This window comes from Prunus avium, chromosome 2, assembly GCF_965620075.1.
Source record: "Prunus avium chromosome 2, drPruAviu1.hap1.1, whole genome shotgun sequence".
NCBI classification, from domain to species: Eukaryota; Viridiplantae; Streptophyta; class Magnoliopsida; order Rosales; family Rosaceae; genus Prunus; species Prunus avium.
Genome location: NC_142285.1, coordinates 7,726,199 through 7,870,377, shown reverse-complemented (window position 1 = coordinate 7,870,377; position 144,179 = coordinate 7,726,199). Strand labels below are relative to the sequence as shown.

General features: G+C 37.1%; 7 protein-coding genes, 1 long non-coding RNA gene, 1 other non-coding gene and 2 pseudogenes across 13 annotated transcripts; 4 read left to right on the top strand and 7 right to left on the bottom strand.

The window, feature by feature from the left end:
- Positions 1 to 2,845: 2,845 nt before the first annotated feature.
- On the top strand, positions 2,846 to 2,952 carry LOC148296392 (small nucleolar RNA R71). The gene has a single exon (XR_015834264.1). It is a non-coding gene; the product is annotated as a small nucleolar RNA R71 (small nucleolar RNA).
- Positions 2,953 to 37,334: 34,382 nt separating this feature from the next.
- LOC148296391 (putative disease resistance protein At3g14460) lies at positions 37,335 to 38,159 on the bottom strand. Its single transcript, XM_088248509.1, has one exon. The coding sequence runs from the start codon at positions 38,157 to 38,159 to the stop codon at positions 37,335 to 37,337; it is 825 nt and encodes a 274-aa protein (XP_088104635.1).
- On the bottom strand, positions 38,141 to 41,304 carry LOC148296390 (putative disease resistance RPP13-like protein 1 pseudogene; annotated as a pseudogene).
- Positions 41,305 to 53,840: 12,536 nt separating this feature from the next.
- On the top strand, positions 53,841 to 72,560 carry LOC110748938 (uncharacterized). Its single transcript, XM_088248240.1, has 4 exons — positions 53,841 to 54,945; positions 69,374 to 69,427; positions 71,242 to 71,685; positions 72,202 to 72,560. The coding sequence occupies exons 1-4, from the start codon at positions 53,841 to 53,843 to the stop codon at positions 72,558 to 72,560; spliced, it is 1,962 nt and encodes a 653-aa protein (XP_088104366.1).
- A 3,759-nt stretch (positions 72,561 to 76,319) lies between these two features.
- On the top strand, positions 76,320 to 77,630 carry LOC110744646 (uncharacterized). The gene is made up of 4 exons (XR_015834078.1): positions 76,320 to 76,487; positions 76,729 to 76,792; positions 77,180 to 77,345; positions 77,490 to 77,630. It is a non-coding gene; the product is annotated as an uncharacterized LOC110744646 (long non-coding RNA).
- Positions 77,631 to 80,284: 2,654 nt separating this feature from the next.
- LOC110748941 (putative disease resistance RPP13-like protein 1) lies at positions 80,285 to 85,246 on the bottom strand. 3 transcript variants are annotated; one of them, XM_021948923.2, is made up of 3 exons: positions 84,697 to 84,836; positions 81,071 to 84,499; positions 80,285 to 80,787 (listed from the first exon to the last, which is right to left on the bottom strand). In XM_021948923.2, exons 1-2 carry the CDS (start codon positions 84,789 to 84,791, stop codon positions 81,118 to 81,120), a joined length of 3,477 nt encoding a protein of 1,158 aa, XP_021804615.2. In that variant the 5' UTR covers positions 84,792 to 84,836; the 3' UTR covers positions 80,285 to 80,787; positions 81,071 to 81,117. The 3 variants fall into 3 exon arrangements, with proteins under 3 accessions (XP_021804615.2, XP_021804613.2, XP_021804614.2); XM_021948921.2 differs by having other exon boundaries at positions 81,071 to 85,245; XM_021948922.2 differs by having other exon boundaries at positions 80,650 to 80,787; positions 81,076 to 85,246.
- Positions 85,247 to 87,209: 1,963 nt separating this feature from the next.
- On the bottom strand, positions 87,210 to 100,076 carry LOC110744976 (cysteine proteinase inhibitor-like; annotated as a pseudogene). The gene is made up of 3 exons (XR_015833695.1): positions 99,961 to 100,076; positions 87,686 to 87,850; positions 87,210 to 87,593 (listed from the first exon to the last, which is right to left on the bottom strand). The product of XR_015833695.1 is annotated as a cysteine proteinase inhibitor-like (transcript).
- Positions 89,988 to 95,271, bottom strand: LOC110748942 (putative disease resistance RPP13-like protein 1). Its single transcript, XM_088247885.1, has 2 exons — positions 91,486 to 95,271; positions 89,988 to 90,322 (listed from the first exon to the last, which is right to left on the bottom strand). Exon 1 carries the CDS (start codon positions 95,154 to 95,156, stop codon positions 91,533 to 91,535), a length of 3,624 nt encoding a protein of 1,207 aa, XP_088104011.1. The 5' UTR covers positions 95,157 to 95,271; the 3' UTR covers positions 89,988 to 90,322; positions 91,486 to 91,532.
- A 699-nt stretch (positions 100,077 to 100,775) lies between the features above and the next one.
- On the bottom strand, positions 100,776 to 103,425 carry LOC110768703 (uncharacterized). 2 transcript variants are annotated; one of them, XM_088249709.1, is made up of 4 exons: positions 103,221 to 103,425; positions 102,762 to 103,095; positions 101,336 to 101,497; positions 100,776 to 100,967 (listed from the first exon to the last, which is right to left on the bottom strand). In XM_088249709.1, exons 1-2 carry the CDS (start codon positions 103,306 to 103,308, stop codon positions 102,788 to 102,790), a joined length of 396 nt encoding a protein of 131 aa, XP_088105835.1. In that variant the 5' UTR covers positions 103,309 to 103,425; the 3' UTR covers positions 100,776 to 100,967; positions 101,336 to 101,497; positions 102,762 to 102,787. The 2 variants fall into 2 exon arrangements, with proteins under 2 accessions (XP_088105835.1, XP_088105836.1); XM_088249710.1 differs by having other exon boundaries at positions 102,762 to 103,053.
- A 6,141-nt stretch (positions 103,426 to 109,566) lies between these two features.
- LOC110745099 (putative disease resistance RPP13-like protein 1) lies at positions 109,567 to 112,688 on the bottom strand. The gene is given in 3 exon segments (XM_088248365.1): positions 109,567 to 109,750; positions 109,752 to 111,140; positions 111,143 to 112,688. Coding segments are annotated over 3 exon segments (2,883 nt in total). The 5' UTR covers positions 112,592 to 112,688; the 3' UTR covers positions 109,567 to 109,705.
- A 23,206-nt stretch (positions 112,689 to 135,894) lies between these two features.
- On the top strand, positions 135,895 to 137,748 carry LOC148296389 (uncharacterized). Its single transcript, XM_088249581.1, has 6 exons — positions 135,895 to 136,144; positions 136,236 to 136,474; positions 136,557 to 136,775; positions 136,856 to 136,954; positions 137,050 to 137,130; positions 137,227 to 137,748. The coding sequence occupies exons 1-6, from the start codon at positions 135,895 to 135,897 to the stop codon at positions 137,554 to 137,556; spliced, it is 1,218 nt and encodes a 405-aa protein (XP_088105707.1). The 3' UTR covers positions 137,557 to 137,748.
- Positions 137,749 to 144,179: the final 6,431 nt, after the last annotated feature.

Sequence of the window (144,179 nt, the reverse complement as noted above, 5' to 3'; positions counted from 1 at the left end):
AATTCCTTTAACAGAGGTAGGGGGTGGAAGATTTGAGATGAGGTCGATCTTGGCTTTATCCACTTCGATTCCCTTGCTTGAAATCACATGGCCTAGTACAATGCCTTGTCTCACCATGAAGTGACACTTCTCCCAATTCAAAATCAGATTTGTTTCCTGGCATCTTTTAAGCACTAGAGACAAGTGGTGAAGACAATTATCAAAAGAGGAACCAAAAACTGAAAAATCATCCATAAATACCTCAATGAATCGTTCCACCATATCTGAAAAGATTGACATCATGCATCTTTGGAAAGTTGCTGGGGCATTGCACAAACCGAATGGCATCCTTCTATAAGCAAACGTACCAAATGGGCATGTGAATGTGGTTTTCTCTTGGTCTTCCGGAGCAATGGGAATTTGATTATAACCTGAAAAACCATCAAGAAAACAATAGTAAGCATGGCCAGATAAACGTTCAAGCATTTGATCAATAAAAGGCAAGGGGAAATGATCTTTTCGAGTGGATGTGTTCAACTTCCTGTAATCAATGCAAACTCTCCAACCAGTGACAGTTCGTGTAGGAACTAGCTCATTCTTCTCATTCTTCACAACGGTGATTCCGGACTTCTTTGGAACAACTTGCACAGGGCTCACCCACTTAGAATCTGAAATTGGGTAGATGATTCCTACATCGAGTAGCTTTAAAACTTCAGCTCTAACCACCTTTTTCATGTTGGGATTTAGCCTCCTTTGGGCATCACGAGATGGTTTGCTGTCTTCTTCCATTAAAATCCGGTGCATGCACATGCTTGGACTAATTCCTTTGATGTCTGCTATGGTCCACCCAATGGCTGTTTTATGCTCTTTTAGAACTTTAATTAAGCTCTCTTCTTCATGTGAGGAGAGACCTGCAGCAATTATAACAGGGAGAGTGTCGTTAGCACCCAAATATGTATATTTAAGATTATTGGGAAGAGGTTTAAGTTCTAGCTTTGGTGGGATGACAATGGATGGCTCCAATTTCGTGGATGATGGTCCAAGAGGCTCGATTGGTGGCCTAAAGGATGGTGGGTATGGCGGAAACACTTCTAAGGCAGCCACCACTTCTTGGAACTCCGGTTCACAAAGATCTTCCTCTTCTTGTGTTAAGACAGCTTCTAGAGCATCATTAGACTTTCTCTTCAAAATTATGGAAGAAACCTCATGATCCACAACATCAATTGAAAAGCAAGAATCAAGAGAGATAGAAGGTTGAGATAGAGCATTAAGCATTTTAAATTCAACAGTTTCACCCAAAACAGTCATGGAGAGGGTGCTATCTTTCACTTTGATGATTGTGTCTGCAGTGGCCATGAATGGCCTGCCTAGGAGAATGGGATCAACACGATCTCCATTTGGATTGTCTTCCATGTCCATCACTACAAAATCAGCAGGGAGAATTAGTGTATTAACTTGAACTAGAATATCTTCTACGATACCTTTTGGATATTTTATAGAATGATCAGCTAGTTCAAGTCGCATTGAAGTCTTCTTCATCCCTTCTAAGCCAAGCTCTTGATAAACTGAATATGGCAAAACATTGATGCTTGCTCCCAAGTCCAACATGGCTCTTCCAACCTTCTTGCCTCCAATGTTAATGGGAATGTCAAAGCTGCCAGGATCATCTAGTTTTGGTGGAAGCTTCCTTTGCAACACAGCACTTACATTCTGGTCGAGCTTTACTCCTTCATTTGGAGCGAAATTGAGCTTGTGAGTTTTCAAGTCCTTGATGAATTTTCCATATGCAGGAATCTGTTCAATAAGATCAAGCAAAGGCAAATTGATATTAACTTTACTCAAAATATCATAAATCTCTTTAAAAGCCTTATCTTGCTTTGCTTTCTTAAGACGGCCTGGAATTGGAATCTGTGGAACATATGGAGCGGGTGGCACGTATCTATCTTCTTGAAGATGTGGTGGCACAAATTTGTCATCCCTTTTATGCAATTGGAATTGATCGGATTTCTGAGAATCTGATTTGGCCTTAGGAGCAGATTGAGAAGTTTTGAGTTGTTCTCCTTCCGTGGCCATGGTCTCCTCCTCTTCATTTTCTACAATCACAACATCATTTGAAAGATTAGAATCATCTTTATTATCAATGATCTTACCTGATCTGAGCACATGAATGGCCTTGGCTTCTGGGTTCTTTGGATTGATCTCAGTTTGGCTTGGCCATTTCCCAGGCTGTCTTTGAGTTATTTCAGCAGCTATTTGGCCTAATTGGACTTCCAATTTGGAGATGGCAGCTTGTGTAGTTTGCTGAAAATTGGATTGGTTGATTGCCATCTGCTTCACTATATCTTCCAATGATGATGATGATTGTTGTGGTCTTTGGAATGAAGGGGGATTTGCTTGATTCTGGGTATTTCTCCATGAAAAGTTTGGATGATTTCTCCAACCTGGATTATAACTTTGAGAGTATGGATCATTTCTTGGACCTTGGTTGTAGGAATTTACCAACTTAGCTTGTTCTTGCACAAATTCTGGATATCCAGCCCCAAGTGGACAAGCAGTGGTAGCATGGTCATGAGTTTCACAGATGCTACACACTTCCTTCGGAGGGCTTCTTGAGTTTAATGCAAGAAGAGCATCTAGCTTTTGTTCCAGTTTTGAAATCTGCACACTAGAAGCATCATTAGAACCACTAATAACACGTTTACCTCTTGTATCCGTATGTTGGGTCTCCATTGCTATCTCCTAAAAGAGTTCGTACGTTTCTTCTGGAGTTTTGGTTTTAAAAGAACCACCTGCAAAATTGGTGACTATATTATGACTAGAAGGGGTTAGTCCTTTATAAAACATACGCATTTGAAGCTTCAATGGAATCCCATGATGAGGACATTGGTTGAGCAACCCATTGAATCTCTCCCATGCTTCACAAAACGATTCATCATCTTGCTGTGCAAATAACAAGATCTTGTCCCTAAGCATGTCGGTCTTTTGCGTGGAGAAGTATTTTTCCAGGAACTTCTTTTGAATGGCAGACCATGTAGTGAGTGAACCAGGCTTCAAAGAATTCAACCAATACTTCGCCTTATCCTTTAAAGTGTATGGAAACACTCTCATTCGAAGTTGATCTTCTGTCACACCTGTCAAGGGAAAAGAACTCACAACATTAAAAATATCCTTTATATGAGTTAATGGATCTTCATTAGGTAAACCATAAAAGGAAGGCAACATATTAAGATGAGAAGATTTAAGCTCATAGTTTCGAGCTACAGTGGGCAGCGAAATGCTTGAAGGAGATGCTGGAATTGTTGGGATATCAAGTTCTCCCATTAACTCAATGGCAGCCATCATTTCTTCTTCTTCTTGGTCTGAACTTGCTTCCGAATTTGAAGGTGAAGAACCAGGAAGTTCAGTGTGGAGAGCAAGACTTGTAAATGTAGCAAGAGCTTGCTCTTTTTCAGTTGACAACTCCCTTTCTAGACGATTCTGAATTTCAGAGGTCACACGATTCGGTTGCAATGATGGTCCTGCGTTAAAAGATCTGGAACGTTGGAACGAAGACCTCACTTGTTCAAGGAATGGCCTGTTAGACATAAACTACCTGAAACAGAAAATTAGATTAATTAGAAACACTAAAAAGAATAGGGTAACCTTGGGCACATAACCAGGGAAGAACTTTCGTTCAGTCCCCGGCAACGGCGCCAAAATTTGTTGTTAATAATATGTTAACTCGCAATTGTACGGGGCAATTAGTAGTATAGCAAGACAAGTACGAGGTCGTACCCACGAAGACTGAGAAGTTCAAATTAGTTATGTACTTTAGATTACCAAATTCAAGAAGTTAGGAAGTTAAATCTAAAACAGAATTTAAAGCAAGAGTGAGTTTGAAAACAAATGCAGCAAGATTAAAATGAACTTTGAAGTGAGAATGCTTGTGATTATAGAAAGAAATGAACAAACTGAAATTGCAACGGAAAGCAAGTAAACAAAAGTAACAAAGGGTGGTTTTGAAGGTTAAAACACAGGTTTGGAGACTAGGGCATTCGATTCACCATAACAATTCAATTCTGGGTTATAAAGATTCAAGTAACAAGTCTAATTCAGATTCAAAGATTGATTCTAGCTAAAGTATGATTAAGCCATGGTGTGTGGTCATAACCTTGTGTTCCTAATTCCCTAATTTGATCATTTGTTGTCTAACCTAAAATTAAGCATTAGGAACCCATTAAGCATAGAAGAACATTTTAAACAACCAAGTATGTATCTAATCCCTGTTGTCGAATGTCCATACATACTCTTCCTATTCATAGTTCAATTCGAATTAAAGCATGGTGTATACTCTTAATTCAAACCAAGATAGTTAACAAACAAGTTCTAATGGTGATCAATCATTCAAACAAGCATGTTAACTTATAAGCATAATGAATAAGAACATGAATCATGAATCAAACTTGAAACTCCAAACTTATAAACCCAGAATATTCATGTTAGGTTACATCGAAGCCCTAGTTATGGATTTAGCTACTCATAATGGAAAAGAGACTTGAACAGAAATGAGAAAACATAATGAATGCAATAAGAGTAGAAAAACCCTTTTTCTGAAGTTCTTGTGGTGTCCAAGGCTTCTCCAAGTGCTTCTCCACTTCTAATGCTTCTCCAAGAGCTTCCCCACTTCTAGAAAGATGTATGAAGGATATGGAGGTGATTTGGGATGAGTTTGAGTGAGTGGTGATGGCTAACGAAGATGAAATTCGTAGGGAAATGGAAGAGAAGTTTGCTGGAGTTGTTTTGGTGATTGTTGGAGTGTTTGGGATTGTGAGAGTGTTTGAGGATGGTTGGAGTGAATTGTGGGGGTTGTGAATCTCAGGATTTGTTGTGTCTTGAATGTGGAATGGATGTGGTATTTATAGGGATAGGGGAGTGATAAATCTGAATTCAATATGGCTAATGCATACAACACTTTCATTATAAAAGATGAATTGGTTGATGCACTTCACTAATGCATACAACACTTGCATTATAAAATTTGAATTGGTTGATGCACTTCACCAATAAATCCCACCAGCAGCCCTAGCTCATATTCATGTCACCATGACCAAGCTTCCAACCAGCTACAATAGCTCATGCCTAGCTCACCATGACCAAGCTTCCAACCAGCTCATCCTCATGTCAGCATGACCAGCAACTTCTTGGGCTTACGAATTGGGCTAGGCTGAATCAAATGAAGACTTTAAGATGTCTATTGTGAAGTTCAGAATGTGTATGATCCAACCACACAAGTATTGGCCCAATCCAAGCTCGGAGGAGGAAGTTAAGGCCGAAACAAATTGCTAACTCGTTTTGCTCGCTGACAAAAATCCATCCTGAGCATGGTTCTGTGTTTGCTAGGTTACGGACTCCAGAGTTATCCAATGGGGCTGAATTTGGGATATGTTATAGTACACACCCATGGGAACAACTTTCATGAAGCATACGGCCTCATCCGAGCTGTGTAGGTTGCTGAAATAGATCTTGCAATGTGACCCACGAAACTGAACTGTAGGAAAAATGAGTTTGTCTTTAAGCTCTTCTTCCATTCATCCAAATTAGGCCTTAACATGCTTGCATTGCATGAATTATGCTCTCTTGCTCTATTGGCCTACAAAACACACAAATAGAGGCAAATAACTCAGAATTATAGGAAACTAAGGAAAAGAAGTAAGTAAATTGGGCATGTATATGTATGAAATTATGAGCTTAACAGTATGCACAGACACAAATTGTTCGGATAACCTTGAAGATACAAAGACATCCCAGTCTGCTTTCTCTATGAATTTATATAGTTCAGGGGGTTGTCTTAACTTCTCCTTCTCATTGATGAATGGAAGGATATGATGCCTCGTTAGTATAGACTTGAAATCCTTCCATTTCTTGCCAGCAGAAGATAACACCAGTTTCTTGCCCCCTTGACCTACCACAAAAGCCATGTCAACGGCTTCCCAAATCTGCTCTTTTATATCCACTACAAGAAAATAGGCCTTAGTTGACACTTAATAGTTGACGCTTTTTGCAAAACCATCAACTATTTTACGAAACTTTGACGCTTTTTAAAAAGCGTCAACTACTTAGCAGGTTTACTTGACGTTTTACAAAAAACGTCAACTATATATCACTTTCCCTGACACTTTATCAAGAACGTCAACTCTATATCACTTTTCCTTGACGTTTTTTAAAGAACGTCAACTGTATATTGCTTTACCCTGACATTTTACAAAGAATGTCAATTAAAACCCTTTTACACCTGACACTTTCTAAAATTTCCTCAGGAAAACTAGCGTACTATAATTCGCGGGTCTTCATTTCGCTCGAAATTTATCTAAGTGTTTTGCCCTATATTCAACTCCTCTTCCTCCTGGTCACCACATTTTCCCTTCATTCCAAAACCAAAATATCAGAGTCCTTAGGGTTTTCCACTCTTTTTGCATTTCTTAAATTGGATACAGAAATTCGAAAAGATTGTGAATATCAGATCTTAGTGGGCTCATGCTCTGCTAGTTGGGGTGGCAACAATTCAGGTGTATTTCTTATCTATCCAAAGTTATTAGTTCATATGAATGTATTTTTGCCCGACTCTGTTCATCTTTCATTCTCTACAGTATTTTCTCTCTATGTACATCTCTCAGAAAGTTTTGTGTTATCTTTCCATTCCTTAGGTACCTGACATGAATCTCACTCAATCTCAAGATGCTTCGGGGAGTTGAACCAGAGAGAATGTTGAAATAGAAGAAAAGTGAGGATTTTTAACAAACAGTCAAGAATATTGAAGAGTTTGCTGCCGACAAAGAACAAGGTTTGTGTTCTTTATTGTCCAATATTCCTAATTTTCTCAAGCTTTATAGGTGGGCATTCAATATCTCTACATATCTGAACTACAACTAATCGAATTCAAAAAAATTAGCATAATTTTTAAGTAATATAAATTATCACTCTCCAGTCAAGTTTCGTTGAGTAGTGGAGTTAGATTCCTTTCTTCTTATCTTTCCCCTGGATTTGAATTGTATTCTTTCTGTCTTATTAGGAAATTAGGATAGTTGAGTAGTCCTCAAGCAAAACAAATCTAAACAACAAAAATAAATAAATAAAAACTAATAAACAAAATTTTTTAAATAAAACATAACTAAACAAAATTTCCATTCAAGTTGCAATCCATAGAAAATGTTAAAAATCAGAACATCTTTTCAACAGTTCCAACCAATCCCACTACAGAGCCTAAGCTATTTAGAATCAATTAGAAAAGAATTCACAAATTTCCTTTGGTGTAAAGTGAACCATCATAATTAAGGAGACTCAACCAAAACCCTTACCTTTCATCTCGTTTATTCACACTTCACCTACTAACTTTACACATATTTTTATTCTCTTTTTGGAGAAGTGTTCAGAGCGTTTTTATCTTTAAAACGAGCTGTATTGGGCCGGATTTGGATCAGATTTGAGGCCAAAACGTGGCTGGGCAGATTGGGGGCAGATTCTCCTAGTCCAATTTGGATTTTATGTCATGTCATTATTTTATTTTATTTAGTTTCCTTGTGGGGGTAGAAAAGCAGGTTGTGGGCAGCTAGGTTTTAGGGAGTATTTAAGTTCTATTTCACATACACGCAAGGGTTAGACTTTGCTCACACCATCAATTCTGAAACGAAATTTCCAATATCTGAGGAGGGTTTTACCTTTGGCCTCTCAGATCTGATGTTTGAAGTGCATCGTTAAGGACGGAGCGGCTCCTTGGTTACTCCAAATACCATTTCGAGCAAATCCAGCACAGAAAACTCCAAGTTTGAGTTTTGAAACAGCTGCGAACGAGAGCGGAGTGTGGGTTTCTGAGAGAAATGCCTATGAGAGCAGGTTTGAGTGTGCGCACGATAAAGAAGCGCTATTAGTGCACAGAAGAAATATTTGCGAAAAGGAATATCTGCGCAGGTGACTGGGCTAACAGAGAAAGGGAAGGGTTTGCGTTTTGAGAAACACACAAGAGAGAGACTTCGATTTTTTTATTTATTTTTTATTTCTCTGCAAAGGGGAAGTTGAGCGATGAATGACGACGAGAGAGACTTTTGGGTTTTGAGATAGGTGACGGCGTGGATTCTAAGAAAAATTGAATGGAGTATGGGTTCTGATGAGCAAAGGGACAACGAGAGCCGTTGGCTCTGGGCTCTAGTCAAGAGTCTATTTGATTCTTATTTCATTTTTTTTATTCATCCACTGACATGGACCAACTCATTCACACCCTTTCTCTCTATTGTCATTAAAATGAGGTGCCAATTTCATCCAAGTGGGGTAATGGCAAGCGGATGCTCTTGCTGTTCAATTTTAGTGGTCCCTCAGCAATTGCCCGGTGTGTTCTTTTCCTTCTTTTCTTATTTTAAATTTTTCTTTGGTCTTTTCTTTTATTTGTGATATTTTTCTGTTTTCTTTTAGGCTATATTATTTTTATTATTTCCTTTATTTTCTTTTCCATACCTTGGGGACAATGTGTGATTTAAGTTTGGGGGTGGGAAAGTAAATTTTAGTTTTTTAATTTTTTTTTTTTTTTTTTGAGTCTTGTTTAAAATTTTCGTTTTTAAGTTAATATCCATAGATTATTTTAAACATTAGAACAAATAGACATGGTGAAGATCAATCCCTCATTAGAGTCTTTTTTATTTATTGTTGCTTGGATACTAATTCATGAATTACACTTTGAAATTTGCACATCACACCAACATGGTTTGTGGGGAGTGAGATCAAAATACTTAACTTTTTGTCCAAGTGTGTTTTAATTTTTGTTCTATATAAAATAAAATTAGTATGTGTTATAAAGTAATAATTGTCTCACCCGAGGCTTTGCCTAGTAACCGGGCCAGTCCTGCCTAATCAGCAGTGATTCTCGAGTCTAACGGTAGAGTTTTGGCATGGGGCAGGGTGGTTAGTTGGTTTCGCAGCCTTTCCAACTCGGATTAATAAGTCCTTAGGGGTGTTCTACACCTAGTGCCCTAAAGCCTTATTTGGTTTGGGAGTCATTGACCTAAAGCTCGTTACATGGGTTGGATCGAAAGCTTGAGTGATTTGACATTGCACGACCACCACTGTCGTTTTTGGAGCCCGAGATGACCTCTGATGGATTCGTGGCCTTCTGGAGAAGTGTTCATAACGTTTTTATCTTTAAAATGAGCTGTATTGGGCCGGATTTGGAGCAGATTTGAGGCCAAAACGTGGCCGGGCAGATTGGGGGCAGATTCTCCTAATCCAATTTGGACTTTATATCCTAGTATTATTTTATTTTAACCTAGTTTCCTTGTGGGGATTGGGTAGCTGGTTTTTAGGAGGTATTTAAGTTATTTTTCACAGCAATTTTTGGAACTTCTCTTTTGGCTTTTGAACGCGACTTTGCTAGGATTTTTGAAGAACTTCTACTTCAAGGTGTTTTCGATCTTTATTATTTGAATGAAGAACTTGATTATTTTTATTATGAACATGCGTAACTAACTCTCTTTTGCTAGGGTGAGGCCACGAGCCTTAGCAAGAATATGTAGTTTCTATCCAATTTTCTTATGATTATATGCATGCAGGTTTTCGAATTATTCATCACTGGGTTAAACTATCTAAGTGTCTTGATGCTTGATCACCATTAGGATGTTTAGAAAAGTAATTTGATGCAGTTTTGGTCGGAGGTCGGTCCCTGAAATTGACGAAGGCTTCTTGTGATTAATATGTGCAAGTTCACTTAGGATGAATACCACGTCTTAAGGGTTGCATGGTTTTTCAAAAGGTTTCACAGAACTTAATGAGTCATGTATGTTTAGATTTGATCTGAATACCACAGACGGATTGCATGTGTGATATACGCTCTATGTTGGGGGTCCAAGTAGGCATATATTAGGAATACCGAACCTTCGAAATATGCATGTATAGGTCATAAGTAATTGGGAGAACTATATAAGATTGTTAAGGTGACGGCGGATCCCTAGTGCTTTCTTAATTTGATTTCTAAAAACACAACTGTTTATCTTGCCATTAGCTTTAAGTTTGCATATTGCCTTATTTTTATTAGTTAAATTCGTTTTAAGTTAAGGTCTTAAAATCAAACATCTCAACTTTCTCTTCTACAATAATTAATTAGAATTTGGTTGCTATGAGTTATTTAATAATCCCTGCGGAGAACGACCTTGCGAGAATCATTTATACTACAATAACCTTGTCATTCTTGCAAGTTTTGTAGGAGTTTTAACCCTGTTTGCGCAGGTACTGAAAAGCCTATCAAGTGCCCACCACCTACTCGACATTTTCCCTCAATGAATTTACTACACCTCTTTATATTTAATCAACATATCAATATCATTTTCTTTATAAAAAAAAAAAAAGAAATTCAAGATATCACTATCTTGTGGCACTGTGAAAAAAAAAATAGAACATGCAAATTCATCTTTGTTGGATGATAAAATTGATTAGGAAAGGTTCTTATGCTAATATAATATAGGTTATAGGTTTTTTCGTAACTTTTTAATGCTTTTGTGTTTTAGTTTTTGTTAAGTTGGTGATATTATGTCTTTTGGTAATGTATGGGTGGTTGTTTTGATATAAGTTATAACTATAAATTGAGATTAGTAGCTTTTTTCTTCTAGAAAGGAATATATATGTGCTTATTGGCAATAGAAATATACTATTTTAATTTAATTAGGATGATTTTATTAAAAAAAACCTATAGATCTGGAAGAAATTGACTACCAATTTTAATCATACTTTTCTGGTATTAGGTCAGTAATTGCAGCCAAGTATTATTATTATTTTTGTATGAAAAGGAAGTATGATTTAAAAATTTCTATACATTTCTATTTATATATTGCATTGTAAGATTAATTCTTATCTTGGTAATGTGTGTGACCATTGGTGAAAAGAATGAAGTGGCCTATATTGCAGGGAATGTTTTTTTAGTTTGAAATGGATAAAACTTGGATGTCAAAAGATCGAATGTCAAAAGAATATGAAGATGGTGTTGAGCAATTTATTGTGTTTGCTGTAAGTCATGCAAGTAACCCCAAACTCATGAAATGTCCATGCCAAAGTATGTGGAAATTTGATGTTTGAGACTCCTAAAGGGATAAGAGATCATATGTTTATAAGAGGTGTTGATCGAAGTTATAAGACCAATCCAAACTCCTATTACGAATGTCAAAAGACCCTTGAAAAATCCTGATTCCATTGAAGTTTTCATGAAATTTGCAATGCGTTGTGTCACAAAAGATTCCACTTTTCAAGTGAATTTTGACGATGACACTTTTGGTTACCATTTCTATATATTTCTTACAAAAGAGGATCTTACATGTCTTACTTCAATGCTTGAACTTACAGTGAGTTGTATCATTTTATACATGAGGTAAGCCAATGCTACATGACATTTTTGAGGTATGTTGTATTGCACTGCTTTGACGTGTTTCACTTTGTTTAGGCAATTATATGATCAAATGAAGGACGAAGGTTTACTTGAGACGTTTGGCTTTATCAACCCTGCTATTGTATCCTTGGCTGGAAATTTAAATAATCAACGAAAGCGGGATGAGAGATCACGAAATATAGCAGATCGTCTGGCGAAGGCAAAAAAAAATCTACTCATAATCATGCCTTATAACCCTGAGTAAGACTACTCTTTAAAGCTTATTAATTTAGATTTGATTATGTAAAATTTACTGAACTCAACTAATATGTACATATTCATTTGCCATAGGTTCTACTGGATCTTAATTGTCATTGACTTCTCTTCCATGACTGTTTATTATTTGGACCCATTAAGGAATGATATTATGAGGATGTTAGAGTAGTTGTAGACAAGTAAGCCATTTCCTATTATATTAAAATTTTGACATACTTTTCATTATGATACAATCAACTAATGATATTATGCTGGTCTATGATTTCTCTAGTGGGGTTCGATTCTTCCATTCAGGGACCAAACAAAGTAAAAGAGTTAATCTCAAGTGGATCACCGTTAAGGTCAAATAATTCATTGCTATAGAAAGAAAAAAATTGCAACTGACATAAATTATTAATTCAGCTAACTCTTTATATAGGCCCCTGTTCAACCTGGCATGGTGGAATGTGGTTATTATGTCATGAAATACATGAAGATATAATAGCCGATCGGAGCATACTTTGCAACACGGTAGGGATTAGTTGGTGATTCCAATTATACAAGTATTCCTAATTAGCATTACTCAATTACCTTGTTCTTGCTATTTTCCATTATGACACATGTACTACAAGTAAGTTCGTTATTTTTGGTTTTCTCCTTAGTTTAATGGAAGGGAGACATATAATGAAGATGAGATAAATCAAGTACGTTCGGAGTGGACTGCTTATGTCTCTCAATTCATTTAAAAGGTAATTTATTTATCATAATAATATATATTTTGTCCTTGCTTCATTAAATCAATTTATTGTATTTATTACAATGACTATCCTGACTTGGTATATGCTATGTGAGATCTTATTGGCAATTTCACTCAATTAATATTAGCTGTCACTTGGTAGATGATGTGAGATGGGAATTCCAATTTTGGCTTTTTGAGAAGATGATATATAGGATCACATATGTGATTTCCAGTAAGCTGTTTTTTTTTGGAAAGAAAGTGAAAGCCATTGATTGGTTGTATCACTACTACGTTTTTCTATTTGCGCGACGGTAGTTTGCGCGACGAAGGACAAATCGTCGCATAAAAGATCATCGCGCGACGGACAATCCTATGCGTATCGCAAACTAGAGCGACGAATAAATTTCGTCGCGCAGAACAACTTCGCGCGACAGAAAAAACGACCGTCGCGTAAAACAAGGGGAAAAAACCGCGAACAAATATTCTGGCGCTTAGTTCTTGCGCGACGACTAAACTCGTCGCAAATGACATCTTTGCGCGACAACACACCTATCCGTCGCGCAAGGTACGATATACAAAACCATTAATCCTAAGCCTTAATTTTAATTTTGCCATCTAAATCATATGTTTTTCATTGATTTTAGTGAAGATCATCATTCATACCCTTTTAATTATGGGAATGGTAGAGGAGAATCTTTTTGTATGGTTATCAACCTCCATACGAATAAATTTCAGGGTTATCAATTTCCGTACGAATCTTTTTGTAGGGTTATCAACCTCCATATGTTTTGAAACTAAAAAGTGTTCATTCAACTCTACAAAACTAATTTCAATGATCGAACCGTTAAACGTGTTTGTATATACTGTGAGATTGTATACCCCAAAAATCGCAAATAACAAATATTCAGAGATCTAGAAATGGGACAAAATATTCAACGATTATAAATGAAAACGTTTGCGCGACAAAGATTTGCGCGACGAAGATATATTCGTCGCCCTATGATGTTTAGCGTGACCAAAAATCCAATACGTCGCGCACAATAAATAGCGGGAAAACAAACAGTGTTCCAGATGTTTCGCGCCACAACTTTGCGCGACGAAAAATCAAATTAGTCAAGCAGGGTGGCAATCGTGGCTGCGTGCGTGTCAAACTGGGCTTTTGCGCGACGGAAATTCTCTATTGCGCGACTAACATCATGTGCGACGAAATGATTTGTTCGTCGCGCAAAGGTGTGATGTCGGCACGTCTTTGCGCGCCAAGCATGTCGATTTTGCGCGACGGAATTTGACTTGTGCGACGAAAAACTGTGTTCGTCGCGCAAAGATGTGATGTCGGCACGACTTTGCGCGTCGCTGTAGTGGAATTTGTGAAATTATATTTGTATTCTGTTGTTAAATTATGCACGGCAATGTACGAAGTTAATTGAAATTAACTTCATACATTTTTTATTGTAAAGCTTAGTTCCCGTTCGAGGTTAGTTGGACCGCGCATGGGTGGGTAATTGTTTTTTATTGTGATGACGTTATGATTTTCTAAGATTACAACATAATTGTTGTATTGTGATTGTGGTTCCAGGAATTATGAGCAGAAGGTGGATACAGAACCCTAACAAGTGTGCAGACGAATGCTTGGATGGAATCGAGGAATTTATTCACTTTGCACAGTCACACAACCCGGGTGCAACTAGAATCAGATGTCCTTGTAGGAGGTGTAACAACATGTTGTGGGATACAATTGAAAATGTTCAATTTCATTTAGTAAGGAATGGAATGATTGAGACATACAGCAGGTGGAACCATCACGGGGAACAATTAGACATTGGTTCGTCTTCAAGGGCCACAAGAGTGGACAATGTTGAACCTATTGTGGATGCTAATGAACAAGTCATGGATATTATACATGATGCTTTTCCATTTGCATCAACCAGCAGCAATCAGGAAGGGGAAGATGATGTGCCTACACCAATGGATAGTGCAGAGTTTGAACAGTATGAAGAACTGTTAAGAAATGCCAACCAAGAGTTATATCCGGGGTGCGAGAGCTTTTCCATTCTTACGGTGATTGTGGAGCTAATGCACGGAAAAATAAAGTATCGTATGTCGAACCTGTGTTTCGATTACTTTTTGGGGGTTTTCAAGAGAATACTTCCGACGGACAATTGTTTTCCGAAAGACCACAGACATGCACAGAAGATGTTGAGTGGTCTTGGATTGGGTTATGAAAAAATCCACGCTTGCAAAAACAATTGCATGTTATTCTACAAAGAGTATGAAACATTGGATACATGCCCTATATGCAATGAGTCGAGGTTCAAACAGACGTCTCAGAATAGAATGACTAAGGTTCCACAAAAAGTTATGCGTTATTTGCCCATGAAGCCAAGATTGCAGCGTAAGGAAAAACGAGTAGACGACGATGTGATGCGGCATCCTGCAGATGGGGAGGCATGGAAAGAGTTCGATCGAACGTTCCCCGAGTTTATTGCTGATCCCCGAAATGTTAGGTTGGGACTTGCCACTGACGGATTCAATTCGTACGGGGTTCTAAACCAACACCACAGCACTTTGCCGATTTTCGTATTCCCATATAATTTTCCGCCTTGGAAATGCATGAAAAAAGAGTACATGATGATGACTGTTTGATAACTGAGGATCCTGGCAGGTCAATCGATGTGTACTTAAGGCTGTTGGTTGATGAGCTCAAGGATTTATGGACAAACGGTGTGCGTACGTACGATAAATCCACTGGGAAGATGTTCACTTTGCGGGCGGCAGTTATGTGGACTGTGAATGATTTTCCCTCATATGCAATGGTGTCGGGGTGGAGCACAAAGGGTTATATGGCATGCCTTGTATGCAAGAAAGATGTAACTTCTGGTTGGCACGCTGGAAAAGTGTGTTACCTTGGGCATCGAAGATGGTTGCCATGGGACCACGAATGGCGGGAAAAGGATAAAGAGTTCGACGGGAACAAAGAGCGTCGCGCAAGACCTAGAGAATCGTTCGGTGATCAGATCTTGGAACAGTTTAATCGTTTGGATTTTGCTCCGTTTGGGAAAACAGTTAGTCGGACCAGACCTGCTACACATATGAACTGGACGCACAAGTCTATGTTTTTTGAGCTTCCATATTGGTCGAAACTAAAATTGAGGCACAATCTCGACGTTATGCATGTTGAGAAAAATGTGTTTGACACATTGATAGGAACGGTTCTAGATATCAAGGAGAAGACAAAGGACATGATAAAAGCTTGTCTTGATTTGGAAAGAATGGGCATACGAAGGGGTTTATGGCTGAAAAGGGGCAGTGATAAAGCTATAAGAGATCTTGCATTTTTTTCCGTGAAACCGAATGATAGAAAAGAGTTTCTACAGTTTGTATCGTCTGTAATGTTTCCTAACGGATATGCTTCTAATATCGCACGTTGCGTGAATGTTGACGGGGGTAAATTTACTGGACTCAAGAGCCATGACTGCCATGTGTTTATGCGCCTACTTCCTGTGGGGATTCGACACCTATTGCCGAAAGATGTAGTGAAGCCAATCATATTGTTATCCAGATTTTTTTCCCAACTGACGGCAAAAACGTTACGAAAAACAGACATTGATCAGTTGCGCCATGACATTGTCCAAGTCCTATTCAAGTTTGAGATGATATTCCCTCCAGCTTTCTTCACAAGTATGATTCACGTGATGATTCACTTACCAGAAGAGGCATTGCTTGCTGGTCCCGTCAACTATCGCTGGATGTATCCAATAGAAAGGTATATAATCTTCATCATTTCTGTTGTTGCTTCTTTATCCCATACTTGCTACTTGCTAATTTGCATCTTTTCGTTTTATAAACCGCAGGCTTCTCGAAGAGCTTAAAAAAAGCGTACGCAACAGAGCGAAGCCCGAAGGATCAATTGTAGAGGCTTCGGTTCAATATGAGGCGCTTACTTTCTGTGGAATGTATTTAAAGGATGTGGACACGGCTTTCAATCGACCTCAGCGCAATAATGACGGTGGTGTGAGAAATGAGCAACTTTCTGTTTTTGCCCAAAGCGCACGACCCTTTGGAGATCCTGTACGAGGAGAGTCGTTTTCCATAAATGACATGGAGGTAGCTCATTGGTTCGTATTGATCAATTGTGATGAGATAATGACATACTTAGATGAGCATGAAGAGATGATGAAGCGAGAATATCCATCGCATTTGTATTCCAAGAAACACCGTGAATTGTTTCCAAAATGGTTTTTGGAATATGTAAGTTATAATTGTTTTGTAATTCACATATATATTGTAGTATTTAATTTGTATAACCTAACATGTGAATGTTTTTGTATAATATTAGGTGAATAAGTTGAAATCAGAGAATTCCCCCACGTACAGTGAAGAGTTATATAACTTGGCATTCGGCCCACTTCGGGCTGAATTGTTCTCGGGTTGCCATGTTAACAGCGTCAAGTTTTTGGGAACTGCACGATATGACAAGTTCTGTACGCAAAACAGCAGTGTCCATGTTCCAGGTGGAGGCGAAAGTACGGACATTGATTTCTATGGCAAACTCACAACTGTCGTGCAATTGCTATACAAAGACCGATACCAAGTGATCATGTTTAAGTGTCGATGGTTTGATACGAACCCAAATAGGCAGGGAAGTATTAAAATCGATCATGGGTTACTATCTGTGAACATGAGCAGAACTTGGTATGATGACGACCCTTACATTTTGGCAAACATGGCAAAACAGATTGTCTATCTAGATGACCCTAAAGCAGGGAGCGGGTAGAAAGTTGTTCAGCATATGGATCAGAGGAATGTGTATGCTATACCAGAACTAGACCCATCTGACAACGACATCGACGTCGCTGACCAACGTTTCGAATCTTCCATGGAACATGATGCAGAAACACTTCTAGATACAACTGTCATACAAGAACCCTTTCAGCTTGAAGGAGTGTCTTCAAGAGAAATACCGATTCAGTCAATTACAATTGACCTCGGTTTTCTTCCGCGATATAATCCAACCGTGGGCCCGAACATTGATGATGATGTACTTATGGAGGAGGAGGAGGAGGAGGAGGAGGATTGGGAGACCCAAAGTGATCATAGCGACGATAACGAAGATTATTATAGTTCAGATGATGAATAATGTAATTTATTTGCGACTTGCCATGTAAAACATAGTAATGTGAAATTATTTGTAATTTAATAATGTTAGTGTAAAGATTTTGGCAAGTATGCTTATTTGAATATATGTACTTGTTATATCCATGGATTAGGCATCAAAATAAGTTTGATGTTTGAAAATTTGGTAGTACGAACCCAATTTGGTGTTGATGTTGAAAATTAGGCATCACAATAAGCTTAATGTTGAAAATAAGTACTTGTTATATCCTTGGATTTGATGTTGACAATTTGGTAGTTTTTAAAATAAGCTTGATGATAATGGCATATTTTGTGGTGCTTCGTAACTCAAATCCACAAACGTACATATTTTTTTTTAATCAATTGTATCTATGTTCAAATTTCAACTTCCATTTATGTAATTTTTAGTTACCTATCCTAAAAATGCCTAAGTTTTTCTTTGTAAGAGTGAGAGTGATTCCTCCATTGAAACAAATTATAGTTTGACACATATTTATATATATTTTGTTATACTTTTGATGAGTTATGTCGATTGTGTTTCACGTCACGAAAAAAGACTACTTTGAAGGAAAGAGCCACTTTAGCTATCACATGCACTTGCTTGTTTATTTATATGGCCTCAGGTTCTGCATTACGAGATCATAGCAAAGAAAAAAAAATGGCATAATCTGAAGAATCTGTAATTGAAAAAAAAAAAAAAAACAACCGGGCCTTTTTGCGCGACGAATAATAGTATAGCGTCGCACAAGGATACTTTGCGGGACGGATAACTTCGTCGCGCAGTAACAAATATGCAAAAAAAATTGGAGAAATAGAAGTGACTCTTGAGCGTAGAATCTGTTCAAAAACAACCGGTTGTCGCTATTAACCCGACCGGTCGCAGACCAATCTGTGCAAAAATGCCTGCTCGTCACTTGTCAACGACCGGTCGCTACACGTTGCGCGACGAATAATATTTTTTCGTCGTACAAGGGAATTTTGCGGGACGGAGATATTCGTCGCGCAAAGAAGAAAATATACATAGAATTATGAAGATTCGGAGTGACCCTTGCGCGACTAACTATTTTATGCCGTCGCACAATCATAGTTTGTGGGACGGAGGTATTCGTCGCGCAAAGTTGGAAATATGCAAAGAAATTAGTCCTATGCCTTAATTTTAATTTTGCCATCTAAATCATATGTTTTTCATTGATTTTAGTGAAGCTCATCATTCATGCCCTTTTAATTATGGGAGTGGTAAAGGAGAATTTTTTTGTAGGGTTATCAACTTCCCTACGAAGAAAAGTTATGGTTGAAGACTTGAAGATCAAAAGCGTTGTGATGTGTTTCACAATTAAGGGAAATCTGTAGTCTACATCATTTCCAACTTTAAAACACAACATAAACTTGTGAAACACATCACGTCGCTTGCAAAAATATAGATTTCAGTCAATTACATTTGAAAATGCATTTTGTTACAATTATTTTCATTATTTTATAAACTGTTTGAAGATTATGTGGGAAAATATCAACCTTGCGCGACGAATACGATACAGTCGTCTCGCAAAGATTTTGGTTTGGAAAAAATATGTTGAATTAATATAAATCACTTTTGCGCGACGAACAAAGTCAAGGCGTCGCAAGAGGAATATTGGCGGGACGGAAATATTCGTCGCACAGTATAACAAATATGCAAAATTGAAGTCACATGAATGACCTTGGCGCGACGATATATGTATGGCGTCACGCTAATTTTGAGCGACGAATACAAAATTCGTCTCGCAAGAAACTTTCGATAAATTTACAAAATTATCTTCGGTATCTTACGCGACGAAGCGGCTAACCTCGTCGCGGATAAGATTTTGTATTAAAAATCCGCAATTATTGCGAAATAATAAGAATCATCATTGCGCGACGAACATTTTTCGTCGGGCAAGGATTTTTGCCCAAAAAATTTGCAATTTTTGCGAAATAATATAAACCCTCTATACGCGACGAAGATACATTATATCGTCGCGATTATAGTATTTGCGCGACGAATTTGACGTCCTCGTCGCACAACATCGTTTACAAATTAATCAATATAAATTCTTTATATTTTCTATTTCGCTTTGCTCGACGTAATCTTCATTATTCGTCGCGCAAAGACTTCAAAAAAAAATTTGTTGAAATTACATGCTAAATATTTTTAAATGAACATCAAATTCAGTTATTGTATTCATATGGCGTCAAGGTGTGCAGAGCTCAAAGAATCATCAAATTTGGAGTTAAATTAACCGTTAAATTGTGATTTTTCGTTTATAACCGTCGAAAATTTTGGTCTCGTTACAACATGTATGATTGTATATTTTTTCCAATTTTTGGCATGTACGATCTCTAAGTATAAACGAACAAGTCTGCCGGTTGGATCGTTGACACTATTTTTGTAGAATGCAACACCACATCAAAAGAATATATTCAAAAAAATGAAGAGTTTTTGTATATGTTTTTTAAATAGAACATATGAGTTTGTTGTATGCACTAGTGTAAATATTTTTAAATGACGATCCAATTCATTCATTATATTCATATACAGTAAAGGAGTGCACCCGTAAAAAATTATCAAAATCGGACTTAAAAAAACCGAAAATCGTGATTTTTAGTTTATAACCGTCGAAAATTTTGGTCCCGTAACATCATCTATGAATGTATATTTTCTTCAATTTTTGGCGTATACGATCTCTAAGTATAAACAAACAAGTTTGACGGTTGGATCGATGAAACTAGTATCGTACATTGTGTAGCCCCTTTAAAACAATATATTCACTAACATTTCCATGCTTTGATATTGTTAAGATTTTCAAACTTTAAACACAGCTTGCGCGACGAATATATGTCTATTTCGTCGCGCCATAGTTGAATGCGCGACGAACAAAAAATTTCCATCGCGCAATGAAACTCTCAGGGTTTAGGGTTTAGGGTTCACGGTTTATTTTGCGCGACGATTTATTTATTCGTGGCGCAAGTCCTCAAATTTTTGGTGGTTCCTATCCCGCGAATTTAAAATACCTTGCGCGACGCTGATTATTTCGTCCGTCGCCCAAAGTTAAAATATTGTACTATGTGCGACCGATTTTGTATTCGTCGCGTAAGATCACAAACATTTTGTGCAAAAAACGCGCAGTTTTGTTCTGTCTTCAACCTCTGTCTGTCTCCAACCCTAACTCGCAGCCCCTTCTCTCTCCGATTCGAACCCTAACTCGTAGCCGCTCTCTCTCCTCCGTCCCCACTCATCCCTCTCAGTCCGTCTCTCGTCGGACCCCTCTCATCCCTCACAGTCCCTCGCTCCTCTGTGCCACTGTCTCTCCTCCGTCCCCACTCATCCCTCTCTGTCTCCTCCATCCCGACTCATCCCTCTCAGTCCCTCTCAGTCCCTCTCAACAAAACTCGCCTTGCATCCCTCTGAGTCCCTCTCTCCACCGTCCCCTCTCAGTCTGTCGCCTCCTCTGTCTCCGCTCATCCCTGTCAGACGACGGCCCCCCACTCTCTCTTTCTCGCTCGCCACCGCCGGACTTGCGTGCTCTCCGGTCTCCCTCGAAACCCACTTGGTAAAATTCTCAACTCTATCCCCGATTAATATTTTCAATTGTGAATTTTTGTTTCTGAAATTTGTGGATTAAGTTTGGAATTGTATATTTGTTTTGCTGTTTCAATTTCTATATTTATTTTGTGTTTAAATTGCTGCTTAGTCTGATGGTTGGTTAGGAATCCTATGTTTCAATTTTGTTTTTGTATTGGATTTGTATTTTAGATTTTAGATTTGATTAGAGGTGTTGAAATTGCATTGTTGTGTTGGATTTGTGAATTTATAGGTGTATTGCTGTTAGATTTCAGATTTGATTGGAGCTTTAGCTGCTGATTTTTGTATTTTGATTACTTTTCGGGGGCTTTAAACTATGTGCTACTAACCAAATTTTGTATTTTACTTTGTATTTTGATCACATACCGACTCTTTCAAAATTGGGCTGCAATTTCATTTTTCTTTATTATGTGCTTCTGTTTTTTGTAATATCATACTTGTTTCTGTTTTGTTTGCTTTCAAAAATGTGCTTATGTTTTTTTGCCATATAAAGAATACATGTTTCTGTTTGTTTTGTAAATATTGAATTTGTTGTTGATTAGGTTTTGAGGTTTTTTAAAAAATAAATATTAATTTTACCTAGGGATGTTTTTAATTCTAAGACCTTATCAGTTGTGCAGATGTCAGAGCTTATCAGACGTCGTAAGACGGTGATAACTCCACATAGTTCAGCTCCTCCCCCGACTACGGTGTCAGCTCCCACTGCTCCAGCACAATCGCACGACATGCCAGTTTCTCCCCACGTCTCCCGTGCGTCGGTGTCATCAGAGTCATCAGTGGCGCAACCAGTTAGTGCCAGGCGGCGTCACCGCCCTCCCAGCACGACCGACACCACGTCGCCATCTGCTGCTAGTGTGTCGGGGTCACAACCAGGTAAAGATTTTTCTTCAACTCCAGTTGTTTTAGACCAAGAATTTTAGTAGGATTTGTTATTTAACATTAATTTTATATTTCTTTGCAGCCAAGAAGAACACCCGAGGACCCTGTCGCCAGTTGAGCACGGCCAAACTCACCCGGGTGAACAACAGTCGTATCAACATCGCATACGACGCGCGGCATTGGGCTGCACCAATCGCTGACCAGCACAGCTCGTTGGCCCATGACATTGGATCCGTCGTTCGGACTTATTGCTCGATCAAATGGAAGTCCTGGAAGGTCATGCCTGATCAGGTGCGGATGGAGGTGTTCGGATAGCTGTCGGTATGTATTCTATACCTTTTAATTTGTTTTTCCCTTGAAATTTTATTTCTAATACTTAATGTATGTAATGAAATTATTTTAGACAAACTACAATTTAGAGAACGTCAGCGATGAGTTGTTGGCGTACATCAACAGACTCTTTGCTGACAGGTACAAGCAGTGGAAGAGCGACCTGCATCACCATTTTCAGGCATATGATGATCCGCAGGTTGCTCTTGAAGAGGGTTGCTCGAAGGAGCTTGAGGGCCGGGAGGATAGTTGGCAGTGGCTCTGTGATCATTTTCAAGAGGCCGATTATGTGGTATTTTTTTATATTAAATTGAAACTTATTACATGTTTCTTATTAATGTGTATTTACTTTTTTATATTTCATTTCACTTTCAACTAATACGTTTTATTTTTTGTATCACAGAAGAAGGCCAAAGCAAATAAGGGCAATAGGCAGAAGAAGACTCTTCTCCACCATTCAGGTTCCAGGCCCTTCTCCTATAGGATGGAGGCGCGGCGCCAAGTAATAATAAAGTCGTTTTTATTTATTTTTTAATATGTCATTAATATTAATTTGTTTTTTCCGTACTAACATTTTTCTTCTCTTGCTCAATTTAAGGGGGGGGGGGGGGGGGGTCCAAATTCCCAGAGATTGATGTCTTTGGCGACGTTTATGTTCGACCTGGGAATGAGTTGGCGGAGTCCCTTCATGTAAGTAGCCTTTAATTTAAATTATTATGTAAGCGTTCAAGTTTTTATGGTTATTATATGAATGTTTTACTTCATATTTTATGTTATGTTCAATAGACGACGATGATTGAGAGGAGCCAGTTGGTTCTTCAGGAGTCCGCCTCCCAGCTTCCTCCCGATATGCCGCTCGAGTCCGTGGTTCCTCCATCAGATGCAGGGTTTCAAATCCTGACTGAAACCTTGGATCAGACTCTCGGGACGCGCCTAGGGACATATTGTCAAGGGATGGGGAATGCCAGGCAGCGGCAACCTAGAAGACCCCGTGAATCATCGGAGTCAAACGAAGAGGTGACTGCTTTGAAGACAGAGGTGGCTGAGCTCAAGGGTCATTTGTCACATATTCTACAGTCCCTCGCTCACTCCGGCATTTCAATCCCGCCTTTTCCTCCCCCGTCGACCTCCGAGCATGGCCACCACACCTCTCCCCCTGTCAACAATGTCCAGACCTCCGAGCTGCATTTGCCAGACGACAATGTAGATCTTGGAGGCTTGTTTGATTAGATTTTAACATTCTTAATTACATTTTAAATATTTCAATTGTCCTAAATATATTATGTTATAACATTTTACATATCTTCTCTTCATTACCTTTTTTTTATTGCAATTTCATTTAATTAAAAAAAAACCAAATTTATTTTTGTTACCAAAATAATTAATTTTAATTTTAAATTAATTATAATATATTTATTTTTGCGCAATGATATTTTTCGTCGCGCAAATTTCCTTTTTGAAAATACAAAACCGTGAAAATAAATTTTAAAGAATTTATTCTATTTTGCGCGACGAAACTTTTTGTCTCGCTAAGTAACTGGTACAAATACAATTCGTCACGCAAATATTTTAGACACGAATATGCTTTCGTCCCTCTATACCTGAGCGACGAAGATTATTCCTCGCCCTATGTTTGTGGAACGAATCAATTTTCGTCGCGCAAATATTTGAGACACGAACATTCTCTCGTCCCACTATACCTGAGCGACGAAGATTATTCCTCGCGCTATGTTTGTGCAACGAACATATTTTCGTCGCGCAAAATTTTGAGACACGAACATTCTCTCATCCCGCTATACCTGAGCGACGAAGATTATTCCTCGCGCTATGTTTGTGCAACGAACATATTTTCATCGCGCAAAATTTTGACCGACGAAAAATCTCACCGTCCCGCAACTTTTGGTGCAACGAAGGTTTACCGTCGCTCTATTTGCGCGACTAATTGAATATATTCGTTGCACAAAGGCTTTCTTGACGATCTTTGCGCGACAAATATTGCGCGACGAATCTTCTGTCGCATTACTATTTGTGCGACACAAATGTACTTTGCGCGACCAAAATGCCTTCGTCGCGCAAATACTAAAATCTAGTAGTGTATGCATGGCTGCCATGGTCTTAGAATCTTCATGAAATAAGGTAAATTTGTTCATAGTTTATACTTGTTCTCAAATTGTTCTCAAATTCTAACTGATTACATGTATGTCACTTTTCATCTTTGGCAGTTTTGAACATCATATGGAACTGCGAAATTGTTTGCCCACTGCAAAATTAAGTATCATATGCAGCTTCGTAGTTTTGTTGTAAGGCTGCTGGTCATCTGTTTTGAAAGTCTTGTGCATGCTTATATTCTATTTTTGTCACTTATAAAGTTATTTGTGCAGTTAGACTCTAGTAGTTGTACTACGTGATTATTTGATCATACTATCTTTCTTTTAATGTGCATTTCAGGTCCTATCGAAGTAAGAACTCTCTGGATGTAAAATGAGGAATATTGTACTAGAACACAAGAGGTTTCTACTGGAAAAACTCAGTTTATTTACGGATTTTAGTGTGTATATTTGGCAATGCATGGCTTGTATAGTTTAGTTGAAACTAATTGGACAAATGCACTAGTATGATGTATTTTCAGTTGATTAGTTTCAATACATGCAAATTGTCTTTAGAAGTATTCTTTGCTTTGAATTACCTTGTATTGTGATAAAGTTAGCTCTTAATAATTATATTAGTTTTCATAGTTGTAAAATAATATATTGCATAGTCCAAACCTAGTCCCAGCTGGATTTTAAAAATAAAAAAAAAAGGGGGAGGGGGGGGGCCTCTTTCCCCACCTAGTACCAGCGGGATTAAAAGAAATGGGCTCATTTCCCCCCTGTTTGGGAAAAAAAAGACACATACAACAATGTCACGTGATGTATTTTAGCCGTCAAGTAAACTTCCATGTGACGGTTCTTACATGTCAAGTAATTTTCAATTGACACTTATTAGATGTCAAATAACTACAATGTTGATACTTAGAGCCGTCAATGAATTGTTAGTTGACGGTTAAAAGGCGTCAAGCAAATGATTAGTTGACGGTTACAAAGCGTCAAGAAGAACGATTACTTGACGGTTAAAAGGCGTCAAACATAACAGTAACTTGACGGCTCAAAGCCGTCAGCGTAAGGATTACTTGACGCGTAAAAAGCGTCAATAAATGGGGTACCCCTTTCCTGACAGTGGTATCTTTGACGGTTTGTGAGCCGTCAAGTATTATGTTTCCTGACACTTTTTAGCCGTCACTAAAGGGTGTTTTTCTTGTAGTGATCCTTGGGGATTTCAGCCCATTTCTTGTCCGCAAGTGGGACTCTGGAGCGTGCCAACACACTAATGTAAGACTGCATCTCAGTATGTGCAAGGCCACACGGTTTCCCCTTTTTATTGTACTCAACAACTGGCTTGATTTTCTGATATTTTCTCTTCACAACACGGGGCATTGTGTTTATACCCTGACTTCACAACACGGGGCATTGTGTTCATCTTCTTTGAGGACTTGGCTTGAGGTTTTACAACTTTAAGCTCCTTACATTCTTTTTTTCAAGCCAGAGTCCTTACTTTGGTCTTGAGAAACCATGGTTACAAACAAATCAAACCTGCAAGTGAAAATATTTCATAAAAAACGATGTCTATTTATAAAAAACGACGTATTATAACATTTCACACGACGCAAGAACATAACAATTGACGTAATAATACATTTATAACGACGGTACTTAACTACCGACGTGGTTAAATGATACAAAAGACGTGAATAATAAATAACCGACGTCTTATGATATAAATACAAAAAACAGAGTAGTGGTTCCAGATTCAGACCTTCAGGTGAAAATATTTTAGATTTTCATTTACTAAAAACGACATTTTTTAAAACAATTTGACGTAGTATTATTATTTACACGACGCAAAAATAGAACAGCATACGTAATAGGACTTTAATTTGACGTATATTTATATACCGTCGTGATATGACAACTCACACGACGTTAATAATAAGATACCGTTGTCTCGATAAGATGAAATACAAAAACAGAGAAGTGGTTCCAGACCCTTTCTTTCTTTGTCTTTGTATTTTATCAAATTTGGAAAAATGTAAAATGATTTTCAACAGAAAAAAAAATTAAAAAGATTTTCAAAACAAAAACCATGGTTCAGAGAAATCAAACCTGCAATGAATATATCCTAATACATCAAATAAAAAAACAACGGTCATTTTAAAAAACAACGTAATACATACTTTCACACGACGCTAGGATAACTGACGAACCGTCGTGGTCTTTAATTTCTAACCACGTAAATAAAAAGTCACCGTCGTCTTATTTAGTTGAAGTACAAGTAACAGAGTAGTGGTGCCAGAAAATTTCGTTTTTTTCGCCAGAAAAAGCGTAAAAAGATTTTCAAAACAAAATGATTTTATCAAACTTGGAAAGAAGTAAAATGATTTTCGCCTGAAAAAACGTAAAAAGATTTTTAAAACAAAAACCTATAATAATATGCGCATGCAAAAAAGGAACAAGAATAGTGAGAAATGCTTACCTTTTGTGTGCAATGAAAGTTTTCTCTTGGAGTTGGGAGTTTCAGTTCAGAGACGAAGAGGAGAGGAAGACGATAAGATACAGACACAGCGCTTTGAGAAAGAAAAATGAAAGAAGCTTGAAATTTTTTCTCGGGTTTGGAAACAGTGAAAGTGTAGATTAGGTAGGAGAAAAGTTTAAAATATTAACAGACCGTTTCATAACATGACGCTATTAATAGAAACCGCCCTAGTATGTAACATTATACGACGCTATAGGTTGTAACCGCCCTAGTACAATGGTTTCAACAACCCCTAGTTTTCCGAAAACACCGTGTTTATGTCTAATTACACGACGATTTTTTCTTCCAAAAAGATGTCTCCCGTCTTTTTCAAATTTACACAACGACCTTATATTCAATAATAACGACGTTAAAGATCTTATAGAACGTCGTTTTAATTACACAAACCGACGCGTAACCTTTTTAATTACACAAGAAATTAGTCTTTCAAAAAAATTTCACTAAAATGACAACATCTGTTTTTTGATATATCGTCGTGGTTAATGAGGTTTATACGACCTCAGTTTAGTGTGAACCAACATCTATGTTTTTAGTTAGACGTCGCTACTTTTAATAGAACTAACGTGGTATAAAAGATTATTTTATAAATAGGGGTTTTTCATGCGTTCTTTCGCTTTCATTTTTCAATTAGGGTCTCAACTTCTTCTTGCCCTTGGCTCTGTCTCACCTCTCTGGAGGCAATAGTTTGGATGTTGATGTGTGTGCGCGTTTGTGTATTTGAAAGACACAAACACGCACACATCATCAACTTCTAAAAAATTGTCTTTCTGAAAGCAAATGTCTTGGCTGCTGTCATCAAATTTTAGAGGCAAGTTTTTGGGATTTTGATGTGTGTGCACTTTTGTGTATCTGAAAGACACAAAAACACACACATCATCAACTTCTAAAAAATTGTCTTTCTGAAAGCAAATGTCTTGGCTGCCGTTGTCAAATTTTAGAGGCAAGTGTTTTGGATGTTGATGTGTTTGTGCCTTTGTGTATATCAAAGACACAAAGACACACACATCATCAATGTCTAAAATATTGCCTTTGTGTGTTGGTTCGATTATGATGAGGAACAAAATTCATTCTGGTAAGACTTCACTTTAATTTGATTGTGACGACGGTTTTCTATATAAATCGTCGTTTTTCACAAATCTTGTCATACTATTGATCTACCACCGTAGGAAAAAAAAAATCCAACAAAAAAAATCTTAAAAAGTAATAAAAATTAAGACGACGGTTTATAGATAATGACAGACGTATAAAGTTAATTAATACGACGGTATTTTTAACTCCACAAAGTGGTAAAAAAAAATTATACGTCGTTAATTGAACAAACCGTCATGGTTAGTACAACTTATGCGGACAGTAGAGTTATAGATACCGTCGTAGTACACTGTAAATAAAAACTTGATAAATTATCTTTACCGTCGTGGTACATTGATTTAATACGGTGAATTTTTTGTAATATACCGACGTCAATTCCTTTGAAATTATGCATCGCTGACTAAGAAAATTTGGTCATTTTTAGTTATCAGTTAACACGGCTGCTGATTTTGTAAACCGTCGTCATTACTTTCTACGTCGGTGGCTTCATAGCTGCAGTCGTTGTTTTTAGGTTCAGATTTTAACTCAGAATAAAACCTTTTTAAAAAGACGATGCTTTTTTAATTTGGTGCGTCGTTTTTAAAAAATATCCATGCGGATCCCCTTTTTTAGGTGTTTAAGTTATGTATCTACTACGGGTTTCTATTACCGTCGTCTTTTAAAACACAACGACAGTTTTTTGATCTACCATCGTTGTTTTCTGGTCATCTTTTGCACTTTTTGTAGTAGTGTATAGAAGAATATAAGACATGTAATCAATGTGCTTTCTATCGTTGGCTACCTAAAAGATCAATTATGAGCCAAGCGTTTTTTGATATCATAAAAAAATGACAACTCATCATGCTAGCTATTTGAAAGATTTGTTTCCACATAATAAATTGGGAACATGTCTATTATCTAATTACTAGTGCTTACTTTTTCTTTTGGCAGGTTGTTTTTGTTCTCGCTATTGCTTTTTTGCTGGAAGCAAGTTTATTAGAAATAATTTGCAAAGAGGTGAATTCCCCTGCCATTTCTCATAGTCATTAACTTTTCTTATTTAAGTTTATGTCTATATTTTCATCTATATAGTGGTTATAAATACAAGTTTTAGATGGATAGGCAGTGGATTGCCAAATGTCGTGATTGAGGAAACAATCCAAATTATAAGAAAGAGATTGAATCCTTCATTGATGTTGCAAGACACCATGTGAATGCCAGTGGTGAGATATTATGTCCATGTAGGCATTGCCATAATTCATATTGGCACCCTATTGATATGGTTCAGTTCATCTAGCACCTTCTCATCCAACACCTACTCATCCAGCACCTACTCATCCAGCTCATGAGACAACTCTTCAAGAGGTTACACCTCAAGACACAAGCGTCATTTTTAAGGTTTTTATAGTTTTAGATTGGTGAATAAATGGTGATGCAATAAAATCTTCAGGGGGTCATACATGAAGACACAAGTATGATTTTTCTATTTTATAATTCTATAGTTTTAGATTGTTGAATAAATGATGTGCAGTAAACATTTGTTGGTTGGTATACTTAAAGTTGCTTTGTTTTTCTTTATATGTTAATGCTATGTTCATGTGGACAGGCCACCTTGGCTCTGGATAGTCTATGGAATAAGCGACCTGTGGAGCATTGGCATTGGCTTTGTGATAAAATGTACACTGAACCCACTTTTGTGGTATGTATTCCGTATTTGTTTTATGGTTTCATTTTTTAATTTTTAAGTAACAGTGTAACTGTTATTGTAATAGTTAATTCATATATTTTTTATTACAGGAGAAGTCGAAGAAAAATTCTGATAATCGTAAAAAGAACAAAGCAAACCACAGGGGAGGTGCATGCTCAACAAGCTGTTAAAGTAATATAAAGTTACATAGGTACTTTAAATATTTTCCAATTGATTCTAATCAATTTTTTTATTTTTGATTTATAGGAGGGGAAGCCTTTATCATTCATTGATAATTGGGAAAGGCTACATAAAGACAAAGAGCATAATTGGATTAGTGAGGATGCCCAAGAAAAGCATGTAAGTCAATAATGATTTATATTAGTATTGTACCCAAATTGATAGAAATCGTGGATCCTCTTACATATTTAGAAAACACTATGTAATACTTCTTTTTAGATGGGTGCTGGTTGATTAATTTGCATGTTTAATTTGTTGGTTTGTCTATAGGAAAAAATGAAACAAATGCGAGATGAACTGAGGGCCAAGATGATTTACAAGATACAGTACGGATAGTTGCCACAAATATGCAAAGTGTGCAGGAAGATTATTCAAATTTGAGGGCTAATTTGGTGGCAGCTCTGGAGGCATCCAACAATGGTGGGCTGGATAATGCACAGTTGATGTCAATGTTGTGCGCAACTTTGATGCTGTGCAACAACCTAGAAGGAGATTTACATGTTTACATTATGTTATTTTGGATATTAAGCGTGTTTAGAACCTTGGATATACTATTAACTTGGATATGCTATTTTGGATATTATTCATCTATGAGATGAAGCTTTTGTATTCTTGATGCAGAGTATTATAATTATTTGGATCATTGTCATGAAATCATTCACACATATTATCAATTGTGATGAGTTTTTTTGGCATAACAAATTATACAATATGATGATTTGTTATATGTCATATTTTAAACAAAGTGACAATTTATAAAGCATCACAAATTGAACGTTATGACAACTTGTCTATCGTCATATTAGATACCATGTGACCACTTGCTAGTCATCAAAAAATGAATTAGATGACCTATTGTTACACGTCACAAAAGCAACAATGTGACAAAACACGAGAAGCCACATATTGTAAACAGTGACAAATTCATACATCGTCACAGTGTACTATATGTGACACTGAGTTATAGTCGTCGCATTTGACATCGGGTGAGGGGCCTAATGTGATGACCCTTGTGACGCCAGAATATGGTCACTTTAACGTAACCGTGAGGAAATTTTGCCTAATGTAAGGAATTTTTTTCGTCACATTAGGCTTTTTTTTCTTGTAGTGATCTCTACCTAGTTTCCAGATTACATTTTCTAAAGACTTGAGGTTTGATCATCATTGTTGGTTACCAACTCAAAGCCAGATCAGTGACTCTAGAGCTAGAGGGGTTGAGTTTCTTTCCGCAATACCCACGTGATTCCAACGATAGAACGTCAACATGAAATGGATAGAGGACACTCAGGGGAGTTGGTAGAAATGTGAAAACAGAAACCACTCCCCATAACCATTAAATTTCAGGAAAACAGGCTGGGTTTCCTTCCATACCCATGAAGATTTGGTCAGTGAGACATTCAATTCCAGTTTGCAAGGAACGCACAAGAGGTATTCAAGGGAGTTAATTCACAAGAAGTCAAAATTGATCACCATGACTGACTCTTGATATGGGCTGTTTCTGTCAAAATAACTACTACTCCCTTATTTGCTGGAGCGAACACTTTTCAGCGAATATCCTCCAGATATTTAGGAATCATCATCAGGCAGATTTTCTATAAATACAAGAGGATGTGAACTGGAGAGAGGACGGCAAAAACTCTCAGTCACGCTGACAAAATCAAGAAAGGTCACACGATCTTGAAAGTCTTCAAAACTCAGAAGCAATTAGGCTATCTAGCTTGCAAAAGCCATCCAACTTTTGACAAAACAGACAAAACTTGAGATTCTAACTTCAATCCAGCTCAAAGAAGCAGCTCACAAGGGAAACAAGATTTCTCTCGTTACAAATTTGGTTCAGAATAAGTGAATCAAGCGGAATTCAGTTTGTTCATAATATGAAAACCTCAACAAATTTCTAGAGACATCTTGATATCCTAAAACCACCAGAATATCTCTCAAACAATCCCTAGTCAAGCAGAACAGGTATTGAATTGCAATTCCAGGTCAACAATTGCCAATCTAGCCACCTCCAATCCAGTCCAGATCAGACAGATCCCAGTTCTGCCCACTCAACAAGCCACTCCATGGCTCAAATTGATTATAGCTATGCCAATCTCAACGTTGGTATCAATTTCCAGTTGATCTCTATTAGTTGAAGGTGCTGACGTGCAATTCCAGTCCAGCTTGAGTCACAGACAACAATCCAAGTAGAAATCAAAGCCCAATGTTCTGATGTCTTTCCATACTTGGCAGTTCCTCTTTGTTTAAATGAATAATAAGCAATTCTTTTTGAACTTGTTTGTTTTATTTCCAAACACCCATTTTGGCTAAACTTACTAGTTTTTATTGTGAAAAATTATAAAGCCCTCATCCGTCTGAGGCGAGAAAAGAACTTTTTTGGGAGATATTCCTCACACAATTTCACAATCACTTGATGGGGTGCAAGTTATTACATTCCATAGTCTGTTAGGGTTTTTAATTGTTAACCGTGGCACGCTCGCACACAAAAGAAAGTTGACTTATCCACCACCAATAGTTTTTAGGTTAATAGGGAACTTTACACTACCACCACAAGAACTACATCAAAACGGGTAAACAATCACATTATTCAGGAAATTAGGACCATTATCAGAAAGATTAAGATGAGATTCATATTGTTATGAAAGGATGCCAACTCTCAGATATCAAAAAGCAAACTTACTTTTTCTTTTTCATTTCACGAAGGTCAATTGGCAAACCTTTCCACAATCACTTGTAATATCATATAATGGTCATTGTGAATAATCCTGTAAGCTTCATAATAGAAGGAACAGAACATTTTAGAGAGTAGGGCATATACCTTGGACAGATCTCACCTCTATATTTTCTGCTACCGCTTTCATTCTTTCTCTAAATCTTCAACTTCAACTCATTGTTGGGAGATGATAAAGAGCATACTTAGTTCTCTATTTATCTCAGCTCAAAAATGTACTTCTAAGTTTTAAGAATTGACTAATCTTAGAATATGAGCAAATTAATTTCTCTTGTAGCTTCTGAAAATTAATTGCCAACAACAAGTATATGTACAAGAAAATATACGTGGAATAATTAAAAGGGACCTAACTGATACGCTAACAGCAAAAAAGGGAAACAGTGAAGAGGACAACACTGAAAGATGCATATTCAATATCAAATGTTATATGAAGCATCATATCTTCTGCCATATCAAGTAGAAACAAGAACTTTGTCTCCAGTAATGATAACAGACTTGTTTGGCATCCATTTCTTATTTCCAATTCTTCAAGACCATAATCTAAAATATCCATAATATCGATGAAATATTGAGGATATTATCCTTTTTTTCGGGTCAAGGATACTTTGGAACCATACACATATCGTATAAATATTGATAATATCGATGATAATATCGACGTCTATAATTTCTCTCACATTTCAACAATATTTGGCCAAAATATTGCTATAATATCGATAATATCGAGACAATGAAAAATTTGAAGAGTTATTTACACTAACACCTCCTGATGTTGCTTGTGTTTTCACAAAACCCCCTTAAGTCTCAAAAATTACACGAACACCCCCTGAGGTTTTAGTTTATGTTCAAAAATTACAATAACACCTCCTGAGGTTGCTTGTGTCCAAAAATTGATGATTTCATTGGAAAAAAATTATGCAAATGACAAAATTAACCTCAATGAAGTATATGCAATCTAATCTCAAAGGCCAACTTTGTCATTTGGAGATTTTTTTTTTTTTTTTTTTTGTATAAAATCATCAATCTTTGGATGAAAAATCAATGAAAAGGAGTTTTGTGAAAACAATTTAAAACCTTAGGGGCTATTCATGTAATTTCCAAAACCTCAAGGAGTTTTGTGAAAAAACCGAAAACCTCAAGAGGTGTTAGTGTAAATAACTCAATTTTGAATCTTATAGGAAATCTATGTGGTACTAAGTTACTCATGTATTTTACCATGCAATGTATAAAGTGTAAAATATTGTAGCAAATCATTATAAATAAATGATTATGGTGTGTTTAATATTCTTTCATTAATTATTACACTACACTTGCAGTGTTTGTCAGCTCGCTATATAATCAACTTAAATCAGTTAAATGCATTTTCTTCCAATTTTTGTGTGATAAAGTAATAGATAATTGACTAAATAAACATCCTCCAAAGTTTCAAGAAAACTTTACAAGTTTTTCTTACAATTTTCATGGTTTTTATTCAATTTTTATAGATATCGATAATATCCCAATATTTCCATCGAAATTTCCATGTTTACCTATATTTCAGAAACTATCGATATTTTAGACCTTGTTACTAAAATACATGTGTATTGAAATGATTCCAATTCATGACTTCACCTACGATTACCAACACATAAGGATTAAAATAAATATATATATATATATATATATATATATATATATATAAGGGTTCTATGTTAAAATTCGTACCTCAAAATCCGGAATGGGGGAGTAGTTGATTTGATTCCCATTCCATAATTTACCTATCAAAGTTCCCCGATTCATGACTTCTCCCTTTCCTAGTAAGTAAACGTTCCGAGAGATTAAAAATAAAAAGAAAGACTTATTTTAACATGTCTCTTAAAATTGTTGAGCGTTAGCGTGCAAAACATACATGCACAGTGCAAATAAAATCAGTGTCAATTTAGTTCCATGCACAACAATTGTAAGTGCAAATAAAATGTGAGTGCATGTATATTTTGCTTATTAACGCTCAACAATTTTAAGAGAAATGTTATGATTAATCGTGCATGTAGCATTATACTATTGTGATTGTCATGGGAACAAGGAAGAGAAGGGTCATAACAATCTATAAAAACAGAACATGGAAATAAAGGTAACATGAGCAGCTCATCCCATAGCGTAGACAACCTCAGAGATTTCTTATTGAACTTGAATGACCGTTTGCTTGTCAAAAATTTTGAAATGTATGGAAACATTGAATATATGTATAACATTCGATGAATAAGCTATAATGTGTAGAGACAAAGCTTTTGTTGGAAACAACAATCAGTATCAAACTGGCTGTCCTTGAAGGATTCATAGACAAAGCTATAATCTTTCAATGCGGGACAAGAGGAAATTGAACTTTAACAATACGAGCTTTAACAGGTTTAAGTACGCAATCCATGGCTGTCTTTGAAGGCTGCATATGGCATTACAGAGAAAGTAACTTTCAACAACATCATCATCCGATAAAGTTTTCTTGCAAGAAAACCAAACGAAGACGTGCCCCCCAGGGTTTAACATGAGTTTATCTTGTTTGAGATGAAGAATTCTTCATCAACACAAAGAGAGCTTTTCCATGCGGTCAGATCAGACGAAGGCCGCCCCTCCAAACACAAATGAACTATCTGCAGGACAAGATAGCTCCGATCAAAGAGCTAATAGAAAGCATACTATTATGATAACTATGAGATTGTTTTTGTTCTATTTTTGGGTGTTGTTTGTGTGGGGTCGTTCTGAGCAATGGTCTAGTGCTAAGAATATAAACAAAGGTGCCAACTTTCAAATATAAAAAAGCAAACTTTTCTTTTTTGATTTCACTAAGGTCAATTGGCAAACCTCCCCACAATCACCTGCAAGATCATGTGATGATGGTCAGTAATGAGTAATCCTGTAAGCTTCATAATACAAGGAACAGAGATTGTGAGAGAGTGGAGCAATACCTTGGTCAGTAATGTTTTCTGCTACAGCTTTCATTCTTTCTCGAAATCTTCAACTTCAACACATCAGAGCATGCATTTCTTGAGTTTGTTAGAAGATGATAAGGTCATTCTACCATAAAAGAGCATGCAATGCGCTTTAGTTTTCTTCAATTGTAAATGTAAATGAAATGAAAAATGAGGGCAATCCATACAATAAATTGTTATTCCCTAAGAATTAACAAGCAAACCTTTCGGAAGTGAAAGGATCAGAAAAGGATCAACAGAATTTTACCTCATACTTCTATTCCTCATCAGATTTTGAAAAGCCAGTTCTAATAGCTATACAATGAGAATTTCAACTCGATTGCTTTCAATTTTCATGCATATCTCAGCTCAACAAGATACTCCTAAGTTCAAGACATTAAGAATTGGATCGTTAGATTCATCTTAGAATATGAACAAACTAATTTCTCTAGTTAATACGCTAATTGAAAACTAATTTCCAACCAATTGATACGCTAATTTCCAACAAGATACTTCAATTCGGTAGATTTATATGAATCCGATTTGTGCTTTGTTTTGAATTAGAATCATGAACATGTAGTTGTGTAATACCTGAAAAATTTCTGAATTGGAAATGGCATCGTATCAAATAGGAGCACGAACAGGAACTTTGTCTCTAGTAACGAGAATGGACCTGGGCATCCATCATATATTTCTAATTCGTCAAGACATTAGTCCATGTTACGAGTAGTACTGGCCATAGCTTCAGACATTAGTCCATATTTCTAATTCATCATGTAGAACCCCACACCCGGACGACAAGCTAAGTCTTTCAAGCAAGTAAGATGAGAAGGCAAGCTTCCTCATAGCTTCAGACACTTGTCTAAAGTCAGGTCCTTGATATGAGGAAAATCTGGACACCGGCCTTCCGGTCTTCATTCCTCCCACTCTGGAAAATGAGTAAAACAGATGAGAATGCATGGTGGATGTTATCTATTACAACAATGGGGAAGCAAAATAAATCAGGGAGAGTGCAGACCAATTGTTTGTTTATTGCCCAGTATCTCAAATTTGTGGTATGTATTATTCAGGAAGGCTTGAGTGAGTTGGCTAACATCAGAAGGGGAGGAATAGGAGGGTTTTCAACAATTATAAGGGGTTGGGGATGGAAGAGCTTCCAAATAAGGTGAAGTTCCTATCTTCACCTTGAGCATTGGCAGCTCAAGGATAATTTCTTTGTTAAAGCTCTTACAGTTGTATTTCTCTTAAGATCAGCTCTGTTCCTGTTCTGTGGTGGACGAGTACTTGTTCACTTCTGTGGTATTTTACTATCTTAACATCAGAAGGGGAGGAATAGCAGCAGTGGCAATGTAATTCACAAAAAGCCGGGAATGCATGCAATTAGTAACTGAAGATTCGATTATTGACAGAGTGTGCCTATGGTGTGGTTGGTTATAAGCCAAAAATGAATATGTATTAAATAAATAAATAAATGTGCTGAACAACAGAGAATGATCTGGGAAGTACCATTTGATGCAACCGTAAAGGTTAATTGGATGCAAAATTGATGGCAAATTTGGGGCAATTGACATAAAAATTGTTTAAAATGTGTATTTCGGTTTATTTGGATAGTGAATTTCAGTTTTTGTATTGAATTAGAAGAAAAGCAGTTAAAGCGGTTATTTGAAGTACATACCTGACTTGAGTTTGTTTGTCTCTATGAGAGAGAGAGAGAGAGAGAGAGAGAGAGAGAGAGAGGTGTTTAATATCATCGTATGATGACTTCATCATTTATCTCGATGCAAGGAATGTGAGATATGCTGGCCCAATGATCTTGTCCCGTCTTATTCTGATACCTTTTCTCCAGGGCAGAACATCTGACAATCTTCAGATAAGAAAGAGATGGCGGCAGACCCTCTTCTGGCAGGAATTCGACACTCGGACAGTCAGAAATATATAGCTCTTGAAGAGAAGTGAGGTGTTGAAGTGCCTCTCCTGGAAGGAATTCCAGACTGTCACACCTAGCAATAAATAGTTCTTGAAGAGAAGTGAGCTGTGCAAGTCCCTTTCCATCCAAAGATTTCAAAGTTGATAGCAAAGAGATGCTGAGGGTGTGAAGAGTGGTAGGGAGCAGCTGTTTCTTGAGCAACGTCTCCAAGATTTCATCACTTCCCCTGCCACCAATTTTAAATTGTTCAAGGGAGACAAGTGCTTGCAAACCCCAGTTACAGTAGTCTACCACTGATGAAGATGAAGCCCTCAGTCTCTCACAATTATAAATGGTAAAATATCGGAGGTTGGGAGGCAAACCCCCATCTTCTGCAATTGACTCCAGATTTGGAAGATTTCTTATATCCAAATATTGAAGGGCTGTGAGGGTGTGAATGCGTTCAGGTAATGACTTTAACTTATCGCATCTGCTGAAGTCCAATCGAGTCAGGTTTGGACAGCCAAAGATAGTCAATTGATTGAGATGACTTGGATTCTCAACGGCTCCTCCTTCTTCAATCAAGCAAAGCGATTCCAGATTCTCACAATTGCCAATAGTAAGTGTCGTCAATTTGGGAAAAATGGCCAAGGGGAAGGACCTCATTGAATCACAGCTATTATATATAATCAAAAAGTCGAGCGATGTTAATTTGGCCGACATCTCATGAGGTAGGAATTCTAATCTCCTACAATTGTATATATCTAGTGAAGTCAACGAAGTGGGTAGGCCATCTTCAGGGAACGACGACAGCGTTGGACAATTCCAGAGATTCAAACTTTGCAGACGATTGATGTTGGGCAAGCATTGTATGTCATAAAAATTTCTAATCATAAGTTGGGAGAGGAGTTTTGCCTCTAGTAATGATAACAGACCTGTTTGGCATCCATCTTCTATTTTCAATTCTTGAAGAGAATTGTAGTTGAGATTAGTACTAGTACTAGTAGTAGCAGTGGCTCTTTGATCATGTAAAACTCCACACCCTTCCACGCTAAGCTTCTTCAAGCAAGGCAGATCACAAGGCAAGCTTCCTCTCAGCTTCGGACACTTTTCTAGAATTAGCTCTTGGAGACGAGGAAAGTCTGGACCTCCACTCCCACTTGGTACCCATTCCTCCCACTTTGACATCTCCTTAAACTCCAGCCTCTCCAGCGATTGAAATGGCTGAAATGGCTGACCATACAACTCAGGACCTAATGTCCTAAGAAATTTCATATTACATACGAAGAGCTCCTTAAGAGTAGGTAGCTGTCCAAGCGGTGGCAACTTGAAGCAATAATGACAACCTTCAAGGCGCATAACTTTTATTTTATTGAGGGCAGAGTCTCCCAACCAGTTTGGGAAGCTGGTCCCGCCATAAAGTTTGATGGTCAATCTCTCCAAATTCATGCAAGGTTGGAGCTTGTCAAGTACATATCTCACCTTTTCGGAATGATCGGGATCTTCGGAGCCCCATGCCAACTCTAACTCCTTGAGATCTTTTTTGTTCTTCAAATTAGCTTGCAAGGCATCCCTACCATCAACCACATTATTAAGCTTCAAAATTGAAATTCTTCCTCCAAGATGGGACAACTCCCCCAATTCGTCAATAGTCGACCCAGTAGATTTCCCCACAACAAAAGTAGTCAATGTTCTCAAACTTTTTAGTCTACCCATTTGCACCGGCATCTCTTCAATTTGTGTTCCACTACAATCAAGATGCCTCAAGTTAATCAATTTTCTCATATCTGCAGGCAATTCAATTAGAGAGGAACAATATGATAATAGTAATGTCTGTAGACTGTAGAGAGTGCAAACTGTGGAAGGTAACCTCTTGATTGCGGTATCAGAGAGATCCAAGTAGCGCAAATGAATGAGGTTACCAATAGAATTGGGTAACTCAACAATATTACCATATTTTGACAACTTTAGCACCCGTAAACATAATAGAGATGGCACTAACTCATGTAAAACCCTTTTACTTACATAATGCCGATGCCATTCTCTTCTTAGGGGTAGGAAGGTTCGCAAATGCTTAACCTCATATAATGGCTCAAATTTCGCAGCACAATCAAATTGCCCTCTAGCATACGACAAATGCCGAACTCTTTTCAAAACTTCATGTGATTCGCCCCCTTCCCATCTCAAACAGGATTCCCTTGACATAGACATAGCTAAGTCATTGATGAGATCATGCATTGTGAACTTCTCATTTCTTGATCTTTGAAAAAATGATCGTGACAATAAGTCATCAAAGTATTTCTTAGTCAGCTCTTCCATTCTTTTCTCACTCTCAGCTTGTGGAATTAAACTTTCTGCCACCCACAGTAGAACTATATCTTCTTTTTGGAATTCATAGCCCTTTGGAAAAATTGAGCAATAAGCAAAACATCGTTTTAAATGAGTTGGGAGATAATGGTAACTCAATCTTAGAGCTGGAATTGCATTACATTTTTCAGGAGACAACTCCCAAATATTGCTATTTAGTATGTTGTTCCATTCCTCATAATTTGTGTTGAAACGCAAGAGGCCTCCAAGTGTCTCTGCAGCTAATGGTAAACCGTTGCACTTAGAAGCAATTTTCTTACCAACTTCTTCTAACTCTAGATGTGCACTTGAGTTTCCATTTTCGAAGGCATGTTTTGAAAGTAACAACCAGCAATCCTCATCAGACAACTGTTTCAAATAGTGAATTGGAACTGTGCACATGAGAGATGCAACACTTTTGTTCCGTGTTGTCACAATGACCCTACTTCCCCATGCTCCGGATGCAAAAGGACGTTGTAGGAGACTCAAATCACCATAGTTCTCATTCCAAAGGTCATCCAACACAAATAAAAATTTCTTGTCCTTTATTTGTTGTCCTAGCTCCACTTGAAGAAAACTCAGGTCTTTATTATCGTAAGCTTTTGAACTGACTGACTCAATTAGGGTCTTAGTTACCCTAATAACATCAAAATCATCTGAAACATAAGCCCAAGTTCTAAGATTAAAATGCTCTTTCACTTTGTCATCATTATAAAGGAGCTGAGCGAGGGTTGTCTTGCCAACCCCGCCCATTCCCACTATGGTGATGACGGAGACATCCTTGTCGCTTGCATCATCAGATAACAACAGTTTCATCAGCTTTGCGAGACCTTCCCCCCAACAACACCTTCTCTCAGGCCAAGCACATCCTTTTGTTTTGCGAGGTGTTCTAATCTATCAAACAACTCCTGAATCCTACCATTCATGCCTTGATAAAAAGGATTAAGAGAAGTGGAGAGGAAGTTCCACACCTGAGTTTTGACGGTTCGATATTCAGCTTCCACCTTGCATCGCAGAACTTCAGAATTGATCTCGTCCAGAAGGTCATCCGCATCAAAGACAGCATCTTGAAGCTCATCAAGCCACTCTTTGACATAAGTGTTCGAGAACTGCTTCTCCTCCGCGTCATTAAGCCCTGCATTGAGGCTCAACAGCGTTATCTTCAGTTTCTTCACAAGCGACTCGTCCAGTTTCTTTCCCCCGAACAAGTCCCTGAACTCACGAGAATCAATCTTGTTGCACAGCACCTGCACGGAAGCAGAGAGAAAAGCCTCTCCAACCAAAGCCATGTTTCGATTCTTAGCAAAGGATTGGGACTTGAGTTAAGATTTGAAGCAAGTTATGCAGCAAAGGATTTGGACTTGAGTTAAGATTTGAAGCAAGTTATGCAGCAAAGGATTTGGCTGTTGAGAACTTGAGTTAAGATTTATGTTGTTCTCAGATAGCTCAGCTAGCACAACTTAGAAATACAGGCAAGGCAGTATGAAAGCTTTTGTGATTGTAATTATATATTATGTATTTAACGAGCACCGTTGGTTGGCTGTCTTGTCAGTGTTCCAGTTTTTTTGCGCAATGATGATAATTTAAATTAAATTATGGTTAGCCCTCACATAGGGACGGTTTTAAATTAAATTAATTTTAAACATGTCTTTCTCTGGGAGGACAAGTTTTTCAAACTTTTCTTTGCCCTCACATGGGGACGGTTCGTCAATACCATTAATTAATTCAAATTGTGTAGGTGGGTTCTTGGAACCCACACGGCCTAAGGAATAATACTCAGGTTTGGACTGTTGGAGAGTGGAGGATGACAACTCTTAACAGATTTCAATACATAATGGCGTGGATTTATTCAATCCATAAAGCAGACATGTGCTTAATGACTTGTTTCATAAGACTTTTATCATAGAATTTTATTTACTTTTTTGTTTATTTTATAAATAGTATCATCTTTTAATATTTATCGAAGTAGTGCATAACCAAATGGAAATTACTTCTATTATTTATCTTTTGTTTATGGTAACTCATGCGCATACATGAAACCAAAAATGTAGCAAAAAATAATTTGGCACATTTTTAGATTGATTATGTCTTGATATTGCATGACTCAAACTTAACTGTTCTAGATTGCTTATGTATTGAAAGAAGTAGCAACACCATATCTCTAAAGCTTAACGAAAAAATAAACATGCAATCTTTAAAATGTTCAACTGCTCCAGTTGCCTGCTCCGCAACATCTGCCGCCATCTCATCAACTACGTCTTTCTCGATATCATCTTCCTCAATTACAGTCTCTTCAGCCACTTGCTCTTCGGCTGCCTCTATGTCCACAACATTCATGGGGCAGGCCAAGGTAGAAACTCTCGACGTCTTCATCTCTAATGGAATAACAATGAGCGACCACACTTTTGCAGTCCAAGTAACCCAACTTGTATGCATCGATAACGGCCTCGTACTTGAGATGGAAGAAGGCCTCCTTGCGACTATGCAAGGCAGCTACAGAAGAGTTGAGTTCACTATCTTTTTTAGCAAATGAACTCTTCAGCACATACATACTCTCCTTCATTTTAGACATCCTCGTTTCATGGTAGATCTGCTTTGTTGAGAGCTTGCTAGTCAAATCAACATTCTTCTTCTCCAACTAGCTGAGCTGAGAAGAAGAGGGGGCAGCAGTAGACGAGTTCCAGATGGCCTCAACAACAAAAACTACTTATTTTTGAAGCAAACTGACAGTCACTTCCTTTTGTTTCTTCAAGGAAAGACTTGAGAACATGCCAAGATCACTAGCCTGATGTATATGATCAACTAGCTTGACGCAAGCAGACGGGCTCAACAGAAAGTTCGTCTTAAGCTGGTTAGACATATATGCATCCCTGCAAAGTTGGACTTGTCAACCTTGGGATTAGCCTTTCACGTTTCCGAAGAACCCTTCGCTCGAGTATATGACTCTTTAGCCTTCTTAGCTGCAGCCATCCTAACCTCCAAAAGAGTCAACGACGCCGAATCAGCTTCATGTTTGACTGCTTGTGACTCGACAGCTGGATCACGATGGTTAGGTAAAGGAGCAGTCCTCCCAGTTCGATCCTTATCCTTTGATCGGTGTAGGTGACTTGAACTTCGGGGAGGAATGTCACCATCTTTTTGCTTTTCGACAGGCGAACTGGTTCGGCATCGGACTTCTTTACAAGGCAGATTGCAATTTTTGAGCTTGTCAGTTGGAGACTTGAGCGAAATGTCCCGAACATTTTGCATGCCACCAATATTTTTACTCTCTGGGCTGACAAGGTGCTTGACCCTGTCAGATGACGAAGGAGTAGTTCATACTTGAGTCTTCTCATCAGAGGGGACCTCTTTCAAAGAAGACAAGATGACTGAACAACTACGAAACAAAGGAAAAAATTTGCGAGCTAAATTACATGTCAAAAAAAAGAAAAAAAAAAGAGGACTCTCAGCACTAGCCAAGCTGCCGCATCTTTTCTCAAAGATCTAATCGAACTAACTTAGGAATCAGAGTGCCTTTGGGTGTGGTCTTTTACTCCTATTTGTTTCGCAAGAACCGAGAAAGGGAGAGAAGGAAGCTTGAAGGGTGAAAAATCTACATGCGAATATTCTCCCATGAGAAAACCAAAACTCCAACCATGTTTCGATTCTTTGCAAAGGATTTGGACCAAGTATTGTGGGTTTTGGAAATTCGTGTTCAGTTTTGGAACAAGTTTAGAAGGGTGTTGAGATTAGGTAACTCTCAATTTGATTTGACTTGGGAGTCTTCGGGTGAGATTATTACTACCAAATACTTATATTATATAGCAAAAGAACAAATGCTTGTGTAACAGACTCAACATGAGGATGGGGTCGACAAACTCGACATAAAGCTACCGTCCATCAATATATTATTGGGAAATAGCTCTAAATGCCACCATTTTTTTAGTTTTAAGTGGAAATACCACCTCTCCCCACTTATTGCACACATAACACTTTTTCTGAAATTTAGTTCTCTCTCAGCTCTCTCTTGGCTTCGTCTCTCACTTTCTCTTCACTCTCTCGTCGCTTAGTTCTCACTCTCTCTTCTCTCTTCCTCTCCCAGCAGAATCTGTTCATCGAAGCTCAACTTCATCGTTCACCTCCAACAGGTATTGTTCATCGTCATTTTCTTACAGTTTAGGGGTTTCTCTGAAGTTGGTTTATGGGTTTATGGGTTTCTATGAAATTGGTTTGGGGGTTTGTTCGAAACTGGTTTAGGGTTTAGGGGTTCCTCTGAAATTGGTTTCGGGGTTTCTCTGAAATTGTGATGGCTCCTTGTTTGAAACAGTGAATGGGTTTGTTCTTTGTGGATTGATGCTTGCACTGCTGTTGTTTTGTTGTTGCTATTGATGTCGTATTGCTGTTTTTTTGCTGGTGTATTGCTAATTTAGTGATGTTGTAATGACATTTTAGTGCTGTTGTATTGCTAGTTTATTATGGTTTTATTATGGTTTTTGTAGCAATTATTAATTGGTATTTGGTGGCTTACTATGGGTCTTTATGACCATTGCATTTAACCTTCTTACAAGTCTAATCAGTATCTATTTTCTTTTTTGAAGATGATATCTAAAGTCTAAGACAATTAACCAGTGTATATCATTTTTAACTTGTATGCTCCCAACCATATCATACTTTTTGTTTCAGAATAATGCTTGTTAATTTGACATATTTTTTTATAACTCTGTTTACTAACTTTAGGGCTTGCATATTGGATATGGATAAGTTTTCTTTCTTTTTCATATTTTCTTGTGATTCTTTGGAATTTCAGTTTGGGGATGAATATTCAATGTCTAAACGAAGAGCAAAGAACCATATGTGGTGTAATATGAGTTCTTTAAAAGTTTGCTCTTTTGTTCTTGATCATTGTCTGCTTAAAAGAAAGCGGGAAATGAGTAAGGATGGGAACTTGGTATTATATTTTGCTCTGACCCTTTCCGAACTAGAAAAAGCCTTCATCAACTGCGCTGATGAGGAGGATGTCGTGAAGTTTGGATTTCTATATTTTGTTATTTTTGTGCTGTTAGGTAGTGAAAAACATGTCAACATTGATATGCAGTAATTGAAGTTGTCGAAAGAGTATGCATGCGGGTCATGAATTTCATGGGTTGCGGTCGCCGCAATTGTAGAGTATGCAACTCCGAATGTGTCAACAGCAAGAAACTTTGGACACATTAATATGACTTTGGAGACTATAAAATGTAGTGGAACTAGTGGAACTATGAGGTGGCCTCTTTTAGTATTATGTAACTATGGGGTGGCCTCTTATTGTATTATGTAAGTTTCGAAATTGGATTTGATAGAATTGTGATGCCTCTTTTTGTATTTGTGCATATACACTTTCCTTTATCCTTGTCCAGTTCAAACGATTATAGCGGCAATAACTTCACAATACGCATGCGAATAATGGGCAATATGATATCAATAAAAGCACAATACAATCACAAGAGGGTCCCATTGCAGTAGGTACTGCATCAAACTCTACCATTTGATTGACTTATACATCCCTTAAAAGACATGTGGCCTACAATACACCCGTTCAAAATAGACTCTATATATACAAGTCATGCCTTGCACCACCATCACATCCCCCCCCCTAAATTACAAAAAATGACACCACAAAACCTGATGCTCCTTCCTCATTCATGCCTTGCCTCTTATCTCTCAGCAATCTGATGCATACAATCCAACAGTTCAGCAAATGTGATGGTTCGTGGTACTATTAAGCCTTTTGAGTCACCCCCTTCGTATTTGCACATCTTCTTTGAGGTTACCCATTTTCCATTGTAGCAAACCATAATAACAATCGTCTCCATTTCTGACCATGACAAAACAACATTTCATTAACACATTTGAAGCCACGACCAAATCACTGCAATACAACCCCAATAACCAGGCAATACAATGGCAATACAAAAACAATATAACAGCAACACAACAGCAATAAAACAACAATAACACAGCACTGAACAAGGATTCATCACAATCAGACTATAAAAATCTACTACATCAAATGGAAAATCTCAAGTTTCAAGATTCACATATCCAGAGCAATCTAAATGCATTTGGTAAAAACCTAGATGGATGAGCATAAAGATTCAAAAAATATTACCCAAAGCAATTTAATTTCACAGAAACCCAAACAATCAAAATAAAACCAATTTCACATAATCCCACATAGATTAAGAAAATGACCATCAAGACTACCTATTGGAGGTCGGCAATGGAGTAGAGCTTAAAGGTTGCAAGCAGCTGCAACCTTACATTATTCAGAAGACTTACCTAGAAGATGGGGTTGAGTGGGGGTTTCCCAATTCATAACAGAGATCGCTACTGAAAGAGAGCTGCGCGAGAGGGATACAACTGCACGAGAGAGAGAGAGAGAGAGAGAGAGAGAGAGAGAGAGAGAGAGCGAATAGAGAGCTAAGAGAGCTGAGAGAGAACTAAATTTCAAAGAAAGTGTTCTGTGTGCAATAAGTGGACAATAAATATATATTTATAGGTAGTATTTGCAAAATTTGTGGGGAGAGGTGGTATTTCCACTTAAAACTAAAAACTGGTGGCATTTAAAGCTATTTCCCTATATTATTTGATGCAGTTTGTTGTTGGGATTATGATGCTTTTATGCTAAGCGAGCATTGATATATATTTTCCTTCTCTCATTTTTTATATTAAAATCAAATTATTGTTTAACCACAGTTTAAGCAATTCCAAAACGTCACCAAGAATAACATAAATAAACAACAGAAGGTCATTTGTGATGACACAATTTCCATTTAATAATGCAACATACAAATATTCAATATATATACGTGTCGATGAATACATAAGTTTTGAAAGCTCTTACTATAAAATAAATGAATAAATAAAACTCATTTGACTTTTAGGCTTTTCCAATGAGACAATTAGCAAATGCTTTTGTAATGTGGGGGACCCCACATGGTTTTGACACTTTTGTCTCTCTCCACAAGAGGGAGAAAAACTTCCCTAGCACGCGATTCAGCTTTAGCCATCCACAGCATTAGCCCAATCCAATGAAATTGTGGTAGCTGCCAACCCCCTTACCCATTCCTGCCTCTACTAATGCAAAATGTGCACAATTTGATTGAAAATTTGTGAAATGTCATTGGTGCTGATTTCTTTTTCCTTTTATTATTTTTGGCTTATTTTTCTTTATTTCTTATTTTTGTTTGTTTTATCAAATCTCTTTGTAAAAGAGGCAAAACATTGGATTTACGGCATCACGCATAAAAGAAGAAGAAAATGAACCAGCAGAGAAGTGCCCTATTTTATTTTTTTTATTTTTTATTTTTTATTTTTTCCTTCTCATGTTCTAAATACATATAGTTTCATTATTTTTTGGAAGACAGAGACAAGTAGACTCAAAGGAGAACAAAAAATTAGTTAATTGGAAAGATTTGATGGATAATGGGGTGTTGCAATTTTGTGTATATGTGGTGCTGTGCATTATACCCTTTAGAATACTGTTTGCTTAGAGGGCCAACACCAAAGCTATGATCTATCCCCTGCTATAAATGACTCGACTTCTGGACGTTAGTTATTCGCTAAAAATTAACAGGTGAAAGAAGGGGTTCCATTAGAAGCTGCAGTTAGCTTGAAATTTTAAAATACACGAAGCCAAATTGGGTCAAGTCGGGGTAGTTCTCATTGGGAATGAAACGCAGAGAGTCTGGAGTTCAGGGAAAGGATACAACTAAAGGCAAAATTCTAGTGAAATGGAACTGTAGGTCAATTGCAAACATCGACCTTTTAGGGTGCTTTCATGTTCATGCATATCTTAATCAATTTGGGGGGAGTAGAAATCGGGATAGAGGGGGAGAGAGAGAGTTTAATTTTAATTTTTTTATTCATATTTTAATCAATTTAATACAAAAATACCATTTTGCCCTTGCATTTAACAGAAAAGTTAACAAAATTGACGGCAAGACCATTTTTCCTTATGAAGCTAAAGTTGAAGGACCACGGGAACAATTTTGGAAATTGAAGGACTCAAATGCAAATCGGGTCTAAGTTTAGGGACTAATAAAACGATTAACCCCCTATGTTCAAGTATGAAGGAATTAAGAATTGGTTAGATTGATCTTAGAATACGTTATTTACTCAAATGGTCCTCAAATTTATACCCAAATTGCATTTTGTTCCCTCAACTAAATTATTCGTTCAAATGGTCTACCAACACTTTATTAATCGGTGCATTTGTCCTACCATTACATTCTGTCAATATTGCCGTCAAATATAAGGGTAGAATAGTCCAGTAAAATAAAATAGTAAATAAATTAAAAACTAAAAACCAAAAGTAAAAAAAACCTGTCACCCTCTCCCACCTCCCAACCCCCAACCCGATAACCATTGCCCCAGCAGCCTAGCGCCTCATCTTCTCCTCCCCACAGTCCACCATCCCTTCCCATCCCTCCTTGTCCCCTCCACCTCTTCCCTTTACCTCCCTCTATTTCTCTCTTCAAATGTTTAATATTGGGACTACAAGGCTCTGGGTTTGTTCGGGAAGAGAGAGAGAGAGAGAGAGAGAGAGAGAGAGAGATATATATATATATATATACACTAAAATGACGTGGTAATACGATAATCCACGTCGGTTATCCAAAAGAAGACGTCGTTTTCAATTAGTTTCGACGTCTAATAATTTTATGACGTCGGTTTGTGATGTTTAACGTCGTTGTACAAGGATACAACGTCGGATAGGTCATTTTTCATTTAATTTTTAATGACTTTTATATTTTATTTAATTCCATATTAAATTCAAAACTAAATCCAAAAATTAAACTGAAAACTACCAAGCATTGAAATATTGTCTCTATCCTAAAGCTTTAAAAAATATAATTTTAGAAATATTTTTTTTATTGTATTTAATTACTAATATTAATAATATATTCAAAGCAAAATCCGAAAAATATACCGGCAAATTCTATGCACTGATTGAGACAATATCTTGCCCGTTATTGCCTGAAAAATGTAATTTTAGTTTTGAAAGTTCAAATGATAACAAAATTCAAACAAATTTAGAGACAAAGCATGGTACTCCTTATACTTTACATAACATAACCCTAAAGTTTATGTGATCCATTGGTGCACATAAATTCAAAATTATGAAATCCATATTTTAGCCTACTATTGTAGAAGGCATTGTTGTAAGGAGTCCATAACAATTTTCGGTTCATTTTTCTCATACTTGTGTATTTTTTTAAAATTATTGTAAAATTTAGGGTTTAGGGTTTAGGGTTTAGGGTTTAGGGTTTTGGGTTTTGGTCAACTACATAAACCAAGACTAATTGTATTCGGTTTACGACGTCGGTTATTAAATAGCGACGTCCGTTATGTGTACAACGTCGTTTTTGTATAGAAACCGCCGTTGTAAGTATGCATTAGACGTCAATATAAGTATTGACCGTCGTCGTTGAAAAACGCGGTACTTTAAAATTTTTGACCACGACCTAAAATTTTCAGAATTTCCCTTTAAGCCTCAAATAGTTCATTCTCTCTCTTCAACATAAATTTGTCTGAAAGTTTTCGCTCTCTCTCAAGCAGTTGTTATGTTCTCCCAGCTCTCTCTCAATATCCATGTAAGTACAACTCTAGTCCCTTTAACCCTAATTCTCTCAGCTCTCTCTCAAGCTTTTGTTATATTCTCTCAGCTCTCTCTCAAAGCATTGGGTACGTAGATTCTCCAAGCTCTCTCTCAAGCAGTTGTTATATTCTCGCAGCTCTCTCTCAATATCCATGTAAGTACAACCCTAGTCCCTTTAACCCTAATCTCTTCTTAAATCCATAAATGTTTTCGTTGGTAGCTATGGGTTCTTAATTGGTAGCTATATTAGGGTTCTTTTATGTTTTGGTGTTTGCATTCTTGTAATAATTGCTCTCTGTTTGGGTTCTTTTATGTTTGTTTGGCCATGGGTTCTTGGAAAAGGAATGGGGATGGGAGATTTAAGCTATTTTTTTTTTTAACTACGACGACGGTTGACGGATCAATTCCACTGCTTCAAAGGTTCCACCAAACTAATAGATTTTTCTAAAATAGAGCCAGTCCCATTTTCCCATTAAGGAGTAATAAAATCCTGGAATTGGGCATGTTTTAACCATATATATTCAAATCTAAACGGTCTCCTATTAGAACAGGAATTAAGTCGAGAGACTTGAGGCAAATTTTGATAGGGCAATGATCCGATTTAGTTCTTGGAAGATGTTGAACAAGGCATCAACAAAGTATTGTCTCCATTGAGTGTTATAGACATCTCTATCAAATCTTTCAAAAACTCTTTTGTTGCTCCAAGTATATTTAGGCCCAGAGTAGCCTAAGTCAATCATGTCATTCTCATCAAACCACTTTTTAAAACCCTTTCGTGTACTAAGAGGAGCTCCCCCCCAACTTTATCATCAAGCTGGAGCATGTCATTGTAATCACTAGCAATAAGCCAAGGCATTTGATGGCAACTTGCAACAAAATTTAAATAATCCCACAGTTTTCCCTTTTAGCATCACAAGGGCTAGCATAAGCAGCAGAAAAAAGCCAAGAAGATTTACCAGGTCGAGACACATAAGCAGTAATGGTTTGGTCCAAGGTGCCAAGAATCTCTACTTTAATTTTATTAGTATTCCACAAAAGCCACAAGCCACCAGAGAAGCCAGCAGGGTTTACCACCTCAAAGTCAGTAAAGCCTACGGATTTAATTATTTTAAGAGCCTTGTTCCCACCAATCCTAGGTTCACAAATAAACAAGAGATCGATACGATGTAGCTTAATTATCTCCTGCAGATTAACTTTGAATTTGGTGCTAGCAGCACCTCTAGCATTCCAACATAAAATATCCATAAAATGGGATGAAAAGAAGAAATCACACGGGGCAAACCCCACATATCAATGGCCTAAAGGCATACCTTCCATCTGGCTGGAAGTATGATTTGCTCTGGCCTCCCCAATTGAGAGCATCTGACCTTCAGAAATGTCCATTCCTTCCACTTGACACAGACCTTTAGTGGCAGTAGAGACCAAAGGCTCATCATCGTTATTAGCGTCACTCTCCTCTGCTCGCATGTTATCTCCAGGGTCTATGCTTGGGGGCTGATGGCCAAAAATAAAACCATCCATTGGCTTGTCCCTCACCCAAGATGCCATTCGATCACTCATCGAGTCTATTGAGTATGCCTTTTATCGCCATTCATCCCATAACTTTTACTTGAGGTCCCAATTTGGGCAACACCCCTGACTTTCATTGTGCGTTGATTAGTATTTGCCCCTTTAGAGCGAGAATCCTTCCCCTGATTCGTAGTATACTCTCAAACAGTTCGAGTCCCCCATTTAGGGGCCTTTGACTTAGTCCACACCTTCTTCCCAGAGTCAGGATTATTCAAACCATTAGTCTTAGGTTCAGTGGTGGCAATGTCAACCTCTTCAATAATATCTGTCCCAGTATCTTCTCCAATATGTCTGAGCGCATCAAAACGAGAACCTTGGTTCTTTAAACCATTACTTTGTTCACCCAAACCTTTGTGGCCATTCTTAGGTTTCCTTCTAGGTGGGACATTCATCCATGGTCCCCTTAAGTTATCAACATCATTCTCAACATTCACATATTCCATATTAGTATCTGGTCACATTTGATTTGGACCTTTCCCAGCCTATTGATACTCAGTAATGTTGGCAGGAAGTTTCTCTCTCTGTCTACAATTTTCACGCTTATGCCCATATAGTCCACAATGATAACAAATGTCCGGTAGCCCTTTATACTCAATATTATACCAAACTTGATTTATCTGGACAAAGGCACCAAAGGTTTGGTTAAATCAATTTCAATACATAGTCTTTACCTCTGTTTTGGCTAGTAGTGAAGGCATCAATTTTCAGCAATTTTTCCAATAAGTTTCCAATTCTCTTGAACGCGCAGACATCAAAGCACTCTAATTGAATGGCAGAAACTCTGATACACTCTAATTGAATAGCAGAAACTCTGATACATACTGCCATTCGGGAGATGTGTGCAGTGGTCGGGCGAAAGCCAGGACGCCATTTTTGAAGAGTTAGGTACTGTCCACTGATAACCCAAGGTCCTTCCGTAAGCACATGGTTCATATCCTCTTCCAAATCAAACTTGGCCACAAAATAATCACTCACAAGGTCGACAAGTTTCCAACCACCCTTTAGGCACCACTTTTGCTGCAATCGATCGTGAATATAGTTGTAGGTGTGAGAACGACCCAAGCAATTTAGGATCAAAGCATTCTTCCACAGTTGGTAGAGTCGGTTCATTGCTTGCTCGAAAAATTGTATGCTTGGTCCTCTATCACCATGCAAAGTCACCACATCCTCATCATCATTGAGATCTGCATAATCGGTATCCAGCGACTCCACCTCAATAGCACAATTTTTGACTAGGTTCAGCTTGTTCATGAGCTTATCTCGGAAGCTTCCTGATGCGATGACTGGAGTTATATTGGGTACTGGTTCAGTTTCAATCACCGGGTAAGCCATCGTTGCAGGCGCACATTGACACTACGTTTCCGGTTCCTCTGATGTACGCGTAAGCTTAGTGAAGCGATGAATTGTCGAGCCACCGCCGGGAGAGCCTTCCGCCGTGGCAAAGGAGAGTTAAGCACTTCCCTAAACCCTAGAGTTAGCACCGCCCCTAAACCCTAGTTTTTTACGCAAGGAAAGTTTTCCTTCTTCAGTGGATGAGTTTTATTTTGCCCATTTATTTGGTCAATTGATTGAGACCACTGACATATGGGATATTATCTTTATATGGGACTATAATCACCAATTAAAGAGAATATCATCAATTTAGGATGTTATCTTATTTTGGAGATATTATCATCAATTAGTGATTGATTCTAATCAAAATCCCTAATTGACTCAATCTCTCCATTTAAGGGAAATAATAGATGACTAGAGCCCTATAAATACACAGCCACATCCAACACACAAGGTAATTTCAAAACCCTACGAAAAACCCCTCTCTCTCCTTGCCATTGCCCCTCTCATCTCTCTCTCTCTCCCACACAGCTAAGTGCCACCACACACGGTTTTGGCCACCCGGCTCTCCCCGTGAGAGAAAACTTCGTCCATTTAGCTATTGTCGCATCTTTTCTCAAAGATCTTATCGAACTAACTTAGGAATCAGAGTGCCTTTGGGTGTGGTCTTTTATTGCTATTTGTTTCACAAGAACCGAGGAAGGAGAGAAGGAAGCTCGAAGGGTAAACCCTAAACCCTATGAATCTACATGTGAATATTCTCCCGTGAGAAAACCAAAGCTCCAGCCACATTACGATTCTTTGCAAAGGATTTGGACCCAGGGGCGGGGCTATGTAAAGGGCAGGCTGGGTGCCTGCCCAGCCCAAAATTTTTCAAAAAAAAAAAAACCTATATGTTATAAGCCCAGCCCAAAAATAAAAAGAATTAAAAACAAACCCTACCCATATGTTGCCCATCCATGTGGTCCCATTTTTTCTCTCCTTCTCTTCAGATTTCTTGTTTCTCTCTCTCTCTCTCTCTCTTTGCTACAGACAGCAGCAAGTTTCTCCCTCTTTTTTTATTTTTTGGGTCAAACTCTTCCTCTATTGGCTACATCTTCTATTATCTTGGGTGGGCAACTTGGCAACAACATCTTCTCCTCTCCTTTTGTCACCAACAAGGTATTATTCTCATTCTCTCCTTTGCTATATATCTTTAATTATAGTTTTAATTTAAAATTGAGTATTCTAGGGTTTAATTAGGGATGAATTATAATTTTGAGATTTTGTTGAAATCAATTAGGGCTTTGATTAGGGATGAATTATTTTAAAGCTTTGATTTGAGATTTTGTTAAAATTGAGTATTCTAGGGTTTAATTATGGATGAATTATAATTCTTGGTTTGGTTTTGTTGAGATGCTATTATGACAATTTGTTTGATTTTTTGTTGGTATGTTTGATTAAAATTCTTTCTAAATATTATTCATAGGCTATCTTTTATCATGTCGGATCACAATCGGAATCCCAAGAGAACAAAGAATTTGTTGTCTTTTTTTAAGAAAAAGAATGATGGGTCATCATCTAGTACATTGCCTTCTAGCACTTCTTTATCTACTCCAATATGTGATGAGCAAAATCTTCCTGAGTCACCCATTGTTGAGCCTCCAATTGAAAGAGTTGAATCTCAAAGAGTCGATGATGATCATGATTTTAATATCAATTATCTTGAGCGTGATCCAAGATTACGTCGTTTAATATGCAAATATCCGGTGAATGAACAAGATAATGTGCGAAGAGCATATATTCTTTTAGGACCATGCCAACCCGAGTTAGAAGATTATCCAAGTCACTTAGAAGGGCGGGACTTTCGTCGATTTAATAAAGAGTGGTTTGGCCAATTCACTTGGCTTGAGTATTCAGTTGCTAAGAATAAGGTATTTTGTTTTCCTTGCTTCCTTTTTGATATGAATCAGTCACACCCAACCTTTATTGTTGATGGGTATCAAAAATGGAAGATAATTGGTGGGAATCAATGTGCATTTCAACATCATGTGGGCAAGCTAAATTCACCACATCATCTTGCTATGCAAAAGTGGATTAGCTTAAAAAACCCATCTCTTCATATTGAAAAAGTGGTAGATAAGCAATCAAAGCAACAAGTGATGGACAATCGGTTGCGACTTACTACCACAATTGAGAGCATTAGGTATCTAGCAAATCAAGCATTGGCTTTTCGAGGCCACGATGAATCCGTTGACTCATCTAATCGGGGCAACTTCATTGAAATAGTAAAGTCTTTTGCAAGAATGAATATAGAAGTTGAGACAGTTGTCCTAGATAAGGCTCCTCAAAATGCTCAGTACATTTCCAATGACATACAAAAACAAATCTTGCATATTTTTGCTACCAAGGTGAGGAAGACAATTTGTAGAGAACTTGGGAGGAACAAATTTTGTATTCTTGTTGATGAATCACTTGATGAATCCGGTAAAGAACAAATGGCTATTATTCTAAGATTTGTTGATTGTGATGGATTTATTCGTGAGCGCTTTTTCGATATTGTGAGTGTTGCAGACACTAATGCCTTGACTCTTAAAAATGAGATATGCAAACACTACTAAAAAAAGGCAAAAGACGACGGGATTTCACCATTGTGTATTGGGTTTTCAAACCGTCGTAAAATCGACCGACATCTTTTGCAAAGTAAAACCACGACGGGAAATCACCGTCGTTGTTATACCAAACAACGTCATTAACAAAAAACAACCGACGTCTGTATACTTAAAAATGAGCCAAAAAATTGTCATGGAGAAGAATAGACGACCTATTTTATAAAAAGACGTCGTGTAAAGAAATACGATACGTCTTTAAATAAATAAAATACGACGTTATTTAAAAATACGACGTCCAATATATTTATATACCCGTTGTGAAATAGTTTTTCCACTTCGTTTTTTTCCATTAATATTGACGTGGAAATAGCGTTGAGGGTAAATCACCGTCGTTGTTATCACAAACAACGTCATTAACAAAAAACAAACGACGTCTGTATACTGAAAAATAAGCCAAAAAATTGTCAGGGATAAGAATAGACGACCTATTTTATACAAACTCCGTCGTCTAAATATATACACTACGTCATTAAATAAATAAAATACGACGTTATTAAATTATACTACGTCCCGTCTATTTATATAAACCGTCGGGAAATTGTTTTTCCACTTCATTGTATATGAAATAAACGACGTGGAAAATATGTAAGGCTCTTGACTTACGACATATTTATTTTTATAAACGATGTAGTATTTTATATCCAACGTCGTCATCATGTAAAAGACAGCCGTGTTTCTCTTTTTATACGTCGTCTTTACCAAAATAATGGTCGTGTAATCTATTTGACACGGCGAAGTTTTTCAGTCAATCGCCGTGGAAAATATATTTAACGACATAAGAATAAAAAAGAGACGTGGATATTCTCATATAACGTTATTTTTGTAAAAGAATGACGTCCAAATATCTTTTTACGTCGACAAATTTACCTCTGGATTTGAAATTACGTCGTGAATTATTTATTTTTCACTTCATTTTTTATATAAAAAGCGACGTGGTAAACTTTTAAGACGACGATTTTTGATTTGTTACGGACGAGTTCATGCTCTAAGACGTCGTCTTTTGTAACGTTCAGGTTCGATATCTGTCCTTTTAGACGTCGGTATTATGGTACTAGAGTCGTGTTATTTGTAATTACATGTCGGCTCTTTATGCTTCTCCGACGTGATATCGTTAATAACTGTTTCACAATACCGTCGTCTTTCTTCAATTTTACTGCGCTTTTAGACGTCGGTAAGTACAATGCCGTCGTTGAATACTCCAAAACGTCATTTTTTATTGATAATTTTATGAAAACAGACGTCTGTTTTTCACAGATTTATGAGGACCGTCGTTTTATAATACTGAACCAGTATTTTATGTACTGATTGTTTTGTAGCCAAAACCTGCATAATGAAAGTGAAGAAAACACATTACAATTTATTACAAAATTAATGTCATACAGTAATGCTGTTTAGGGCATAAGTAATTTCATAAACTACAATAGCATCATTCAATCCATATATCTTCACACCCATCTCGAATATTTTGACTCCCAAACTCACCCACCAATTCATCAAATGTGTCAACATTTGGCATCTCTCTAGTAAATGGCTCACACTCAATTCTCACATCACCTAAGACATCATCACCAATAACATCATTATATTCTCTATTAGGCATTGATAACACTATCGACCAACCACGATGCATCGGGTCGTCAACAAAAAATACTTGTTTAACTTGAGAAGCAAAAACAAATTGGTCATTCCTATGTCCAATTTTACTCAAATCTACAAGGGTAAATCCAAGTTTGTCGACTACAAGGCCGGAAGTACTATCTATCCAATCACACCTAAAGACTGGGATTGTAAACTTTTGGTAGTCAAGGTCCCAAATTTCTTGAATGCCACCATAAAAACCCATATTTGAGAGACTTGGGTTTTTATCCTTGGCACTAGCAACTTGCATAGTATGTGCAAGTAAATAAACTCCACTATTTTGAACTGTCCGCACATCATCTTGTGCCTTGATGTTAAATTTAACACCTTTAATAAGATAGCTCCTATATAATGGCACTGCCATGTTTGGACCAACTGCTAGCCACCTTAAATTTTCTGATACCCCATGATTGTCTCCCTCATCAAGTTCACTTTGAACCTGCAAATTAATCATATCTTAATTCAATCTAACATAGAAAGAAGAAAATTAAAAGTCCAATATGTTATTGAATAACATATACCTTGAAGTGTAGCCATTGAATGAAAGTGCTATTGTACTTATCTTGCAGCCACTTTGTTCTCTTTCTAAATTTTGGATAAGCGGCCTTGATGTGGATCATATGTTCCCTACATGACACGAAAAATTCAAGCATTACGGTCCCAAACATATAAGATAAACATAAGGAATAATTTAAAATGGAAACTTAAAGAACATACTCGATATAAGGTAGGACTTCCTCCGTATTCTCCAAGACATACAGATGTGCTTGGTTCAACAGGTCCCGATCAACTAAGATCACTGTGCAACCTGATAATGGCTTTGAAACTCCTATCTTCTGACTTGATGGCACTCCAATTGTACTAATATTAGATAAATCTTCAGTGCAAAATTCTACAGCTTCTTCAGCTATATAACGCTCAGCAATGCAACCTTCGGGATGAGTACGGTTCTGAACATACCCCTTTAGAACTTTCATATATCTTTCGAACGGATACATTCATCTAAAATATACTGGCCCACAGAGACGAACTTCTTTGACAAGATGTACTACTAGATGAACCATGATATCGAAGAATGAAGGTGGAAAGTATTTTTCAAGCAAACACAAAGTAACTACTACATCTTCTTCCAACTTATCTAGCTTGGAAACATCAACCGTCTTTGCACATATAGCATTGAAGAAGAAGCACAAACGAGTTATTGCATACCTTGCAGGCTTCTCCAAAACAGAACGAATTGTCACAGGCAGCAATTGTTGCATTAAGGTATGACAATCATGTGATTTAAAGCCAAGAAGTCTTGAATCTTGTAAAGATACAAGATTTTTTATATTTGAAGAATAACCTTCAGGGACCTTCATACCATAGAAAGAATTGCAAACCGCTCTCTTCTCTGCTCTTGACAAATTCCAAGGCTCTGGAGGCAAACGAGTACGTCTTTCTCCATACTCGGGTTGCAAATCAGTTTTGACCCCCATGTTCAATAAATCTAACCGAGCAGCAATCCCATCTCTATTTTTTCCAGGGATCTCCAGCAATGTACCAATGATACTATCACAAACATTCTTCTCAATGTGCATAACATCTAGGACATGCCTCACTGGAAGGTATTTCCAATACTCAAGATCAAAGAATTTTGACTTCTTCTTCCAACAAACTCTGTCACCATCATTTTCACCTCCACCTCCCCCTTTTTTCGAGCCCCATATGTAATTAATATCTTCAACCATATGCAGCACTTCTTCTCCCGTTAATGGTTCCAGAGGCGTGCCATATTCAAGTTTCCCATTAAAAGCTGCACGTTGCCTCCTGTATGGATGATTGATTGGTAACAATTTTCTATGCCCAATGTAACAAATTTTGTGGCCATTTTTCAACCTGTGAGTAGGTGTATCATCGCCGCATATTGGACAAGCTTTATATCCTTTAACAACACAACCAGATAAGTTTCCATAGGCGGGAAAATCATTAATGGTCCACAGTAATGCATCTCTGAGTGTAAAGTATTCTCCTATGTGTGCATCATACACTCCTCTAATCCCACCCCACAAAGATTTTAAATCATCAATCAAAGGCTCCAAGTAGACGTCTATATCATTTCCGGGTTGTTTAGGACCGAAAATCAATAAAGTCAACATCATGAACTTTCGTTTCATGCACAGCCATGGTGGGAGATTATATGTAACTAAGATAACTAGCCAGCAACTATATCTGCTACTTAGAGAACTGTGGGGATTGAATCCATCAGATGAAAGAGCCAATCTCAAGTTTCTCAACTCATTACCAAACTCGGGCCATTTATCATCAACAAGTTTCCAAGACGGGGAATCCGCTGGATGAGACATCTGATCGTCAATTGATTTTCTAGCAGCATGCCAAGTCAAACTCTTAGCTGTCTCATGTGATTGAAACATCCTTTTAAACCTTGGAATTGGAGGAAAATACCACACCACCTTCGCTGCCACACCCTCTTTCAAGATTGAATCTTTGCCTTCCTTCCACCTTGAGATACCACAAGTAGGACAATTAGTTGAATCTTCATACTCCTTCCTATACAAGATGCAATCATTGGGGCATGCATGGATTTTCTCATAACTCAGCCCCAATGCACACAAAGTCTTTTTTGCCTCGTACATAGAGGCCGGTATTGTATTTCCTTCTGGAAGCAACTCGCCCTGAAGTATCAATAATTCTGTAAAACATACATCACTCATCCCATGTTTTGCCTTCAAATTATACAACTTCACTAATGCCGATAACTTGGTGTACTTTCTACAACCAGGGTATAATGGTTGATCTCCATCCCAATCACAATAGCAAACTCATAAGGATCGGATCCAAAATCACCAAAATCATTATCATCCATCTCTATTTCTTCAGACACAAAACTGTACCTACTATGGTCATCATCTTCTTCAACATTTCTACTAGCATTAGTAGTTGGTTCCCAAGGTTCTCCATGAAATGTCCAATTCTTATAGCTTTGGTCAACTCTATTAAAGTATAAGTGATCCCTTATAATTCCAACCCCAAACAATTTCAAATTCACACATTTAACACATGGTCAACGGATATGCGTTGTAGTTAGAAGATTTTCTACAGAAAATTGCAAAAATGCTTCCACCCCTAACTCATATGCCTTTGATCTTCTATCCGAGTGCATCCATGACTTATCCATCTCTGACACTATATCCTATTATCTATAATAAGGTGAAAAGACAAGCAATGACTATCACTATAGCATATTATATAAGGTTTTAATAGCAAATAATATAGTATACAGACGACGGTTTTTAAAACAACAACAGACGTATTACAAATATATAGACGACAGGTTTTAAAAAAAACGTCGTCTAATGCTAGCAAGAAACAGAGGCCAACGAAATTGAACCACGACGGTAGTTAAAACGTGCGTCGTGGTATAAATATACAGACGATGGTTTGTTAAAAAACCGTCGTCGTATGCATGAAAAAGATATCGAAATCCCAGTTGATTTTCAAGAACCCAAAATATATTCAGAACACAACATATACATTAATTTTTATGTTGGGTATTAAGAACACGTATACTAAGCACGAAACCAACATATACTAAGCATGAAAACATTAAATCCATTCCCGATTCATAATAACAGAGAGTGATTAAAAGATCCGACAACATTAAATCCATTCCGATTCATGAAAACATTAAACATTAAATCCATTAATCCATACCGTCGACAACATTAAAAAAAATCACAAAACCCTTAATCACAGAACTGAATATCATTCAAAGAATTTACAAGCATGAGATTAGGGTTTGTACTTACAGGTAGGCAGAGCTCACAGATTATGGCCAACTTGGATTCGACGGAGTTGTAAACTTCGCCAACTTGGATTCGACGGAGAGCCCAACTTTGAATTAGAGTTGAAGTGAGAGAGCAGAGCGAAATGTTTTAGTTCACAGACTATGGCCAACTTGGTTCAGGGTTACAAGTATAAGAGTTAGAGTGAAATCTGAAAATTTTAGGTCGAGGTGAAATTTTTAGAAAGCGCGCTTTTTAAAAAACATCGACGGAAACAAAAAACACCCGTCGTTAAAAGTTCAACCTAAAAATGACGCTTATTTAAAAAATTACGTCGTTGTAAATATCCTTACGACGCAAAAAATGACTTAATTTTAAAACAAACGACGTTTAAAGTTAAAACCATGGCCATTTTTACACAAAAAACGACGTACAAACAATTTTCCACGACCTAAACTCTTAACCTTTCGCCGTCTAATGTCAAAACAACAACGTCGTCTATATAACCAATAGAGTCGTTTGAAAGTAATTTTACGTCGCTTTTTAAAAAACTATGACGTTGTTATGTGTGGACAACGTCATTTTAAAGAAACCACGGTTTAGAAATGCGCTCTTCGTAAATCATCGACGGAAAACAAAAAAACCGTCGTTAAAAATATAAATAAACATGACGCTTATTACATCTATACCCTAAACCCTAAACCCTAAACCCTAAACCCTAAACCCTAAATCATAAAATATAAACCCTAAATTATATATATATTTTTAAATAATTTTAGAAAAGGGTTTATGGTTTTACGCCCTAATATTTATTAACCGTAAACCCTAAACCCCAAAAATAAACCTTTATCCCCCTAAACCCTAAACCCTAAACCATTAAAGTATAAGTGATGTTGTGACTAATGAAAACATTTTTCTTTTTGGTGGTAATTTTAAATTTGTATAACTCAAACTTAATTTTTTAAAGCTTAAGGGGGAAGAAAATATCTCAATGACTTCATAGGAGTTGACGTTGCATTTTTTGGATTTATTTTAAATTAATTATGAATATTTCGAATTAAATAGAATAAAATATTATTAATAAAACCCACAAACCACGTCGGCGATAATAAATAACGACGTTTTAAATCATAATAAACGACTTAATTTTAAAACAAACGTCGTTTAAAGTTATAACCATGGCCATTTTTCCACAAAAAACGACGTACAAACAATTTTCCACGACCTAAACTCTTAACTTCTCGCCGTCTAATATCAACCAAACAACGTCGTCTATAGAACCAATAGAGTCGTTTGAAAGTAATTTTACGTCGCTTTTTAAAAAACTCTGACGTTGTTATGTGTGTACAACGTCATTTTAAAGAAACCATGGTTTAGAAATGCGCTCTTCGTAAAAACCGTCGTTAAAAATATAAATAAACATGACGCTTATTACATCTATACCCTAAACCCTAAACCCTAAACCCTAAACCATAAAATATAAACCCTAAATTATATATATATTTTTAAATAATTTTAGAAAAGGGTTTACGGTTTTACGCCCTAATATTTATTAACCGTAAACCCTAAACCCCAAAAATAAACCTTTATCCCCCTAAATCCTAAACCCTAAACCATTAAAGTATAAGTGATGTTGTGACTAATGAAAACATTTTTATTTTTGGTGGTAATTTTAAATTTGTATAACTCAAACTTAATTTTTTAAAGCTTAAGGGGGAAGAAAATATCTCAATTACTTCATAGGAGTTGACGTTGCATTTTTTGGATTTATTTTAAATTAATTATGAATATTTCGAATTATAGAATAAAATATTATTAATAAAACCCACAAACCACGTCGGCGTTAATAAATTAACGATGTTTTAAATCATAATAAACGACTAAATTTTAAAACAAACGTCGTTTAAAGTTATAACCATGGCCATTTTTCCACAGAAAACGACGTACAAAAATTTTTCCACGACCTAAACTCTTAACTTCTCGCCGTCTAATATCAAACAACGTCGTCTATAGAACCAAGAGCGTCGTTTGAAAATTCTTTTACGTCGCTTTTTAAAAAACTGTGACGTTGTTATGAGTGTACAACGTCTTTTTGAAGAAACGACGGCTTTTCACAACATGAAAACCTCAACAAATTTGGTTCAGCATGATCTCTGGTTTTTCACAACATGAAAACCTCAACAAATTTACAAGGAGGTTGACGGTGCAATTTTTGGTTATATTTTAAATTTATTATTAATATTTTGAATTTAATCGATATAAAGACGACGGTGTTCTATATAATTATGTCGTTGCAAGTTTTATTACACGTCGGTCACACAATTTCCTTTTTTTAAAAATAACGAAAACCTATTTGAAATTCATAGGGAAAAAAAGAATGTACATTATACATAAAATTTGCACAAAAACTTGTCTAATTCTAACCAATTTTGTACAAAAACTTGTCTAATTCTAACCAAATTTGTACATTTTATAAAAATGTTTAAGTATTCTAAAATTCCTCTACTCCATATGAACACAAACAAACTCTGCCCATTCTTTCCTAACTTCTTCAATGGCTTCTTGGGGGTATGGCGCTTCATCATTTCCCTTTGCAAACTGCAATCCATAAACAAAGATTATTCTCACAGACGACGCTATTTTTCATTTACCGACGTAGTATATATATTCAACGACGGTATTTTTAATTTATCGTCGTTGATAATATAAAAAACCACATAAAAATAAACCTGAAATTTTTTTTCTTACCTTCTTTTCAAATTCCAGGGAAGGATCCAAGATGATCTCTCGCAAAAAGCGCATGACATAATACCCGCATTCGACACTAGTTGGTTGCTTTGGAGTGCCGGGTAGAGTTTTCCAAAGAGGTGCTTTACGGCCTACTCTGCCTATGTGTGAATTATACATTTTTAAAAGCACTGTTCACTATGTTTTTACCGTCCTCATCCACAACTCGTTTTCCAGGCAGTGGATCCAAAAAATAGACGGTCTCCTTCTTTGCTCTCACAATGATCAAGACCCAATGACGGCTGCACAAAATAAATATAAAGGTTAAATAGTTTTATATGCAAAGCATCATACAAACAAAATCCTGTTTTTTGTTTGGACTAACCCTGGATTGTAAGGCATCAGGAAAATCTGCTCACCATCTGTTTTTTGAAGTCGATTGGCTAAGAGACGTGATCTTTCAGTTAATGAACAAGCGTCGGCACTAACTAGAGCAGGGTCGATAAAGCCAACCATGTTCACCATATTTGCAGCTTTCAAATGATCAAATAGGCACCTAAATATATGAATTGAAACCATGAGTGTTTTTTTTTTCAACATAAAGGAGAGTGTCAAATGAATATTTGATAAGGACAAACCTCATATATACTGCAACCACAGTAGCCCCAATTTCTTCCATGGAAGCAAATTGGTTAATATCTTCATGCAAGACGAAGGTAGGACGATCTATGCCAAACACCTCCTTCTCAATTGTAAAGGTCATAGCCTTCTCCTGAGGCTTAAGTGTCGTTTCCACATAACTACAAAGGGATTTTAAAGAAGATGGCAACTCCAGCTTTGAATAATCTGGTACTTCAGTATTCTGTTTGAAGAAATAAAGCAACATAAAGTGACGTGGTAAATAAATAAAAACGACGGTTTAAATAACAAAACGTCGTCTGAAAATAAGTTACACGACGAGGGAAAAAATACCGTCGTAATGAATACTTTATTACGTCGTTTAGAAAAAACCGACGTCTAATTCAAATGCAAAATTCATAATAAATGAATTTACCTTTTCAATTTGCTTTTCTCCAACACTGGATTGCTGTTTTAATAAATAAAGAGAGATATATATATATATATATATAAAAACTGCCGTGGAAATTTAAAAAAAACGACGGTTTAAAGAAAATATAGACGTCTGAAAATTGAAAAACAAATGAAAAAGGCAAAGTTATGAGAATTTACCTTTTCATCTTTCTTTTCTTCAATTTTTTCTACATCCCCAGATTTCTGTTATAAGAAATAAAGAAATATATATAAGACATTGTACAAAAAGTAAAAAAAAAGTAAAAAGTAAAAAAATTAAATTAAACCGTCGTGGTACTTAATAACACACGACGGTATGTAAGAATTACAGACGTCTAAAGTTTATTAAACGACGGTAAATAATAAACGTCGTGGTAATTAATGTATTACGACGGTTATGAGAATTTACCTTTCTTTTCTTCTATATTTTGTACAATATTTTCTACATCCCCAGATTTCTGTTATAAGAAATAAAGAAATATATATAAGACATTGTACAAAAAGTCAAAAAAATTAAAAAGTAAAAAATTAAATTAAACCGTCGTGGTACTAAATAACATACGACGGTATGTAATAATTACAGACGTGTAAAATTAATTAAACGACGGTAAATAATAAACGTCGTGGTAATTAATGTATTACGATAGTTATGAGAATTGAAAAACATATGAAAAAGGCAAAGTTATGAGAATTTACCTGTTCAACTATCTCAACTATCTTTCCTTCTACTCTCTTTTCTACTTTCCCGGATTTCTGTTTTAAGAAATAAAGAAATATATAAATGACATTGTACAAAAATTTAAAACAAGTAAATAAACCGTCGTGGTAAACCTTAACAGAAGACGATATGTAATAATTACAGGCGTCTAAAAAACCATAAAACGACGGTTTAATAAAAATGCGTCGTGGTATAACTTTAACACGACGGTAAATATAAACAGATAAATAGAGAATTCAAAGTTCAAAGACGTTACCATTTCTTCCTGCTTTTCCCCATTCTTGGCAGTATCCTCCTCAAATTGTAGGGCTCTAACATCAAGTGCCCCAGAGCAGCTTGCTTTGTCCGACGTTGGATTTTTGGGACTTTGCCCTTGGATTTGGGACATTGTATTCAGTTTCAGCACGCTTGGATCAAAATTGGGGATGAGTTTGGAATAGCCTCCATCTTTAAACTCTCTTCCCTTGATCTAGCCTCCATTTTCAAAGTCTCTTCTTGAAGGACAAGTCTTACACTTTCCTTCAATTGATCGGCAAACCTTACCTTCTGTTGTCTAGGTAAATTGAAGTATTGCTTAGGGGAAATCCCAGCCCCTACCCCTCTAACTCTTCCTGGATGCTCGGGACCCAAAGCCAATGTCAAAACATCATTGGTTCCTGACAGAGAAAGAGGGCCTTCAGAGACTTGCTTTTGCAAATCATCCTAACAAAAAGACATAATAAAAAGTCAGAATAAGGAAACAAACGACGGTTATTTATAAAAAATCGACGTAATATAATATTTCACACGACTCAATAACATAACAATCGACGTAGTATAATATTTCAGACAACGCTGCCTAAATACCGACGTTATTAATTGATTAACACGACGTCAATAATAAACCACCGACGTCTTATGATATAATTACAAAAAACAGAGTAGTGATTCCAGATTCAGACCTTTAACGACGCTTTTTAAAATATTTCGACGTAGTAATATTTTTCACACGACGCAAAAATATAACAGCAGACGTAATAAAATTTTTAAAATAGAGTGAGTAGGCTTACAATTAATTTTGCTTTCTCTGCAGCCTTTGGATCCGGGATGTTACCATGTTTGTCTTCTCTAGCTTTTTTCCATAAGGTAGATCGATCAATATCTACCCCAGGCATGATTTCCTTCAATTGCTCCTTAAAACCAACATATCCTTTTCGAGACAATCGATGATTGTACTCAAGTTTCTCCCTCCTTTGTGATTGTTCTTCATGCACAGCCTCAAATTTTTCGAGACAATCGATGATTGTACTCAAGTTTCTCCCTCCCATTGAGCTTTCTCTATGAATTTGTATGTTTCAGGGGGGTTGCCTTAATTTCTCCTTCTCCTTGATGAATGGAAGGATATGAACCCTCGTTAGTGTAGACTTGAAATCCTTCCATTTCTTGGCGGCAGAAGATAGCACCATTTTCTTGCCCCCTTGACCAACCACAAAAGCCATGTCAACGGCTTCCCAAATCTGATCTTTTATATCCTTGGATATTTGAACTCATTTCTTGTCCACAAGTGGGACTCTGGAGCGTGCCAACACACCAATGTAGGACTGCATCTCACTATGTGCAAGGCCACATGGTTTTCCTTCTTCATTGTACTCAACAACAGGCTTGATATTATGAAATTTTCTCTTCACAACACGGGGCATTATGCTCATACCCCGACCTGACTTTTGCTCCTCAGAAATAGTTGCCGTGCTGCCTGGTTCTGTCTCTGAAGATGAAACAAACTTCATCTTCTTCGAGGACTTGGCTTGAGGATTTACAACTCTAAGCTCCTTACATTCATTTTTTTAAAAGCCAGACTCCTTACTTTGGGATTGAGAAACCATGGTTACAGACAAATCAAACCTGCAAGTGAAAATATATCAGTGAAATTAAGAAAAAACACGACGATTATTTAAAAAATACGACGTATTATAATATTTCAAACGACGTAAGAAAAAAACAATCGACGTAATAATCAATTTTCAGGACGGTAATTAACCACCGACGTGATAAAATATTACAACGACGTAAATAATAAACAACCGACGTCTTATGATATAAACCAGAGTATTAAATATTACAACGACGTTAATAATAAACATTCGCCGTGGTATTGAAAATAAAACGACGTAAATATTAATATACCGTCGTCTATACCACAAAAACAAATTAGGAAAAACGTAAAATATTTTCAACAGAAAAATAATTAAAAAGATTTTCGAAACAAAAACCATTGTTCAGAGAAATCAAACTTGCGATCAATATATCCTTAAAAATCAAATACAAAAAAAGATTATCATTTTAAAAAACAACGAAGAACAATTTCACACGACGCTAGGGTGACTGACGAACCGTCGTGGTCTATAAATATAACCACGTAAATAACAAGCCACCGTCGTCTTATTTAGTTGAAGTAAAAGAACCAGAGTAGTGTTCAAACTTGGAAACTTTCCGTCTTTGTTTGCAAATTTTATCAAACTTGGAAAGAAAAAATGTAAAAAGATTTAAAAAAACGAAAATGATATGCGCATGCAAAACAGGAACAAAAATCCTTCCAGAAATGCTTACCCTTTGCTTGCAATGAAAGCTTTCTCCTGGAGTTTGGTGTTTCAGTTCAGAGATGAAGACGAAGAGGAGAGGAAGACGAAAAGTTTTCTCTCGGAGATAAGCTTGAAAGTTTGAAACAGATCTTTGAAAATGAAAAATGAGAGAAGCTTGAAAGTTTTTCTCGGGTTTGGAAACAGTGCAAGTATGGGTCAGGAAGGCGAAAAGTTTAAAATAATAAAAAACCGTTTCATAAAAACGACGCTATTAATAGTATGCGCCCTAGTATGAAACACTGCCCTATAATATTACTTTACACGACGCTATGTTTTAATGAAACGGCGTTGTTAAATAGAATTACACGACGCATTTTTCTTCAAAAAGATGAATCGTCATTTTCCAATTTACCCAACGACCTTATATTCAATAATAACGACGTGAAAAATTAATACCACGTCATTTTAATTACTCATACCGACGTGTAAGGTTTTTAATTACACAATAAATTAATTTTCCAAAAAATTACAACGTCGTTTTTATATAGCGTCGTTGTTAATTTATTTATACGACCTTATTTTAATTTTAAACGACGTTTATGTTATCATATAAACGTCGATAATTTAAAAAACCGACGTGGTATATAAAATTTGTTTATAAATAATGGGTTTTCTGTCTTTTTGTCGTCTTCATTTTTCAATTAGGGTTTCATCTTTTTCTCACCTCTCTGGAGGCACATCACCTCTCTGTCTCACCTCGCTTTCATTTTTCAGTTTGGATGTTGATGTGTGTGTATCTGAAAGACACAAACACGCACACATCATCTAAAAAATTGTCTTTCTGCACAGAAGGAGAACAAGGTCTGCATCAGCCCTCTTTCTCAGCTCCTCCATGATGGGGTTCTCTGGGTTGATCTCCATGGTCTTCTTGCTCGACATGTACCCAGCAGCTCTGTTATCCCTCAAGGCCTGAGCCTTCATGATTCTTTCCATGTTGGCAGTCCAGCACGGTCAGACGGTCAGACACCACAACCTTCTCCACTCTGTCACCCAAAACATCCTTCACAACCTTGCAGAGTCCCTCAAACTTCTCCTTCAACTCTTCCTTCTTCTTTGCCTCGTCTTCACTCTCATCAAGCTTGAGACCTTCCTTGGCGGCTAAGACAAGCTTCTTGCCCTCAAACTCCTTGTGAGAGTAATTGGCACATCATCCACTTCTAAAACATTGTCTTTGTTCATTCTGGTTCGTTATGATGAGGAACAATGGTAAAAAATGAATAATGGTTCGATTATGATGAGGAACAGAGTTCATTCTGGTAATGATAGACGAATAATGGTAAAAACATTTGTACGTCGTTAATTTAACAAACCGTCGTGGTTAGTACAATTATGCGACAGTAGAGTTATGGATACCGTCGTAGTATAGTATAATTAAAAAGTCGATAAATTTATATTTACAGTCGTGGTAACTTAATTTAAATCGGCGATTTTTTTTGTAATTAACCGTCGTAGATTCCTTTGAATTTATGCGTCGCTGACTAAGAAAATTGGGTCGTGTTTATTAATTAATTAATACGGCGTCTTATTTTTATATCGTCGTCTTTACTTTCTACGACGGTGATTTCATAGATGCAGTCGTTGTTTTTAGGTTCAGATTTAACTCTGAAAAATACCTTTGTAATAAGACGACGCTTTTTTAATTTGGTGCGTCGTGGTTTAAAAATATCTATACGTGTACCCGTTTTTTAGGTGTTTAAAGTATATTTCTACGACGGGTTTCTATTACCGTCGTCTTTTAAAAAACAACGACGGTTTTTTGATCTACCGTCGTTGTTTACTGGTCGTCTTTTGCCCTTTTTGTAGTAGTGAAAGTACTTGGTAATAACGATATTCTAGTGGAGAATATGCGTGGTCAAGGGTATGATTGTTAGAAATGTGCCCTAAGAGCCAATACATTTGATGTAATCTCCGTAGAATACATTTCGTATATGATATATAAAGGGCAAACTTATTTTGTTATCTTTTACATCGTGTAAAGAAACAAATGTCCAGGGTATGCTAAATAAGAGATAAAGTAATCTAAAGAAGATTAGATTCATGAGACCTTTAATCTCTAACTGTAGTATCCCAAAATGTTCCTAATCATAGGTTATCAAATGGACATTGATAAACCGTCAAGATTAGCACATATTATGTATGCTCAATTGGGAGGATGGTTAGGCTCAAACCATTTGTGTAGTTGACACTAATACAAGTATGTGGGTGCTCATTAGTGAATGAGTACACTGAACGCGATCAACCGTAGTTCTCGTATGGAGTATTTATCTATATGTCAAACGAGAACTCATAGTTGCAATAATGCAAATTAGTCCTTAGACCTGAGGCATCATGGTTGTCTTGTGATGCGTTATTGATCTTTGATAGCTCTTAAAGGCAAGCCGTAAAAGATTTGTCTTAAGTGTTGTTGGGATCTCTTAATTCATCATAGGGGCATGTGAATGTACAATAAGGAATCTCTACTTTTGATAAAGAAGGAGAATGTTTCAAGATGTGATTCAGTAAATCTTTGGCCAAAGTATTTTGAGCTTGATTTAGAAAGTTGTTCTTTTTCACGTTCTTTTGAATCACATGAGGTTATAAATCATATTAGGGGTTTGACATAATCAATCCGTACCCTAATAATATGATTTGAAACATTGTATAAGAGAAGGACCGTATTGCATTGCAATTTCAACTGAATAGGTTCTTCATCTATTCTGGTTAGCTTGGGTAGCCTTGATATATTGCTAGATGTCACTCTTGGCTTGTGGAAGTCCTAGGATTGATTGTGATCGATCTAAATAAAGGAAGAATTAAAAAGGGGTTTTAATTCCAGTTGGTTAGAAAGAGTTCTTATATTTTCCCACTGCCTTGCTAATTAGAACCTAATGGATCGCACACCTTAAATGGTTAACTTTGAGTAATACAAATGAGAATGAGGAAATCAATTTGATTGATTTGATGTTGATGATTTACTACGTGTAAAAACATATTTGGGCCTCGGTAATAGTTAACGGGAAGCCCAAATGGTTGGGTATCAAGCCCAAGGGCTTAAGACACCTAAATATTATGGTTTAAGTGTCATAAGGCCCAATTTTGGAAGCCCAATGGGTTTTGGCCGAAAATGTTTAAGTAAGTATGTATGGGAATTGTTTCCATAAGCTCATTAACACACAAACACAATCCAACATCAACCAAATGGGTTTGGGAGATCAAAGAGTGATAAAAGAGAGTTTTCAAGAGTGAAACACTTTCATCTTTCAAAGTGGTTTAGATTGAAACCAATCTTGAGAATCTTGCACTAGCATCCAAGTATTCTCAAGATACTTATTCTCATCTCAAGGTTCCATTGGTGTGGAGACTTAGAGGCCACATATTTTTGTGGCTCACATAGAGGAGAAAGATCATGGAGCAAAGATTAAAGATCAAAGAGGAGATCAACAAAGAGGAAATCATCAAGAGAAGACCAAACACAAATTGGTTCATATAATTGCTTCAAGGGTAATTAGATCTTATCCTTTCTCTTGAATTTTCATTTATGAAAAACATATCAATGTTCATGGCTTAAGATACTTGGAAGAAAGTTTTGTTTTTTGAATTTAAACAACCACCTTAGACTTCCGCTGCGATTAATTTGATTAAATGCATGTTTAATATTCAAATGAACTTTGGAAAAATGTTTTGAAATTCCTACAATGATGGTGCTAGTAATATGCGTGGTTCATGGAATGGACTACAAGCATTGTTTCTTCAAGATTGTCCATATGCATATTATGTGCATTGCTTTGCTCATCGCTTGCAATTAGCATTAAATGGCGCAGCTAAAGATGTGAAAGTTGTATGGAGATTTTTTTTAATGTTGACCAACATTGTGAATTTTATTAGTGCTTCTGCTAAGCGCTGTAATGAGTTAAACTTAATTCGAAAAGCTGAACTCAAAGAGTTGTTGGATTCTGGGGAACTTGAGACAGGTAAAGGACTTCATCAAGATCGTACTTTGAAACGAGCAAGAGCCACTCGTTGGGGCTCTCATTTTGCCTCTATTACAAGTTTGATGAGTTTATTTAAAGAGACTAAATTACTCCTTCTGGAAATCAGTGATCATGGACCTAACCAACAGTTTCGTGGCGATGCAGAGAGTAACTATATTGCTATGATGTCTTTTGAGTTTGTGTTTGCATTGGTTTTGATGGATAAAATTATGGGATTGACCAATTTTCTTTGTCAAGCATTTCAGACTAAAACTCAAGACATTGTAAGTGCTTTAAATTTTGTTGAAAACACAAAAATGCAACTTCAAGATATGAGGGAACATGGTTGGGATGATTTATTCATGAGTGTGGTATCATTTTGTGAACTACATGGTGTTGATGGTCCTGATATGGGTGCTCGTTATATGACAGGCACACGTCGTTCTTGTCAACAAAAAGATGTTATTACAATTGAGCATGCCTATCGCGTTGATGTATTTAATGATGTTATAGATTGCATGTTGAAGGAGTTAAATGATAGATTTCCGGAGCAAACAGTTGAACTTCTTACCCTTAGCTCCTCATTGGATCCTCGTAATTCCTTCAAGTCATTCAATATTGAGCATATATGTAAACTTGCCGAGAAATTCTATCCTGCTGATTTCCTTCCACATGAGTTGAAAGCTTTAGAAACAGAGCTCAGGTATTTTCAAAATGATATACATCACCTTCCTTGCTTTAAGGAAACCACTACCCTTTCTCAGTTATGTCAACAATTGGTGGAAACAACTTTGGCAGAAAACTACATTTTCCTTGACAGGTTGATTCGGTTGGTGTTGACTCTTCCTGTTTCTACAGCAACAACAGAACGAGCTTTGTCATGTATGAGAATTATTAAGAATCGACTTCGAAGCACCTTAGCTGATGAATTTCTTGCTGACTGTATGATCCTCCACATTGAAAGAGAGTTTGCTAATAATATCGATAATGCATCGATAATTGAGGAATTTAAGAGTTCCAAGCCTCGCAGGGTTAAATTTTAGATTTAAATAGTGTTGTTTTGTATTGCATTGCATTTACTTTTGATTTTAGTTTTAGATTTTGTATTTGTCGAACTTTTATTTATGGATAGAGATGCATTTGAGGGTAAGGCTCATTATGTCCCCCCTGACTAGGTGTATCTTTTTATGTTTATTAATTAAATTCACTCGTACCGTCGAGTTTAGTATGTAACTTTTGCCCAACTGGCTTTTTGATCCTGGAACCGCCACTGTTTGGACCAAGTATTGTAGGTTTTGGAAATTCTTGTTCAATTTTGGAACAAGTTTTGAAGGGTGTTGAGATTAGGTAACTCTCAATTTCATTTGACTTGGGAGTCTTCGACTGAGATTATTACTACCAAATACTTATATTATATAGCGAAAAAACAAATGCTTGTGTAACAAACTCGACATGAGGATGGGGTCAACAAACTCGACATAAAGCTACCGTCCATCAATATATTATTTGATGCGTTTATGCTAAGCAAGCATTGATATATATTTTCCTTCTCTCATTTTTTATATTAAAATCAAATTATTGTTTAACCAGAGTTTAAGCAATCCAAGAATAACATAAACAAACAACGGAAGGTCATTTGTGATGACACAATTTCCATTTAATAATGCAACATACATATTCAATATATATATGTGTCCATCAATACATAAGTTTTGAAAGCTCTTATTATAAAATAAATATATTAAAAAAAACTCATTTCATTGACGTAGGCTTTTCCAATGAGACAATTAGCAAATGCTTTTGTAATGTGGGGGACCCACATGGTTTTGACACTTTTGTCTCTCCACAAGAGGGAGAAAAACTTCCCTCACAGCGAGAAATTATAGAGTGATACTATATCACCACGTCAGCTGGTGATACTCCCACTCAAACTCTGCCACATATATTTTTTTAAACAAAGTTAAAATATATTTTACTGTTGGACTTTGGCTACCAACTTTACCCTTCAACTTTAATCACCCAAACCCCTACCCACCGTCTTCTTCCCTACACTATGCCTGCTATCTGCGACACCACACGTCTTCCCTTCTCCCTCTCCACCTACCTCAGCCTTCACTGTCTTCGTAGTTAATGAATCTAAAGAACTTCTATTGTCAAAGGACTCAAAACCCATAAACAAAATCCGGTCAAACTCTACCATTTTATCTCTGGAGACGCCCTTGAAGCTAAATAAGATGGGTAATCTCTGAAAATTTCACTTCTTAATCTTTTAAAAAGACCTTGAATGAAAGCTGATAATGAAGATGGTGAGGAAGAAGAAGAATCCGATGTAGAAGGGGGAGATTTTTGGCGGATTTCCTTCATCAAGCCCCGCCCCAATGACTTGTTCTATAACACAATTAATTCCTGGTTGCCCATAACGTCAATCTTCCCTTATTTCACTAGTGGTTTTTTAATTTAATTTAATTTTATAAGATTTATGGTTTCATGTTTAACGGGTTTGCACATATTTTTAAGATTTTTGGCTTTTTTATTAATGGGTTTAACTTTTCACCGAAAATGAGAGGGAGAGAAAGAGGGGGTGGGAATATTGGAGGGTGAGGGAAGGCCGGGGTGGGTGGCTGAGAGGGGTAAGGGAAGAGGGTTGTGTGGCATCGATAGCAGGGGCATAGCACAGGGAAGCCGGAGGGGGGAGGGTTAAGGTCGTTAAAGTTGAAGGGTAAAGTTGTAAACCAAAGTCCAGTTGTAAAATATATATTAATTTTGTTTAAAAAAATACATGTGGCAGATTTTGAGTGGGAGTATCACCAGCTGACGTGGTGATACAGTATCACTCTATAATTTCTCCTCACAGGCGATTCAGCATTAGCCATCCACATCATTATCCCAATCCAATGAAATCGTGGTAGCTGCCAACCCCCTTACCCATTCCCGCCTCTTTTTTATTGAAATCTACTAATGCAAAATGTGCACAATTTGATTGAACATTTGTGAAATGTCATTGGTGCTGATTTCTTTTTCCTTTTATTATTTATGGCTTACTTTTCTTTATTATTATTATTTTTTTATTATCAAATCTCTTTGTAAAAGAGGCAAGACATTGGATTTATGGCATCACGCATAAAAAGAAGAACAAAATGAACAAAGCAGAGAAGTACCCTATTTTATTTTTTCCTTCTCATGTTCTGAATACATATACTTTCCTTATTATTTTTTTTGGAAGACAGAGACAAGTAGACTCAAAGGAGAACCAAAAATTAGTTAATTGGAAAGATTTTATGGATAATGGGGTGTTGCAATTTTGTGTATCTGTGCATTATACCCTTCAGAATACTGTTTGCTTAGAGGGCCAACACCAAAGCTATGATCTATCCCCTGCTATAAATGACTCGACTTCTGGACGTTAGTTATTCACTAAGAATTAACGGGTAAAAGAAGGGCTTCCATTAGAAGCTGCAGTTAGCTTGAAATTTTAAAATACACAAAGCCAAATTGGGTCAAGTTGGGGTAGTTCTCATTGGGAATGATACGCAGAGAGTCTGGAGTTCAGGGAAAGGATACAACATAACTTAAAATTCTAGTGAAAAGGAGCTCTAGGTCCAATTGCAAACAACTTGGAGTCTTCGACTGAGATCATTACTCCCTGATACTTTTGTTACCGAAAAAAAAAAAACAACAACAAGAACCCAAATGCTTTTGTAAGGCGGATGACCCTACACGGTGTTAAAGTGAGTCTCCTAATTAATCAAGGAGATTTATTTCCTTGATTAATTAAGGGATTTACTTTCCTTATTTTAGATAGTTAACAAATCATTGTATAATTAGGAGATACTATCCTAATTGATTACTATATCTATTTCCTTGTAAAGCCCTCATGTAAATCCCTATATATACCTCCTTATGGAGAAGAATAAAAAAGAACCTAACATATTCAAACCCATATTCATATTTTAGCACACGGTTTCTTTGACACTGTTAAATTTCTGTCCTTAAACGAGCATTATTGAGGAGCATCATTTATATAAGAAGAGTCACATCACATCATCTATAAATAAGCATTGATCGTTTCCTTCTCTTTTTTCAGTTTGTCTTCTTTGGACATTGAAAAGCATTATCTCATTGCTGCTTTTATATGTTTACATACAACTAACACTATGTTGTAAAGATTAATAATTAAGTTGTTGATCATTTACTATATAACATGTTCTAATAGAGAAACGCTCAAGCGCCAAGGAGGAGACCTCCAATCCGCCAAGAATGGAGGATGATCTCCAATTCGCCAAGAATGTATGTATCCATTGGGATAGAGAAACGCTCACGTGTGAACCGATTAATAAATTAAAACAACTATAATAACTCATTTAGGCCCTTACATAAGAGACCGAATCAAAAATCGTTTTAACCATCGAATCTAGGACCATTAGGGGTGGGCATCAAAACCGAAATACCGAAGTCATCCCGAAACCGTGTCAAACCGTGTCAATTTCGTGCCATCCCATTTGGTGTTGATGTGTAAACGGGATGATACCGTGTCATCCCGTTACTGTTTGACACGACATCGGTTTCACATTTGTGATCCCGGTTGATGTCATACCGTACCGAATAGTAAATTATTTTATTAATTCCTATTTTCATTTCAGTTCTAACCCTAAGTCCATAGAGATGTTTTTGTCGACTGCCTCTTTGTTTCTCTGCGTTTTTTCCTCCTTTCTCCTTTCCTCTGTCTGATTTTTCTCTTCTCTTCTCCTTTCTCAATCAAATTGAATCTGTTCCCAACTCCACAACATCAATCGATCTCATCTTCTCCTCCTCATCCTCCTTTGTCTCTGTCTCTCTGTCTCTCTGTCTCTGTTCTTCTCCAAAACGGCAAAACCAAACCCGTGGAAAAGGAAAGCCCCAACCCAACCCGAAGTCTCTCCGAATTTGTAGGATCTTCTTCTTCAAGCCTTACCCTCTGCTACCAATCTCAGGTATTTGTTTTCAAATTTGAGAGATTATTTGATTTTGGGAACACATGAATTGGTTCTGTAAGCATGTGTGGGAATCTATTAATACCATATGGTATCAATTCTCTTATTATTTAGGATGGATTGGTTTTGATTTTGGGAAGACATGAATTATTAACATGCATATGGGCTACTGTCAGTTTACTGTTTATGTATATGTATATATATCTGATAGTTATGTTCTTAAAGAAGTTTCTGTGCTCAGATTTCAGGCACAATAACTGTGGTTCAGCATCAATTCTATTCCATGACAAACTAGACCTCCAATGGTACACGACATCACTAATCAAGTATCAAGATTTGAAATAGTTGGATTTCAAACCTAAATTCATACATCTCAGACCCTAAATACAAAATAAATGAATTTTGAATGCCATAGCATTTAGACCACAAGTTGGCATTTCGATACCAAAAGCAAATATCTTTTATGCATTCCATGGTCTGTTTTCTTATATATAAGCATATAAATTGTGCATTAATTTACTATCATTAAATTTTATATTGTCTCATCTTCTTACAACATGAAATGCAATGGTAGCACACGTGGGTTCAATTAATCATTTAAATTATGAATGTAATCAAGACCAGCCATTTGAATTAATTGGTATCATATCATAATCAAACCCAAAGTAATATTAATTTGTCATTTGGTGCAGCTTTGCAGTTAAATTATTCTTGCATCAGCTCTCCAACGTAGAAGAAGGGCTTTAGGAAATTTTGCAGTGTTGCTTGCCCTTTGTTCAATGTTCCTAGCAGGAGAACAAACTTTAGAAGATGAACCTACTGCTGAAGAATATGAGTTTTATGAGAGTGTTGAATTAGGTTTGTTTACTATGTTTATTAATTATTACTTATAATGTTGTATTTATTTTTAATTTGATCTTAAATGTTTAGGCTTTTTAATTGTTTATTATTTTATAATGTTGCATTTGGTTATAAGAACATGTGTGGATTTATTTTTTGCAGAATATGCAAGTACTGAAGCTGCTGCCACCAGTACAAACACATTTGGTTGAACTTGAAAATTTGCAGATTTGATTGAACTATTGTAAGTTGTAACAGGAGCCATTTGATTTTCAGAATTGATTGAATCTGAAGATTTGCATATTTGATTGAACTCTTGTAACAGCAGCCATTTTCAGATTTGATTGAACTTGAAAATTTGCAGATTTGATTGAACTATTGTAAGTTGTAACAGCAGCCATTTGATTTTCAGATTTGATTGAACTTGAAAATTTGCAGATTTGATTGAACTATTGTAAGTTGTAACAGCAGCCATTTGATTTTCAGATTTGATTGAACTTGAAAATTTGCAGATTTGATTGAACTATTGTAACAGCATCCATTTGATTTTCAGATTTGATTGAACTTGAAAATTTGTAGATTTGTTACGGTATCAACATTGATACCGAATCATACCGATCCCGTTTGGGTTCGGTACGATTTGAACGTGTTTTCAAAAACCCTCATCCCGTGTCATCCCATACCGATTCCACTATTCGGGATTGACACCGGGATGACCTTCATCCCGTGTCATGTCATACCGTGCCCACCCCTAAGGACCATGGCTTTTCTTTGTGGAGGGTCGCCATTTTTGCTTACCAAACAACGTGGTAGGGTTTGAGACAGCAAATATGAATTATTTACTTTAAGATCCATCTTCCTCATAAGTATACAAACAAAAATACTCGCTATATCACATTTATATACCACTTTGTGTATCACATCTATTTCTATTAAAAAAAATGGTTTCAATTTCAATTTCATCTGCTTTTGTTTTGTGTTTGGGTTTCTGATATTTTGCAAGACAGATAGGAATTTATCTCTTTCGCTGCTCGGAGTCTTTTTGTATATGTGTCAAACACGTGTCGCTTTGAGTATCTTTCTTTGCTTCGTCGTTAAGCTTTTGTTTTCCTTTTTCTATTTACTCTTTTCTTTTTCTTTAATTCAAGCGTAGTATGTAAGCAAACAAAAACAAAAATAAAAACCCAAACCAACGGAGAAAAAAAATACTCTTTTTGTTCAGAACAAAAAAAACTTATGACATTTTAGGGTCTGTTTGGTATCTTATTTGGATTCAATTCTATAAATTGAAAAACAAATTTTAGGTCCAAAGCCACAAAAATCAATTTGGTAGGCCCATTTTTTAAAACTCAAACCCAAGAAAAACTCAAAAACACCCCATTATTAAAAATAAAAAATCATATATAATTTATAGTTTTTTTTTTCCTATCTCTTCTCCACGCTCTCTATCTCCTCCCTCTCTCGTCTCTCTCTCTCTCTCTGCCCTCCCCTGTCTCTCCATCTCTCTCCATCTCTCTCCTCCCTCTCCTATTTCTATCATTCTTCTTCCACTCTCTCTCTCTAAGCATGTCTAAACTTTTTTATGGTGTTCATTGAGGATGTCTAAAATTTTTAGTTCGAAAAAAGAAGAAGAATGTGGACTCAGGGGGGGCTGAGGGAATTTGTGTGTGGAAGCTAGGTGTGCCATAGTAGAAAGAGGAGGAGGAAGGAGGTAGAGGGAAGGGGGAATGGAGGAAGGGTATGTGAAGAGGGAAGGGGGAATGGATTTCAAGGTAGGCAAAGTTGGTTGGAGCTGCCAGTGGCACACAGGGATCGGGGAAGGCGATTTATTTATTTATTTCAATTTTAATTGTTTAAAAGATATACAATTTTTGTTATAATGAACTTGCCATGTTTAAAATACGAAAGACTAAAATACCCTTAAAATATATGGAAAATTGGATAATGTTAAAGTCAGACAATAAATCATGAATTTTGAAAAATTAAAGTGACATTTCTCTTAATTTTTTCTTTAAGGTGACAAATTGAAACTGAGGCATAAGTTCAGATGACATTTCTACAAATTGAACTGAGGTATGATTAGCATTTGTCTTAAAATTGTTGAGCATTAGCAAGCAAAACATACATTCACTCATGGAAATAAGAAAGAGAAGGTATAAAATAAAATCAGTGTCAAATTATTTCCATGCACAACTACTTTAATTTTTAAGTGCAAATAAAATGTGAGTGCGTGTTTATTTACTTGTTAACGCTCAAAAAATTTAAGAGATGTTATGATCAGTTGTGCATGTAGCATTCTACTTTTAATATCCCAACTCCAAAAATTTTAAGAGATGTTATGATCAGTTGTGCATGTAGCATTCTACTTTTAATATCCCAACTCCAACGTGTCTTCTAATTTTCTTAAGGCCCAGTTTGGGATTGCTGTCACTTTAAAAAAAAGTTGCTTCTGCTGTGCTTTGAAAATAATTAGCTGTAAAGTAAAGCAGCTCCATGTTTGGTAACTAATATTTTTAAAGTGCTGTTAGTACAAAAAGTAGTGTAAAAAACGTTTGGTAAATTTTAATATAAAATTGTTGTAACTGTGAATAATGACTAAAATAGACATGATTTTAAAAGTGTTATGTACTAATCATGTGGTGGTAGTTAAAGTGATGGAGTGGAGGTGGTGGTGGTGATGAAGGTGGAGTTGGTGGTGATGGGGATGGCGGTTGTGGAGGTGGTGGTGGTGGTGTTGGTTGTGGAGGTGGTGGTGGATTTGGAGGTTTTGGAGGAGGTGGTGGTGGTGGAGGAGGTGGTGGAGGTGGTGGGTGAGGTGGTGGTGGCGGAGGATAATTTCTTTGTTACAGGTCTTATAGTTGTACTTCTCTTAAGATCAGCTCTGTTCCTGTTCTGTGGTGGACGAGTACTTGTTCACTTCTGTGGTATTTTTACTATCTATTTTCAATAAAAAAATGTTTCTTCTAAATAAACAAATCATTAATGAAGTGTGCAGCATTAATATTCATTGCATAAGGAACACTTATGTGGTTCCCTAACCGGAGGAAAATCATAGTATTGCTCAAGGTCAAGACCAAGCATGGAGTTTCCTCAACGTCTTCTGTCCTAGAACTTGAGCTCTCACTGGTTATTCATAAATATGTACACATTTTCATCCATCTCAAAGGAAACTCATAAATGACATTTTCAAGTTATTACGTGGGGAAAGGAATTTTATGATGAAAGATTACCTAATCACGAATGGACAGTGATGCTTGTTATGTTATATTGAGATCCGTTTACCACATTGTCCAAATGCTGGTCTCTTGCTAGAGTTCCACCTTGAGAACATTTCCTTCCCCTTCTTTGCCGCAATTTGTTTGTAGAAAAACAAAAATCCATATACAATGATAAACTCTCCTCGGGCATGGTTGCCTACACAAGTTGCTTTGACGTCCAAACATGGGTAAGTTTCTCAAGTCTGCAAGTACACATCCAACATTTCAAGTCTCATCAAATAGAACTTTGTAATTCACAAAAAGCATGAGACCAGTAAGCAGCAGTGACAATGTAATTCACAAAAAGCTGGGAATGCATGCAAAATTGAGCTCAATAGTAACTGAAGATTCGATTATTGACAGAGAGGGAGCAGCTGTTGCTCAAAATTGTTTAAAATGTGTATTTCGGTTTATTTGGATAGTGAATTTCAGTTTTTGTATTGAATTAGAAGAAAAGCAGTTAAAGCGGTTATTTGAAGTACATACCTGACCTGAGGTTGTTTGTCTCTACGTGAGAGAGAGAGGTCATATCATCATATGATGACTTCATCATTTATCCGGATGCAAGGAATGTGAGATATGCTGTCCCAATGATCTTGTCCCGTCTTATTCTGATACCTTTTCTCCAGGCCAGAACATCTGACGATCTTCAGATAAGAAAGAGATGGCGGCAGACCCTCTTCTGGCAGGAATTGGAGACTCGGACAGTCAGAAATATATAGCTCTTGAAGAGAAGTGAGGTGTTGAAGTGCCTCTCCTGGAAGGAATTCCAGACTCTTACAACTATAAATATATAGACATCGAAGAACAATAAGGTGTGCAAGTCCCTTTCCATCCAAAGATTTCAGAGTTGAAAGTCCATCGATACAGAGATGGTGAAGACTGGTAGGGAGCAGCTGTTGCTTGAGCAACGTCTCCAAGATTTCATCACTTCCCCTGCCACCAATATTAAGGTATTTAAGGGAGACAAGTGCTTGGAAACCCCAGTTACAGTAGTCTCCCACTGATGAAGATGAAGCCCTCAGTCTCTCACAATTCTCAATCCTAAAACGTTGGAGGTTGGGAGGCAAACCCCCATCTTCTGCAATTGATTCCAGATTTTGAAGATTCCTTATCGACAATCTTTCAAGGGCTGTGAGGGTGTGAATGCATTCAGGTAATGACTTTAACTTATCGCATCTGCTGAGGTCCAATTGAGTCAGGTTGGGAGTGGGCAATCCTCCCTGCGGAAAACACACCAGATTTGGACACCCGAAGATATTCAATTCATTGAGATGACTTAGATTCTCAACCGCTCCTTCTTCTTCAATCAAGCAAAGCGATTCCAGATTCTCACAATTGCCAATAATAAGTCTCGTCAATTTGGGAAAAATGCCCAAGGGGAAGGACCTCATTGAATCACAGCTATTCTGTATACTCAAATAGTCGAGCGATGTTAATTTGGCCAACATCTCATGAGGTAGGAATTCTAATCTCCTACAACTGTATATACGTAGTGAAGTCAACGAAGTGGGTAGGCCATCTTCAGGGAACGACGACAGGGTTGGACAATTCAAGAGATTCAAACTTTGAAGACTATTGATGCTGGGCAAGCATTGTATGTCATTAAAATTTATAATCCAAAGTCGGGACAGGAGTTTTGTCTCTAGTAATGATAACAGACCTGTTTGGCATCCATCTTTTATTTTCAATTCTTGAAGAGAATTGTAGTTGAGATTGGTACTAGTACTAGTAGCGGCAGTGGCCCTTTGATCATGTAAAACTCCACACCCTTCCACGCTAAGCTTCTTCAAGCAAGGCAGATCACAAGGCAAGCTTCCTCTCAGCTTTGGACACTTTTCTAGAATTAGCTCCTGGAGACGAGGAAAGTCTGGACCTCCACTCCCACTTGGTACCCATTCCTCCCACTCTTTCATCTTCTTAAACTCCAGCCTCTCCAGTGATTGAAATGGCTGAAATGGCTGACCATACAACTCAGGACCTAACGTCCTAAGAAATTTCATCTCACATATGAAGAGTTCCTTAAGAGCAGGTAGCTGTCCAAACGGTGGCAACTCGAAACAATAATGACAGCCTTCGAGGCGCATAACTTTTATTTTATTGAAGGCAGAGTCTCCCAACCAGTTTGGGAAGCTGGTCCCGCCATAAAGTTTGACGGTCAATTTCTCCAAATTCATGCAAGGTTGGAGCTTGTCAAGTACATCTCTCACCTTTTCGGAATGATCGGCATCTTCGGAGCCCCATGCCAACTCTAACTCCTTGAGATCTTTTTTGTTCTTCAAATTAGCTTGCAAGGCATCCCTACCATCAACCACATTATTAAGCTTCAAAATTGAAATTCTTCCTCCAAGATGGGACAACTCCCCTAATTCGCCAATAGTCGACCCAGTAGATTTCCCCACAACAAAAGTAGTCAATGTTCTCAAACTTTTTAGTCTACCTATTTGCACCGGCATCTCTTCAATTTGAGTTCCACTACAATCAAGATGCCTCAAGTTAATCAATTTTCTCATGTCTGCAGGCAATTCAAAAAGAGACCGACAACTTGCCAATAGTAATGTTTGTAGACTATAAAGAGTGCAAACTATAGAAGGTAACCTTTTGATTCCGGTATTAGAGAGATTCAAGTAGCGCAAATGAATGAGGTTACCAATAGAATTGGGTAACTCAACAATATTAACATATTCTGACAATGTTAGCACCCTTAAACATGTTAAATTTGGCAATAACTCATGTAAAACCCTTTTACTTACATAAGGCTGAACCCATGCTTCTCTTCTTAGAGGTAGGAAGGTTCGCAAATGCTTAACCTCATATAATGGCTCAAATTTCGCAGCACAATCAAATTGCCCTCTAGCATACGACAAATGCCGAACTCTTTTCAAAACTTCATGTGATTCGCCCCCTTCCCATCTCAAACAAGATTCCCTTGACACAGACATAGCTAAGTCATTGATGAGATCATGCATTGTGAACTTCTCATTTCTTGATCTTTGAAAAAATGATCGTGACAATAAGTCATCAAAGTATTTCTTAGTGAGCTCTTCCATTCTTTTCTCACTCTCAGCTTGTGGAATTAAACTTTCTGCCACCCACAGTAGAACTATATCTTCCTTTTGGAATTCATAGCCCTTCGGAAAAATTGAGCAATAAGCAAAACATCGTTTTAAATGAGTTGGGAGATAATGGTAACTCAATCTTAGAGCTGGAATTGTATTACATTTTTCAGGAGGCAACTCCCAAATATTGCTATTTAGTATGCTATTCCATTCCTCATAATTTGTGTTGAAACGCAAGAGGCCTCCAAGTGTTTCTGCAGCTAAAGGTAAACCATTGCACTTCAGGGCAATTTTCTTACCAACTTCTTGCAGGTATAGATGTGCACTCAAGTTTCCATTTTCAAAGGCGTGTTTTGAAAGTAACAACCAGCAATCCTCATCGGACAGCTGTTCCAAAAAGTGAATCGGAACGGTGCGCATGCGAGCTGCAACACTTTCGTTGCGTGTTGTCACGATGACCCAGCTTCCCCTTGCCCCGGATGCAAAAGGACGTTGCAAGAGACTCAAATCCTGATAATTCTCATTCCAAAGATCATCCAACACAAACAGAAATTTCTTGCCCTTTATTTGTTGTCCTAGCTCAACTTGAAGAAAACTCAGGTCTTTATTATCGTAAGCTTTTGAACTGACTGACTCAAGTAGGGTCTTAGTTACCCTAGTAACATCAAAAGCTTCCGAAACATACGCCCAGGTTCTAAGATTAAAATGCTCTTTCACTTTGTCATCATTATAAAGGAGCTGAGCGAGGGTTGTCTTGCCAATGCCTCCCATTCCCACTATGGTGATGACGGAGACATCCTTGTCGCTTGCATCATCAGATAACAACAGTTTCATCAGCTCTTCTTTATCTCCATCCCTACCATACACACAAGATTCATCAACCAAGGAAGTTGTTGGAGTTCTTTGAGCAACCTTTCCCCCAACAACACCTTCTCTCAGGCCAAGCACATCCTTTTGTTTTGCTAGGTGTTCTAATCTTTCAAGCAACTCTTGAATCCTACCATTCATGCCTTGATAATTATGATCAAGAAAAGTAGGGAGGAAGTTCCACACCTTATTTGTGACGGTTTGAAATTCAGCTTCCACCTTGCATCGCAAAACTTCAGCATTGATCTCATCGAGAAGGTCATCCGCATCAAAGACAGCATCTTGAAGCTTATCAAGCCACTCTTTCACGTAGCTGTTCAGGAATTGCTTCTCCTCCGCGTCATTAAGCACCGCATTAAGGCTCAACAGCGTTACCTCCAGTTTCTTCACAAGCGACTCGTCCAGTTTCTTTCTCCGGAACAAGTCCACGAACTCGCTGGAACCAATCTTGTCAAACAGCACCTGCACGGAGGCAGAGAGAATAGCCTCTCCAACCAAAGCCATGTTTCGATTCTTTTCAAAGGATTTGGACTTGAGTTCAGATTTGAAGCAAGTTTTGCAGCAAAGGATTTGGCTGTTGAGAAGTTAAGATTTATGTTGCTCTCAGTATCATTGACTTGGGAGTCTTCGAGTGAGAATATTATTGCAAAAGGACAAGCGCGTTTGCAATAACATGGGGAACCCACACGGTTAATCTCGTGATACAGCTGTCGTCCATTATTGTGTTAGAATATTTTTGGTAAATAAAGCTTTTATTTTTGACTGGTGATAGTTTCAAGTTCTTCCTCAATATTTCCTTAGTGTCGGCGGACTTATTGTGTTAGAAGATTTTATATTGGTAAATATAATAAAGCTTTTATTTTTATACGGTCATGGTTTCAAGTTCTTCCTTTTATTTATATTTTTTTGTGTCGGTGGGTTTTATCAAAAGTGATTGTAGCAGGAATTTGTAAATTGGTATGGTCATTGTGATGGTTGAAATATCAGGAATTTTGTAAATTTGTATGAAATTGCATTCTCAATAAATTATGGGAGTAGAATTTAAAGATGAACTGAAAAAAAACCACATCTAACCATTCTCCATATCTAGCTCCTAAAATAGGGAGATTTTTAGGAGCTTTTAAATATAAAAAGAGAGAAAGAACTCCTCGAGACTCCTTGTAATTAAATACTTTTATATTTAATATTATTTTAAATATTTATTTAATACCAACTAATTTTTATTATTGCTTTTGTATCTACACTTTATGGCATGTACACATATGATATGAAATTGTGATATAAAAATGTGGTAACACTTTTATGCCATGTGCTTTGGGGAAAAAACCAGTGAATTTGGGCCAGCTAGCTGTACAAATTTTGGTGATTTCTTTTCAAGCTCATATTGAGGCACAAAACAAGGACTGAATCAAAGGGTTCTCAACCAACTGTGAAAAACAAAAAGCTTGGGGAAAAGAAACAAAAGCAAATGATTAGAATTGGCAAAGGAAATGGGGGAAGTAAATATTAGCTAGAAAAAAGGATGTTCTTTTTTGGTTCCCCCTTTGTTTTAATTTCTTTTTCACTTATTCTAGTTATATTCAGTCTCAGTTGGGCCTCTGCTTCTGTTCATAGAGGAGGAGAATATGTGATGTAAATCAAATTTTTAAGTAAGACATGTATGGAACCCTTCCTCTTTCTCTCTGTTTGTTTTGTTTGTCTGTGTATAAAGCTTTCAACTTTCACAGGCACTCCCGTTGTGGGTTCTCAGAAATTTGGTTAATTAATTTACTCTGTCTTTAAGGTACAATGGCAAAAAGAATCAGTGTAGTTGGGGGGGTTGGATGGCCTCAGCATGTTTGCCTGTTTCTTTATATGCCAGCGGTCATGAGAGTTGTGTTGGGGTGTGGCCAATTCAAAGTTGATACTCTGCCCTGCTTTTGATATTTTACTCTGTCATAACATACATCATCTCTGCAACTTCAGGACTTGAAGTGGTAAAATCAAAGGTTATGTTTGAAGAAATCAATTTTTATATGAAAACAAAGTCTGGAAAAAGTTGGAAGGGACTTATAACTCAAGTTAGGAGCAGTTACCTCTACACTTGAGGTCCTGTGTTCCAATCCCCCTCTCCATTACCGCTCGGATATTTTCATCTCATGCAGCAATGTGAATACACATGTGCATACATTACCCCATTTTGTATTGCTTTTGTATTATTCTTTTTATTATTGCTTTTGTGTCTACACTTTATTTAAAAATTGAAATAAAAAATATTAAAAACATTTATAACTCCTTAGACTTACAAGATATATATATGGCATAAATTGAAAAAATAATAATAATAATCATGCAGTTTTTCAGTCAATGAAATACACCTTCAAGGACAAATAAGATATATCTGACAATTTGTAATGAATCAATTTAATAAGAACATTCCTCAGCAAGGATTCGCAGATTACAAAATCCCTCCCAGATATACATTGCTCCCATGAAACAGTAGGATGAAGGAGACTATGAGAAAAACATCCAAATCCGGAATGAAACTTAAGGAGATTTTTATTTAATCAATTGTTTACTAATTAACCAATATAATGGGATATACATGGTACATGTTGTTGACAGATACTGGTACTCCTTAGTACTGAATGAAATTTGACTAAACATGTAGCAATGATTTATACTTTCATGCTGACTCACACGAGCAAGTTCGGATCATATAGATTTAAAATGAATGTAGAATTGAGGACAAATATTTGATCTGGAAATGAATTCAATTCTGGACAGGTAGTCCCCAGTGGGGAATGATATAAACAGAAAGCACCAACATAATTTCAAGAAACAAAGACTATAATTCAAGGCAAGACTATTTTCTGACCATATATTGCCCATATTGCTTAGAATATCAGCAAATTAATTTCTCGTACTCACCAGCGTGCTTGAACTCCTGCACTTCCTTAAAGCCCATCCATGGCTTCACCCACACTTTGGCTTCGTAAACCTTCTTCTTTCCGGCATCGATGGCCTCGATCGTCAGATGGTGCAGTTCCAGCAACCACTTGCTCCTTCGCCTTCACCACCCTCACAAACTCAAGCAGAGCATGCTGCAAGAATTTCAATTAATTGCTTAATAATCTAATTAATTAAAATTCCAGCAATATATTGAAGAAATTAAAAGGCAAAAAAGAGTAAAGACCTCCTTGTTGTTGTGGTCTTGGACGGCGAAGCGAGCGAGCGAGGTATTCGGTTTCGAGGCTGTTCTGGGAGGCATGGGATTCGTGGACTCCGCCGAGAGTGGCCATGTTTTGGAGTTGGAGGGATTTGATTCTTCTGCGAAGGATGAGAATGCGAGGAAAGGTAAGAGGACGAAGAGGTTGAGTTGCATAAACAGACACTCGTAGGACACTTGTAGGACAGATGGGAACTTATTTCTTTCGCTGCTCGGAGTCTTTTCGTATACGTGTCATACACGTGTCGCTTTGAGTATTTATCTTTGAGTAGTCGTTAGCAAATAAAAATAAATAAATAAAACCCAAACCAACGAAAAAGAAGAAGAGATATTTAGTGAAATACCCATTCTTAGCTCTAAAATTATAAATAAACCCTACACCATTTAATTTCTATAAACAAACCCAAAAAAAATCCAAAAAATGAAAGTTGACCATATTGAATTTAATTTTGATTATTAAATTACTTTGATGCCTTATTAAGTATTTTGGGATTGAGTTTGTTTTAAGAAATCAATGGCAGTTTTGTAATTTAAAACAAGTTAAAAGCTCTTTTGTTATGTTGTAAATGAGCTTTGAGTGTGTTTCTAAAGTCCATTTCATATAGGGTTTTTTTTTATTTATAATTTGGGCTCTTATATTGGGTATAATAGTAAATCTCCCAAAAAAAAAACTCTTTTTGTTTTGTTTTTTGTTTTTTTGGAATAGATGCTTTATTACAATAATAAGTACTATAAGAGTGTACATAAAATAGCACTGAAAACAACCATGAGATGTGGTGTGGTGGTAGCTCACCTCATTCCTTAACCATGTGGTTGGGGGTTCGATCCCCGCCCATGGAAATGGAGCGCATTTCGTGGCCAGCTGTTTACCTCCTTTGGAGAGCTCCCGCGGCGAAAGGGATTAGTCACTACTGTCGGAGGTGGACACCCTTGGATCTCATCCAAAAAGAGACTCGCGCCTGAACACTCAATGGGAAAAAAAAAGGAGAAAAAATAAGAGGAAGTTTGAGCATCCCTTCAATCTAGTGGACAACGTCAGAAACTTGCACAACAAACACAAATTCAAAAAAACAAGAAAAAATGAGATAAAATTAAAATAAACTGAAAGATAAAACAAATAAACTAAAAACACAAATGCACAGTAAGAAAAAAGAACTAGCCAACAAAACCCGAACAAAAGGAAAAAGAAAAAATTAGAAGCACAAATCTGGAAACAAAATATCATAATTAGTGGGGTGGATGGACGAAACCACCCTGATGGCGGGAGCCTCTGTGAGAACCAATATCATAATTAGTGTAGGAAGCACGGGTTGTACCGCTAGAAGGGAAAAGAAGTTGTCCAAAACGACCACGACCACTGCGAACACCACGACGTCCACGGGAGGACAAACCACGCCCATGAGAAGAAAAGAATGCAGTGGGCGAAGGAGCAGGGGATGTAGTGAGTGTAGAGAATGCTTGTTGAGACTCAAATGAGAGTAATCGTGCCCGCAAATCAGAAAATGGAGGTAACGGTGGAAAGTTAAGGATAGCAGTTACCAACATAGCATAATCAGGGCCAAGTCCACGGAGTACGGATGTCACAAGATCAGTCGATGTCACTGGTTCATTAATGGCAGCAAGTTGATCGGCCAAACTTTTGGCATGTGAAAGATACTCAGAAATATATTTGGAGCACTTGTTGATAGAAAACAGTTGGAACCGGAGATGGGTTGCATTGGCAAGAGATTGTTGAGAGAAATGTTGTTGGAGACACTCCCAAATCGCACGAGAGGTGTCCAGACCGACTACTTGAGCAAGAATAGGTTCAGTGAGAGTAGCCCGTAACATACTGACTAATGTTTAATCCGTTTGAAACCACTTAATATACTCTGGATTGGGGGAAATGGGTGGAGAAGGAGTAGTAGTATCTGATGAGGAAACTGTGGACTCTGTTGAGGTAGCAGAAGTTGCTGAAGCCGTGAGAAAAGGAGGAGGACAAGGGTGAGAGCCATCTATAAATTGCCAATAATTCTGTCCAAGGAGAAAGGGCTTGACTTGACTTTCCCATAGTAAGTAGTTGGTCTCTGTAAGCTTAACAGAGACAAGAGTAGAAATATTTGGGGTAAAGAGAGATCCCACAGGAGAAGAAACAGGAGCGCTGCTAGAAGAGGCCATGAAAAATGAGAAAGAGAGAGAGATGGAGCGAGGAAAAAAAAATGCAGATATGATCGAATTATGCACTTGATACCATGAAGAAACTAGTTTATCATTGCTTGCTTTAGTTTACAAGATGCTGACTATATTTATATACAAGTATTCTGCATGTGGGTAGAGACTTTAAGAATAAAATAACATATCACTAATCTGATGAATATTCTGCACTAGTCAAGACCACATGCAGTTGTCTTGGTCCCACACCTACACTACGGCTTGTCCAGCTCTGTGTACATGCACTAGAATATTGTGTTGTCTGCTTAATGATTATGTCATGTCTTCTTCTCAACACTTTGCCGCAATTTGTTTGTAGAAAAACAAAAATCCATATACAATGATAAACTCTCCTCGGGCATGGTTGCCTACACAAGTTGCTTTGACCTCCAAACATGGGTAAGTTTCTCAAGTCTGCAAGTACACATCCAACATTTCAAGTCTCATAAAAAAAAAAAAAAATTGCAGATAAGATATTATATGCATATCTACACAATCATATAGATAAAGCTACTAGGTAATGAAGCAGCAGCTGGACCAGGGAGATGGGGCCTCCTTTGAACCATGCGACTAATATAACTTCCTCCATTAATTTTTGAAGAAGAATGGGATGAATGAACACTTTTCGAAAATTGTATGAAAGAAGATGGCATATGTACGTTTTTATACTACTTGAATAAATTTCCTATGTCAATCTTTTCAGTTGAACAAAACCATTGGTATGTTTGTACATGGCAGTATACAAACAAATAGAAGAACAATCTTACAAACGTCAAAACATGAACCATTCAGAAATTGATTCTCTGAGATTTAAACAAAAAAAAAAAGTGTTAGAAAGTATACCTCCAGATCTTCCACAAAAAGATCTAATTGCGACTTTCGATTTGTCAAGCAATTTTTGTGATCAGAACTACAAGAGTATACAGAAGATGAGACGGCATTCCAATTGGGACGGAAGTACGAATGCAAGTTTTGTGTCATTGTACCTATGTCAAAAGTAGGCTTTTTCAGTTCAAAATAAGCAATAAGTATCGATCAGAACTTTTTCTTTTTGATAAGACACATACTTTCATTAACAGAACCTCAAAACAGAGATTAAACATCCTAACAATACATGAACGAAATTTAAATATCCTATGACAATTTAAACACAAAGAAAAGGAGAGAAATTAAATATCCTAACATTTATAACATGAACAAATCTAAAAACAGAGAAAAGGAGAATATTTCACTAAGAAAATTTTGTAATTGATGAATGATTGAGTTTTTGTGTGTTTTTCTGGAAAATGGTTCTGATCAGATAATAGCATGAGACCAGTAAGCAGCAGTGACAACGTAATTCACAAAAAGCTGGGAATGCATGCAATTAGAAATGAGATGAAATATTAATGGAGAACAAAAAACACAAAAACAAAATTGAGCTCAATAGTAACTGAAGATTCGATTATTGACAGAGAGGGAGCAGCTGTTGCTCAAAATAGTTTAAAATGTGTATTTCGGTTAATTTGGATAGTGAATTTCAGTTTTTGTATTGAATTAGAAGAAAAGCAGTTAAAGCGGTTATTTGAAGTACATACCTGACCTGAGTTTGTTTGTCTCTACGTGAGAGAGAGAGGTCATATCATCATATGATGACTTCATCATTTATCCGGATGCAAGGAATGTGAGATATGCTGTCCCAATGATCTTGTCCCGTCTTATTCTGATACCTTTTCTCCAGGCCAAAACATCTGACGATCTTCAGACAAGAAAGAGATGGCGGCAGACCCTCTTCTGGCAGGAATTGGAGACTCGGACAGTCAGAAATATATAGCTCTTGAAGAGAAGTGAGGTGTTGAAGTGCCTCTCCTGGAAGGAATTCCAGACTCTTACAACTATAAATATATAGACTTCGGAGAACAGTAAGGTGTGCAAGTCCCTTTCCATCCAAAGATTTCAGAGTTGAAAGTCCATCGATACAGAGATGGTGAAGACTGGTAGGGAGCAGCTGTTGCTTGAGCAACGTCTCCAAGATTTCATCACTTCCCCTGCCACGAATTCTAAATTGTTCAAGGGAGACAAGTGCTTGCAAACCCCAGTTACAGTAGTCTCCCACTGATGAAGACGAAGCCCTCAGTCTCTCACAATTATAAATGCTAAAATATCGGAGGTCGGGAGGCAAACCCCCATCTTCTGCAATTGACTCCAGATTTGGAAGATCTCTTATATCCAAATCTTGAAGGGCTGTGAGGGTGTGAATGCGTTCAGGTAATGACTTTAACTTATCGCATCTGCTGAGCTCCAATCGAGTCAGGTTGGGAGTGGGCAATCCTCCCTGGGGAAAACACACCAGATTTGGACAGCCTAAGATATTTAAGTTATTGAGATGGCTGAGATTCTCAACCGCTCCTTCTTCTTCAATCAAGCAAAGCGATTCCAAATTCTCACAATTGCCAATAATAAGTGTCGTCAATTTGGGAAAAATGCCCAAGGGGAAGGACCTCATTGAATCACAGCTATTCTGTATACGCAAATAGTTGAGCGATGTTAATTTGGCCAACATCTCATGAGGTAGGAATTCTAATCTCCTACAAATGCATATATCTAGTGAAGTCAACGAAGTGGGTAGGCCATCTTCAGGGAACGACGACAAGGTTGGACAATTCCAGAGAGTCAAACTTTGAAGACGATTGATGTTGGGTAAGAATTGTATGTCATTAAAACGTCCAATGTCAAGTTGGGACAGGAGTTTTGTCTCTAGTAATGATAATAGACCTGTTTGGCATCCATCTTCTATTTTCAATTCTTGAAGAGAATTGTAGTTGAGATTGGTACTAGTACTAGTAGCAGCAGTGGCCCTGTGATCATGTAAAACTCCACACCTTTCCACCATAAGCTTCTTCAAGCAAGGCAGATCACAAGGCAAGCTTCCTCTTAGCTTTGGACACTTTATAAGAATCAGCTCCTGGAGATGAGGAAAGTCTGGACCTCCACTTCCACTTGGTACCCATTCCTCCCACTCTACCATCTCCGTAAACTCCAGCCTCTCCAGCGATTGAAATGGCTGAAATGGTTGACCATACAACTCAGGACCTAACGTCCTAAGAAATTTCATCTTACATATGAAGAGCTCCTTAAGAGCAGGTAGCTGTCCAAGCGGTGGCAACTCGAAGCAATAATGACAGCCTTCGAGGCGCATAACTTTTATTTTATTGAAGGCAGAGTCTCCCAACCAGTTTGGGAAGCTGGTCCCGCCATAAAGTTTGACGGTCAATTTCTCCAAATTCATGCAAGGTTGGAGCTTGTCAAGTACATCTCTCACCTTTTCGGAATGATCGGCATCTTCGGAGCCCCATGCCAACAATAACTCCTTGAGATCTTTTTTGTTCTTCAAATTAGCTTGCAAGGCATCCCTACCATCAACCACATTATTAAGCTTCAAAATTGAAAGTTCTCCTCCAAGATTGGACAACTCCCCCAATTCGCCAATAGTCGACCCAGTAGATTTCCCCACAACAAAAGTAGTCAATGTTCTCAAACTTTTTAGTCTACCCATTTGCACCGGCATCTCTTCAATTTGTGTTCCCCTACAATCAAGATGCCTCAAGTTAATCAATTTCCTCATGTCTGTAGGCAATTCAATTAGAGAGGAACAATATGATAATAGTAATGTCTGTAGACTGTAGAGAGTGCAAACTGTGGAAGGTAACCTCTTGATTGCAGTTTCAGAGAGATCCAAGTAGCGCAAATGAATGAGGTTACCAATAGAATTGGGTAACTCAACAATATTACCATATTTTGACAACGTTAGCACCCGTAAACATAATAGAGATGGCAATAACTCATGTAAAACCCTTTTACTTACATAACACCGATGCCATCCTCTTCTTAGAGGTAGGAAGGTTCGCAAATGCTTAACCTCATATAATGGCTCAAATTTCGCAGCACAATCAAATTTCCCTCTAGCATACGACAAATGCCGAACTCTTTTCAAAACTTCATGTGATTCACCCCCTTCCCATCTCAAATAGGATTCCCTAGCCACAGACATAGCTAAGTCATTGATGAGATCATGCATTGTGAACTTCTCATTTCTTGATCTTTGAAAAAATGATCGTGACAATAAGCCATCAAAGTATTTCTTAGTGAGCTCTTCCATTCTTGTTTCACTCTCTCCTTGAGGAATTAAACTTTCTGCCACCCAAAGTCGAACTAAATATTCCTTTTTGAATTTATAGCCTTTTGGGAAAATTGAGCAATAAGAAAAGCATTGTTTTAAATGAGTTGGGAGATAGTAGTAACTCAATCTTAGAGCTGGAATTGTATTACATTTTTCAGGAGGCAGCTCCCAAATAACCCTACTTCCCCTTGCTCCGGATGCAAAAGGACGTTGTAGGAGACTCAAATCACCATAGTTCTCATTCCAAAGGTCATCCAACACAAACAGAAATTTCTTGCCCTTTAGTTGTTGTCCTAGCTCAACTTGAAGAAAACTCAGGTCTTTATTATTGTAAGCTTTTGAACTTACTGACTCAAGTAGGGTCTTAGTTACCCTAGTAACATCAAAAGCTTCCGAAACATACGCCCAGGTTCTAAGATTAAAATGCTCTTTCACTTTGTCATCATTATAAAGGAGCTGTGCGAGGGTTGTCTTGCCAATGCCTCCCATTCCCACTATGGTGATGACGGAGACATCCTTGTCGCTTGCATCATCAGATAACAACAGTTTCATCAGCTTTTCTTTATCTCCATCTCTACCATACACACAAGATTCATCAACCAAGGAAGTTGTTGGAGTTCTTTGAGAAACCTTTCCCCCAACAACACCTTCTCTCAGGCCAAGCACATCCTTTTGTTTTGCTAGGTGTTCTAATCTTTCAAGTAACTCTTGAATCCTACCATTCATGCCTTGATAAAAAGGATTAAGAGAAGTAGAGAAGAAGTTCAACACCTGATTTGTGACGGTTTGAAATTCAGCTTCCCCCTTGCATCGCAGAACCTCAGCATTGATCTCATCCAGAAGGTCATCCGCATCAAAGACAGCATCTTGAAGCTCATCAAGCCACTCTTTGACGTAAGTGTTCGTGAACTGCTTCTCCTCCGCGTCATTAAGCACTGCATTGAGGCTCAACAACGTTATCTTCAGTTTCTTCACAAGCGACTCGTCCAGTTTCTTTCCCCCGAACAAGTCCCTGAACTCACGAGAACCAATCTGGTCGCACAGCACCTGCACGGAAGCAGAGAGAAAAGCCTCTCCAACCAAAGCCATGTTTCGATTCTTAGCAAAGGATTTGGACTTGAGTTAAGATTTGAAGCAAGTTATGCAGCAAAGGATTTGGCTGTTGAGAACTTGAGTTAAGATTTATGTTGCTCTCAGATAGCTCAGCTAGCACAACTTGGAAATACAGGTAAGGCAATATGAAAGCTTTTGTGATTGTAATTATATATTATGTATTTAACGAGTACCGTGGTTGGCTGTCTTGTCAGTGTTCGATTTTTTTTTTTGCGTAATTAATTTTTTTTGCGTACATGGGTACGGTTCGTCAATACCATTTACTAATTCAAATTGTGCAGGTGGGCTCTTGGGACCCACACGGCATAAGGAATAATACTCTGGTTTGGACTATTGGAGAGTGGAGGATGACAACAAGACAACGACAATTCAACGGTCCGCAAGTGGAACAGACTCGAATGCCGTTGATCTCTTTGTGAATCTACGGCTTTTAACAGATTTCAATACATAAGGTAGGTGGCGTGGGTTTATTCAATCCGTAGAGCTGACATATGCTTAATGACTTGTTTCATAAGACTTTTATCATCGTATCATCTTTTAATATTTATCAAAGTAGTGTATAACCAAAAGGAAATTACTTCTATTATTTATCTTTTGTATATGGTAACTCATGAGCATACATGAAACCAAAAATGTAGCAAAAAAATAATTTGGTACATTTTTAGATTAATTATGTGTTGATATTGCATGACTCAAACTTAACTGTTCTAGATTAACCATATAACATGCCACCTCTAAAAGCTTAACCAAAAAATAAACATGGAATCTTTAAAATGTTCAAAAGCTCCAGCCATGTTTCAATTATTTGCAAAGGATTTGGACCAAGTATTGTACGTTTTGGAAATTCTTGTTCAATTTTGGAACAAGTTTTGAAGGGTGTTAAGATTAGATAACTCTCAATTCCATTTGACTTGGGAGTCTTCGGGTGAGATTATTACAACCAAATACTTATATTATATAGCGAAAAAACAAATGCTTGTGTAACAAACTCGACATGAGGATGGGGTCGACAGACTCAACATAAAGCTACCATCCATCAATATATTATTTGATGCGTTTATGCTAAGCAAGCATTGATATATACTTTCCTTCTCTCATTTTTTATATTAGAATCAAATTATTGTTTAACCAGAGTTTAAGCAATCCAAGAATAACATAAACAAACAACGGAAGGTCATTTGTGATGACACAATTTCCATTTAATAATGCAACATACATATATATATATATATATATATATATATATATATGGGGGCGGATCCGTGGCACCATATTTTTGACACAAGTTTTGACACAAGTTTTAGACCTTTAGATTTATAAACTTTTAATGGTTGAGATGTACTTTCATTTCTCAAAACAATAAATTTTCTTCAATTTATATTTATTCGTTGGGATTAAAATTGTGATACCATATTAATTAAGAATTCATTCTCTCTCTCATCTCATTAATTATCTTTAATTAGTTCTTTCCCTTTCCTACTAGATTCTTTTGTTCCTTCGCTGCCTCTGCATTTTTTACTCTCTCTTTCTTCTACATTCATCATTCGCCTGCGATCTTCTCTTCTCTACGAATGACATCTTCTATATGGTCTGTGGAACAAAGAAATCTTCCATATTTTCTCTACTAATTTGGATTTTCTTCGAGTTTCTCATATGCTATGCTATGTTTTAGCTCTAACTTTATATTCAACATCTTCATAACCAATATTTAAAAAATTTATTATGTGATAAAAATAAAATATTAAGAAGAAGCAAGAAACTAGATTGTACGATACTATAGATTAAAATATAACATTATTAAAAAAAAATGTAATAATTATTGGTGGGAAATTGTAAGATGTAGATGGGAGATGAATGAATGGAGAAGAAGAGAGAGACACAGAGATGCAGAGGGACGAAGGGCAAGAGCCAAATAGGAAATAAAGAGAATGAAAACTAAGGCGCGTTACTTCGCTAACTCTGAAGTAATTTTGATTGAACAGAAACAAAGACCCAGTTTCTCTCCAACGCCCACAAATTGGCTACATTAATGTGATCTACTCTGCAACTTGTTGTGTAGATTATTAAAACAATGATTTGTCAATATAAATCTTAACTCTAAGGATTAATTGCTAGTTTGTGATTTAGATGGAATGGTTTGCTGAAATTGGATGGCTAGTTTGTGATTTCAGGGTCACTGAAAAAGCAAGAAAAAGAAGAAGAAGGGAGGTGGTGTTAATGAGAAGGCACGAAGAAGAGAAGAAGAAGAAGTGCCTTGTGTCAATAAGCCATCAAAACTTAATTAAATGAAGAGAGAGGAAATACAAAAGTCAATTAAAATTTATTTTCAATAATTGCTTATTTAAAGAATAAAATAATTAATTTGTTTAATCACATCCATTGATAGTGGGCTAATCCAAGGGTTTAAAACTTGTGTCAAAACTTGTGTCAAAAATATGGTGCCACGGATCCGCCCCCTATATATATATGTGTCCATCAATACATAAGTTTTGAAAGCTCTTACTATAAAATAAATAAATAAATAAATAAAACTCATTTCATTGACTTAGGCTTTTCCAATGAGACAATTAGCAAATGCTTTTGTAATGCGGGGACCCACATGGTTTTGACACTTTTGTCTCTCTCCACAAGAGGGAGAAAAACTTCCCTCACAGGCGATTCAGCATCAGCCATCCACATCGTTATCCCAATCCAATGAAATCGTGGTAGCTGCCAACCCCCTTACCCATTCCGAGTTCAGTTTTCCTGTTACCATTTCTCCTGTGCCCACCTGTTACCTATCTAACTCTTTGACACGTGTCCTTTTACTTAACTTTAAGTTAACAATGTTAAGTTTAAATAAATTAAATAATAAAAACTAATAATTGAAGGGGTAAAAAACAGCCAAGATCAATCTCGCACCCATCCTCAATCCATAGCAACCCCAAACCAGTCGGCCACCAAAATTCTCCTCCTTGCCGCTGGAAATTCCTTTTGTCTACCTCTGTTCCCTCTTGTTTCTCTCTTTCCCTTGATTTCTTGCTTCCCTCTCGATCTCTTTCTCTCTTTCAAAGAACAAGCTAGAAGAGTAAGGGAAGAATCTAGATCTGGATCCAGAATGAAGGGGGAGAAAGAGAGAAAAGAGGCTTTTCCGACGACAAGGAGGAGAGGGGGCTGCGACGGCAAGGTGGGGTTGATGACGGATTGGGGGTGGGTGGGAGTTCGATGTTGGGTTTTCTTTTGTTTTTTTTTTAAAAAAAAAACCAGAAGTTATCTCTTACTCAAGCCATAAACATGGCCGCATGACTTCGCAGCTGCTTTAGAGCATTTGCCTTGTCTGGCTTCTTCATGAACATTGCAGAAAACATTTTGATTTCTCTGATGCTTTCCCTTCCTAGAAGATTTACGATGGGTCTCTTTTTTTTCCTTCAATTATTAGTTTTTATTATTTAATTTAATTAAAAGTTAACACTGTCAACTTGGGTTAAGTGGAATGACATGTGTCAAAGAATTAGATAAGTAACAGGGTGGGCACAGGAGAAATGGCAACAGGAAAACTGAACTCACCCATTCCCGCCTCTTTTTTATTGAAATCTACTAATGCAAAATGTGCACAATTTGATTGAACATTTGTGAAATGTCATTGGTGCTTATTTCTTTTTCGTTTTATTATTTTTGGCTTACTTTTATTTATTTATTTATTTATTTTTGTTTTATCAAATCTCTTTGTAAAGGAGACAAGACATTGGATTTATGGCATCACGCATAAAAAGAAGAACAAAATGAACAAAGCAGAGAAGTACCCTATTTTATTTTTTCCTTTTCATGTTCTGAATACATATACTTTCCATATTTTTTTTTGGAAGACAGAGACAAGTAGACTCAAAGGAGAACCAAAAATTAGTTAATTGGAAAGATTTGATGGATAAAGGGTGTTGCAATTTTGTGTATATGTGCATTATACCCTTCAGAATACTGTTTGCTTAGAGGGCCAACACCAAAGCTATAAATGACTCGACTTCTGGATGTTAGTTATTCGCTAAGAATTAACAGGTGAAAGAAGGGCTTCCATTAGAAGCTGCAGTTAGCTTGAAATTTTAAAATACACAAAGCCAAATTGAGTCAAGTTGGGGTAGTTCTCATTGGGAATGATACGCAGAGAGTCTGGAGTTCAGGGAAAGGATACAACATAACGCAAAATTCTAGTGAAATGGAACTATAGGTCCAATTGCAAACAACTTGGAGTCTTCGACTGAGATCATTACTCCCAGATACTTTTGTTACCCAAGAAAAAAAAAAAAAAAAAACAAGAAGAACCCAAATGCTTTTGTAAGGCAGATGACCCTACAAGGTTTCTTTGACACTGTTAATTTTCTGTCCTTAAACGAGCATTATTGAGGAGCATCGTTTAAATAAGAAGAGTCACATCACATCATCTATAAATAAGTATTGATCGTTTCCTTCTCTTTTTTCTGTTTGTCTTTTTTGGACATTGAAAAGCATTAGCTCGTTGCTGTTTTTATATAATTACAAACAACTAACATTATGTTGTAAAGATTTCTAATAATTAAGTTGTTGATCATTTACTAAATAACATGTTCTAATAGAGAAACGCTCAAGCGCCAAGTCGGAGACCTCCAATCTGCCAAGGAGGATGATCTCCAATCCGCCAAGAATGTATGTATCCGTTGGGATAGAGAAATGCTCAAGTATGAACCGATTAATAAATTAAAACAACTGTAATAACTCATTTAGGAGAATGCGAGGAAAGGTAAGAGGAGGAAGAGGATGAGTTGCATAAACAGACACAAGGAGGAGGAAGAAGAAGAAGATTTCGATTTCAATTTCATCTGCTTTTGTTTTGTGTTTGGGTGTCTGACACTTTGTAAGACAGATGGGAATATATCTCTTTCGCTGCTCGGAGTCCTTTTGTATACGTGTCATACACGTGTCGCTTTGAGTATCTATCTATCTTTGCTTAGTCGGTAAGCTTTTCTTTTCCTTTTTCTATTTTTGTTTTCCTTTAATTCAAGCGTAGTCTGTAAGCAAACAAAAACAAAAATAAAAAGGGAGCTTTAGTAATATACCCAAAATAGGAGCTGAAATTATAAAAAAACCCTACATGGAATGCACTTTAGAAACACATCCAAAAAGCATTTACTACATATGAAATTAGTATTGAAGTTCCTATAAATTACATCTCTGCCATTGATTAACTTAAAACAAGCCCAAAACAAAATTCCCAAAAAAACCCAAAACAAACCCAACGAGCCCATATCAAATTTTTTTGAAAAAACCCAAACTTAAAATAATTAAAAAATTAAAAAATCAGAAAACCAAGGGTTTGTCCCCACGACCTTTCATTCTCCATCAAACCTCCACAAACCATGTCATAGAAGTGCATTGTTAATACCATGTCATAAAAGTACATTGTTAATACCATGTCATAAAAGTGTATTGTTAATACCATGCTATAGAAGTGCATTGTTAATACCATGCTATAGAAGTACATTGTTAATACCATTTCATAGAAAAACATTGTTAGTACCATTTCATTCAAAAAAAACATTGTTAATACCATTTTATACAAAAAACCATTATTAATACCATTTCATACAAAAAACATTGTTAATACCATTTCATACGAAAAACATTGTTAATACCATTTCATACAAAAAACATTGTTAATACTATTTCATACAAAAAACCCAAAAAAGCCTAGCAAGACATCCGATATCCTTTGCAGAAACCACCTCCAATTGTCTACAGTTTCACCAGATACAATCGCAAAGGCAAAAGGAAAAACATCTACAAGAAAAAAAAGTACACTGTTAATACTATGTCATAGAACTATATTCCTAGTAAAAATCACATTCTACATATCATAAACTTCAAGTGCATAGCTATATATAGAGCAAAATATAGAGCATGCTTTGTTACTAAAAATTTGTTAATACTATCTCATAAAAGTACACTGTTAATACTATGTCATAGAAATCAACTCAGTTGCAAGGTATGAACAGTATCACAACTGTTCATACCACTTACTGGAAGTTAACAACTACATCATTTCATTTGTATAATAGGTACGATAAAAGTTTACAACTCCATACCACTCAAAATCAACTACATCATTTCATTTGCATAATTAATTGATCCTTCGTTACTCCACATACCATAAATATTGAATCGGAGTGGCTCCCACAGATACTGCTCATCATCATTGTGCTTGGTGGTAACAATGACCTTATCTGCAACAAGAGAAGCACCAGCAGCCAAGGCTTCCATGAATTCCTTGGTGCCAAACCTTGCAATGGTACCAAGGATGTTCACCAAATCTGACAACAAGAAATAAGAACAAAATAATTAAGCATAATAGAATAATTGGAACAACACAGATAACAATCACAAGCCCAAAGCGCATAATTGATAAGCTGAAATAGTATATAGAATTTGAATAGTCTGCTATTTCACTACAATCTACAGGGATAATATGAAACCATTCACTCCCCGAGTCAAAATTTCAATAGATATATGCTGAACCAATAAGAGAATAATATAGATTTTCTAAATTGAATTAAGAAATCTATAGGGCAGAAAAAGCAAAGAAACTCCATATAGTAGATCAATAGAGGAAAATAAAAAGAGGATATCTTGTTTTTCATTCAATAGTAATCTCTATGGGTTAACTCACAGCGCATTGTGCTACACTCGGGTTAGAGATGCATATTTAGCAAGCATTTCATACCGAAAATAGTAAATTTGATCATCCAAGAAATTAATATAGGTCTTTGCAGTCATCAAATGAGTTCATGTGTATAATAGATTCTAGAAACTTATTGCTTCAAATGAGAAATTGGTTTGGTTTCAAAACGCAGAAAGCAATTCCTTATAGCTAAATCTTACAGCCAAATCAAAATGACTAGTGCTACTACATCAAACATGAAACAAGTGAGCCAGCCTCACACACTTGGGTACAAGCTCCTACAGGGATTAAACTGAACAACAACTACAGATGAGAGACAGCAATGCATGAATTTTCTGCCAACACATATGACCAATTCAAAATCAACCAACACCAGATAGCAAACTAAAATTCAAAGAACACCTACAAATTGTTTTTAAAAAAAAATCCATTTTCCACATTTAAACCAGAGATAGAGAAAAAGAGAAAAATCAAATCAAATAGGCAATGCATGTTTTTCAATAGGTAGGTCCTCAACCTCATTACCAATTTTTTGATCTCTGTCATGTCATTCTTCAACATGAAAAATTGAAACCTTCCTTCCACACAAATTAATACGCACTTGAAGTGAAGAAACAAACTCACTAGCAACTTGTCATGTCATGCTTACATAACTCATTAAAATAGATTGCTTGGTCAAATAAGCTAATGTTTAAAATAAGTTGTTGAAACGATCATAAACTACAACATAAAAGTTAACGTGTTCAAATCTCTAACCTAAGCCATACAAACTAAGTAGTTGAATTTAAAATGTTCACAAGCCAAACACAAACAAAAAACACAACAATTCATACAATAAACACTAGAAAATATTGAAATGAGCAATCAACATAAGAATAAACGGTGAAAATACGTACATCAGAGGCGTCACTGATGAGCTTCTTCAATGGCGGCCGCAGAGAGGAAGAGGAAGCGGCAACCCCTCTGGCTCTGGAAAAATCGTCGTCGCATCTGCAAACAAGAGATCCGGGTTGAAAATCAAGAACACAAGACGGATCTGGCCATTTTGGAATATATCGTCGGTGGAAATCGGCGATTCGTCGGGGTTTGAGCATGCGAAAGAGAAATCGTCTTCATCTTCTTTCTTCTTGCAATCACCATCAGCGTCGGCGTTCTGAACACCTTCATCCGGCAATTGACACCTCAAATCTACAGAGTAGCCACAGAACTCAGTGAGCTTAACCATTAGCTCTGTTCATATCGAAAAAATAGAAATTAGCACGAAATTCAACGAAGAAACTGAAATCAAGTCGAAATTCAAGTTAATTAAGCAAAAATCAAAAGGGAAATAACGAATTGAAGCAGATGGAACAAACCTGCAAAAGAAATGGAGGCATCAGCGGCGAGAACACGTGTGAGGCCACCGACGTAACGGAGATTGTCGTCAGTCTTGTGTTGGTCCATGGCTCTGAGACTGTTTGGTTTACTTTGAAGGCAAAGAGAGGGAAGAAGGGAGAGAACATAGGAGAGATGTGGGTTTGAAGGAGGAGAGGGGCTTGAGGCTTCAGACCTCAGGGAGTGGTTTTGTTGAATTTTAATGTTCTCTGCATTCTATATATTCTAAACGAGATCCAAAACTAATTTAATGCTAAAAAGGGTAATAAAGGTATTTGATATTATTAATTAAATTAAAAAATATACAATTGTTGATTTTTGGGTTCATTTTGGGTGTGTTTATATATAATGAATGGTATATGGTATATTTATAGTTTTATGTCTAGGAATGGGTATTTCACTAAATTTCTAAAATAAAAACCCAAACCAACGAAAAAAAAACTCTCTTTTTGTTCGGAACAAAATAAAAACTTATGACATGTTTAGGGTCTGTTTGGTATCTTATCTGGATTTAATTTTATAAATTGAAAAACAAATTTTAAGTCCAAAGCCATAAAAACCTATTTAGTAGGCCCATATTTAAAAACGCAAACCCAAGAAAAACTCAAAAACACCCCCATTATCTATATATAGAAAGCAAAAGGCAGAGAATGGTGAAACATTCAAAATACCAGAAAATGCCCTTGGCTAATGCAAGAATTAAAATTATTAATTAAATAAGGATAATATGGTAAATTCACACTTTTTCATATTAAAAAAATTTAAAATTAAAAGAAAAATCAGATAATGGATCATTTTTTTATGGAACACAACTACCCATTATTGTTTTTAATTCTAAAATAAATTTAAATTTAAAGAAAAAAAGCCTCTCGTAGGTGCGGAAGAGCGTACGAAGAGGCTAGTTAAAAATAAAATAAAAATATTTAATTTTATAGTTTTATAGTTTTTTTTTTAATGTCTCCACACTCTCTACCTCCTCCCTCTCTTGTCTCTCTCTCTTTGTCCTCCCCCGTCTCTCCATCTCTCTCCTCCCTCTCCCGTCTCTTTCTTTCTCCTTCCACTCTCTCTCTCTCTGAGCATGTCCAAATTTTTTTGTAGTGTTCATTGAGCATGTCTAAAATTTTTAAAAAGAAAAAAGAAGAAGAAGGTGGACTCAGTTTGGGTGGGCTGGGGGAATTTGTGTGTAAAAGGTAGGTGTGCCATAGTAGAGAGAGAAGGAGGAGAGGGTAGAGGGAAGGGGGAATGGATTTCAAGGTGGGCAAGGTCAGTTGGAGTTGCCGGTGGCACACAGGGGATGGGGGAAGGCGATTTATTTATTTTTTTCAATTTTAATTGTTTAAAAGATATACAATTTTTGTTATAATGAATTTTCCATGTTTAAAATACCCTTTAAATATATAGAAAATTGGATGGTGTTAAAGTCAGACGACAAATCATGGATTTTGAAATATTAAGGTAACATTTCTCTAAAATTTTTCTTTAAGGTGACAAATTGAAACTGTGGTATAAGTTCAGGTAACATTTCTACAAATTAAAACTTTGGTATAATCATATAGCATTTGTCTTAAAATTGTTGAGCGTTAGCAAGCAAAACATGCATTAACTCATGGAAATAAGAAAGAGAAGGTATAAAATAAAATCAGTGTCAATTTAGTTCCATGCACAACAATGCAAATAAAATGTGAGTGCATGTTCATTTACTTGTTAACGCTCAAAATTTTTAAGAGAGATGTTATTATCAGTTGTGCATGTAGCATTCTACTTTTAATTTCCCAACTCCAAAGTGTCTTCTAATTTGCTTAAGTGGAGGCCACTATTATGCTTGTCTTGGAAGCAAGGAAGAGAAGGGAATAATGGTAACAGAACATAGAAATAATGGTAACATGAGCAGCTCATCCCATAGCATAGACAACCTCAGAAGATTTCATATTGAACTTCAATGACCGTTCGCATGTCAAAATTCTTGAAATGTATGGAAACATTGGGTATATGTAACATTCGACGAATAAGCTATAATGTGCAGAGACAAAGCTTTTGTTGGAAACAACAATCAGTATCAAACTGGCTGTCCTTGAAGTATTCATAGACAAAGCTATAATCTTTCAATGCGGGACAAGAGGAAATTGAACTTCAACAATACGAGCTTTAACAGGTTTAAGTGCACAATCCATGGCTGTATTTGAAGGATTCGTAGACAAAGGCCAACAAACTGGCTGCATATGGCATTACATAGAAAGTAACTTTCAACAACTTCATCATCATCCGATAAAGTTTTCTTGCAAGAAAACCAAACGAGGACGTGCCCCCCAGGTTTAACATCAGTTTGAGATGAAGAATTCTTCGTCAACACAAAGAGAGCTTTTCCATGTGGTCAGATCAGATGAAGACCGCCCCTCCAAACACAAATGAACTATCTGCAGGACAAGATAGCTCCGATCAAAGAGCTAATACAAAAGCATATTATTATGATAACTATGAGATTGTTTTTTTTTTCTATTTTTGGGTGTTGTTTGTGTGGGGGTCGTTCCGAGCAACGGTCTAGTGCTAAGAATATAAACAAAGGTGCCAACTTTCAAATATATAAAAGCAAACTTACATTTGTTTTTTGATTTCACTAAGGTCAATTGGCAAACCTCCCCACAATCACCTGCAAGATCATGTGATGATGGTCAGTAATTAGTAATCTTGTAAGCTTCATAATACAAGGAACAGAGATTGTGAGAGAGTGGAGCAATACCTTGGAGAGATCTCAGCCCTATGTTTTCTGCTACAGCTTTCATTCCTTCTCGAAATCTTCAACTTCAACTCATCAGAGTATGCATTTCTTGAGTTTGTTGGAAGATGATAAGGTCATTCATTCTACCTTAAAAGAGCATGCAGTGCTTGAAAGATTTAGCTTGTCGTCGGGGTTGGGGTAGTTCCCATTGGGAATCTTACGCAGAGATCTAGAGATACAACAAAGAAAACAATTCTAATGAAATGGAACTGTAGTTCAAATAATTGCAACAAGCAAACCTTTCGGAAGTGAAAGGCACAGAAAAGGATCAACAGAATTTTACCTTCACGTGTTTTCTCATACTTTTGTTCCTCATCAGATTTTGAAAAGCCAGTGAGGATTTCAACTCAATTGCTTTCCATTTTCATGCATATCTCAGGTCAACAAGATACTCCTAAGTTCAAGACATTGAGAATTGGATCGTTAGATTCATCTTAGAATATGAACAAACTAATTTCCAACCAACAAGTATGTACAAGAAAATAGACTAATTGATACGCTAAAAACTTAAAAGGGAAACAGTGACGGGGACGACACTGAAAGATGCATATTCAATTATCAAATGTTATAATGAAGCATCAGATCTTCTGCAAAGGTTCAGTTGCTTGTTAGAAATAATCACTGGCACGGAAATTAGGTAGATTATGTGAATCCAATTGTGCTTTGTTTTGAATTTGAATTATAAACATCTAGCTGTGTAATACTTTCTTAACCTACCTGAAAAGTTTTTGAATTGGAAATGGCATCGTATCAAATAGGAACACGAACAGGAACTTTGTCTCTAGTAACGAGAACAGACCTGGGCATCCATTGTATATTTCTAATTCTTCAAGAGATAAGTAGTCCATGTCACGAGTAGTAGTGGCCCTTTCATCATGTAGAACCCCACACTCGTCTAAAGTCAGCTCCTTGAGATGAGGAAAATCTGGACACCGGCCTTCTGTTCTTCATTCCTCCCATTCTGGCAAATGAGTAAATCAGATGAGAAGGCATGGATGTTATCTATTACGACAATGGGGAAGCAAAATAAATCAGGGAGAGGGCAGACCAATTAAGTGAATACGTGTGATTTGCTGCGTAAAGGAGACCTAATTCCTATAGTTCTCCAAGTTGGTTCATTTTGTGTAAGATGAAAATGGAGAGTGCAGACCAATTGTTTGTTTACTACCCGGTATCTCAAATTTGTGGTATGTATTATTCAGGAAGGCTGGAGTGAGTTGGCTAACATCAGAAGGGGAGGAATAGGAGGGTTTTCGACAATTATAAGGGGTTGGGGATGGAAGAGATTCCGAATAGGGGTTCCTATCTTCTTCACCTTGAGCATTGGTTTAATCACAATTTAGGGATGGAAGTCAGCTCAATGATAATTTCTTTGTTAAAGCTCTTATAGTTCCTGTTCTGTGGTGGACGAGTACTTGTTCACTTCTGTGGTATTTTACTACCTTTTTTCAATAAAAAATGTTTCGTCTAAATAAAAAAGTCATTAATAAAGTGTGCAGCATTAATATTCATTGCAGAAGTTATGTGATTCCCTAACCGGAGGAAAATCATAGCATTGTTCAAGACCTAAACAGTGATATTTGCAGCCAAGCATGGAGTTTCCTCAACGTCGTCTGTCCTAGAACTTGAGCTCTCGCAGGTTATTCATACATATGTACGCATTTTCATCCATCTCAAAGGAAACTCATAAATGACGTTTACTCATAAATGGCGTTTTCAAGTTATTACGTAGGGAAAGGAATTTTATGATGAAAGATTACCTAATCATGAATGGACAGTGATGATTGTTATGTTTGATTGAGATCCGTTTACCACATTGTCCAAATGCTGGTCTCTTGCTAGAGCTCCACCTTGAGAACATTTCCTTCCCCTTCTTTGCCGCAATTTGTTTGTAGAAAAACAAAAATCCATATACAATGGTAAACTCTCCTCGGGCATGGTTGCCTACACAAGTTGCTTTGACCTCCAAACATGGGAAAGTTTCTCAAGTCTGCAAGTGCACATCCAACATTTCAAGTCTCATCAATTAGAACTTTGTAGCTGAAGGAATGATTTGTGGGACGGAAAAAAAAATTCATTTGCAGATGAGATATTATATGCATATATCTACACAATCATATAGATAAAGCTACTAGGTAATGAAGCAGCAGCTGGACCTATGTCAAAAGTACGAATGCAATCATATACACAATCATATGCATAATCATACAGAAGATGAGACGGCATTCCAATTGGGACGGAAGTACGAATGCAAGTTTTGTGCCATTGTGCCTATGTCAAAAGTAGGCTTTTTCAGTTCAAAATAAGCAATAAGTATGGATCAAAACTTTTTCTTTTTGATATGACACATACTTCCATTAGAAGGAAAAAAGAAACATTACAAAACAGGGGACAAGTTAACAGAAACTCAAAACAGACATTAAACATCCTAACAATACATGAACGAAATTTAAATACAGTAGCACTATGACAATTTAATACAGAGAAAAGGAGAGAAATTAAACATCCTAACATTTATAACATGAACAAATCTAAAAACAGAGAAATTCACTAAGAAAATTTTGTAATTGATGAATGATTGAGTTTTTGTGTGTTTTTCTGGAAAAGCAGTTAAAGCGGTTATTTGAAGTACATACTTCCATTAGAAGGATAAGCAGTTAAAGCGGTTATTTGAAGTAGATAGCTGACCTGAGTTTGTTTGTCTCTATGTGAGAGAGAGCTCAAATCATATGATCACTTCTTCGTCTATCGTGATGCAAGGAATGTGAGAAATCTTGGCCCAATCTTGTCCCGTCTTATTATCATACCTTTTCTTCAGGGCAGAGCAATTGGAGATGCTCAGATAAGAAAGAGATGGCGGCAGACCCTCTTCTGGCAGGAATTGAATACTGTCACACCCACCAATAGCTAGAGTTTGAAGAGAAGTGAGGTGTTGAAGTGCCTCTTCTGGCAGGAATTGGAGACTCGGACAGTCATAAATATATAGCTCTTGAAGAGAAGTAAGGTGTGCAAGTCCCTTTCCATCCAAAGATTTCAGAGTTGAAAGTTTCTCAATGCGGAGATAGTGAAGAGTGGTAGGGAGCAGCTGTTGCTTGAGCAACGTCTCCAAGATTTCATCACTTCCCCTGCCACCAATTTTAAGGTATTTAAGGGAGACAAGTGCTTGCAAAGCCCAGTTAGAGCAATCTACCACTGATGAAGATGAAGCCCTCAGTCTCTCACAATTCTCAATAGGAAAATGTTGGAGGTTGGGAGGCAAACCTCCATCTTCTGCAATTGACTCCAGATTTGGAAGATTTCTTATATCCAAATATTGAAGGGCTGTGAGGGTGTGAATGCGTTCAGGTAATGACTTTAACTTACCGCAACTGCTGAGCTCCAATTGAGTCAGGTTGGGAGTGGGCAATCCTCCCAGTGGAAAACACACCAGATTTGAACAGTCAAAGATACTCAAGTGATTGAGATGACTGAGATTCTCAACCGCTCCTTCTTCTTCAATCAAGCAAAGCGATTCCAGATTCTCACAATTGCCAATAATAAGTCTCGTCAATTTGGGAAAAAGGCCCAAGGGGAAGGACCTCATTGAATCACAGCTATCATTTATACTCAAATAGTCGAGCGATGTTAATTTGGCCAACATCTCATGAGGTAGGAATTTTAATCTCCTACAACTGTATATACCAAGTGAAGTCAACGAAGTGGGTAGGCCATCTTCAGGGAACGACGACAGGGTTGGACAATTCAAGAGAGTCAAACTTTGAAGACGACTGATGTTGGACAGGAGTTTTGTCTCTAGTAAAGATAACAGACCTGTTTGGCATCCATCTTCTATTTCCAATTCTTGAAGAGAATTGTAGTTGAGATTGGTACTAGTACTAGTAGTAGCAGTGACTCTTTGATCATGTAAAACTCCACACCCTTCCACGCTAAGCTTCTTCAAGCAAGGGAGATCACAAGGCAAGCTTCCTCTCAGTTTCGGACACATTTCTAGAATTAGCTCCTGGAGACGAGGAAAGTCTGGACCTCCACTCCCACTTGGTACCCATTCCTCCCACTCTGCCATCTCCGTAAACTCCAGCTTCTCCAGCGATTGAAATGGCTGAAATGGCTGACCATACAACTTAGGACCTAACGTCCTAAGAAATTTCATCTTACATATGAAGAGCTCCTTAAGAGCAGGTAGCTGTCCAAGCGGTGGTAACTCGAAGCAATAATGACAGCCTTCGAGGCGCATAACTTTTATTTTATTGAAGACAGAGTCTCCCAACCAGTTTGGGAAGCTGGTCCCGCCATAACGTTTGATGGTCAATTTCTCCAAATTCATGCAAGGTTGGAGCTTGTCAAGTACATCTCTCACCTTTTCGGAATGATCGGCATCTTCGGAGCCCCATGCCAACTCTAACTCCTTGAGATCTTTTTTGTTCTTCAAATTAGCTTGCAAGGCATCCCTACCATCAACCACATTATTAAGCTTCAAAATTGAAATTCTTCCTCCAAGATGGGACAACTCCCCCAATTCACCAATAGGCGACCCATTAGATTTCCCCACAACAAAAGTAGTCAATGTTCTCAAACTTTTTAGTCTACCCATTTGCACCGGCATCTCTTCAATTCGTGTTCCACTACAATCAAGATGCCTCAAGTTAATCAATTTCCTCATGTCTGTAGGCAATTCAATTAGAGAGGAACAATATGATAATAGTAATGTTTGTAGACTGTAGAGAGTGCAAACTGTGGAAGGTAACCTCTTGATTGCGGTTTTAGAGAGATCCAAGTAGCGCAAATGAATGAGGTTACCAATAGAATTGGGTAACTCAACTATATTATCATATTTTGACAATCTTAGCATCCGTAAACATAATAGAGATGGCACTAACTCATGTAAAACCCTTTTACTTACATAATTCTGATGCCATTCTCTTCTTAGAGGTAGGAAGGTTCGCAAATGCTTAACCTCATATAATGGCTCAAATTTCGCAGCACAATCAAATTGCCCTCTAGCATACGACAAATGCCGAACTCTTTTCAAAACTTCATGTGATTCGCCCCCTTCCCATCTCAAACAGGATTCCCTTGACACAGACATGGCTAAGTCATTGATGAGATCATGCATTGTGAACTTTTCTCATTTCTTGATCTTTGAAAAAATGATCGTGACAATAAGTCATCAAAGTATTTCTTAGTGAGCTCTTCCATTCTTTTCTCACTCTCAGCTTGTGGAATTAAACTTTCTGCCACCCACAGTAGAACTATATCTTCCTTTTGGAATTCATAGCCCTTCGGAAAAATTGAGCAATAAGCAAAACATCGTTTTAAATGAGTTGGGAGATAATGGTAACTCAATCTTAGAGCTGGAATTGTATTACATTTTTCAGGAGGCAACTCCCAAATATTGCTATTTAGTATGCTATTCCATTCCTCATAATTTGTGTTGAAACGCAAGAGGCCTCCAAGTGTTTCTGCAGCTAAAGGTAAACCATTGCACTTCAGGGCAATTTTCTTACCAACTTCTTGCAGGTGTGGATGTGCACTCAAGTTTCCATTTTCAAAGGCGTGATTTGAAAGTAACAACCAGCAATCCTCATCGGACAGCTGTTCCAAAAAGTGAATCGGAACGGTGCGCATGCGACCTGCAACACTTTCGTTACGTGTTGTCACGATGACCCAACTTCCCCTTGCCCCGGATGCAAAAGGACGTTGCAAGAGACTCAAATCCTGATAATTCTCATGCCAAAGATCATCCAACACAAACAGAAATTTCTTGCCCTTTATTTGTTGTCCTAGCTCAACTTGAAGAAAACTCAGGTCTTTATTATCGTAAGCTTTTGAACTGACTGACTCAAGTAGGGTCTTAGTTACCCTAGTAACATCAAAAGCTTCCGAAACATACGCCCAGGTTCTAAGATTAAAATGCTCTTTCACTTTGTCATCATTATAAAGGAGCTGAGCGAGGGTTGTCTTGCCAATGCCGCCCATTCCCACTATGGTGATGACGGAGACATCCTTGTCGCTTGCATCATCAGATAACAACAGTTTCATGAGCTTTTCTTTATCTCCATCCCTACCATACACACAAGATTCATCAACCAAGGAAGTTGTTGGAGTTCTTTGAGCAACCTTTCCCCCAACAACACCTTCTCTCAGGCCAAGCACATCCTTTTGTTTTGCTAGGTGTTCTAATCTTTCAAGCAACTCTTGAATCCTACCATTCATGCCTTGATAATTATGATCAAGAAAAGTAGGGAGGAAGTTCCACACCTTATTTGTGACGGTTTGAAATTCAGCTTCCACCTTGCATCGCAAAACTTCAGCATTGATCTCATCCAGAAGGTCATCGGCATCAAAGACAGCATCTTGAAGCTTATCAAGCCACTCTTTCACGTAGCTGTTCAGGAATTGCTTCTCCTCAGCGTCATTAAGCACCGCATTAAGGCCCAACAACGTTATCTCCAGTTTATTCACAAGCGACTCGTCCAGTTTCTTTCTCCGGAACAAGTCCACGAACTCGCTGGAACCAATCTTGTCAAACAGCACCTGCACGGAGGCAGAGAGAATAGCCTCTCCAACCAAAGCCATGTTTCGATTCTTTGCAAAGGATTTGGACTTGAGTTAAGATTTGAAGCAAGTTTTGCAGCAAAGGATTTGGCTGTTGAGAAGTTGAATATTATTGCAAAAAGACAAGTGCCTTTGTATTGTGGGGAACCACACGGTTAGACTCATCATAAACTTTTGGACTTTTGTTATAACCCGAAAAAAAAACAACAAATGCTTTTGTAACGTGGGGGAACCCACACGGTTAGGCTTATCATAAGAGGAATGCTATTCACAATCGCATTGTCAAAGGATTTGCTATACACGTGTACACGTTCTCATGCCTTCCCAAAAAAAAAATGATTTTTTCTCTTTCTTCTCTCGGTTGCCTCCCTCTCTCTCTCTCCCTTTATGTTTTTAATTAGTTTTTCTCTCTCTCTCTCCCTCTTTTTTCTCTCCGCCTGTCTCCATCTCTTTTTCCATCGCTCTCCCTCTTCTTCTCTCTGTTGCCTCCCTCCTCCTGCTTCTTCTACTTCTTAACAAACGGGGGCTAAGCCCAGACAACAACTAAACACAAAAAAATTATAGTCTTCCTTTTCTCTCTCCTTCTTCCTATTAGTCTTGTTTTTTCCCTTCGTTTCTCCAAAAAAATTTCTGTGTTTCTCTCCTTTTCTCTATGACGCTGCAAATTTCTGGGTTTCTCTCCTTGAGTTTTTGTGTTTCTGATTCCCACAATTGCTGCGTTTCTCTCCTGTTGATTTAATCATTACCCATCAAATGAACACAAAAAAGGAGAAGAAAGTTAAGAAATCTGAGGGAGAGAACTGTGATTTGGGGGAAGACAGACACAGAGAGGAAGAAGTTTGGGTTTTTAAAGCTTGGGGTTTTTGTTTTTGTGTTACAAAAAGTTTGGGTTTTTACAACCCATCGATGGAGACAGACACGGAGAAGAAGACGGAGGGGAAAAAGAAAATAAGAAGTAGAAGAAGCAGGAGGAGGAGAGAAGAGAGGGAGAGCGATGGAAAAAAAAGAAAGAAGGGAGATGGAGACAGGCGGAGAGAAGAAGAGAGGGAGAGAGAGAATAGAAGAAGCAGGAGGAGGGAGGCAACAGAGAGAAGAAGAGGGAGAGCGATGGAAAAAGAGATGGAGACAGGCGGAGAGAAAAAAGAGGGAGAGAGAGAGAGAGAAAAACTAATTAAAAACAGAAAGGGAGAGAGAGAGGGAGGCAACCGAGAGAAGAAAGAGAAAAAATCATTTTTTTTTGGGAAGGCATGAGAACGTGTACACGTGTATAGCAAGTCCTTTGACAATCGATCAAAAGCGATTGTGAATAGCATTCCTCTTATCATAATTCATAAAGCTGTCATCCATTATTGAGGAGCATGAATTATAAAAAGAAAAGTTCGCATCTGTCAGGAGATTTTTGGTAAATAAAGCTTTTAATTTTATGAACTTTATCAAAAGTGATTGAGTAGGTTGGTCATTGTGTTAATAGAGCGATTGAGTAGGGCGGTCATTGTGGTGGGAACTCATACGTCGAAAAAGACTGAAATGTTTGAGTACAACGCAATACCATTAGTCTGGAACCGAAGACCTTTTTTCACGCCCAGTTAAGGTTTTGTTATGAAGAAAACGTTAGATTTCAGTTTAATAGGTATAATGCCACGTGTCTTGATCCCTGGCAAGTACCACTAAAAAATTTCTCCAGTACATTAATCTCCTCCTATATCTGCTCCCCTCCATGGAGATCATTCATAGAATGGAGCTGAAAAAATGCTAGAACATTGTAACCGTAACGGAAAAATAACCAACCTGTAAACAATCACCACTCTACCTGCAACTCATCGTTTCACTCAAGTTTAACCAGAACTCAGAACAACCCAAAGTACCATAAACAACCAGTGGAAGTCAATTTTTTATTTATTACATAACTTCTATTTCACAATGTACCCTACAAATATAAAATACATATGGGGTGCATCACTCTAACCTAGTTAAAATTACAACATGAGCTTCCTTTTGGGAGAGGAAAAATAAAAGATGAAGTTGCAAATTCTAGATGAGGAAAACCACAAGGCTCCGCTTCAACGATACCCCCAGAGTGCTTCAAAAACTATCTTATGCCTGTCATGGCTATAAAACCAGCACCTAGGCTTAATAACATAGGGAAAAAACATGAGCCGTAAAACTCACTCGTGTAACATCCTCTGCTATTACTCTAATAGATAATCAACGGAAAAAATATTCCCTCGTCAAACCCGAGTTGGGGAAAAAGATGACTGGAGATGTCTTCCCGTAAGTGATCATGGAATGCAAAAACATATGACAGTAAAACAAAACATCGCATCCACAACACAGATATATCTGTAATATATCTTCAGCTGCTCCCTGGAGCTTTATCTGTAATATAGAACATTTAAACATTAGACTTGCAAGATATATATATATATACCGTTTTTTGGTCAATGAAATACACATATAAGGACAAACAAATAAATAATGGCAAGAAATAAATAACTGAACTTCAAAAGTTTTTTTTTAAGTTTCATAAGTTAACATCACAATTCCTTCTCTTGTTGGATAAATTGTTGTTTCATATCCACTTTAAGCATGCAGTAGCTTCTTGTTTTCAATTTAACCACAGCCAACATTTAGTTAAGCAATTAACAGTTAATTCGTAGGGTGGCACAAATCCATCTCGTGGTGTGCCTCCCAGATAGAAAATCCAGTTAGTTGGGTCAGTTGTTACCAAATTGTAATACAGGAGGGCTTAATGTTGTTGTCAAAAACAAGACTTAAAAGTAATAGTGCAGCACTTTCAATGAAATCATAAAATGGAGTATGATTCACAACCTAACAACAGATAAGAAGAAACTAATTTCTGAAGAAACCCACTAACAAATGATCTGACAATTTGTAATGAATCAATTTAATACGAACATTCCTCAGCAAGGATTCACAGATTACAAAATCCCTCCCTCCCAGATATGAGCACGTTTGTCCCATTCAAAATTACACTGGAACTTATGCCAAAGTTTAACATTAATGACAAGTATCTAGGTCCACTGTCCACTAAAATCAAAATTTCCACTAAATTCAAGCCCTTTAGATCAGCGGGTTTACCCTTTCTCTCCTAGGGTATAGATTGATCACAACCAAGGATTGAAATATCGGCTGATACACCGATATATCGATATTTTCAACTATAGACACCGATACTGGGGGTAAGGCCATATCTTCCCCTGTATCGACGATATATCCCCGATAAGTCACTACTAAAAAAACACACACTATGTACTGATTCAGATTTGTCCCCTAAGTTAAGTTTTGAGACAATAAATTGTCTCCATTAACCAATAGAGACTATGCAGCCACTATTTTTAAATCAGTATCCTAGTTTGGGGTTGCTATTGTTTTTTGGGTACCATTTACTTAGTCAGTCCTTCCCTATTTTCCATTAAAGAAAAAGCTTTTAAGAAACAAGCCATTTGAGTTAAGCCAAGCCATTTTCGATGGCTCCAAGCTTGGGCTCTGATATTTGGAATGGTGTCTATTATATTAGAGACTAATCATATATAACATATCAGTTTGCAATTGAGTTTCTATTAAAAAAAAAACATATCAGTTTGCAATTGTGTACTCTTCAAACAAGACAGATCTTAGTTTTAGTATCTTCTCCCTTAGAAATGCAAATATACAACAGTTCCCGTTGGTTCAATATCAGTTCCCATTGTATGAGTACCCATTTAATAACACCCTATCATTTATGTAATACACTTACAGCCATCAGTCCCCATTCATATATTACTTTTAATATTGATAAGAACGTGTATTTTATTTTAAAAATCTGCACATATTCGAATACGATTTGGGGGCTGTTTTGCATATTATTCTATTGACTTCATTTAATTCATCAATGTTATGTATTTGCCTTGAATGAAAACTGAACACAGCAACCCAATATTTCATATTATCCAAACAACTTTACACAGCCCATGCTTCATATCGATATGATCCAAAAATCTTTACATAGCAGATGCATGTTTTGTACTATCATTTTTGTACACACTTGGCCACTATTTACATATATTTGGCCACTGCAACTTATATTCAAAAGGTTGTCCTAACTCCCCATCATGAAGCACATCCCATGTTTATTATAATAAGGTGCCAAACTTCTCATAGCAGATTTCCCACATTTTCCCCATTGCTAACCCACAAAACATGCACAGTTTAGAGATGAAACAGTATTCCAACCTCCATTTAGATTTCCAGGTGAGGCAAAGCATTAACAGATCCATTTCCATTTCCCACATATCGAAGGGCTTCCAATGCTGCTGCTAAATCTGAGAAACCAGCAGCCTGCATTGCGGAGCTCATCTCCATGACCACAGTAGCTTGCTGATTATATGAATACAAAGGTCCCTCAAGTAAGCTCCCTCAGTAAGCTCCCTCAAGAAGTCACTCATTTTGATTTGCTATGTTTGGGTTTGAGGGTGAGTTGGTTGGAAGTGGTTTCGTTCTTCTCTGTTCATATGAATACAAAGGTTCTCTGTTTTATAGTGGCATTCTCCCACCTATTTGAACTTTCGTATTTTGAATTCTTTAAACCAGCGGGAAAGTTGACCAAAGCAAACCAGCGGGAAATTAAGTTAATAAAATAAAATTGATGATTATATTGGACGGCTATGGCCCTCTTTATTTCTATTTGATGGTTAACTGTGGGTATACCACACCATTAACTATCAACCCTCAAATAAAAAACAAATAGAACATTTACCATAACACTGCTAGTTGTACAAGTAGAGACTAATCATTAATGAATGCCAATATAAATATTACTTTTGCTACTGTTTGTCATTCAAACCATTCAATATATCATTAAATGGAAGAAACTAGCATTTACAATCAGTATCCAATTTAAGGACAAATGCCAAAACTGAGTGAAGGGGAGCCCAAGCCAGTTTGTATAGGGAGCCAGCCACGTCTCTTTGTGTGATTTGTGAGTTGAGTCAAATGAGCTGCAGCTTCCTTTGATAAATTGGGACTGATAATGACAAGTTGGTACTAATAAAAAGGATCAAATATTAAAGGAAAATCATGAAAATCAATGTTTTGTATTACACACCATTGACTATCCCAAATATCTTTACTAGGCATGGTTTTGGAATTAGTTTCCAAACAAAATTCACAAGACACTTTTATGAAATTGTATCTAGAAAATCAGTGTGTAGTGGCCATATTTCTAGTAGTGAGTGCGATATCCCCAATATTTTGCCGATATCCCTGATATTTCCCGATACCCATAACAGAATCCAAAAACAATTCAGAATTTTTGAAGGCAATTGAAGCAAATTAGAACCCAAAAATAGCTAATCCTTGCTCAGAACCCTATAATTTATTAATATGAATAATCTATGCACAGTCCACTGCCCACATACCTCCAATCCATCTGAAGAGGACGTGGCAATCAGTTTTGGATCTATGAGCATAGGAACTAGACCTAGTACTAACTCAAATGAATCATATGATGGCTATGATTATGTCATGTCTGATTATAGTGGAACTAGTTATGGAGCTCAAGATGATGAAACAGATTATGGGTCTACTAGTTTGGTTAATCATAACTATCCCATATATGGGAGGACATTAGGGAGCTCAAGAGAGACGTATGTGCACCATGTTCGAACATGGCTTACAAAGTTGTTCCTCATTGTTTCAACCTCATAGGAGCTCTTCATTTATGTAGATGTACACTTATTTAAATTGTAATCCAATGTTTAAACAAACTATGGATTTATGCATGGTTTATTCATTATAATCAACATTTTATTTTCAAACTTTTCATTAACGCGCATTACATACCACTTATATTTCATCATATGTATATCTTATTATTAATAAATTTTGAGTTTTATTTGTTCAATACATTCATTGATAATGTAAATAACATCTACGAAAGTTTTACACCAAAATTATGTGTTTCAATGCCTATATCTATCATTTTTGTTGATTTTTTCCCGATACCTAAAACGATAACGTTATATCCCCCGAAATATCCGTAAATTGGAGGCCCGATATTATCTACACGGCCGATATTTTAATCCTTGATCACAACCCTAGGATTGTATTTGCATTCAGGATTAATACAGTACGTGTTGTTGAAGATACTGGTACTCCTTAATTATCTAGGACTCAATGAACTTCGACTGTAACAATGATTAATAAAGATATAAAGATCTCTGAACTGAGATCTCACTACTACAAAAAACGAAATAGACGACGGGGATCCACCGTCGTTGTAATACTTTGAAAACCGTCGTTAAATCGACCACCATCTTTTTGGGTGTCAAACTACAACGGCTTTTTACCGTCGTTGTTTATCTGTAAAGACGACGGTTTTTAAAGAAAATCGTCGTTGTTTAGAGGTAAAGATCGTTAATTATAGGAGGAAAGACGACGGTTTTATTAAAAACCGTCGTGTATTGTAGGTTAAGATGACGGTTTTTTATGAAAACCGTCATCTTTACATATAATAGACGACCCTTTTTTTAAAACCGTCATATTTACTTCACAATAGACGACCCTTTTTAAAAATAAACCGTCATCTTTACATATAATAGACGACCCTTTTTTTAAAAACCGTCATCTTTACATATAATAGACGACCCTTTTTATAAAAACCGTCGTTAATTATCTGTAAAGACCATGATTTATTATGAAAACCGTCGTCTAATAAGTTCCCAAACTGCTACATTTTAGTTCTTTTTTATTTCATATGATGCTATACAACGATTTTAACTGGAAAACCAACCATAATTCTTTCATAAAACTTGAAGATTCAATAGTTATTACATAGTTAACCAATCTTTATTCTACAACAAACATAATTCCTACCAATTAAGTAGTACAATCTTTTCCTAACAAGACCTACGTGCTCCTAATCCAAGCCTTCCTCATCCAAACAGACAAATGATGCACAACTGAAGTCTCCTCCATCATCCCTGTAAATAAATCAAAATGACAAAGAGAGAAAAAAAGCTAAGATTATAAACATATAAAATTAGGTGGAAGAGAAATTTTACCATTGGACCATATTTCCATAGAAAACTTGTAAAATGAGCATTAAATAGACCATCGAGAACCTGCAAAAGGAAAAATATATAAAGAAAATGATGGTGAAAAGAGAAGGTAACAAATTTTCAACAAAAAAAAAACATACGACTCAAATAGAAAACCTGCAAAAGAAAAAGTTATAAATCTGCAAGCTTCCTCCTCATCTCCTGAGAACCAAATCAGAAAATCTAAAAAGAAACCAGAAATAAAAAAAAAGTATGTAAACAAACCAGACAAATCAAGAGAGACAGAAAATCTGAAATCAGGGAGACAAAGAACATACCAGAAACGCAAAGAGACTAATCCAGAATTCACTAGCAAGATATAGAAGGGTATTGAGAGATTAGGTCACTTTCAAATCAGACCTTTCATGAGGGTGTTTTAGAGAGATCAGGAGGGTTTCAAGGAGGAAAAGATAAGGTTTTTAGAGATGGGGGAAAATCTGAAAATTTGTCTAGCTCGAATTCACTTAAGCGGCCTTTTTTTAGCGTGTTTTAAAAGATGACGCTTGTTAATGAGAGATAAGGTTTTCAAAGACGGGGGAAAATTTGAAAATTTGTCGAGCGCGAATTCACTTAAGCGGTCTTTTTTTAGCGTGTTTTAAAAGACGACGCTTTTTTTTAAAAAAACCGTCATCTTTACATATAATAGACGACCCTTTACCGTCGTCTTTACATATAATAGATGACCCTTTTTTAAAAAAAAAACCGTCGTCTTTACATATAATAGACGACCCTTGTTTTAAAAAAACCTTCATCTTTACTTCATAATAGACGACCATTTTTAAAAAAAAATCGTCATCTATTACATATAATAGACGACCCTTTTTAAAAAAAAACAGTCATCTTTACATATAATAGACGACCCTTTTAAAAAAAAACTGTCATCTTTACTTCACAATAGACGACCCTTCTTTAAAAAAAACCGTCATCTTTACATATAATAGACGACAGTTTTTTCAAAACAACCATGTCTTTACCAAAAAAAGGACACTTGATTTTTAAAAGACGACACTTGTCATACCTGCTATCGTTGTTTTTTGGTCAGATTTTAACTGTGAAGAAAACCTTTTTAATAAGACGATGCTTTTTTATTTGTGTGCGTCGTTATAAAAAAATATTCAACAGTACCTCCGTTTTTTAGTTGTTTAAGTCACTTATCCACGACCGTTTTTTTGTTACCGTCGTCTTTTTAAACACAACGACGGTTTTGTCTTCTACCGTCGTCTTTTTCTGGTCGTTTTTTTCACTTTTTGTAGTAGTGTCTGTATTAGACATCACTCAGTGGAGAGGAAAAATGCAAAGCCAACCCTCTCAATAGAGATTCTGAATTTTCAGATATCATACTGCCCTATGCATAAAATAAATTATCATTGAACGTTGGGTATTCAAAACCAGTGAAAAGACGCAGGAATTTAATATATTTAAATCTAAGTTCATCATGCCAAAGTTAACATTGAAAGTATAAATTTATGGTTCATAGAAAGTTTTAAAAACAATGCTTGTTTATGATGAAAGTTAAAGAGAAAGACGGAGACAGAAAGCCAGAGAGATTTCAAACAATGTAATAGTGTAACCACGAAAAGAAACCAAAACAAAAAACAAAAAACTAAGTAGTACACAAACCTCATAGTGTAAGCAATGATGCGAATAATGTAGCCACTCCATTGAGTACAAATTTCTCGCCAATACAGGCATGTAAGCCATAGCCAAAGGGAAGAAAGGCCGTCTTTGCATTTGGATCATTCAAACTGAAGGAGCTCTCTCCAGGATTCACAATGTTTTCAGCAGCCCCTGAGAACCGTTATGAACCAAACTTTGTTACGGACGGAGAATGTGAACCTTGATGGTGTGATGCTGTCTTAAACTAATTTCCCGCCAGGGTTATTAACTTACTATACAAATTCGAACTCCCTATCATGCATTTTGGACAGAGAAGTGTCAATTTAAAACCAAGCGAGAACTAAACCCAAATGGAAAAGCCAGCTTCTTTACAAGAATATTTAACAAAAATTTTATTATTCTCTTACAAAATGTGTTGGCGAGTCCTTACTATGTTAGGATTTTGGTTCCTTACTATGTTAGGATTTTAGTTACTTACCTATTTATCTAGTCCAATTATAATTAAGATTTATTTCCTATTGTAATTTAGATTTATTTTCTATTGTAATTTAGATTTATTTCCTATTTTATTTAGGGTTGTACTTATATAAATACCTCAATATTGGAGAAGAATAAAAATATGAGCGTATCTGAGCATAACTAAATATTTACCCTACTTTGTTTGACATGGTATCAGAGCCAGGTTGCGGGCCCGTACTTGCCACGTGATGGGTGGGTCCCCGTTTGGCCCCGCATGATGGGTGAGTCCCCGTTTGGCTCAACGTAGGCCAAAGGTGCCATGTGATGGGTGGGTCCCCGTTTGGCCCCGCACGATGGGTGAGTCCCTACATGGCTCCACGTGGTTGCCGATGTGGATCTCCACGTGTGACCCATAAAAATGGGGTCTCACGTGCGGGGGAGTGTTGGAACTCATTGTTGTCCCACATCGGCCATAGGGCCAAAGAGAAAGTAGTTTAAATAGAAATACCCCTCTCTAACTAACACCGAGGCCTTTTGTGATAAAACCCCACACCTGAGGATTGTGCAGGTGGTAAAGTGGGGACAGTATCGGTGTTGTTGGAGTGGGCCCTCGGCCCGTTAACTTGGAAACTTTGACATGGTATAAGAGCCTAGGTTTTCTTGTGACCTGTGTTTGCGTTTTCCTTGCAATTTAAGTGCCCTCCTCCCCTCCTCTTCAAGGGGGGGAGGGGGAGTGAAAAAGATATGTTTATTGACGTATCCCCATTAGCTTGACATATTCCCATGAAGATGTTGCTTATTTCTTGACTCCGACGACGTCTTCTCTTCAGGGGGAGATGAGGATTGAAGAGAAGTTGTCTGCGTGAATTAGCTAAAGTTGATATGGAAGAACTGTTGTTGTTGCCGTTACCTCTACTACTGTCGTTGATGTTACCGTTGCCGCTATTGTTGCCGTTGATGTTGCCGTTGTTATGGTCATTGCCGATGATGTTACCGTGTTTTGATCTGTCTCTCCCCTAACCCTAGACACTACCTATTTCCGTTGCCCTATACATCTAGCTTATAATCCTAGTCTGCCGCCGCCGCCATCTACCTTGCTACCGTCATCGCTGCCTACCTTGCTATTGTTGCCGCTGCCTTATCTACTGCCGTGCTCACAGGGTTTCTGTGTTCTGCCTTATCTACTGTCGTGCTCACAGAGTTTCTGTGTTCTGCCTTACCTACTGCTGTGCTCACATGGCTTCTGTGTTCTGCATTATCTACTGCCGTGCTCACAGGGTTTCTGTGTTCTGCCTTACCTACTGTCGTGCTCACAGGGTTTCTGTGTCCTTTGCCGTATTCACAGGGTTTCTGTGTCCTTTGCCGTGTTTATAGGGTTTCTGTGTTCTGTTATGTGCCCTATTTTTTTAGGGTTTGCTCTTGTGTTTCCGCTGCGAACTTTGCTTTAGTTTGTGACTTGTTTCATTCGTGGTTGACGAAAAGACCTTCTCTAAATTGTTGCTTCTCAAGTATGGTGTTCTGCGACTCGCTTGTCAAGTTGGGCATGCGAAATATCTTTGCCCAACTTGAGGGGGAGTGTTGGTGAGTCCTTACTATGTTAGGATTTTGGTTCCTTACTATGTTAGGATTTTAGTTACTTACCTATTTGTCTAGTCCAATTATAATTAAGATTTATTTCCTATTTTATTTAGGGTTGTACTTATATAAATACCTCAATATTGGAGAATAATAAAAATATGAGCGTATCTGAGCATAACTAAATATTTACCCTACTTTGTTTGACAAAATGTACATCCTGTGCAATTCAAGATGGCATAAAGGATTGGAAATGGAATTTGATATAATGCACTAAAAGTCGTATACTACTGCAGGATTTGCAAAGAAATGGAAAACGGCACAGTGATTACCAACAGTTTATGAGTAGTTAATACTGCTATATATAACTGCACTGCACATTTTCAGATAAAATGCACTATAGGGAACTAGAAAACTATATATAAACAAACTATATAAACTATATAAACAACGACAATTCAACGGTCCGCAAGTGGAACAGACTCTAATGCCGTTGATCTCTTTGTGAATCTACGGCTCTTAACAGATTTCGATAGATAAGGTAGAGGAAAGAAAAGTGCGGGTTTATTTAATCCATAGAGCTGACAGATGCTTAATGACTTGTTTCATAAGACAAATCATAGAGTTTTATTTATTTTATGAATAGTATCATCTTTTAATATTTATCAAAGTAGTGTATAACCGAAAGGAAATTACTTCTAATATTTATCTTTTGTATATGGTAACTCTTGAGCATACATGAAACCAAAATCGACCTTCATCTTTTTGAAAGTCAAACTACGACGGTAATTAACCGCCGTCTATTATATGTAAAAACGACGGTTTTTAAAAGAACCGTCGTCTATTACATGTAAAGACGACATTTTTTCTAAAAAAAACCGTCGTCTATTTAATATAAAGACGACACTTTTTCTGAAAAAATCGTCGTCTATTTAAATGTAAAGACGACACTTTTTTTGAAAAAATCATCGTGTATTATATCCAAAGACGTCTATTAAATCTAAAAAAGACGGTTTTGTTCCAAAAAACCGCCGTTTATTATTTGTAAAAATGATGTACTAATTTCATTTTAGATATCCTAAAAAATTATTGCTTTCATAAAACTTGAAGATTCAATTGTAATTACATTGTTTACCAATCTTGATTCCTACTATATCCATACAAAATACCATATTTATAACATTATAACCTATAATTACAAAATACCATATCCAAAGCATTAACCTATGGTTGTTGTATCTTCCACAATTTGTACTTGTTCTCCACATTCAACTATCATCTTGGAGTAGTGTTCTAAGTCATCTTGGTCAAATGGATCTTATATTCTTCTAAGTTGCCTACCAACTGGGCTTTTGAGTTGCACTCGATATAAGCTGCAGCACCTATTTGCCATGTCATCTTACCTAAGCAATCAAAAACCACAATAAGATTACATTATCTTGCTGTCATCTTAACTAACAAAAAATATGCATCATCTATACAAGCATAAGCTTATGCAGGAAAAGTTCATTTGTAACACAATACAAAAGAACATTTTGACTAACTTAGAGTTGCTTTATGAGCTTGATAAGACCAGAGCACTAAAAACATAACAGAGCATACAAGTGTATTGTTAAATCTATTGAAAATAACTACAATTTCCTCCAACCTCATATCTCTTTGAAAACAGACATGCTAAAACAATTTCCAAACACACTATAAGGATGTTAGACTTACTGGGTGAAATTAAAGTATTGGCTTTCTCAAAGAAAAACTACTATTTCACATGCCTATCCATTGTCCTCAGACTCTGCCCATCGTCAAATGTTACCCTTCACATTGCTATTGACATCAAAAGAATTGGATTAGGCCAAAAGCAATAAAAACTCAAACAAATTGTAGAGACAGAAGGTAGAAAAGAAAATCCAAAGCAATGAAAATCCAAATGAAAATCCAGAGAAAATAAACAAATGAAAGTAGTCGTATAAATATCTTTTATCCACAGAAAAGGAAGAATAGCAAAACTAATGGAAAATTCAAAATCAATATTGACACAGAAGAACAAATGAAAAACCAAATTACAAAAACAATTTACAACTTAAACTTGTGTATTTAGAAATGTTAAAGATCACAATTCAAAGACAAGATAAAATGATCCTCTGATCTCAAGATATTCTGTCAAATCCACTATGTCCTCTCCTAAACTCCTCCACAATTAATAGAACAATGATAAGCCAAAGGATACATATATACACGGTGGTCTCACTCAAACATAAGGGGCTCAACTCCCATTTTAAAATTTTGTAAGACAAGAAGAACAACTTATGACATGGAAGGAGACAAATTATCAACAGGAAAAATATCTTCTGCATTCTTTAATTCAGATTTCTTTGATAAAGGTCCAATACTTTGGAAAGTGTGCATACAGTGTACTTGTTGAGAGTTCTAATACTCCAAGGTTCTTTATTTTTAATTTTTTTTATTAAGAAAATAATGAAAAAAGGTAAGTCGACAGAGCCACAGACTTTACAAAGATCAGTTTTCTTTCTCTTCCATATCCATGAATTGGAGGCAGACTAGATTAATATTCTTGTTTAAAACCTTCACTCTGTACCTTTGTTTTTTACCTCCCAAACCTTTACCCTTATGTAAAACAATCTGGAAAAATTTTAAAACAGAAAAAAAAATTATACCTATGAATTCTCAGATCTGGAGAAATTTATGAGAAATCCTACATGCAAATGTCAGAATAAATAAAAAGAAAATTGAGATTGTATATATGCTCTGCATAGGTATAATTTTTTGATGCTCTGCGAAAAAAAAACAGAAATAATGAAAGAAATTCTATTACCAATTGATTCGTACTAGATTGAATTCAACTACAATTGAAAAGTTCACCAAGAGAGAATGAATCTTTATCAAACTCGAGAATGACCAAGACGACGAGATTTGTGACGTGGATGGCGAGCTCACCAAGAAGGCGCGATGGAGATCTATCAAAGAACCTCAGGCAACATCGAAGACCGGATATGATGTTCTAGGATTTTCCCATCTTGCAAGGTCTCTAGATCTGTTTTCAAGGACATCGTCGTCGTTGACTGTGAAGATGGCATCAATGGCGGCTGGTGACGACTGATGCGAAGAACGATGGCGTTGACGGCGTCGCTGCGTCGATGGCGTCGATGGCTGGTAGGTACGTATGAGGAGTAGAAAGGTGAGAGATGGAGCATTTCAGATACCTCAGGAGGGTTTCAAGAAGAGAGGAGCTCAGGAGGTTTCAAGGAGGGAGAGATAAAGTTTTCAGAGACGGGGGAAAATCTGAAAATTTGTCAAATGCGAATTCACTTAAGTGGCCTTTTCTTAGCGTGTTTTAAAAGATGACGCTTGTTAATGAAAGATAAGGTTTTCAAAGACGGGGGAAAATTTGAAAATTTGTCGAGTGCGAATTCACTTAAGCGGCCTTTTTTTAGCGTGTTTTAAAAGACGACGCTTTTTATAAAAAAACGTCATCTTTACATATAATACACGACCCTTTTTTTAAAAAAAACCGTCATATTTACTTCATAATAGATGACCCTTTTTTAAAAAAACCATCATCTATTACATATAATAGACGACCCTTTTTAAAAAAAAAACGGTCATCTTTACTTCACAATAGACGACCCTTTTTTATAAAAAAAATCATCATCTTTACCTATAATAGACGACCCTTTTTTAAAAAAAAAAAAACCGTCATCTTTACTTCATAATAGACGACCCTAAACCCAAAAAAAAACCGTCGTCTTTACATATAATAGACGACCCTTTTAAAAAAAAACTATCATCTTTATTTCACAATAGATGACCCTTTTTAAAAAAAAACCGTCATCTTTACATATAATAGACGACCCTTTTTAAAAAAAAACCGTCATCTTTACATCATAATAGATGACCCTTTTTATAAAAAAACCGTCGTCTTTACATATAATAGACGACACTTTTTTTAAAAAAAATGTCATCTTTACTTCACAATAGACGATCCTTCACTACTACATTTTTGTACTTGCGCGACGGTATTTTGCGCGACGAACACATAATCGTCGTACAAAACAAGTATGCGCGATGGAAAAAATAAACCGTACCGCAAAAAAACGCGACGAAAATTTTTGTTGCGCAAAAAAAGTATGCGCGACGGCCAGAAAAAACCGTACCGCACAAATACGCGACGAAAAAAATTGTTGCGCAAAGGAACTCTGCGCGACAAAAAATTATATTGTCGCATATAGTGACGAAAATTTGGTCAAAAAAGTGGATTTGGTGGCACACTTTGCGCGACGAAATGTTTAGTCGCGCTAAGGTATAATGCGCGACAAACGAAAATCTCATCGTCGCGCAAAAAAGAAGCTGGAAAAAAAACGCGGGTTTATCGCATTTGGCGCCAAATGATTGCGCAACGAACTTTGCGCGACGATAGATTCGTCGCGCAAATTCATGGTATTCTTGCGCGACGACGAGTGGCATTTGAGCGACGGATATATGTGTGACGAATAATGTATACTACGTCGCGCGAAAATGGATGTCGGCACAACTATGCGTGCCGGAAAAAAAAATTTGTGGGACGGCAAATACGTTTGCGCATCGAACAATGTGCGACGAATATATTTATTTGTCGCGCAAGGGCTTTCGATTTTGCGAGACGAAATACTCAATCCGTCGTGCAAAATCGTCGTTTATTACTTATTCAGTTTCAGCCATGGCAGAGGCAAACTGCACAAAATCCAGCAGCTTGCCTCAGCCTCTCTCTCCCTCTGTCTCGAACTTCATAGGCCAAGCAAACGCATCAATCTCATTTCGTTTATGAGTTAAACTATCTCTGCCTCCGGTAAGTTCATTGATTACGTATTTTTTGTCGTTAGTGTAAAAATATTACTGTAAATTCATACTAACGCCATTAATTTCGTTGTATATAGGGATATTATATGTGATTAGCGATTGGTAGAGAACGATTGAGAAGGTATTATATAAAATTAATTACATTATGTTTAGATTGTTATATTATGTTGTTCAGTTATGCACGTTGATGTACGAAGTTAATTGAAATTAACTTCATACTTTTTTTTTTTTGTAAAGCTTAGTTCCTGTTCGAGGTTAGTTGGACCGCGCATGGGTGGGTAAACCACGACTACGGTCCAATTAATTCTTGAATTGTCCCATATTTTGGACAGTTTGGAAATGCATAGTTGTGTCATGTAGTTTACAGCTACAGGATTAGGTTTCGATTGTGGAGATTTCGGTGTCATCTCGGTACGTTCTTCGGGTGGTATGTAGGTATTTTATATCTACGGTACCAAGATGCTGCCGAAATTCATCCACGTCGAAATCTAATCTCATGTAGTTGTAAATTACGTGGCATGACTATGCATTTCCGAATGGGATAGGGCCCTTACCGGAGGCATAAGGTGACGTTATGATTTTGTAAGAATACAACATGATTGTTGTATTGTGATTGTGGTTCCATGAATTATGAGCAGAAGGTGGATACAGAACCCTAACAGGTGCGTAGACGAATACTTGGATGGAATCGAGGACTTTATTCACTTTGCACGGTCACACAACCCGGGTGCAACTAGAATCCGGTGTCCTTGTAGGAAGTATAACAACATGTTGTGGGAGACTATTGAAACTGTTCGATTTCATTTAGTAAGGAATGGAATGATTGAGACATACAGCACTTGGAACCATCACGGGGAACAATTAGACATTGCTTCGTCTTCAAGGGCCACAAGAGTGGACAATGTTGAACCTATTGTGGATCCTAATGAACAAGTCATGGATATTATAAATGATGCTTTTCCATTTGCATCGACGAGCAGCAATCAGCAAGGGGAAGATGATGTGCCTACACCAACAGATAGTGCAGAGTTTGAACAGTATGAAAAACTGTTAAGAAATGCCAACCAAGAGTTTTATCCGGGGTGCGAGAGCTTTTCCGTTCTGACGGCCATTGTGGAGCTAATGCATGGAAAAGTAAAGTACCGTATGTCGAACCTGAGTTTCGATTACTTTTTGGGGGTTTTCAAGAGAATGCTTCCGACGGACAATTGTTTGCCGAAAGACCACAGACAGGCACAGAAGATGTTGAGTGGTCTTGGATTGGGTTATGAAAAAATCCACGCTTGAAAAACAATTGCATGTTATTCTACAAAGAGTATGAATCATTGGATACATGCCCTATATGCAATGAGTCAAGGTTCAAACAGACGTCTCAGAATAGAATAACTAAGGTTCCACAAAAAGTCATGCGTTATCTGCCCCTGAAACCAAGATTGCAGTGATTGTATATGTCGACGCATACTGCCACAGACATGAGATGGCATAAGCAAAAACGGGTAGACGACAATGTGATGCGGCATCCTGCAGATGGGGAGGCATGGAAAGAGTTCGATCGAACGTTCCCCGAGTTTGTTGCTGGTCCCCGAAATGTTAGGTTGGGACTTACCACTGACGAATTCAATTCGTACGGGGTTCTAAACCAACATCACAGTACTTGGCCGATTTTCGTATTCCCATATAATTTGCCGCCTTGGAAATGCATGAAAAAAGAGTACATGATGATGACTGTTTTGATAAATGAGGATCCTGGCAGGTCAATCGATGTGTACTTAAGGCCGTTGGTTGATGAGCTCAAGGATTTATGGACAAACGATGTGCACACGTACGATAAATCCACTGGGAAGATGTTCACTTTGAGAGCGGCAGTTATGTGGACTGTGAATGATTTTCCCGCATATGCAATGGTGTCGGGGTTGAGCACAAAGGGTTATATAGCATGCCCTGTATGCAAGGAAGATGTAACTTCTGGTTGGCACGCTGGAAAAGTGTGTTACCTTGGGCATCGAAGATGGTTGCCATGGGATCACGAGTGGCGGGAAAATGATAAAGAGTTCGACGGGAACAAAGAGCATCGCGCAAGACCTAGAGAATCGTTCGGTGATCAGATCTTGGAACAGCTTAACCGTTTGGATTTTGCTCCGTTCGGGAAAACTGTTAGTCGAACCAGACCTGCTACACATATGAACTAGACGCACAAGTCTATGTTTTTTGAGCTCCCATATTGGTCGAAACTAAAGTTGAGGCACAATCTCGACGTTATGCATGTTGAGAAAAATGTGTTTGACACATTGATGGGAACTATTCTAGATATCAAGGACAAGACAAAGGACATGATAAAAGCTCGTCTTGATTTGGAAAGAATGGGCATACGAAGGGGTTTATGGCTGAAAAGGGGCAATGATAAAGCTATAAGGGATCTTGCATTTTTTTCCATAAAACCGAATGACAAAAAATAGTTTCTACAGTTTGTGTCGTCTGTAAAGTTTCCTGATGGGTATGCTTCTAATATCGCACGTTGCGTGAATGTTGACGGGGGTAAATTTACCGGACTCAAGAGTCATGACTGCCATGTGTTTATGCAACGCCTACTTCCTGTTGGGATTCGACACCTGTTGCCGGAAGATGTAGTCAAGCCAATCATATTGTTGTCCAGATTTTTTTCCCAACTGACGGCAAAGACATTGCGAAAGACAGACATTCATCAGTTGCGTGATGGCATTGTCCAAGTCCTATGCAAGTTTGAGATGATATTCCCTCCGGCTTTCTTCACAAGTATGATCCACATGATGGTTCACTTGCCAGAAGAGGCATTGGTTGCTGGTCCAGTCAACTATCGCTGGATGTATCCTATAGAAAGGTATATAACTTGGCATCATTTCTGTATGCATCATTGGTTCGTATTCTTGCTACTTCCTGATTTTCATCTTTTCATTATATTTTGGCAGGCTTCTCGGAGAGCTGAAAAGAAGCGTACGCAACAGAGCGAAGCCCGAAGGATCAATTGTAGAGGCTTGGGTTCAATATGAGGCGCTGACTTTCTGTGGAATGTATTTAAAAGATGTGGACATGGCTTTCAATCGACCTCAGCGCAATAATGACGGAAGTGTGAGAAATGAGCAACTTTCTATTTTTTCACAAAGCGCACGACCCTTTGGAGATCATGTACAAGGGGAGTCATTTTCCAGAAAAGATATGGAGATAGCTCATTGGTTCGTATTGAACAATTGTGATGAGATAATGGCATACTTAGATGAGCATGAAGAGATGATGAAGCGAGAACATCCATCACATTTGTATTCCAAGAAACACCGTGAATTATTTCCAAAATGGTTCTTGCAATATGTAAGTTATAAGTATTTTGTAATTGACATATATATTGTAGTATTTAAAATTGTCAAACTAATATTTCCATGCTATTGAATTTTTTTTAAATAATATTAGGTGACCAAGTTGAAATCAGAGAATTCCCCCACTTACAGTGAAGAGTTATATAACTTGGCATTCGGCCCACTTCGGGCTGAATTGTTCTCGGGTTGCCATGTTAACGGCGTCAAGTTTTTGGGGAGTGCACGAGATGACAAGTTGTGTAAGCAAAACAGCGGTGTCCATGTTCCAGGTGGAGGCGAAAGTACAGACATTGATTTCTATGGCAAACTCACCACTGTCGTGCAATTGCTTTACAAAGACCGATACCAAGTGATCATGTTTAAGTGTCGATGGTTTGATACGAACCAAAATAGGCAGGGAAGTATTAAAATCGATCATGGGTTACTATCTGTGAACATGAGCAGAACTTGGTATGATGACAACCCTTACATTTTGGCAACCATGGCAAAACAGATTGTCTATCTAGATGACCCTAAAGCAGGGAGCGGGTGGAAAGTTGTTCAGCAGATGGATCAGAGGAATGAGTATGCTATACCAGAACTAGACCCATCTGACAATGACGTCGACGTTGCTGACCAACGTTTCGAATATTCCATGGAACATGATGCACAAACACTTCAAGATACAATTGTCGTACAGGAACCTTTTCAGCTTGAAGGAGTGTCTCCAAGAGAAATACCGATTCAGTCAATTACAATTGACCTCGGTTATCTTCCGCGATACGATCCAACCGTGGGCCCGAACGACGATGATGATGTACTTCAGGAGGAGGAGGAGGAGGAGGAGGAGGATGATTGGGAGACTGAAAGTGATCATAGCGACGAAAACGAAGATTATTATAGTTCAGATGATGAATAATGTAATTTATTTGCGACTTGCCATGTAAAACATATTAAATGATTATCCAAACCTTAAATATTTGTTTGAATATTGTTCGAATATTTGTGGAATGTATATCCAAACCATAAATATATGTGGGGAACTTTGTAACGTGTTTTTCAACGTTCTTCGTTTCTTTTATTGAATTCTGTTCATTTTCGTAACTGTTTTTGACTTTTGGTCCGCCCTGCGTTCTTTGTTTTTTTGTGCTGAATCCAACCGTATAAATAACATGAAATTTGGACATACGGTTGGGAAGTTATGGATTCAAAACTGAACAGATGTTGGAAGTGGAAATCAGTCAATTACAATCTGTAAAAAAACGACCGGTCGTCTACACTAAACGACCGGTCTTTACCTTTGCGCGACGAAAGAAAAGTGTTGGCGTCGCACATTCACACTTTGCGGGACGGATATATTCGTCGCGCAAAATAGGTTGGAAGTGAAAAAAATCAATTACAATATGTGAAAAAACGACCGGTCGTCTACGCTAGACGACCGGTCTTTATCTTTGCGCGAAGAAAGAAAAGTGTTGGCGTCGCACAATCATACTTTGAGGGACGGACATATTCGTCGCGCAAAATAGGTTGGAAGTGAAAAAAATCAATTACAATCTGTGAAAAAACGACCGGTCGTCTACGCTAGACGACTGGTCTTTATCTTTGCGCGACGAAAGAAAAGTGTTGGCGTCGCACAATCATACTTTGAGGGACGGATATATTCGCCGCGCAAAATAGGTTGGAAGTGAAAAAAATCAATTACAATCTGTGAAAAAAATGACCGGTCGGCCGGTCTTTATCTTTGGGCGACGAAAAGAAGTGTTGGCGTCGCACAATCATACTTTGTGGGACGGATATATTCGTCGCGCAACAAACCAATATGCAAAAAAATTTACGAAATAGATAAATCACCTTTGCTCGACGAACACGAATTTTGTACGTCGTGCAAACCTTCTAGAGACCCATAAAAGCCTTATTCGTCGCCCAAACCAAGTTTTTTAATTTTATTTCTTTTGTATGGCATGATAGTTAAGAAATTAAACGAACTTTCCATTAGTGTAAATAATTTTAAATGAAGATCAAATTCAGTAATTGTATTCATATACAGTAAAGGGGTGCACCCCTAGAAAATCTTGAACATCGGAGTTAAAATACCCGTTAAATCGTGATTTTTCATTTATATCCGTCGAAAATTGTGGTCCCGTTACGTCACCTAGGACTGTATATTTTTTTCAATTTTTTTTAAGTACGATCTCTACGTTTAAAGAAACAAGTTTGACGGTTGGATCGTTGAAAATAGTTTTGTAGAATGCGTATGTCGTCAAAACTATATATTCACAAACATTAAGAGTTGTTGATGTACTTTTGTTAAATATAACATAAGATGTTGTGGTATCCACTAATGTAAATATTTTTAAATGAAGATCAAATTTAGTAATTGTATTCATATACAGTAAAGGAGTGCATCCGTAAAATATCATCAAAATCGGAGTTAAAATAACCGTTAAATCGTGATTTTTTGTTTATAACCGTTGAAAATTTTGGTCCGGCAACATCATTTATGAATGTGTATTTTTTTCAATTTTTGGCGTGTACGATCTCTAAGTATAAACAAACAAGTTTGACGGTTGGATCGGTGAAACTAGTATTGTAGAATGCGTAGCCCCATTAAAACAATATAGTCACTAACATTTCCATGCTTTTCTGTTGTTAAGTTTTTATTAAATTAAACTGGACTTGCGCGACAACTAAGATCTTTGTCGTCGCGCAATCGTTCTACGTGCGACGTAATAAATTATTTCCGTCGCGCAATGTAATTAAGGGTTTCTAGCCCAGGTTTCAAGGTTTAGGGTTTACCTTTGCGCGACGTATTTCCAAACATTTGTCGTCGCGCAAGTCGCCCAAATTTTTGGCGGTGTTAATCCCGCGTATTAAAAATTCTTTGCGCGACAGATTATATTATCCGTCGTGTAAAGTGCGATATTTTACCTTTGCGCGACATTTTATATGTTTCGTCGCGCAAGTCGGCGAACCTTTTATGAAAAAAAGGCGCAGTTCTGTTCGCCTTCAACCTCTCTCAGCCCCTCTGTCTCTCTCTCCTTCGAACCCTAAAAATCTATCAGCTAGTCTCTAAATCCTTCGAACCCTCAAATCTCTCAGCCACTCTCTCTCGCGTTCAACCTCTCAGCCCCTCTATCTCTCTCTCCTTCGAACCCATTGATCTCTCACCTGGTCTCTCTCCTTCGCACCCCCAAATCTCTCACCCAGTCTCTATCGCAACCTCTCAGCCCCTCATCCTTCTCAGCCACTCTCTTCTCCGTCCCCACTCATCCCTCTCTCCTCCGTCTCCACTCATCCCTCTCAGTCCCTCTATCCTCCATCCCCACTCATCCCTCTCAGTCCCTGTCTCCTTCGTCCGCTCTCAGTCACTCGCTCCTTCATCAGACGACGGCCCTTCGATCTCTCTCTCGCTCTCCACCGTCGAAACCCACACGGTAAAACTCCCGACTCTAGCCCCGATTTATAATTACAAGTTTTTGGATTTTTTTTTTCTGAAATTTGTGGATTAAAATATATGTTATGCTGTTTGAATTTCTATATTTATTTTGTAAGTGTTTAAATTGCTTAGTCTGGTGGTTGGTTAGGATTGCTCCGTTTCAATTTCCTTTTTGTATTGGATTTGCATTTTTTATTTCAGATTTTATTGGAAGTGTTGAAATACTGTTGGATTTGTGATTTTGTATTTTCTGTTTTGATTGGAGCACAAATTAGATTTGGTTTGGTTTCAGATTTCAAATTTGATTGGAGCACAATTTTCTGTTTTCTGTTTTTTGTATGTTGATTGCTTTTCGTAATTTTCTGTTTTTTGTATTTTGATTGCATTTCAGATTTAAAATATGTGCAACTAACCAATTTTGTAATTTTGCTTTGTTGAGATGAATATTTGATTTTGTGGTCCGTGTATTGTGCTCGTTATCTACACTGTGTATATGCCAACAACTTTGGTAGCTTGTTTAATAAACCATGCTATAGTTTACTTCTGTTTTATGATTTTCATTACGAGGTTTATCTATTCAACTCTTTTTTGTAATCACATACCGACTCTTTAATAATTTGGCCAGCAATTTGATATATTCAGGAATATGTGCTTCTGGTTTTTTTTATTTATTATAAAAGAATACATGTTTCTGTTTTTTATTTATTTATATATATATGTTTTTGTTTTGTTTGCAAACAATGTGCATCTGTTATTTTTAATATATATCTGTTTTTGTTTTGTTTGCTTTAAAACAATGTGCATCTGTTTCTTTTTTATTTATTTATAAGAATACATGTTTCTGTGTATTTGTATGCTAAATATTGAATTTGTTGTTGATTAGTTGTTGAGGTTGTTTTTTTAAAAATAAAAAAACATTTTAGGCAAGGATGTTTTAATTTTAAGACCTTATCAGTTGTGCAGATGTCGAACCTTATCAGACGTCGTAAGACGGTGACGAGTCCTCATAGTTTGCCTCCCCCGATTGCGACGTCAGCTGTCACTGCTCCAGCACAGTTGAACGAGATCCCAGCTGTTCCCAACGTCTCCCATGCACCGATGTCATCAGAGTCCTCAGTTGCGCAGTCTGTTAGCGCCAGGCGGCGTCATCGCCCTCCCCACTTGATCGACACCTCTTCTACCTCTGCTGCTGGTGCGTCGGGTTCTCAACCAGGTAAAGATTTCCTTTACCTACAGATGTTTTGTACCATTATTTTTTTTATATATAATTTGTTAATTAACGTTAATTTTATATATCTTTGCAGCCAAGAATAACACTCGGGGACCTTGTCGCCAGTTGAATACGGCGAAGCTCACTCGGGTGACCAACACTCGTATCAACATCAGATACGACGAGCGTCATCGGGCTGCACCTACGGCGGACCAACATAGCTCATTGGCCCACAATGTTGGTTCAATCATTCGGACCCATTGTCCGATGAAATGGAAGTCTTGGAAGGCCATGCCTATCGAGGTGCAGATGGAGGTGCGTGGACAGCTGTCGGTATGTATCCTACTTTTTAATTGTTTTCCCTTCCAATTTTATATATTTCCAGTACTTAATGCATGTAATTAATTTATTGCAGATCAACTACAATTTAGAGAATCTCAACGACGATTTGTTCGGGTACATCAATAGACTGTTTGCGGATAGGTACAAGCAGTGGAAGAGCGACCTGCACCACCATTTTCAGGCATATGATGATCCGCAGGTTGCTCTTCGGGAGGGTTGCCCGAAGGAGCTTGAGGGGCGGGAGGATAGTTGGGAGTGGCTCTGTGGTCATTTTCAAGGGGCAGATTATGTGGTATTTTTTTTTTTATACTAAGTTCAAAATTCTGTTTTCATTTCATTTTCAACTAAAACATTTTATTTTTTGTATAACAGAAGATGGCCAAAGCAAATAAGGGCAATAGGGCGAAGAAGACTCTTCTCCACCATTCAGGTGCCTGGCCCTTCTCCTATAGGATGGAGGCGCGGCGGCAGGTAATAATAATATAATTTTTATTTACTTTTTAATGTATTTAATATTAATTTTTTTTTTTTGTACTAACATTTTTTTTTTCTCTTGTTCAATTTAGGAGGGGTCCAAATTCCCAGAGATTGACGTCTTTGGCGACGTTTATGTTCGACCTGGGAATGAGTTGGCGGAGTCCATTCATGTAAGTAGTCTTTAATTATAATTATTCTCTTACACGTTCAAGTTTCAACTTTATTATATGAATGTTTTAATTAATATTTTATGTTATGTTAAATAGACGACCATGATTGAGAAGAGCCAGTTGGTTCTTCAGGAGTCCACCTCTCAGCTTCCTCCCGATATGCCGCTCGAGTCCGTGGCTCCTCCACTAGATGCGGGGTTTCAGGTCTTGACGGAAGCTTTGGATCAGACTCTCGGGAGGCGGCCAGGGACATATTGTCGAGGGATGGGGAATGCCCGGCGGCGGGAACCTAGACCCCGTTCATCGTCCCAGTCAAACAGTGCTATGACAGCAATGATGGCCCAATTTGAAGCCCGGATGTCCCAGATGGACCAGCTTCAAGCCCGGGTGGCCCATATGGACCAGCTTCAAGCCAAGGTGGCCTAGATGGGCGAGCTTGAAGCCAAGGTGGCCCGGATGGGCGAGCTTGAAGCCCGGATGTCCCAGATGGATTCGTTCTTACACTCCCTCGCCCAGTCCGGCATTCCCGTACCGTCTTTTCTTCCTCCATCCACCTCTGAGCCCATCCAACCCGAGCATGGCCATCAAACCTCTGCCCCTGTCCACAATGTCCAGATCGGAGACTAAGTAGATTATCAAACAATGTTTGATTAGTTTTCTACTTTCTTCATGACATTTGAAACATTTTTCTTGTATTTGACTCTATATTATGTTATAACAAAAACTTTCTCTTAATTACATTTTTTTTATTGTCATTTCATTTAATTATAAAAATAAATAAACCAAAAAAAAAATTCCCCAAAAAAATAATAATAATTTAATTACTATTTTGCGCGACGAACAACCGATGTCGTCACGCAAAATTATTTACAGGAAAATACAAACCCGTATAACAAAAAATGGTAAAACAATATATTTACGTTTGCGCGACAAAATTTGTCGTCCCGTAAAGGAAACGCGACGACCATAATTTTGTCGCTCCTGTATTTGCGCGACAAAAGTCCATCATCGCACCATGTTTGTGCGATAATTTTTATTTCGTCGCGCAAAACATCTGCGCGACGATTCTTATGCCGCCTCTCAAATGTCTGTGAGACGACGGTAAATCGTCGTACTGTTTTTTTTTTTGCAACGCTTATGATTTCGTCGCGCAAAAGTTTTGCGCGACGAACAGTAGCCGTCCCTGAACTGTTGGTGCAACGAAGTGTGTTGCGCGACGAAATGACCCAAAGTTTGTCGCGCAAAGGCTTTCTTTACGATCTTCGCGCGACTGAGTTTGCGCGACAGATGCTATGAACTGTTATGCTTACTTCGGTAGGCAACATGGGCACACGAAGAGAAAAGTGGAAGGAACACAAGAGTGCTAGTGCTAGTTCTTGTCATAAACCTTTGACTGTACAAGAGTAATATCTGCGATAGGATATGAAAAATATATATGGAATGGAAGGAATACAAGTCAGGAACAAAGAAATCAGCTACAAGTCCTGACCTAAAATGTTGAATCTCAAAGCATATAGATCTCTTGGTGTAATTATTAACTAGAAGTATCATACATTTGTTGGAAGTTTGAAAGCAAATGTAGTCCCACATTGGGGTCTCTTGAAATAGCCCGAAAATAAAATAAATATTTTTATTTTTATTTTCAGATTTCTTTTAACAGAAGTTAGATTCAAACCAAAAAGACTTATCTTTTTCTTTGAATTTTGAACAAGAATAAACTGTTATTAACTGCTATTTTGAAGGGGTGCGAGTCTGTTATAAAACAGAAGTCCTATGCCATAATACATATCTTTTCATCCATTTCTTACTGCATTAAATTTCACAAACTGTATTGGAGAGAAACACACCACAGTTCGCCAGAATCCAAGGATCCGGTGCTGGACCCTTGGATTATAGATAGTTGAATCCTGGGAGATAGACGCCTGTTGAACTTCAAGCATTGACAGGAGGCGAAATTCTGTCTTTAGGACATTGTGAAATACGCAAGCCTCTATCTACAATAAAAGTCAGTTTTCTGTGTTTATTTTCTGTTTATACTATTAAATTATTATTGTAGTTTGCTGCTGTTATAATTTATCTGTGTCATCTTATAATATAAGCCATTTACTGATTTTTTCCTAACAATCTAAAGACAGAAATTCTCTTACAATGGGAGAATCTGTAAGTGGCGTGAAGGTGACTGATATAGTCAATGTCAAAGGCGTCAAAACTCATGTTAAGGAACCAGAGAAATTCAAAGGGGTGGATTTCAAACGCTGGCAACAGAAAATGCTGTTTTACTTGACAACACTGAACTTGGCTCATGTAGTCAAAGAGGAAGTTCCTGTGGCAACAGAGAATCCGATACCTGCAGATAAATTAAATGCTATTCATGCTTGGAAACACTCTGAGTTTCTCTATAGGAATTATATTCTCAGTTCATTGGATGATACCTTGTATGATGTTTATTCTTCATACAAGATTGCCAAGGATCTATGGGAGTCTCTCGAAAAGAAGTACAGAACAGAAGTTGCTAGTACAAAGAAATTTGTCATTGGGAAATTTCTGAATTACAAAAGGGTGGACTCCAAGTCAGTGGTTAATCAAGTGGAAGAACTTCATATCATTATGCATGAATTGCATAATGAAAACATGATCATGAACGAGAACTTTCAAGTGGGTTCTATCATAGAGAAGTTGCCTTCTTCATGGAATGATTTCAAGATCTATCTGAAACACAAGAAATCTGACATGACCCTGGATGATTTGGTTATGAAACTAAGGGTTGAACAGGATCACAGAATCATTGCGAAAGTGGATGGTGTTTCCTCTGAAGCCAAAGCCAACATTGTTGAAGGCAAAGCCTCTGCTGGAAAGCCAAAATACAATTCCCAGAAATTTAAAGGCAAATCCTTTTCCAACAAAATGGCACCAAACAGCAAGAACTTCAAGAAAATAAAGGGGAGTTGCTGGGTGTGTGGCAAGCCTGGACACAAGGCACAAGACTGTCACCACAAGAAAGATGGAAGTCCTGCCAATTCTGCCAATAATCAAGCAAATGTAACAGAAGATATATTGACTGCTGTAGTGTCTGAAACCAATATGGTTTTAGATACAAAGGATTGGTGGATCGATACTGGTGCAACTAAGCATATATGTGGCGACAATAAAATAAATAAATATTTGAAGCTTGGGGTCTCTTGAAATAGCCGAAAATAAAATAAATATTTTTATTTTTATTTTCGGATTTCTTTTAACAGAAGTTAGATTCAAACCAAAAAGACTTATCTTTTTCTTTGAATTTTGAACACGAATAAACTGTTATTAACTGCTTTTTTGAAGGGGTGCGAGTCTGTTATAAAACAGAAGTCCTATGCCATAATACATATCTTTTCATCCATTTCTTACTGCATTAAATTTTACAAACTGTATTGGAGAGAAACACACCACAGTTCGCCAGAATCCAAGGACCCGGTGCTGGACCCTTGGATTATAGATAGTTGAATCCTGGGAGATAGACGCCTGTTGAACTTCAAGCACTGAGAGGAGGCAAAATTCTGTCTTTAGGACATTGCGAAATACGCAAGCCTCTATCTACAATAAAAGTAAGTTTTCTGTGTTTATTTTCTATTTATACTATTAAATTATTATTGTAGTTTGCTGCTGTTATAATTTAGTTAGATAGAGGTAATGTTACTGTAATAGTATTTATTTGAACAAAAATCAACACTCACCTCTCCAAATTAAGAAGCACACCATCTTCAATTCCTTGAAATAATTTGTCAATATAAGAATTTGCAAAACAAAATGTATACAATGTTCCATCATCAAACGTTCTAAAAGAAAGAAATGTGAATGTTCCATCATCAAGCTCAACTAAATTTAGTTAGCCTTGATAAACAGAATGCTCTATCAGCAAGAACAATGACACATCATCAGAGCCACGACACTATTATAGAACAATCAACCAAGAGCACATTAGACCAAATAAGAAATGCACAGTACCAATACCCCAATACCATTCTAGAGGAATCTAAGAAAACGGCTAAGTTCATCTCATCCTTACACTTGTCATACTCTCATGATTCTTTGTAACAATTTTTATTCTAGATTTTTCCTAACACTCTGTATATAAACATTACTGTACTGATCACACACTTCATTCAATGAGAGAATCAATTCTTACAATGAGAGCTTTTATTCTTCTATTTTGTCTCTGTCATTAAAAAATTTCAAACCTTTCAAGAAAAAAAAAAACACAACAAAAATATGAATTAACAAGGGCACATGAAGAGAAAAGTGGCATGAAATGTACTAGTGATTTTCCTTTAAAGATAATAGAAAACATAACAAATAAAAAAATCTATATATTTATACAAAACTAAACTAAAGAACTCCATACCTTCATATTTAGTTCCCATTCATTCACGTGATAGATTTTCCAACTCTTGGCTTACAACTGCAACAAGCATAAAATCAATACTATAATTAAAAAAATAATTTAAGAGCTGTAAATAATTTAAAGTCATAAGTTACATACCAATTTCAATTTCCTAAGCTCTTGAAGTTGTTCTTCAACACTCCCACACTCCTGTTTGGAATATCTTAACCAATCTTGGGTACACACCAAAGCCTCCACGATATTTGGTGTTAAGGAACTTTGAAATGGGTCAAGAACTCTTCCAGCTATACTAAAAGTAGATTCTGAAGCAACAAATGTCACTGGAATTGATAAACCATCTCGTGCCCATTATCTCAAGTGCATGGTAGGTTGCATACTTCCCTTTTCACCAAGCCAATACATGAAAGTTTGGAGATTCATCCTCAATTCCATCACTCAAGTATTTGTCCAGATCATTATTAGCATCTGCATGCTCCTTTCTTTTCAATTTACTCCTGAACATCTCCTTCTTGGATCGATTTCCACCTTGATTAACCACAACACTCTCTGAATTTGTAGATTGATCATCTAAAGATGTGGCTTCCGATTTATAATGAAGATAAAGACGTGACATCATACTTTTGAATCTTTTGACCCAATCCTCAACTTTTTTTTTATAATCTTTTTCATCATCACTTAGAAGAATATCACTATCCAAGTAACTTCTATACCAAAAAGTCACATAATCCAATTTATATCTAGGGTCTAGCACAATAGAAGCAATCAAAACTAGATTCAAAGCATCAATGTTACAATATTTTCTATAGCCTTTGCAATAACCTCTCCTTTATGTGGATGTGGAAGAACTTGAAAATTAATGATTTTCTTTCTAAGGACCAAATCTTTGTCCACAAAGTGAGCTGTCAAGGCCATATACCCAAGATATTGAACCGAAGTCCACAAATCTGCTGTGATGCATATTCATGTAGAAATCTCTTTGAAATAATCTTTTAACTTGCTTTTTTCCTCATGATATATTTGTAAACAATCCTTTGTGATTGTGGTTCTGAAAACCACATGAAATTTGGGCTGTATAACTTCACAAAACATCCTAAAGCCTTCCTTTTCTACAAAGCTAAATGGGAGTTCACAAAGGATAATCATTTTTGCAAGAACCTCCTACATAGCTCCTGGTCCAACTTCCAGTTGCAAGTTTGACCTCCCATTATAGAAATTAGTATCTGCGCATTATCTTGTTCATCACGAGGAAACTTTTTACAAGTCCTAGTATGAGACCATAGCTTATTGGTGCCAATCTTAGAAGGTGCAGTAATTCTAGCTTCACAGAACAAACAAATTTGCAATTCCTTTGAATTTTCCAGTTTCCTCCTCCAAAACTTTCTTAAAAAAATTCCATACCTAAGATTTTCCATGGTTTCCAGCTAAACAAGACTTCTTGGTAATTTTTTGCTTCTTTGGATTGCCACGAATGGTAGCTTGCTCAAGAACCTGGTCAGGAACTTGATTGGGAACCTGAGGGCTATGATCCACGTCCTGTGCCATTTTTAGATATGCAATAAACACCAATAATGGCACACAAGTTCAGTGTGGAGAGCAAGACTTGTAAATGTGGCCAGAGCTTGCTCTTTTGCAGATGACAACTCTCTTTATAGACGATTCTGAATTTCAGAGATCACTCAATTGGGTTGCAACGATGGTCTTGCATTCAAAGATCTGGAACGTAGAAACGAATACCTCACTTGTTCAAGGAATGGCCTTTTAGACATAAACTACCTGAAACAGAAAATTAGATAAATTAGAAACACTAAAAAGAATAGGGTAACCTTGGGCACATAACCAGGGAAGAACTTTCGTTCAGTCCCCGGCAACGGCGCCAAAATTTGTTGTTAATATTATGTTAACACGCAATTGTACGGGGCAATTAGTAGTATAGCAAGACAAGTACGAGGTCGTACCCACGAAGACTGAGAAGTTAAAACTAGTTATGTACTTAGATTACCAAATTCAAGAAAGTAGGAGGTTATGTCTAAAATAGAATTTAAAGCAAGAGTGGTTGTGATTGTTGAACAAAAGAAGCAAAATGAAATTGAAAACAAAAACAAGTAAACAAATGTAACAAAGAGTGGTTTTAAGAGTTGGAAAACATATTTGGAGACTAGGGCATTTGAATCACCATAACAATTCAATTCTGGGTTATAAGGAGTCAAGTAACAAGTCTAATTCATATTCAAAGATTGATTCTAGCTAAAGTATGATTAGGCCATGGTGTCTGGTTCTAACCTTGTGTTCCTAATTCCCTAATTTGATCATTTGTTGTCTAACCTAAATTAAGCATTAGGAACCCATTAAGCATAGAAGAACAATTTAAACAACCAAGCATGTATCTAATCCCTGTTGTCGAATGTCCATACATACTCTTCCTATTCATAGTTCAATTTGAATCAAAGCATGGTGTCTACTCTTGATTCAAACCAAGATAGCTAACATACATGTTCTAATGGTGATCAATCATTCAAACAAGTATATTAACTGATAAACATAATGAATAAAAACATGAATCATGAATCAAACTTGAAACTCCAAACTTCAAACTTATAAACCTAGAATATTCATGTTAGGTTACATCGAAGCCCTAGTTATGAAATTAGCTGCTCATAATGAAAAATAA

Coding starts and splice junctions, on each gene's coding strand:
- LOC148296391 (XM_088248509.1), bottom strand. CDS start 38,159: ATGAGGTCCTTCCCCTTGGCCATTTTTCCCAAATTGACGACACTTACT.
- LOC110748938 (XM_088248240.1), top strand. CDS start 53,841: ATGTCGGATCACAATCGGAATCCCAAGAGAACAAAGAATTTGTTGTCT. Junction 54,946..69,373: donor GACTCTTAAAAATGAGATAT/GCAAACACTACT, acceptor TTTTTGTAGTAG/TGAAAGTACTTGGTAATAAC. Junction 69,428..71,241: donor GAATATGCGTGGTCAAGGGT/ATGATTGTTAGA, acceptor GAAATTCCTACA/ATGATGGTGCTAGTAATATG.
- LOC110748941 (XM_021948922.2), bottom strand. CDS start 85,014: ATGGCTTTGGTTGGAGAGGCTATTCTCTCTGCCTCCGTGCAGGTGCTG.
- LOC110748942 (XM_088247885.1), bottom strand. CDS start 95,156: ATGGCTTTGGTTGGAGAGGCTTTTCTCTCTGCTTCCGTGCAGGTGCTG.
- LOC110768703 (XM_088249709.1), bottom strand. CDS start 103,308: ATGGACCAACACAAGACTGACGACAATCTCCGTTACGTCGGTGGCCTC. Junction 103,096..103,220: donor TGCCTCCATTTCTTTTGCAG/GTTTGTTCCATC, acceptor CGATATGAACAG/AGCTAATGGTTAAGCTCACT.
- LOC148296389 (XM_088249581.1), top strand. CDS start 135,895: ATGTCGAACCTTATCAGACGTCGTAAGACGGTGACGAGTCCTCATAGT. Junction 136,776..136,855: donor TTCAAGGGGCAGATTATGTG/GTATTTTTTTTT, acceptor TTTGTATAACAG/AAGATGGCCAAAGCAAATAA. Junction 136,955..137,049: donor GGATGGAGGCGCGGCGGCAG/GTAATAATAATA, acceptor TGTTCAATTTAG/GAGGGGTCCAAATTCCCAGA.